Source organism: Magnolia sinica, chromosome 6 (genome assembly GCF_029962835.1).
Source record: "Magnolia sinica isolate HGM2019 chromosome 6, MsV1, whole genome shotgun sequence".
Classification (NCBI taxonomy): Eukaryota; Viridiplantae; Streptophyta; class Magnoliopsida; order Magnoliales; family Magnoliaceae; genus Magnolia; species Magnolia sinica.
Window position 1 is genome coordinate 95,920,177 of NC_080578.1, and position 104,656 is coordinate 96,024,832.

General features: G+C 39.2%; 2 protein-coding genes and 2 non-coding genes across 5 annotated transcripts; 2 read left to right on the top strand and 2 right to left on the bottom strand.

Moving 5' to 3' along the window:
• Positions 1-10,648: 10,648 nt before the first annotated feature.
• On the bottom strand, positions 10,649-76,232 carry LOC131249158 (D-lactate dehydrogenase [cytochrome], mitochondrial). Of its 2 annotated transcripts, XM_058249753.1 has the most exons (18): positions 75,979-76,232; positions 68,052-68,145; positions 67,522-67,622; positions 64,153-64,201; positions 63,755-63,847; positions 55,687-55,801; positions 53,919-53,979; positions 51,478-51,514; positions 51,338-51,399; positions 44,752-44,848; positions 33,280-33,354; positions 24,435-24,543; positions 18,630-18,739; positions 14,279-14,341; positions 13,712-13,791; positions 13,383-13,513; positions 12,328-12,371; positions 10,649-11,095 (listed from the first exon to the last, which is right to left on the bottom strand). In XM_058249753.1, exons 1-18 carry the CDS (start codon positions 76,206-76,208, stop codon positions 10,976-10,978), a joined length of 1,671 nt encoding a protein of 556 aa, XP_058105736.1. In that variant the 5' UTR covers positions 76,209-76,232; the 3' UTR covers positions 10,649-10,975. The 2 variants fall into 2 exon arrangements, with proteins under 2 accessions (XP_058105736.1, XP_058105737.1); XM_058249754.1 differs by lacking the exon at positions 63,755-63,847.
• An 11,770-nt stretch (positions 76,233-88,002) lies between these two features.
• TRNAG-UCC (transfer RNA glycine (anticodon UCC)) lies at positions 88,003-88,074 on the top strand. The gene has a single exon. It is a non-coding gene; the product is annotated as a tRNA-Gly (tRNA).
• Positions 88,075-89,720: 1,646 nt separating this feature from the next.
• On the top strand, positions 89,721-89,792 carry TRNAG-UCC (transfer RNA glycine (anticodon UCC)). The gene has a single exon. It is a non-coding gene; the product is annotated as a tRNA-Gly (tRNA).
• Positions 89,793-95,317: 5,525 nt separating this feature from the next.
• On the bottom strand, positions 95,318-102,358 carry LOC131249159 (uncharacterized). The gene is made up of 4 exons (XM_058249755.1): positions 101,897-102,358; positions 99,498-99,534; positions 97,242-97,325; positions 95,318-95,541 (listed from the first exon to the last, which is right to left on the bottom strand). The coding sequence occupies exons 1-4, from the start codon at positions 102,341-102,343 to the stop codon at positions 95,489-95,491; spliced, it is 621 nt and encodes a 206-aa protein (XP_058105738.1). The 5' UTR covers positions 102,344-102,358; the 3' UTR covers positions 95,318-95,488.
• Between the last annotated feature and the right edge of the window lie 2,298 nt (positions 102,359-104,656).

Here is a 104,656-nt window from a genome sequence, read left to right on the forward strand (position 1 = left end):
ATAAAGGATCTGGATAATTGCAACGTGACCCCTATATCAAACAACGGATGTAGTCCCCTGTATGTAGAGCTGGCAGGACGACTCGACTCGTCTGGCTTGATCTGAACCAAATGGGTGAGTCGGTCTGAACTTAGTAGGCTTCACCCAATCTGAACTCAAACTGAGTCGAGTCTGAGTTACCTAGTAACTAGACTTGACTCGACCCGAAACTCAATCCGATCAGACTCGACTTGATCTAAAATCCAACTCAACTCAACTCGGATTGAGTATATATAAAATAAAAAATCATAATTTCTAAGTATCACCAACCCTACCTGCTGCACCCAAACTAACCCTGACCTGATATCAAACTCTCTCTCTCTCTCCCTCCTCCTCTTCCAAGCCAGACAGCCACCCACCACCATCACCACCCTCCTCTTCTCTCTCTCCTCTCCACTCCCTCCCCCCCTCCTCTTCCAATCCTGTCAGCTACCCAACATCACCACCACCCTCGTCCTCGCTCACTCTCTCTCCTCTCCACACCCTCCCTCGTCTCTCATTCTGATTTGGTCCCAACTCGACCTGACTCGGTACTTTTGACTCGGTCAAACTCGGTCCGAATTAGTCCAGGTCAAACCCAGACTCAGATCGGGTCAGACATGCTGGACTCAGTACCGAGTCGAGTCAAGTTTGGGTCATGCCTATTTCAAAACCCGATCGATTCAGGTCAGCCGTAACTCGGTCCGAGTCGACTCGATGCCCAGCTATACCTGTATGTATTTTAGCCAACCTCGAGAGAAATAGGACAACTGAATTAGTTGGTCCAGCCGTGTATTATTTGACTTCATAATTCAAAACTGGTGGGTCCCACTTTCTGTTCCAGTGGGATCAGAGCCCTACTAACTCGATGCAAGCTCGCCACCAAACAGAGACGCGGTTCAACAGCGGATTAGGTGGATCCGTGACCGTGGGGCGTACCATGATGTATGTATATTATATCCACGCCGTCCACCCATTGTGCCAGATTATTTTAGAATATGAGCCCAAAAATGAAGTAGATCCAAATCTCAATTGGACCACACCACAGGAAGGAAACAGTGGTGATTGAACGCCTACCATTAAAAACTTCCTAGGCCCATCGTAATATTTATTTGATGTTGATATGGGCACTCAGACCTGGACAAATATCAGCTTGATGCAAAACCATTCAATTCAATCACCACTGTTTCCTGTGGTGTGGTCCACCTGAGAGTTATAGAGTTATATATGTTTTGGGTTCTTGCCCTAAAATGAACTTTCAAAATGGATGGACGGCGTGGATATAACATAGTGCATCAAAGTGGGCCCCACAATCACGGATCCACCAAATCCGCATCCAAAACAGAGGTTCAGTTAATTCTACACGCCACTCTCTGTACACCCACTTACAACCGCTTGAGGGGCCACTGTGATATGTGAGCTACATCTAAGCCGTTCATGAGGTGGGACATGATATCTAGATTCCTAGCCCAAAAAAGCAGGCCGGTCAAAATGTCAGGTATGCAACATATGTACTTTGAATCTGGATCGTCACTGTCTCTTTTAACCGTCCATTCCTTTGGTACCGAAGTGGCCTGTCCGTTGATTGTTCATGGATTGATATGGGACACATGATGCAAATCCGATTATCCGACCGTCGAATCTACACTGTGGGCCTCAACTGGATTGGATGTGGCACATTTGCACTACTACGGGAACACGTGTGAAGTTCAGCTTATAATAAGGTAGGTAAAGTGCGATCACGGGGCACGTGCATGAGATCCAACCCATCCATCCATGTAGATATCCTGGCCCACAAATCTTAGGCTGATCTGCTTGTCAGGTGGACTACTAGTGTTAGAAATTGTTCAAACGTAGCATAAAAACTTGCCCAGATGGATTCCCAACAGTAGAATCGACTCTTTAGTTCTTCCAAGTGGGCCCCACGGATCAATCATCTAGACCTTGGGTTTGTTGCTTCCAACTTTGGATGGATGGATCATGCTCCTAAAATCTCCCCGAGGGAAGAATCCTAACCTTTTGACGTGTGGCCTAAAGAATACGGACGCGGATCAGGTACTACCCTCGCCTGTTCCAAGCTCGGGACAGGTGGAGGCTCCGAGTGGCCACCGAGGTTCCACCGCGATGTATGGATTTTATCTACACCGTCCATCCATTTTTTCATATCATTTTAGACTGTTACCCCAAAAATAAGACAGATATAAGGCTCAAGTGGACCACACCAAAAAAAGCAGCGGTGCTAAGGACGCCCACCATTGAAACCTTCTTAGGGCTCACCATGTTGTTTATTTGCCATCCAACCTTTTAATATAGTCGTATACACATGGATGAAGTGAAAAAACAAATATCATGTTGATCCAAAACTTCCGTGGTCGCTAATAAATTTTCAACGGTAGAATTTAATCCCCTTTGTGTGGTCTATCTGAAACTTTATTATTTCTTATTTTTGAGCATATACTCTATAATTATTTGTAAAAATGGATGGACGGTGTGGATGAAAATCATACATCACACTGGACCCTCGGAGGTCAGCCTGTCTGGAGCTCCGAACAGGCGTGGGTAGTACCTAATCCGCACCCAAAAAATACAGCAACAGTTCATATTCACCTAAAACATAGTCTTATATATATATATATATATTCTGTGGTCCACCAAAAATGGGCCAAAATAATCATATAAAAAGCCTTGGATAAAGGGTCCTATAATAATTATTTTTTTATAGTGTGACCCACCCAAAAAAGTGCCAAAAGGACGTGATTATTATGGCTACACCCAGGTTCCAGCCAACATTACTCGAGTAAAGCTTCCACTTTAAGAAAGAATTTCCACTTTAAGAGATAATGAAAGCTTCCTTATCTTCTTTTAAGGTTTTTATTTTTTATTTTTTCGATGAAATGATGACATACACATCTAGCTTACGAAATGCATTGTTTTCTCCATGACTTGTCACATGAACATGACGTCCAAGCCGTGTAAAAGATAGGCCCCATCAAAGATTATTTGGGGTGAGAATATCAGGAGAATCGAGTGATGGGTGGAACACACTAATACAATCCATTCACCAGGTGTCATTAAAATAAAAAAAATAAAAAAAGAATGTTCGTTCTTCTAGATTTTTGGCCCATTGCCACTTTGTACTGCCTCTTCTCGAGTTTTTCACCTCCCAAGAATGTGAATGAGCTCTGTTGATGCAAATGTCCGGTTCCTCCTCTTTGACCTTCGTGTACCTGCACAAAAAGGGGACAAAGGAGACCCTGGCCTGAGCAGGGGACCCTCCGATGCCAAAGTCAGGCCTGGATTCTGGGTCTAAGAGTATTGAGGAGCTTTTTAGAGAGAATTTGTTTCGTACCTTTCAGGGTGATCGGGGTCCCTCTTTTATAGCTGCTGGGGCATTTAATCGCACGAGGATTCTCTTCCTGATATTGTGCGCGGGATCTTCTCCTAGTATCACGGAGATTGGGTCGTGCCCATCTGGAGCCTTCATCCGATCCCGTGAGCTTCGGGGTTGGAGATCTTATCCCAAGATATCCGGGATGAGGCTTGATCTTGCGATGGCTGATCTGGTAAGGTGGTCCGCCCGACGCATGCCCGGAGTGCTGATGAGTCGTCCGAACCGACTCAATCTTTGTCGTCGGAACCGACTCAACCTTTGTCGTCCGAACCGACTCAACCTTTGTCGCCCGAACCGACTCAACGTTTGTCTCAGTTTTGCGAATCATGCCTCGGGTTTGGCACATTCTTTGGTGACCCGAGGCATTAAGTCCGAATCTGCGGACTTATATTTTTTGTTCCCAACAGTAAGCCCCCCTACTCCGTGTGTTTCATATGACACTTAGGAGTAGCGAGTTTTGAGTCGGTTCACAACCCAGTCCGAGACAGTAGGTGGTCATTTAATGCGTTCCATGTCGCCTTTGACGGGAGGCGGTTCGGTTCCTGACATCGCATGCGCCGTCAGCCGTCAAATCGCTCATCCCGCTAATGAGGTTTGGACACGTAGCAAGGGCATTATTGTCGTCAGTCGACGAGCGCCACATGTCGAGTGGGGGAATCGATGCAGGCGTCGAATCATTTCCTCATTAATTACTCCCGCCGTATGGCAATCTTATAAATTGATGGGGGTCCCGCATTTTGAACTTCTATTGCTATTCCTATTTTTCATTCCCTTTGGTGGCCGATCTATGATCATGAGCTCGGACTGAGGCTGACTAAGTTTTCTTGCATGATTCCTTCGTGCATTGTTTGAGTCGCCCCCACCTTGTGGACCGCCGATAATCGTCCGGATCTCTTCCATAGGCTGGCTCTCGGTCGGGCGTGCCTCAGCTGCCCCAGCTTTAACCATATGTTCTCTGAGTCGGCCCTCTTTTATGAGTCGTTCTATCTCTTCTTTTAGGTGACGGCAATCACTTGTGTTATGCCCGTGATCACGGTGATAATGGCAGTACTTATCCTTGTCCCGCCGATTAGGATTACTCCTGAGCTTACTGGGCCAGTTAACAAAGCCTTCGTTTTTTATTTCCATCAATACCTCTTCCCGAGTCTTGTTCAGGGGAGTATATGTGGAAAATCTTCGATCCGGCCGTTTGCCTGACCTTCGCTCATCACGCGCTTGATCATCCTTGCGCTTCCTTCCTCCGGCCGAGTCGGCTTCCTTTTTGGCCGACTCTTTGGTCAAAGTTTTAGTTTCACGCAGGATTCGGGCTTCTTCGGCATTCGCATACTTATCCGACCGTGCCATAAATTCTGCCAGAGTATCGGGCGGAGTTTTGTCTAGAGATGCCAGGAATGGTATATCTCTAACTCCTTGCATGAGCGCATTGAGAGCCGTTTCTTCTGAATGTTTTCGAACCTGAAGGGATTCGAAATTAAAACGCTTGATATAATCTTTCAGTAGCTCTCCCTGCTTTTGAACTATGTTGCTCAGATGTGCAGGGGGCTTCAATTTCTTCTTTCCGCCGATGAAGTTGGTGAGGAAGGCGTCGCTCAGCTCAGCGAATGAACTGACGGACTTTGGTTTCAACTGTTTGAACCACAGTCGAGCTACATCGGTCAATGTAAGAGAAAAGGCCCGGCACATTACCGCATCTGAGGCATCGTGGAGCTCCATATAGGTTCTGAAGCATTCAATATGCTCGGTCGGGTCGGTCTTGCCGGTGAAAGGAATGATTTGAGGTAATCGAAACCTCTCGGGCAACCGGGCCTTCAGTACCGAGTCCACAAAGGGGGATGCCTTCGCTTCGGACCCGGTCGGATATACGTTCCGGCCGTGCTTTATGTCCGCCATCTCTTTCGCCATTTCTTCCCGCACTTCTCTTTTAAATTTTTGAATATCGGCTTTCCAAGGTTCACTGCTCTCTGCCGTGCCTTCCATGGATGGGCGATTGCGCCTTCTTTGCTCTATTTCGTGCCGAAGATCAGTCGGGGGGAGGGAAGCGTTGGCTGACTGCGCTGGAGATGGTTCTGATCCGCCTTGGGGTTGGCTCGGCCGGAAAGACTGCGACGCGGAAGGTTGAGGATCAACCGCCACCGTCGGTACGTGCGCTGTCTCCCCTTGAGGATGCGGGAGTGGCTGCATTTGCTGCTGATACATTCGTTCCAGCATCTGCTTCATCATATTCATATCGGAGCGGATTTCTTGAACCTCCTTGTCCAACCGCCCATCGTCGCGACCCCGCTGATTGTTGCTTGTTCCGGTCGCCCCTCATCGGCGGTTGTTAGGTGGGTTCTGGGCTGCGGGAACCGCGATTGGACCCGCTGGCCCTGTAATCGCATTCTCATTCAAATCTTCTTCTGGGACCGTCCTTCTAGTCATCACCATTGAAATCAGTATAGAGATACGAGATGGCTTTTTGTACGTTCCCACAGACGGCGCCAAGCTGTTGATGCAAATGTCCGGTTCCTCCTCTTTGACCTTCGTGTACCTGCACAAAAAGGGGACAAAGGAGACCCTGGCCTGAGCAGGGGACCCTCCAATGCCAAAGTCAGGCCTGGATTCTGGGTCTAAGAGTATTGAGGAGCTTTTTAGAGAGAATTTGTTTCGTACCTTTCAGGGTGATCGGGGTCCCTCTTTTATAGCTGCTGGGGCATTTAATCGCACGAGGATTCTCTTCCTGATATTGTGCGCGGGATCTTCTCCTAGTATCACGGAGATTGGGTCGTGCCCATCTGGAGCCTTCATCCGATCCCGTGAGCTTCGGGGTTGGAGATCTTATCCCAAGATATCCGGGATGAGGCTTGATCTTGCGATGGCTGATCTGGTAAGGTGGTCCGCCCGACGCATGCCCGGAGTGCTGATGAGTCGTCCGAACCGACTCAATCTTTGTCGTCGGAACCGACTCAACCTTTGTCGTCCGAACCGACTCAACCTTTGTCGCCCGAACCGACTCAACCTTTGTCTCGGTTTTGCGAATTATGCCTCGGGTTTGGCACATTCTTTGGTGACCCGAGGTATTAAGTCCGAATCTGCGGACTTATATTTTTTGTTCCCAACAAGCTCATATGTACTGTCCTGGGGATTCAACTGAGTTATTCTTTTATTTCCTAATTGATCAATGACAAATGTTGCATTTTCATCACATCGTGTTATTGTATCGATCGATGTCATGTTTGAATTCTTCACATGTCTTCACATGTATGTGTTAGTTTTGATGGGTTGTTTTTAAAATTAAAATACATGTCTTCCCATGGATGTGTTAGTTTTGATGGGTTTTAAAACTAAAATAAAAAGAGAGAAGAAACAAGTTGGGTATGGTATGACAGAGACCACACAATGTGCGTACACACTCACTGCGACAAGCTTAGGCTTGTCTACATAATTTATTTTTTCTTTTTCTGTTTTATTTTTTTCTATTGACCGATTCTTTTAGTTTTAAAAAGCATGTTTGTATAACAATGTTGTGACTGTTTACACAATAGCCTTTTGTAATGTTGGTAGCACCTCAGCACTAAGTGTCTGCCATGTAACGTATGGTATTATTATAAATAGTCTTTATCGTAGAGAAAATCTTATTCGAGTTACATAAAAAAACCCTAACCTCCATATTTCTCTTTGTTATTTTGAAATCTTCAATTATTGAGTTTTAATTTTTAATTATTTTTTAATCAGAATATTTTAAGCATTGACCACTTGGTGGTGGAGTCGGCTATTCTTACTAATAGGCGGTTGTATCCTAAAGGCATTCGTTTTACTGATATCATGGTTCATTTGGGTAAAGAAACATGCGCGAATTGTCTTCGGGGAAAGCGACTTGGTTTTGTGCCTCTACTGATATTGTGGTTTTTTTAAAATAAAAAATAAAATTTACACACGCACACACACCCCCATACACTCACGCAAGTGGAATTTCACCACCTATGGGTACTCGAACCCTTGACCGGGACTTGAAACTCCAGAGAGTACCGCCCGAGCAAGAGTAAGGACCCATGTGCATTCAATCTAATTTAATGCACCTCTACTGATATTGTGGTTCTTATTTCCTAATTTCAAGAATTCTTTCCTTGATCCATGTGCATTCAATCTAATTTAATTTGTTATTTGATTTTATAATTATCTGTTATTGGTAATTGCTTGTATATATTACTTGATTTCATAATTTTTGTGCACTTGAACAACAATCTAAAAATAAGTTTTTATCACCAGTGTACAAAAATTATTAATAATATTTATTAGTCCAGATCTGTTTAGATCTATTTCCTATTAGTCCATATTTGTTTATATTTATATCTTATTTGTCTAGATTTATTTTAGGATCATTATTCTTCAGATCCGTTATGCAGTTTACGTTTGTTTAGATCTAATTTATAATTCAGATCTCTATCATAATTAAGTACAGATCTATTTATTTATTTTGACAATGTTTAAATCTACTTATTACCATTAAATATGTTCAGATCTGTTTCTTATATCTGTTCAGATTATTTTATACATGTTAGTTCAACTGGTATATTACTTTAGACCTGTTTAGAAATTTATAATTGTTTAGATTTGTTTATCATTTGCCTTAATTCATATTGATGTAATAATTGTTTAGATCTGTTTAACAACTCTGATCAAATCATATCTATGTGTTTATCCCAATTCCATTCACCAACTCAGAATTATTTGGTGGATTTTTTTATAAATTATTCCACGTTAAACACGATCTGTCACTTTAGTTCAGTGATATCTTGTATTATTTGTTTGATTGCTCCTCATATTATCATCATCTATTTGTTAAATAGATTGAAAATTATTTCAGCCAAATCATTTATATGTTGTTTAGTCCATTAAAAATGTAATTGGATTGCTTCTAATTAGCTATACCTTTTAGTAAAACTATAGCTTATTAGTTTGTTTTTTTTTTTTTTTTCATTATCCTAACTGGTTATATTACAAGTGTGATAAGTTTAATTACACCTGGTTATAATAATTGGATATTAGTAACTGGTAAAAGTTTGTAACGTTTCGGATTTTCGCTATTTTGAATTACCAAAAAAATCTTTGTATATATATATATTAGCTCACGTTGTCACTAACTGAGCCTTAATGCTCGAGCTGAGCTTATACACGGGTGGTATCGGTAAGGAACCATACAAATCTGATTAATTAACTATAGGAAGCTAACGAATCCACCCGATCACTTAAACATTAAGTTTACTTACATGATTGATTCCCGAAAAGCTAAAATCTAACTGACATATCATTGACTAAATAAAAATATACCTAAAGCTAAGACAATTAAGAGTTAGATTTTAATTAATAAACCAAAGTGACTCAATTATCCATTTAGCGTACGAATCAACGGTTTAGAGTGATTAGTCCGAATCGTAATTTTTGCTAATTGCGAATAGGCCATACTATGAATATAGTTAATCCAAACTCTAATCATTGTACATAAGAAATCTTGATACCTAATTCATTTAAAAAATACATTGATTATCTAAACAAGCTCTAAACCGCTCGTTAGTGGGCCACTAGTTTCGAAACCATAGAATAATATGTCTCACTGGGCTTGACGCCTGTCGTGGGTGGCGGACCAAGAAAGTGCATAGAACAACTTAACTTGTGTCGGAAGCCAAGTGCTTGCAATACGCAAACCCCCAATGCTGAAATCTGTAACTTGAATGAAATAAACGTTCCACTCTTTTGCGAAGTTGTGACTTTCTGACCGGTATATCGCAACCAAACTCAAGGGATTCATATTCAAAATCAGTCCAATTGGACAATTGAACTTCAATTTAGGTCAAATAAGACAATCCATCTTTGATATCAATCCAATTGGATCCTTTTAACTTTAGTATAAGTTGAATTGGGCAAACTGCTTCAACATTAGTCCAACCGGCAATTGATTGTCAATATCGGCCCAATTTGACCATTCAACTCAAAGTTTGGCACAATCAAACCATTCATCTTTAATATTAATCCAATGGGACTGTTTTGTTCATTTTTTATATCAGTCTCATCAAGCCATCCATTCTTAGTATTGGCCAAATCAAGCCATTCAACATGTCCATTGATTTTCAGTACTAGCCCAATTGACCATTAATCTCTAATTTCAGCAAAATCGGGCAGTTGATCTTCAATCTTGGTCCAATCGAATCGTTGACCTTTAGTTTTGGAGTGATCAAATTGTTCATCTTTAATGTTGTTCAAATTGAGCCATTCAGCTTGTCATCAGTTCAATTGACTATTGATTTTTAGTATCAGCCCAATTTAACCATTCATCTTCGATATCATGCAAATCAAACAACCGATCTTCAATTTTGGACTGATCAAACCGTTCCATCTCTAATATCAGTCCAGTTGGATTGTTCATCTTTGGTCATGTACAAAATGGGCCATTCACAGTCAATGTCGTCCAATAAGGCTGTTGATTTTAAGTATAACTAATTTAACAGTCTCCAATTTCAACAAAATTGGACAGCTCATCTTCAATATCGGTCCAATGGGATTGCTGATCTTCAATCTCAAACTAATCAGACAGTTAATCTTTGACATTGGCCCAATCAACCATGCATTCTTTAGTATGATTCAAACTGGGTCTTTCTGCTTCAAGATCGGTCCAATTGGGCCATTTATTTCAATACTAGCTCAATCAGAGCTATTGATAAGAAAGACTAGATCAATTTAAACTCTACTGTGGTGACTATACTGTAAGGGAGGTCCTGCGGAAAAATAGCTCAATGCTGGGATGATAAAAAGCTTCACACCTCTTATTCTTGTTACTTTCTTTTAAAAAAATAAATAAATTTAAAAGACAAAAAATGAAAAGGTCTATCTTATTCAAAACCTCAATTATGACATCCCTTCTCTCGCACTTCACAACTCTTATGAAAAGGTCATCTTATTCAAAATGCAAATATTGTTGGCCCGCCTATGATTAGGAATCAAAAGTGTGGCTCACATGATCTTTGGACCATCCATCATGTGAGTCCAACAATTATCTAAGAGAGTTAGTTGAGTGATTAGTGGAAACAATTTATTAAAAAAAAGGTATTGATTAGAAGTTGAAAATATCACAAAATTTAATTTTAGAATGATAAACAAAAATGTTTTGACGTACCCAGATGGCCTACTTAAAAAGTAGGATAATATTATTTTACAAAAGTAAAATTTCCTAAAATTTCATGAAATTTGATGCAGCTAAACACACCCTGAAACAAAATTGCATGAAATTCAAATGATAAGTGCCCTAGTGCTATTAGAGGCATTCAGACACTTGGGCAGTCCAATCGATTGATCTGAACTGTCTATCAAGTTCAGAAGATATTTCATGGGCTACCATGAAAAAAAAAAATCACACTAACAGGATGATTTAATTAATCAATAATTTGGCCTTTTTTTAGCCATCCTTTTTCCAAGCCATGGATGGGATGGTTTCTATTGCCTAACAAAAGTGATTCTTATAATTATAAGCAATCCACGATTTCAGTGAGGAAAGGAGAACTAATACAAGTTCAAGGGGGCTTTGGTTTAGTTAGTTCAAAGACAGACATGAGGAGGAATAAGCTTCCCTGGGTTCATGATGTTGTTGGGGTCCAAAGCAGCCTTTATTTTCTTCATTGTCCTCAGCGCTTCCATCCCAAGCTCTTCTTCAAGGTACTGAAATTACAATACTACATTCTCTTAAAACAGCATCCATTTTTTCAAACGACTTCACATGTTGGTCGAATGAAAGAAAGAAAGAAATGTATTGGATCCGAATAGAAAGAAAGTACGTTGGATACTTGGATCTGAGTAATCAATACACAAATTCACTGTTCACAAGATTTTTATTCCAAGGGAGCAATGCATGCATATGGGATCCTACAGATTTCGGAAGAAACAATGTCAGCCTTTGATGGGTGGTCCATGGATCAATATTTTCCATATTAGATGGTTGTAGCCTCTTGGTTGTTGGAAAATTACAGCCAAAGGTCCAAATTGATTGTGGTGCTCAATACGGGGAGGTTTTTCAGGTGTCGCACTTCATCCTGATCACCGAAAGGTGGGCCATAAAAGTATAACTCATAGGTCTGAGCAAATTGTTCAATTGAACACTGTATATTCCCTAAATGGCTAGGAGACACCTCAAGTGATGCGTTTCTTCACCTTTGCTCTTAAAATTTTGAAGGATGGAGAGATCGATGAAGAAGTTCTTTGAATAAAACTGGAGTGGGATGGATGAAGTGGAGATGTGCCTCCAGAGTGTTGTGTGAGCTCCACAATGCCAATGGAACTCCAGTGAACATTTCTTAAGATTGTTACCCCACTAGCTATGGTGTACAGGGCAGAGTGTTGGGCAGTTAGGAAGCAAGCAACATGAGCAAAGAACTTGTGCTGCACAGATGTAGGAAGACCAACAACGGTAGAATTAAGAATGTGACCATTTGAAGCAGCTAGGAGTAGCCCAAATAGGAGATTAAAATGGAGTATACTGACATGGTTCCATCTTGTGCTATGAAATCTAGAGATGGCCCCGACAAGGAGAGAGACTTTGATAAGAGTTGAAGGGCCTAAAAAGAGGATGAGGGGAAAACCTAGTAGGACTTGAATTGGGGTGGGACACAAGATATCAAGGACAGGTTCACTTACCAAGAGTAGGGGTTTCAAAAGGAATGACCAGTGCCAAAAGAATCGTAAAGCCGAACCAAATAGTTGGGGAAAAGCTATGATGAAGCCATCTGTTGTGATTGAATATGAGAGTCTGAGACATGAAGTTTGGATGCTCAAGATGCTATATTCGTAGGCAATTCCATGCTATATATTTTGGTCCATCAGGTGAACCATGGCTTATTTAAATGACCCTGTTCAACAGCATGTGCTATTTTAATCAAAAGAATGAAACTATGTACCTTCATTTTTCCAGTACCAACACCATGTTCTCCTGTACATGTTCCTGTAGCGTGATAAAGAGCGGAAATCAGAAACAAGATATCATGGTTGCAGATTCCAAAGGCTATAATGTATCCTTAAAAATGATAAGCAAGGCTGACAGCCCTGAACTAGATAACGCAAAAAATAAAACCTGGGGTAGGTGTCTATTAAAAAAAATCTTAAATGTATCCTACAAATCTCACCTGGTCTTTTGTTGAAAATAGTTATTAGGATGCTCTGCGAGAGCTTCTCCAAGCTCACATGCACCTTCAAACATGCCAAGCTTCGTATGTCTGTGCGACATACGAGTCATGCATCAGATGGCCTGACTTCATAGATAACCCGACTCAGAAATAGGTAGTCAATTCATCGGGTGGATCACACATGTATTGAAACAATGGATGGTTCAAAAACAGTAGCCAACAATCTACATTCATCATGCATGTGGGGCCTACATAATGAGTTGAACACCCCAAATTATTGGGTCAGGCAATCTACATAGTGGGGCCATCTGATGCATAGACCATGTGGACGCGTCAGGTCACATTTGGCCGTGTTGGAGTTGTATGTGGGTTTACCAAAACTCACTAATGATATCATGTATGGTACTAAAAGTTCCAAAAGTGAGTTCCCAAGGGCAAGTCCTGAAATAGGGTAATGTCTGTTTCTATTGGCATTCGTTATACTAGCCTTTCAATAGTTAAATATACTATCCCCGTTGCAGCACATGGTCCTATACTCAAGGCCCCAAAGGGACAAGGTTTAGTTGCATTAACAGTAGATTAACAATGAAAAGATAAAGAAATAAAGAAGTAAATGCCAACAACGTTATCCTAAATAGCCACATCCTTTAAAAAATTCAAATGATCATTTCCACAGAAGAAGCCCATGAATGGTAATTTATATCCACTATTTACCAAGAAATGAGCTGGTGCAGATAATCATTTGTAATAATGGTTTTCACAAGACATGTCCCCTAAGTTAGTCAACAGTTGCCATTGCTTAAATCACATATTCCAGATATCATCAGTACCTTCCATTGACAATGCAGTATGGACCATGAAATGGTTAAGTCGTGCTGCTTCTCGACGCTGTTGTTCTTGGTTTGGATCAAATAAAATCACTGTGTGAAAGTTCCCATCACCAGCATGAGCAATAACTGTACTGGTGTTAGGAAAGACAAGAAAAGAAAACACAAAGTTTAGGACCTCTGCTTGATTTGAGAAACAACTGAACAAGTGTTGTGAAAAGCTTCATCAAGATTCAGCGCTCAAGTTACTTGAGAAGGATAAATGCAATATGCACTCTAACTTGATCTATTTAAGGTAGAAGATGGCATGTATTCAAAGCAAAACAACATACCACACCAATGGAGATGCATCAAGCTCTTTCTTGGATCTTGATATACAGTCTGCAAGCTGTGACAGAGGAACACACACGTCCTGCAAGGGAAAAAAAGAGGTGGCAATAACAATGGATAATTGAAGTTACTACCCAAGCTAGAGTAAAATGAGAGAGTGTGTAATTAAATTTTTAATAAATATATAATAATCTCTAGATATAAAAACTTCAAATCTTCACCATCGTCAAAAAGGGAAATGAAAAGTTAATTGTAGCATTCCACTTGCCACCATATATGGGGAAACAACAATGAAGCTTAGATAAATGATAGTTTCTTAATTGGTCAAACAATTGGATTTCTTGAGTGAACCTATGGTTCTTGATGAAAGTATCAATAGATTTCATGCGAATTGCTTTGTGTGCGTAGAACTCATTCATAGGAATGGTATGCCCAACTTTTGTCTTTCTAAATAAGCATGTTTGATAGAAGATTTATGCCTTTTCAGAAGACATGGTTGCAGCCAAAAATAAAATTTCAACCAGAGAACAATAAATTCAATAGAAAAGGTGATCCACTAGGAAACTGACTGAAATCATCGCTTCAGAATTAGGTTCCATAGCAAAACAAGCCCAAAGTGCCTCCTTCCTAATCTGCAAGCAGAAGGAACTCTAAATTAGATTGAAGAAATGAAAAACAGTGAATGGCATGCCCACATACCAAATTTACTATCATAAAGTTCTCAATGTAGATTAATACCACCCCCACAAAATCCAAAATATAATAATGATAACAAAACAAGCATTTCCTCTCAAGATGAATTACAGATTACCACTGCATTAGGATGCAATTCTCCTGATGATCCCAATCTGTACATGATCCAAACTAATGGTTGGAAAAGCCCCATCGTGAATGGGGGATGTCCCAAAATTCTCCGAGGCCAGAAGATCCTAACCATACCTATAAATAAATGGTTAAGGAAAAAAATACAGCAATGGTCTGACACAGCCATTGTGACCCATGCACCAACATTCTCAAAATGGAAAACCTAAACCTCTCAAAATGTTTCCAATAAAGAAACAGTACGGTTTGAGTCCCAAACGAAACGAAAGACAGCCTACTGTTCGACATTGAGGACTTGGCTTTTCAAGCCAAGGTTACCAACAAATAAATAAATAAATAAATAAACATTAAGAGAAACAACAATGGTTCCCATTCAACCAGCAACAGACCAAATATTCTCTAGCTAGGATCTTCCAATCTGGGGGATTGTTGGAACATGGTCCAACCACAGTTAGTCCAATCATATCAAAGTGATCAGAGTATAACTTAGTGTTGACTTTCTATTACAGCCTATGGTACCCAGAAACAGAAAGAAGATATGATCAAAGTATGACTTCTATACTAAAGGTCACAGTATTAAATTATGATGCACATCTTTTTGAAGTACCGACACAAATAAATTACAGGAAAATAAGTTCTCTCTGCAATCTTAGTGTTGACTACTAAAGTCAGTCTGCAAGATTTATTTAGGTGTCCAAGCAACACAGGATTTTATTGGTATCCAAGCAATGGGCAACATTTTCCACAACAAACTGAATCTTGGGAAAGGAAAAGTTTTTGGAACCATGAGAATAAGACTTGAGAGTTAAAGCATCCAAAATCAGTTCAAACCCAATTAAGAGGATCCAATGATGCATCTCCATAGCGAACTACTGTTTCTCAATGAATGAGTCAGGGTTATGAAACAGAGGATGCATGCTGTACCAATAGTTAGTCAGGTCATGGTTGCATACATGTTAGGATTTGCATTCTGTGTTTCATCACTTGTGAAATGATCCCAATTGGTTGTGGAATTGGTTGAATTGTTTGGTTCTCTACTCTGGTTAATTTATCTACTTCATGCTGCAAATACTGTACAGTGCAATTTGCAAGTTATAATCATATTCAACCATCTTCTTAACCACACCACCTCACCTCAATATTCTAATAAGACCCACCCGTTATGCGGGACGAGAATGTTTTTTTTTAGAGAGAGAAAAAAAAACATTACTGGACACATCAAAACTCAATTTAGAACCACCAAAATACATCTTACATCTCCATTTTTCTTCTTCTTCTTCTTCTTTTTCAATTTTGGAGCCCTGTAATGAGAATTTATCCTACGGTATCTAAACAAATCATTTTCTGGTTGTCATTATCATCATAGCCATGTCCCAGCCATTTCAGGCCGGCTAAATCATGATCTTTAATAATGTGAAAATAACTTGAGCAAGGTTCCAAGAAATAATCAATATTTTAATCAAATTGATTGACCACCCAGAAGTTCATCTCTACACCTCTTAAGATTTGTTATTCCAATCCCTCCAAAGACCCCAACGAATTGCAAGAAATTACCTCCAGATCAAGAAATTATAAGGGGCAGATTAATCAAAATTCAAATGTCTCCAATCCTTGCATGCAAAAATGATGCAGTGCCAAACAATTCACAGCAAGTCCCAGACCAACATGCAAATGCACAGTGAACAAGGAGATGGTCTTCCATTGCTACTTGAACGGCACATGAAGCGTATATTGAGGAGCTGAATACCATGATGCTAAAGGCGGATAGGACAAATTACATAAGCCTATAGTAGTTAGATATAAGTATCAACTGCCATTTGCATTCCACCAGCATGAAAAAAGCAACTTGAATACCACAATGCTAAAGATGGTAAAATCAGTCATGCGCAATGAGAGCAACATCAAGAACCTGCCAACTGGAACTTTACAATGATCTTATTAGCACCATCCATGAGACTAGTCATTCTATTAGTTAGAATCACAGAATATGTTTCACGTTTATAAAATGAAACCTATTTGGTTCATATACTATATTGTACTTTGGAAATAATGTGTCTGTAAATGTAGCAATTTTTACTTTTAGACTAGTCATTCTATTAGTGACTATCATTTGATTATGCTTCACTTTCACACAATGAAATGTATTTTGTTCATATACTATCTTATACTTATTGTGGAAAACAATGCGTCGTTAAAATGTAGCTGTCCTAACTTGTAAGATTTTTTTTCCCCGTATCAAATTCTGTAACTGCAAGGACGACGATGACAACAATCGTGATGATAACAGCAATATTTATATACTATGGGTTATGAATATTTAATGATATACTTCTAATATAACGCATCATTTAAAAACTCATTTTGAATCCATATTCATCCAAAGCCTATGAGAGTTGATTAGGTCAAGACAAACGGACAAATGGATTAGGTTAAGAAATTTGTATAAAATAATGCCTTTCATAAATTGTAAAAATAATAGATACCATGAAAGACAATGGAACAGTTGAAAGGAAGAGATGAAAAAAAAAAAATCAAGAAAAAAAAAAAAAAACAGAGAAAGGGGAGGATTGAATATAAAAAATGATACACTAGTTTAAAAAACACTATACTTTCTACACACTGGAAGTTCTTAAACAAGATAAAAGCATGTAAAAGATGATTTCATCTTTTTTTCTTCTTATTATCATTTAAGGCAAGAAGCTTTAATTTGAAGCAGATGGCTCTCAGAAGGACGTATGCTATTAACACTTTATTTTTAAATATATCTGACCAGATTTTAAATGGGGACAATATGCTTCAACAAATGATTACATGCATCAGACCACCAAATACTCTTCCCAAGTCCAGTTTGACATGTGCTCCATTGGGCAGTAAAATACAGGTTCAGAGAAGCCAGGATGTGAACCTTAGTCCTTAGATGACAAGCTAAATCTAGTTGCCAACCCAGTTTGGTCGCTTCAGTTTGATTACTAACAAAATCAAACCATACCCATTTCAGTTTACTTCGGTTTGAAAGCAACCAGTTATGAAGCACCTAAACTTCATTGTGCCCATTAATAAAGTACTGAAAATTTACAACTCATTATTTGACCCATTACACGACAAACAACATGAGAAAATATATCCCTCGGTACATAAAAAGGCTTGTTGTTCAGCACGACCACAGAAGCAGTTATAATTTATAAAACCTATGGCAACAAGCGAATTTCCTAAAAGGGAAACTCAAAACGTGGACGGTAAATAGTTGTCCTTTTTCATAAATAGCATTTAAGTACTCAGAATTGAGTGAAACAAAATTGAGTAAATTGAATAGGCAAGTTCCATACTACTAGGTTCAAAATTGTTGATTGGGAGCTCCAATGCTTGAATTTAACAAAAGTTCACAATTCAGAGGTTGCAGAACTAATGAGACGGATGATGAATTGGGCTTCAGAAGAATTGGATGGATGAAATCTAACAAGATTAAGCTGTTTTCTTAACACAACCCAGATTCGCAAAGTGACCAAATCAAGATCGCAAACTTGTAAAACTGTGACAAAATTCACAGCAGCTGATAACCAAACCTGGTGAATTGAATTCACTAGGCACACTATGAATCATGAATTGCAAGCCAAACTGGAACCAAACTGCAAACCGGTAACTATGCCACAGTCTGTCAGTTCCAGCAAAGGCTATCTAAAATAATTACCATCTGCAATATTCACCCTAGTTGAAGAGGAAATGATCATATACTTCACTGAACCATAGTAGTAAAGAAGCAGTAGAATCTCTTGCGAAGGAGGATACTTGGAGCAGTTTTTATATTGGTACAGCAAATCCTTCTGTTGCAACAAATTTAGCATTTTGTTTGTTTTCTTTTCTGCTTAGAATTATAAGAAGAAGGAATGAGCTACACTTCCACTCCATAAGAGAATATATTGTAAACAAAAGCTTTATTACAACTTTGTGGTTAAATTCTTGGAAGCTATACTAAACTATAACATGAGAATGGAACAAAAAGGGAACTTATGCTTTCAAATTCCCTTTTGATTAAAACAAAAATCTAAAGTAAATCCTTCCAAAAAAAAAGAGTCTAACAATAGGTTTAAACCATTCTACCTTCCACAGTTCCTTTTTAGCCTCAGCATCTTCCACAAAAACAAAGTCAGAGCCATTATGCTCACAAACAATCTTCTGAACCAGCAATGTCTGTTCACGTGAATATGCCTCTGGGAAATTGCACATGGAAAAGGAAAATAAAATCCATGGTTATGACATGATATCAAGGACCATTAGTGTCTGCTACATGCGATATATCTGGTCATTTCGTCATAAAATAAAACAAATGGTATTGGTAGTTCTCTATGCAATGCATAAAGCATACCCAGTTCAAATGATCCTGGAGAAAGAAAACAAGTGCATGTTCCCTTCAACTTAATCTGAAAATATAATATTTCCAATCATCTCTTATGAATAAAAATATTTCAAGCATTTATGTGCTGAAAGTATCATACACCAAAATACAGGCTAAAAGGATTGCATGAATTACAAATTTAGCAAGAGAACATAAGCACATGCACGTACTCATACTAGAGTGCTATTGACAGAAGTGATGTGTTTGGGAGTACTTCGAATTGCACTGACTAGTAGTGATGTATACAATCGCACAGTTTTTTACATAATAAAACCAGTCGGAGAGAGATAAATCTCTTCCTATAGATCATAGCCTTGAAGAACACCTCACCTACCAATTAAGACAACATTTGTAAAATAAATAAAATACTTGCCCCTTCTTCGAGAGCATAACTATTTCATCGTGTTATACTTACCCCATGACGCCACCTTTCTAATTCAAATTCAATAATGCTTCCTGTTAGCATCCTTAACCAATTGTGTTTAGAAGCATTAAAGCGGGTTTGACCGGTGCTGTCATATCTGATCACAGAAACGATTATGCGATTGCATATGCCATTTGGAGACCATGAGCTGCATATGCCATTGTGGCATATGCAGTTTTTGTACTGTTGGGCATTATACAGTTGTACAGAGTATGCGACTACATAAGTCACTATTATCCAATTATGATATTGCATACTCAGTATGCAATGGCATAATGTCCCAGCAGTCGGATTTTTTACAATTTTTTTTTCTTCTCATACTCTCTCTATCTCTCACTCATTCTCTCTTAACTCTCTTACTCTCACTCTAATAGTCTCATCGATAAAATTTCTATGCTTTTTTTTCACATTTTTTAGTATATGCATTTATTTGAGTACTTGTTAGTTGACTTGTTATAGTTTAAAAGTCTAATAGTTGTAAACTTGTAATAAATTATAATAAAATTAGTAATAAAACTATAAAACACAATTCCTTGCACTTGTAGTATTTTTACACATTTTTTCCCATTTTTACTAGATTTTTCAGGGATGTGTGATCGCATATGCAATTATGCAATTGCATACGTGCAGTCCCCTTGGGTCACATGTTATTGCTTATGCCATTTGATACCATTGGGTTTGACCTTGGTTGCAAAATCCTTCTATCTTAGGTGTTGCTCCTACTTCAAATCCCCACTTCAGAATCCCGCTCATGCTCCCATTTCCTACCTATTTATACTTGATTACATTTTGATGTGGTAGGGTATTGGAGACCGCATGTACTCATTGTGGCTTGACTAATCATTCTACAATCTTCTGTTGGAATCTTCATAAGAAGCCTCTGATGGCCAATAAAACACTTGTTGTTAACAATATTCCTTCTCATGGTAGACCTACTATTGCGATTTCACATTATCATGAGAAGAATATGTGTGGTTCCTCCCATCCAGTAACTCTACATCCAACAATGTACCTTTCACTTCTATAGTTTAGTTTAGCCAGATTAAATGTGTCTCTTAGGGCCCATTTGAATCATGAGTCCTTTTGCTTAAGCTACTTGTGCCTCAAGTAGCTTGTCTTAGTTTCTACTTATTCAACAGATAAGCATACTTATCAGCCAAAAATGTAGAAAAGTTTGTCTAGTTTCTAACATCACGAAAGTAATTTTTAAATCTCTTCCATTAATCTTTCTCCTCTCTCTCCTCTTCCAATTTTTTTTTTTTTTTAAATTTTTTTTATTACATACCTTCAATTAAAATCTCTTCCAATTTTTTAATTATTCGTGTGGGATCCAAACCTTTAATATCCATTGTCTATCATGTAGGGCCAACCTTTGATGTGGACCGTTCATTATGTTGGGCCCACCTTGGCCCTATCTTCAATGTGAACCGTCCATCGTATGGGGCCTACCTTCAATATGGACCATCCACCTTGCAAAGCCCACCTTCGATGTGGGCTATCCATCATGCAAAGCCACCTTGGATGTGGGTTGTCCATCATGTCAGACAGACAATGGATGTGGATTGTCCATCATACAGGACCCAACTTCAAAGTGGGCCACCATCATGTGAGGCCCGCCTTGGATGTAGGCCATTCATCATAAGGGGTCGAGCTTTGATGTGGACCATCCATTATGTGGGGCCCACCATCAATGTTAATTGTCCATCATGTGGGGCCCACCTTCAATGTCCATCACCCATCATGTGGAGCCCACCTTTGATGTGGACCATCCATCACGTGGGCTCCACCTTCGAAATGGGTTGTCCATCATGAGGGGCCCGCCCTGGATGTGGGTCATTCATCATTAGGGGCCAACCTTTGATGTGGACCATTAATTACGTGGGCCCCATCTTGAGGTGGGTCATCCATCATGTGGGGTCTACCTTCAATGCCTGCTGCCCACCGTGTGGAGCCCACCTTTGATGTGGACCATTCATCGTGTGAGCCCCACCTTTGAAGTGGGCCATCCATCATGAAGGTCCTGCTTTAGATGTGGGCCATTCATCATTAGGGGCCAACCTTTAATGTGGAACATCCATTATGTGGGCCCACCTGATGTGGGCCATCCATCATGTGGGGCCACCTTCAATGTCCAGTACCCATCATATGGAACCCACCTTTGATGTAGACCGTCCATTGTGTGGGCACCACCTTTGATGTAAATCGGCCATCATGCAGGGCCACCTTTAATATGGATTGTCCATCACATGGAGAGATGAGAGAGAGAGAGTGTGTAAAAAAGAAAAAAGAAATAAAGAAAATAAAGCTACTTTTACAAAGGTGGCTACCAAACTAAGTTTTATTAAAAAGGTAGCTTATTTACTGGTCATAAGTAAAATGAAGCTACTTATGCAAGTGTATGCAACACACCATTTTCATCTCATTCCTCTCACTGGATAATTTTGTGGCGTCTCATCATATTTCTAGTAATTGTGGTTCCTTTTTTGATTTTTATCTCATTTCATCTAACATATCAATTACCTTAGCTAATAGTACCTCTTCTAACATTGTTGGACTTGGTACTACTCAACCAAATACGCTTGTGTCCCTACGTTTTGTCTTATATGCTTTCAAATTTCCCTTTAGCCTTTTATTTGTTAGTAAACTAACAAAATCTCTAAATTACTCTATTACTTTCTTTCATTTTCATTGTGTTTTCAGGACCTCAAAAGGGACTAGACGATTGGTTGAGGTCATGAGACGAATAGTCTGTACTAATTGAAGAGAGAATCAATAGGTGTTGCGGTGCTTTCCGAGAGTCCTGCAATCTAGTGGCATCATCATTTGGGTCATCTCTCTCCAAAAACCATAGACTCGTGTTTCTTTCCTTCCGAAGGTATCGAGTTTGGAGAGCAAAATGTGTTAGCTGAGTAAACATCATAAAATACATTTTCCTTCTAGAGTTGATGAAAGAGGTGATGTCCCATTTTAGTTCATTGTGATGCATGGGGACCGGCTCAAGTTTCTAGTTTGTTAGGGTTTAAGTATTTGTTCTTTTTATTGATGATCATTCTAAAATGACTTGGCTATATCTTATGAAACATACGTCAAAAGTTTTTTCTGCATTTCAAAACTTTCATAATGAAATGAAAACTCGGTTTGGTACCAATCTTTATATATTTAGATATGATAATGCTTTGGAATTTATCTCTCGTGATTTTCAATCATATTTACAAAGTCATGATATTTTTCATCGGAACTCTTGTGCATATACACCTCAACAAAATTGGTGGCTAAATATAAGAATAGACATCTGATTATCGTTACTCATGCTTTGTTATTGGAAATGAATGTTCCACAGTCTTTCTGAGGTGTAGTTCTTACCACGTGTCTTTTGATAAACAGAAGGATGTCATCAGCTTTGGACGGAAAAACACCATTCTCGTTGTTATTTCCTGATCAGCCAATTTTTCTATTCCTCTCAAAGTGTTTGGTTGTACTTGCTTTGTTCATCTGTTTGGGCCTGATCAAGATAAACGTGGTCCTCTTTATGTTAAATGCATTTTTCTGGGGTACAACCGCACTAAGAAATGTTATCAACGCTATTATCCTTTACTTTCAAAGAATTTTGAGACAGCTGATGCTACCTTTTTTGAGAATGTCCCATTCTATATTAAAACTGAACATGTAGCCGAAATGACCCCTATGGAAGTTCCTTTACCTCATGTGTTTCCATCAGATCTTGTTGTTGAGGAACCACCACCTCAAAAACATTTCATAGAGACATATTATAGGAAAAGAAGAAAAGACAGTTTTAAAGACTACTCCCTCACTCTACACCATTGGCCACTGCACTTAATGAGGTTCCAACTCCTTTTGAGTCTATTAAAGTTGTTAATGATCTACCCATTGTTGTCCGTAAACTTTCCCATGTTCCAGTTGACCAAAACAGGTCCGTGATCATTTTGAACATTTGTTGCTTGTGTATGCAAGCGAGCGAGTCTATTAATCATCTATTCATCTAATGTACCTTCACTCTCAAGGTGTGGGTGCACCTTGTTGCTATCTTCAAAATGCCGTGGATTATACCGCGTAGGACATGGGACCTCCTTTGGGTGTGCATGGGGAAGGTTTGGGGAAGAAAGACAGGGCTATTTGGCATCTGGTTTTACCAGCTGTGTCATGTGCTATTTGGGGCAAGAGGAATAGGTGGCGCTTTTGGAACTCATCAGGCTTGGTCAAGGTGGTGGCGGCTTCAATTAAGTTGTCCATGTATGAATGGGAAGCTCTTTTAAAAGATGTGAATGATTGTAATATGTCTACTTTTTTGTTGTAATCCATGTGGGCTCCTCTTCTTGTATTCTTTTTCCTATGTTGCTTTTGCATGCAGGCCTTCAATAAATTTTCCATTATCCTTTATTTTTAAAAAAAGTCTCAGTACAAAAAGCTTATATCCAAGTTGGACATGTATGATATCTTTACTCCAGCTAAGAGGGAGAGTGTTAAATGTTAAATAGTCTTATGGTTGGACTCTTTGGGTTGTTGGGCTTTATTGTACATATTTGGATAGAGTTTAGGCTCATAGGATAAGTCTCGCTTTATATTGCTTAAGGTACTTTTGTAATTTCAGCTTTTAAGTGAAAGCCCTAATAAAATAAAAGATGTGAGAACGTGAGAAGGTTATCCCATTCCAGCCATTCCACGCTTCTCTCCTCTGCTCTCTTCTTCATCTCTTTTCTTTTCCTAATTTCTCTTGATTCGACGATTTTACATTAACAACAATAACTTGGTCAGAACCACACCTCCTAGCCTAGTTCTATTGGAAACAATCATATACAAACAAAAATTATTCCCCTAGAACATGTCCCCTGCGTGAAACAAAAGATTGCAGTAGCATTTCTACTGGAATTAAATCCCTCAACAAGAAGGTGAAAGTTTGACTACAAATTCCATCTTTGATAGACGATACAAAATTATTGGATATAAAATTTAAAAACAAGTTGTAGGGAGCCGGAAGGGTTTAACAAAGATATCATATTTTACAAGTTCAGGCTGAAAATATTTAACCAGTAAAATAATAAAATAAATGAAATTAATGATAATTTACCTGTGCCAATGAATTCAAACATCAAGGTTGGAACTTCGGGCAAATTCTTTCCATTAGCAATATTGATAGCCTTTACTTGAACCTCATCCAAGAGTTCTACCCTGGATACCTGAAGGATGAGGATAAAATATTACTAGGAGAAAATAAAGCAGCAGCCCAACTGCTTGTCTCGGTGTATGTCATCTGCATGAAACATTCTCAAGAAAACCTATGCCCACAAGATGGTAATGGGAAACCCACCTACAATGTTAGAGTCCGTGGCATTTACATGCCACAAAAGCGGCAGCACATATTATCAAGAAAGCCAAAATGTCCTCCGAATAGATTCAGACTCTTTGATGGATCACAATGATATCCTTTCTTGATAAAACACAATATAATGAGCAATAAAGAAACAAAAAAACAGCCAAGACATTGCTTTTAGCACTAAATTGGGATCATCATCATCACCAATTTTAAGCCTTATCCCAACTAATTGCGGTCGGCTACATGAATCCCTTTCTGACATTCCACTCCATCAAGAACCATAACTTCAATGAGACCATAGGTCATCAAGTCTTTTCTTACAACCTCCACCCATGCCCTTTTGGGCCTTGCCCTTGCCCTTTTAGAGCCTTCAACTTGTACCAACTCACCCCTAACCAGGGCAGTTCTTGGTCCCCATTGCACATGACCCAACCATCTAAATCTACTTTCCTTCATCTTATTACCTATTGGTGCTACTCCTAAATTCCCTCAAATGCATTCATTTCTAATTCTATCCCTCCTTATCTTGCCACTCATCCAACTCAATATCCCCATTTCAGCTACACAACCTATGACCATGTTGTTCCTTGATTGCTCAACATTCTATCCCAAAAAGCACAGCTGGCCTTATAGGCTACAACCATCCTATAAAATTTCCCTTTCGATTTGAGTGGTACACAAAGATACCATAAAACTCCAAAGGCACTTCTCCATTGCTTCCACTCCGCATGAATTCTATGAACAACATCCTTCCCAATTTCCCCACTGTCATGAATCATCGACCCAAAATATTGAAAGTGGTCATTTTGGAAAACTTCTTGGTCAACATTCTTAACAAATTCCTCATTCTCACTCTTATTGTTACTAAAATTGCATTCCGTATACTCTATTTTAGTCCGACTAGTTTTAAATTCTTTAGATTTTAAAGCACACCTCCATAAATCTAGCTTTGTGTTTACGCCCTCCCTCATCTTGTCAATAAAAATTATGTTATCCATAGATAACATACACAATGGGAACTCTTCCTACAAATGCCTCATTAACTCATCCATAACCAATGTGAAAATGTACGAGCTCAGTGCCGACCCTAGTGCAAGCCTACAGTAATTGGGAACTCGTCTCTCCACTAGTGGTCCTCACATTTGTTACTAATCCCTCATACATATCCCTAATTATGTCAATATATCGCCTTTAAACTTCTTTCTTTCTCAACACCCATCAGACTAACTCTCTACGGACCTTATAATATGCTTTCTCTAAGTCAATAAAGACCTTGTGGAGATCCTTCCTCCTCTCCCTAGATTTCTTCATCAATTGTCCAAGTAGAAATTGATGGGATAGAAATAGAATTGATAAATAAATTTGGAAGAGAAAGATGCCATCATCAAATCATGTCAAGAAATGCTTGACCAAGTAACCATAACTCATATAGGTGATAAATACAATAAAATCCAAAACCTCCAAGGGCTCCAATGCTCACTCCCAAAAACTAGAGCCAGTCAACCTCCCCAATAAACTTAAAAGAAGCAGCACATATTATCCTCGTTGGTTGTAGTCAACTACACCGCCACCATCATCATAACTCATTTAAGCCTCAAATTCAGATATATCAATTGTACAATGCATGAAATCTAATTGTTTTACTGGTGCCCTGATCTTGAGGTATACCTTTTTTTCATTTCATTATCATACAAGTTCGATTTGTTAGAGCAAATATAAAAGGAAACATGTTTTATCATTAGTCTTCTTCTTTCTTGCTTCTTGGTGAATTATGGTACCCAAATCAGTCTTTTGAAATAAGATGGGAATTATGTAAATGAAATTTATAGCTACACCCTCCATGATTGATAAACAGCATCCAGCGAAAAGCTTTGTACTATTTTATTACCAAATGTAGAAAGGGCCAATGCTAATAGTTCTGCCAATAAATCCACAAGTTTAAGTCCTTTTAAAGTTGTTACTGGTTATAAACCTAGGAAGCCTATTGATCTTGTCCCTATGTCCCTGTCTCATAGGCCATCAGAGTCTGCAGAGACCTTTACACATCACATTCATTCATTGCATCAAGAAATCAAGCGAAAGATCAATACTGGTAATGAACATTATAAAATTTCTACTGACCAACATAAACAATTCAAGGAATTCAATGTAGAGGACTCTGTGATGGTCTGCACCAGACCAGAGCAGTACTCTTAGGGAGCCGTTCGTAAATTACACGAGCATAGCGCTGGACCATTCAAAATTATAAAACGAAACGGTCTCAATGAGTATGTGTTAGATTTTCCACCTTTCATGGGAATAAGTTTCGCATTCAATGTAGATGATCTAGTTGCATTTCAGGAGACAACTGATACATTGTCCAGCCTGTCACCTAGCCATCCTGATTCCCCAGACCTTTCCCTTAATCCATGGCTCCCTCCAGACCCATCTTCCCAGCCTCTACCTCTCATACCTACCCTTCCCACACCCAGAGAGGAGATAGAGGATATTCTGGACCATCAGATAATATTGACGTCAAACGGCAGATTTCAAAAGTTCCTGGTCAAGTGGAAGTCACGCCCAGCTTCAGACAGTCGTGGCTCACTGAGGAGGAGCTTTAGAGACTTGATCCTGACATCATGGAGCAGTTCAGGAGTTTTGTTTTGCCAGTGGCGAAATCTTCACAACCGGGGAGAGTTGATGACGACATCCAGGGAGGACCTCCTAATTAGAGGACTGCGTTTTGGTTTGTTGGAGTGGACCCGATCGTCATGTGAATCCCACCATGGGTTCTCATGATCGTGGCCCAATATTATAAATAATCTGGTACTTCGGGTTTTGCTTATTATTGTTATTAGGAATATCATGGACGGTTTAGATTGCTTTGATTAGTTGTTATTTTTTATTACTTCGTCTCCAAGTAATAGGATGCGCACATAGGATTTTATTATAAATAGGCACCCCTTGTAGACTTTTTTCTCATTAATGATTGGAATAAAATTTCTGCGTTTTCCTGTTTTCTCTGAGTTGTGAAAACCTAATTGGGTGCGAAACCATCCCTTCTTCGAAGGGCTAACTACAGTGGCGCGAAGCCACATCCATCCCAAATTGCCCTCATCTCCTACCATTCATATTCCCCATTTCCTATAGCTATCCCATCATCAAATCCACCCACGTTTGCAGCTAATCTTTCTCATACAACAGATTTCCAGAATCTGGCCCTGCAGGAAGGCTGAAACTTCGGCGGAGCACCGCGCACAAACCGATTGTCGGATTGTCGCAAAACTTGGGGGTTTTGTGGTCCACCCCTAGCCGACCAGGGCCAAGCTGGCCATTTTCTGACTTGTGGGCCCCACACATGTGCGGGACACCACTAGCGCACATGCGGAATCGATTCCGGGTTCTTCCTTTCCTCTCCTTCACTCCTCCCACACCTAATTTCCCTAACCATAACCTTAGATTGTCCTAAATCCCTATTTCCATGCTCTTTTTTTAAACCCTAAGGTTTCCCGAATTGAAATCCGTGAATCCTTTGGATTGAAGAATATTCCTATGCATGTGTGGATGAATCTATTACCCTTTGATCATCGTTTGGTCTATAATTTTTAATCGATCCAGTCCTAGCGTGTGTAGGCTTGGACTCTAATAGATCCCCTATGTTCAATGCTTGACTTTATGTGGGATGCGGAGTTTTTTGTGAGTGTTTCTAATTTAGTATGATCTTAAGCCTAAATTTTTGCATATCATGTTTAATTTCCATGTCCTACATCACTCTACCTGGAAGTAATATGCCAGCCAGTTCCAATCCCAAGCAAAGGAGAAGGTTGATGTCAAGTAGGCAGCTGGTCATAGAACTTTTGCCAATAAATCATGAGAATTCATGTTTTGAAGATGATTGGCAAAACCAAATTTGTAATGCCAAACCCAAATGGTGGGGAATTGGGGATAAAGTTGTGATGACAACGACAATTTATCAATTGTGCACGGCCAGGGATTGAATACCCGAATTTCAGATTGGATAATTTTAAACTTATGTTAGGACAATCACAACACATGGTTTAGCCCAAATAAGCTTGACTTGGATCTGCTCCAACTGAGTAGATGATTCAGTTGATTTGCAGGAAATACAAGTTTCCAAGATTTTCAGATGATTGTGGGTCACCCATCATATGACGCATAAAAAGAATAAATAATATTATCGTACACTTGTGAATAAAAGTTTGTCCACAAAAGGAAAACATTTTTAACAAAATTCAACTTCGGTTGTGAAAACTTCATAGAACATGATTAGTTATAAATATTTATAATTATATTAAAAAAAAAATTTAAAAGAAGAAGAAGAAGAAGAAGAAAGAAAGAAAGAAAGAAAAGATGTCAAAGCAGAAAGCAAGTTTAGCAATAAGTGATTGCAGACACCCTATTTTGGTGTCCTAACGAGATCAAAATGAACATTGATTATGGTATGCATGTCTTGTCAAATTTCAACGCTGTCGGACCCTATTTTCAACGTTTTCACCTCTTGACTGCTTCCAAACCCACCACATGCACAATCCCATATTTTCATGCATCATTCTAGGCTTAGAAAGGTGTCAAGGAAAGTCACCTTTGAGGGACAATGAGTCCATTTCAAAGTAAACTCATGCATTGTATTCAAGGCTGTCGCACATGTCATGCACATCATCTATGGCCATATGATATCCAGCCCCAACCATTACTTATAAAAAGGTAAATTTTTTGTATAAGAAGAACCTATTCATATTGATCAGGGGGCAGGGCACACGACTAAAAGGGAGAATCTGTCAGTGTAGAGGGCGATGGCAAGTGGCTCCCCATCATTATGAGGACAGGTTCTGAGACGAGATGCCCAAAACAGGGCTGCTGATGGCATCCACCTTTCCATTGGTCCACCAGCAATAGGAACAACCTTCCCGTTGGTCATCAAATCATGAAACTCAATAACCTTCGAGAGCACGCTAGATTCTTGGGCCATTACCAACTTAAATGCAGACAGAATGACATTTTACGTCAATCAATTAGAGACAAATAACTATTTCATTGGCCCTATAAATCTTATGTCAGCACTGAAAGCAGAAGGAACAGCAGGCCAATGGTTTCATCCTTTCTGTCAAGTTCGTGATGATGGAGAATCCCTTTCTGTTCAGTCACAAAAAAGCATAAAAATGAGCAGAATTCTCTCACCACATTTTATGATGGGGTTCCCTTTAGTCCCACATTGGTCCTGGAACTCAAATGATCTAAACACTAAACATTAGAATCCTAATTGGAGTTAAAACTCCTTGGGGGTAGAATCTCCACACTTTCTACTAAAATTAATTAGATAAAATCATCCATAGTTGTTTTTAAATAGACAGAGCCCCTTTTAGATCAAGGGAGCTGGAAAGGGAATCAGGTTAGATGGATCAGATCCATTTCTAGAGCATAATTGATTGATCTTTTTCTCCCTTATTTCAATTTTAATCAATAGAGCCCTCTCTTCTTTTTATTCTACTCATCAAATCAGCTTGTACATAGCCAGCTATGTGGTAGTAGAGTGAGACCACCCTGATATTCCCGCACCTGTTGGAAAGTTAAATATAATATTGGGTCCATTTGCCCATATCAAATGGTGGCAATCACAAATTTAGGGCAATAAATTGATCAGATTGGTTGCCTTATATTCGAGGTATTCAATAACAGTAATGGTGGCCGTAACAGCCAGCCTTGTGGCCGATGTGATATGGGTCGTAACCATTGTTGTCATGTGCATATGCTAATATATGATCGCATATGCCTAGAGGTGTACACGAACCAAGCTAGCTCGGTTAGCTCGCTTGACTCGACTCGAAAAAGCTCAATTCGACTCGGTTTGAAGCTGAGTTCGAGCCGAGTCGAGCTGATTTTTTGAGCTCGAAAATGAGTTCGAGCCGAGTTCGAGCTGGCCCCAGCTCGAATCGAACTCGGATCGAACCAATTCGGTGACTCGGTTATTTTGATATTGATGTTGCTAACCAAGTGTTTGATGAAATGCCTCAAAGAAGTGTGGCCGGTGGCAAGGAAGGTATGTATATGAAACCAACACCCTTTTTTTTCTTGATTTTTATGTTGCTTAGAAGGTGTTTGATAAAAATACCTGTAAAACCATTGCCGCTGTCTCAAATACAGTGAGATTTTCAAGGTGAGGGCCGGGTGTTTGTGAAAATGCTGCAATGGCGAACTCGGCTCGATCTTGGCTTGAACTCGGCTCAAACTGGCCCGAGCTGCTGACCAAACCGAGCCGAGCTGGCCAGTCAGGCTCGAGGACTGAGCCGAGCCGAGTTCGAGCTGAGGTCAGCTAGTGGCCGAGCCAATTTGAGCCAAGGCCAGCTCGACTCGGTTTGACTCGATGTACACCCCTACATATGCCATTTTTTAGAAGACTCACATATGCTATCATGGCATATGTGATCCAGGATATTATGCGATAGCATACCTTCTTGTGCGATAAGTATGCGATCACCTATGAGAGTATGCAATGGCATACTTTGCAAGTTGTGCTTTTTTTGGTAAATTGTAAATTGTATTTGTAAATTAAGTTGTAACTTATAAGTTGTTCAAGTTATCAAGTTATCATTTACCAATAAAATTTCCATGTTCGATGTTTTTAATAATTAATTCTCTCTTAACGTAACATGTTTATTTTGTTAAATTTCATGTAAATATGATACAAGTAATTAAAGATATAACTTATTTTATAGCAAACTACAACGAAATAGGGAAAAGAACCCAATCCAATCACTTGTAGTAATTATGCATAGTTTTTCCTAGTTTTTTTAGATTTTTTTCAAAATTTTCCCTTTTTTTTACAATTTTTTTTTTTTTTGTTAATAAATAAATTAAAAAAAGAGCTAGAGCAATATGCAATTGCATATGCGAACAACATGTGCCAGTCACATATGATGGCGTATGTGATTTGACAACATTGGTCGTAACCAGTGTTCGAAATATTAGTATTGTGTTACGTATTGCATCTTTGGGATACAGATATGTATTGGTTATTGCACGGGACACATCATTTTTGTTGGGTAATTTATTGCAAATTTTCGGGAAACATGTGAAAAAATTGGGAAATTTGTTGAATTTTTCAATGAAACTTTAGGGATTGTTAGAAAAGACCTTAATACACACTTTTAAATCATAATGTCTAAAAAAAAGAAGTGCACATAATAGGTTTCCTTTGCATGGGGTCCCAAGCTATGTGATGTCTGACTAAACTAATGCAACTATATTTAACTTGAATGCATAACATTTAGAGTGTGTGTGATGATCATTTCATCAAACACTCCTAAATACTTCGAAATTAGTCTCAATTGACAGCTGGTTAAAAGGAAATTTCAAATAATAATAATAAATTTTTATTAATTTTTAATTAAAATGATTTTTATTTTTCGAAAATTGACAAGGACTTAACAAATTGGTATATCAGCCCATACACGCTTGATTTTATGTTTGGAGTGCAACATTACAAGCAATTTGGAAGAAATTGGCGAAAATTTGAATTTTCCCCAAATCGGACCACCAACACTTAAATTTCGAAATTATAATGTATGTGATGATCATTTCATCAAATACTCTTAAATACTTTGAAATTAGTCTTGATTAACAGCTAGTTGAAGGAAATTTTCAGCAAAAAAAATGGAGAACATGAAGAACCAATGGATATCGAAATCAAAGCTCCAGCTCCTGATTTTTCATGCAAAACATGAAGAATAAATGGATTTATAACCATTTGACACTGATTTAACATAATGTCAACTAAAAAAAGGGATTGGAAATTGAAAATGCTCACCAGATCGAACATGTGGGACATATTGGCACTACTTGTACGTTTCGTATCGCACAGGTGGGATACAAGATATATTGTAGGATATATTGGCCGATATTGTCGATATTTAAAACATTGGTCGTAATGGTCATTACAGCACCTATAACAGTCAAAAAAATTTACAGGAAGAAAATGCATCAGCCCCGTATCAAACCGTTATGGAGCCTGTATCTGCCTGTTATCACCTTGTTATGGTCACTACAAGTCTGTTACATGCCCCCCTTTTTTTTTCTTTTTTGTTTTTCCAGAATGGGTGTTATGGCCCTGTATCGCATTACGGATTCCACGTTACTGTTATGTAAACGACATTACATAACTGTTTTTAATACCATTCTTAGATTCCTTCATTTTCTTCTAGGCTTCAGTGTTCATTTTTCAAACCTAGAAAAAACATGTCCTCTGGGTTACGTTTTTTAATACCATGCTTAGATTCCTTCATTTTCTTCTAGGCTTCAATGTTCATTTTCCAGACCTCGAAAAAACACATCCTACGGTAATGTGCAAATTACTTTCTGATGAAAACTATGTATACCAATAAAACCATAAACAAAACTCACCCAAAGGTGAAAATCCAAATCTAATCCTACATTGTAAAATCGTAGAACCAGTTATAAGATCAGGAGTGACTCCCTTGTCTTCATCTAGTAGTTATAAAAATGAACCTGAACGCATTAATTAATAGGACTATAACTTTGTCTTGGCTAACAGAAATAAGCAATGATCATAGGGGAGGATGAGAATGTGCAACACCAGTTCTACCTGTATTCCAGAGAGCATCGTGGCGATAGCAACATCAGCTGCATCCTTGATTGTTGGAAAATTGCACATCGCAACCTGCAACATTATCAAATTCAGATACACTTCAACAAAAGACAGTAAAAATAAAAGGCACGATTCCGTGACCATACTAAGCAAGCAATGATCCGGTGAGGGAAAGTATACGTAGATGAAGAACCATGCTGGTTAGGAGTTGGTACAAGTTGAAGGCTCTAAAAGGGCAAGGGGAAGGTCCAAAAGGGCATGGATGGAAAAAGTAAAAAAAGACTTGATGGCTATGGTCAAATTGAAGGTCTGGGCCTTGATAGAGAGGAATGGCGGAACAAGATTCATGTAGCCGACCGCAATTAGCTGGGATAAGGCTTAGATGATGATGACTCGGAGAAGCAGCAATCGAGAATTAACCCATCAGGGTAACCATGATTATTCACTTGACATATGGAAAGATACAAAGGAAATGTACAGCAAATTATATATTATGCAAACCCTGCTATTTAGAAGATTCAAATTCCCCTCAAACAGCATTTTTTTTTATATTCCCACGATTAAAACTGATATAGAATGTGGAGACTGCATTTGATGTGAATATTAAAGAATGTATTGACATGATACTACATTGCCATGAAAAAAATTTGACACTTCGATAAACTTAAAAGTGCCAGAATAAGCACAAAACTGCCAAACAGTCTATTTCTATAGCCCAATGAAAACCCTCTTCTTCTTTTTTTTGTACGAAAGGGAAAGCTTGGAAATGGAACAATAAGAAAAAGGTAGAATTTAACCCTAAAACAGTTTTTTATTCATTACATTTCAAGAGTAAGTGTCCACATTAAGACTTGAATCCAGGTCATACCCTAGGAAACTAGGCATCATAGCAAGCTGCACCATCAAGCTAGAGGCTGAACTTGATAATTCAAACTAAAACACTAGAGAACACTGCCTAACAAAAGTTCCAAATAATAACATGCTATATTGCATAACTCAATCCTACAATTAATATTTGACTTTGATCAAGACTAAAACTAGTGTCAACCCTTAGATTTAAGGAGAATGGTCCTATAACAACAGCCATTACCAACTTTCCTAATATGACTTCGATGGAGCGAATAAGACAACTGAATTAAATTGAAAGGAATTTGAATATGACCAATTAGACACAAACTTGCTACTATATGATCCTTGATAGAGAGGAATGGCAGAATAGGACTTGTGTAGCCAACCCCAATTCATTGGGATAAGGCTTAGATGATGATGATGATGAAATATACAGAAAACTAACCTTTGCTTTCTAGAAGAATCCCGCTTCTTGGTACACACGCACGCACGCACACAAACACGAGACGATGAAAAATTTATTAACAAGGCCGTAACCACACACACACACACATATTTGGAAAGAATTACAACTCCTGCCAACTAACGGGAAAAATGGACAATAACTTTTGAAGCACAAGCCCATTCTAACACAAGCAATTTCGCCCTACTAAAAACCTCCAAAAGACTCCCCGCCCGATTCCTAAAGCATCAACTGTTCCTTTCCAACCATATACACCAAACAACCACTACTAAGCATATTCACCAAACTTTGTTCCCTAACTCTCCCGATCTGCCTCCATGCCACATAAAGAAAAACTGAGCAATAGACCTCCACCAAACCCATAATACATCGAACAATTCAAAGAAAGATTTCCACATCCTTCTTGCAAAAGAACAATGAAGAAATAAATGATCCACCAACTCTTCATCTTGATAGCACGTTAAGCAGACATTCGGAAGAATCATCTTTCTCTTACGAATGTTATCCACCATTAGTACCTTGTTACTCACCATGAGCCATGCTAGAGCCGCCACCTTTGGAGGAGTGCCATACATCCATACATGAGCCAATAAACTGATCTCGACAGTTGACCCTCAACTAGTATGCAACTTGAAGAAAGATTTCACTAAAAACTGACCTCATTTCTCTAGAAACCAAATCAGTGAATCCGATGATGCTAATACTGGAAGAACCTTAGACAAAATCTTCAACAGCTCAACCAATTTGACAGTCTCCAAATCAATTGGATTCCTTCTGTACGGTAGAGTCCAAATCAGTGTTTTTAGTAGCGTTGTAGCGTACGCAAGTAGCGTAAGCTACAAGGTATGTAGCGTACGCTACATGCACTGTAGCGTAGTGTGTAGCATAGATAGCATAAGCTACCTGAAATCTCATTTTTTAAGTGTTTTTTCTATGTTAGTTTAACACCTACTTTAAAATGGCGATGACTTGTACCTATGACACATGGCACTACATTAAACTAATCCGGACCATCCAAATTGTGGTCTATATCATGAATTTGTGATGTTTCAATAAATAAATAAAAGAAGAAGTCACACTTAGAGATGTCTAAAGGCAGAGAGAGAGAGAGAGAGAGAAATTTTGCATGGAAATATGTGGTTGATGATTCAGATTCGTAGTCAAGAACTCGTATAAATTATGCATTTTTTAAATTTTATCATATCTTCTATTATTTTAATTAAAAAAATATTAAGGATTGTGTAGCGTAGAGGGCCAAACACCACGCTATATGCTACAAGTTATTAAAAACATTGATCCAAATAACTTCCTCCCCTAGCAAACTAAAATAATTTGCAACCAAAACATTTACCTCCATCGAGAGCCTTGCTAGATGAGGGAGAGCATCACACAATTTCTGCTCCCCCGCCCATTTATTCTCCCAAAATCTAATCTTCAACCCATTTCCCAAAAGGAATCCTACCCTTTCCAAACTTTACCTTTTAGAGATGCCATTGATATCCAAAGATGGGAGGATCTATATAACGATGACGAATCCGGCCACCAACCCCCTAGTCCCATCCCGTACTTCCTTCCCACCATCTCTCTCCACCAACTACCCTCTTCCACCCCGAATCCCCATACCCATTTTCCAAGCAAAGTTGTGTTCATATCCTCCAAACTTCTTAAATTGGCTCTCCCCTGCTCTAATGGTTTGCACACATCCTCCCACTTCATAAGATGAAAGCTATGTCTTTCCTCTGCTCCCTTCCAAAGTAAGTCCTATGGTCCTACCTAATTTCTTCTAGTTTAACCAACACTAATTTCGGGCATTTGAATAGAGACATTAGATATATTGGAAGATTTGACATTGCCACCTTGATTGAAGTTAGTCTCCCACCCAAAGATAAATGTCTAGTCCTCATTCTGCTAACTGTGTCTTAAACCTTTCTATAACTTTATCCCATAGGTGTTTTGTCGACTTCCGAGACATAAAGGGAGACCAAGATACGTAGACAGAAAGGATCCTTCCCCTACATCTAAATAAACTCGCAAAATAAATAAATAAACTTCCTCCCTTGATATCCCCACCCCCAATCATTTTTTGTGATGTTAACTTTCAAACCCGATACCACTTAAAAACATATTATAATCATGCGCAAATTATCCACCAAAGAATTTTCCGCCTCACACAACAACAATGTATCATCCACATGCTATAAATGACTTATCTGCAAGTCCGAGTTATCCACTCTAAATCCTCGCACAAGGCCCAAAGATGCATCTCTATCCATCATTATGCTAAACACCTCCATAATTGTCACAAACAAGGAGACAAAGCCCCCTTGCCTCAGCCCTCCTGAAAATGAGAAAAAAGAACTATTGACCAGAATTGAATTTTTTTTAGCCAATTCCATACATGTGCGCATCCAAGCATCCCAAATCGCCCTAGCATATTATCAAGAAAATCCCAATTCACACCTTCCAATATTAACTCAAAATAATCCAATAAAAACTAGAGTAGAATGGCGGAAATAAAAATAAAAAGATCGGAAAGAGTCCAAATCCTGCTCAAATCTGCCTTTGTATATGCATTTTATGGATGTAGAGGCTATACAGTCTATATGAAAACCATAGTTAAAAGAGTAAGAGACTCAGGACAAAAGACTCGGACAAACTGGTTCAGTCCTGAGTCGAGTCGGGACTCACCCGATTTGAGGCTGAATCGGCCTGACTCACCTGAGTCAAGGTTGAAATTAGTTTATGGTTTATAAATAATCCCTAAAAGCCATCCAATTCAACTGTGTACTCCACAGTCCAATTGGTTCATACTAATGACCATCAGAATGAATGTGGGCCCCACAAGCTGACCAGACCATTTGTTTGGCCCTGATCTTCAATCTGCTAGCAGTAAGGTCCACTTGTCAACCCTTTTTGGGTGATTAAATGGCCCTGCATCAGACTTGCTTTCTAAATTTCAAAAGATTTGTATAGAAACTTCATAAATTAGAAACCAAGTCTTATTAAACTTTGACCAATAAGAACCCAAAATCAAGACTACTAAGTAATCAGGTTAACTAATTTAAAGTAGAAAACTTACTTCAAAGGAAAATGTCCCTATGGGGTTGAGGGTCAAGCAATGTTTTAAATAGAGAATAGTGCGTAGGTAGCGTGCATCCCTCAGTAGCATGAAGCGTAAGCAGTAGAAGAAGATTTGATGAGGATAATGTGAAGAAGAGATGAGAATATTGAGAGAGAAGGAGGAGGAGAGTTTTGGAGAGATGATGTGTGTTAGGCTTGCATGCCCTAACACATAATATTTTATCATGAAAAAGCATATAGTACACTGCAGGGGAATAGGGAAGTGTGCACATGCACTTACACTAAAAGGACACACTATAAATATAATACACTAGCATTCTCTATACTCCCCCTCAAGTTGGAGCATAGATGTTGATCATGCCCAACTTGTCACAAACACGATGAAGAGCATCTCGACTCAAGGATTTTGTAAGAACATCAGCAAGTTGATCCCCAGATCGAACAAAAGGAGTGACAATTTCCTTAGAAGCAACTTTCTCCCGAATAAAGTGACAGTCAACCTCAATATGCTTGGTTCGCTCGTGGAAAACTGGGTTACGAGCAATATGGATAGCCGCTTGATTGTCACAGTGAAGAGGAATAGGACCCGAAGGAGGATAGCCAAGTTCTTCAAGAAGATTGCGAAGCCACACAAGTTCACATGTCGCATGAGCCATAGCACGATATTCAGCTTCAGCTGAGGACCGGGCAACAACTGGCTGCTTTTTGCTCTTCCAGGTTATAAGATTGCCACCTAAGAAGGTACAGAAGCCGGATGTAGAGCGGCGATCAAAAGTATTACCTGCACAATCAGCATCGGAATAGCCAGAAAGATGAAGATGACCATGCAACTGAAAGTAGAGGCCAAAACCCGGGGTTGATTTTAAATACCGAAGTATGCGGTAGACAGCCGTGAGATGAGAAGTACAGGGAGCTTGCATGAATTGGCTAACAACCCCCACTGCAAATGAGAGATCTGGGCGAGTAATAGTCAGGTAAATAAGCCGGCCTACAAGTCGTCGATACATCTCGGGATCAGTAAGGAGAGTACCATCATCTGGTCGAAGCTTCTGTGAAGTATCCATGGGAGTGGTAGCAGGCTTGCACCCTAACATGCCGGTCTCCATGAGAAGATCGAGCGCATATTTTCGTTGTGACAAGACCAATTTGGATGATGAGCGAGCAACTTCAATTCCGAGGAAGTAGCGAAGAGGACCAAGATCCTTGATTTCAAACTTGGTCTTCAAAAAATCTTTGACCTCCCTCATTCCAGTAGAATCACTACCGGACAAAACAATATCATCCACATAGACAATGAGAACCATGATGCCCGTCGATCGACGACATATAAAGAGAGAATGATCAGCATGACTACGAACAAAGCCAAACTCCAAGAGAGCCTGACTAAATTTTTCGAACCATGCACGTGGAGATTGTTTGAGTCCATAAAGAGCCTTCTTCAACCGACATACAAGTGCAGGGTTGTGAGAAGCAACAAAGCCAGGAGGTTGATGCATGTAAACTTCCTCTGTAAGATCCCCATGGAGAAATGCATTCTTAACATCAAGCTGAAACAAGGGCCATGATAAATTAACGGCCAAGGAGAGCACAACACGAATTGAATTAAGCTTAGCCACTGGAGAAAATGTCTCGAAGTAATCCACACCATGAGTCTTGGTGTAACCCTTAGCAACAAGACGGGCTTTATAGCGATCAATTGAGCCATCTGGAAGAAACTTGATTGTATAAACCCATCGACAGCCAACAGGCTTATGGCCTACAGGAAGTGGCACAAGATCCCAAGTATGATTCTTCTCAAGAGCAGACATTTCTTCCATCATCGCCTTTGTCCAATCAGGACTCTGAAGAGCATGTGAGAGAGATCTAGGAATAGTCTGTGATGAAAGGGAAGCACAAACGACTGAAAAGACGGTGAAAGATGATAATATGAAACGAAATTACTAATGGGGTATTGAGTACAAGATCGTGACCCTTTGCGCAAGGCAATGGGAAGATCTAAACTCGACTTAGGAGAGTCACTGAACCAACATCCAAAGTAAGCGGAAGGGTAGATGACTGAGCTTGTGAAGATTTATCTCGACGCTGATACACCGGCAGAGGCTTAGGCTCAACCATATCACCAACAGGATGCTGAATAGAGGGGAGAGGAGTTTTCCCATGATCATTAGTGGAAAGAGGATAACAGTTATACTCCCCCTGACGCGCAAGAGGATCACAGAGGGATCTGCCTGGAGAGGAGAAAAAAGAAAGATCCTCAAAGAATGTGACATCGGCAGAGACATATTTCTTGCGAGTCAATGGGTCAAAGCATTTATAACCTTTCTGACTCCGAGGATACCCTATAAAGACACATTTAATCGCCCTGGGACTAAGTTTATCATTACTCTCATCCAAAATTTGAACAAAGCATGTACAACCAAAAACTTTAGGTGGCAGAGGAAATGGGTTATCATGAGGATACAAAATAGTAAATGAAGATTTATAAGACAGAATACGTGAGGGTATACGATTAATAAGAAAAGTAGCAGTTAAAAGAGCATCACCCCAAAAATGTTTGGGTAGATGCATACCAAGTAGAAGGGTGCGAGCAACGTCAAGAAGATGACGATTCTTTCGTTCTGCAATACCATTTTGTTGAGGAGTCCGAGCACATGACGTCATAGATAATATACTACGTTCCTGCAAGAAGGATAGAAAGGCAGTAGACATGTATTCTCCCCCATTATCAGAATGGAGGGATTTGATGGAACAATGAAATTGAGTGCACACTTCATGATAAAACACTTTAAATGCATCAAATACTTCACTTTTAGATTTCAAAAGATAAATCCAAGTCATGCGGGAATAATCATCAATAAAGGTAACAAAATATCTAAATCCAAAAGTCGAGGTAACCGGAGCTGGTCCCCAAACATCCGAGTGAACCAGAAGAAAAGGTTGAGATTTCCTCCCAGAAGAGCTAGGAGGAAACGTAGCACGATGATGTTTAGACAATTCACAAATATCACAGCATAATGGTTTAGTGACAGGTAAGGAGGGAAATAAAAGTCTCAATCTAGCAATGGATGGGTGGCCTAAGCGGCAATGCCACCGAGTCATGGACTCTTGATCTAGAGAAAGGGTACTAGAAGCGGCAACAGGTATATCATCGAGAAGATAAACGCCTCCTCGCTCATGCCCCCCACCAATCACTCTCTTCGTCTGTAGGTCCTGAAACAAACAATAAGAAGGAAAGAAGGTGATGGAACAATTGAGTGATTTAGTAAGAGAGCTAACAGACAATAAGTTTAATGGAAAACGAGGCACATGCAATACGGAGGACAAAGACAAGGAAGAAGAGAGAGGGATGGAACCAATCCCAGAGATGGGAGATTGGGTTCCATCTGCGACTGTGACATACTGAGTGGGAGAAGAAGAAGAAGAATAAGAAGAAAAGAATTGCAACTTACCAGTCATATGGGAGGAAGCTCCAGAGTCAATGACCCAGGAGGTAGGAGAGGATGACGCAAGAAGGGCGGTACCTGATTGGGCCGAAGCTGCGTGAGAAGGCTCAGGAATATCCTGAATGTGAAGCCGCATAATGGCATCATATGCCGCCCGAGAATAATAAGAGACTCTCCTGAAGTAGACTGCTCAGCTGTCGGGGTGGAAAACTGTGTCTCAGAAGCAGCGGCTTACGTAGGACGACCATGTAGCTGCCAGCAATAATCAATAGTGTGATTAGTTCCACCGCAATGTGAACAAATGCGGGAACCATCACGTCCTCGTCCACGTCCACCACGACCACGAAGACTACGGCCGCCGCGACTGCGATCTAGATCGCGGCCTCTACCACGACCACCATAAATAGAAATACGCCCCAAACTCAAGGATGGTACCTGAAGGCCAAGAGAGGACTGATCGCAAACACGATGTACCGAACGCTCTGGAGGCACAAATAAATGAGAAGGAAGAGCAGAGACAGTAGCGCGTTGACATATGACATATAATGTCGTCAATGGGGGAAGAGGATCCTGCATAATAACCTGATCTCGAACATGTAGATAATCGAAATTCAACCCAGTTAGGAACTGCCTGATACGAGTACCATCCCACTGCTTATGGGCATGTTCATGATCCTCTTTACATTTGGAAGGAAGAGGCTGATATAAGTCCAACTCATCCCACATGCCTCAAAGCGTCGAATAGTAATCTTTTAAGGATCTGGAGTTTTGTTGAAACCGACCAATTTCTTGAATAAGCTGGAATACCCGTGAAAAATTCTGAGATTCCGAGAACATATCATGAAGCGTATCCCAAATGCCTTTAGTCGAGGATAAAAACATCACTGAGTGGCTAATCGAGGAATCCATGCTATTCAACAACCATGCAATAACTTGATAATTCTCCTTTGTCCAAGACTTGTAGGTAACATCTGTCGAGCTTGGGGAATCATCCAAAATATACGACAACTTGTCACGGGCTCCTAAAAATACTTTTACAGATTGTGCCCATTGAAGATAGCTGTCACCATTCAACTTAATGGAGGTAATCTGCAAGGGGTTAGATTCAAGAGACCCTATGCCAAGAGATGAGGGCCCTTTGTCAGCCATAATAGAGTCCAAGAGAAATAAACCTATGCCAAGAGACCCCCTATGCCAAGAAAGATTGATTCAAACAACTCTATCTCACTCAATCCTTCAACATAACAAGAGATAAACATCAAACAAATGTCAATCATCCAAAATACCATGAAACGCAGTCAAATAGGGCCTGACCGAGTGAAAAACGGCCCAGCCGCACGCCCATTTGAGGTTAAAAACCTCTCAAACATTGATCTGAAGTAAAAAATCCACCATGGATAGCTTGGGAGGAAGATTCCGGTCCATCTTGAGCAAAGAAACCGAAGAAAAGCTTACCGATTTGAGGTAGATCGAAGAAAAACGGAATCTGGAACCGATTTTCGAATTTCTCTATTTCGCCCAAAATACCATGAAATGAGGTCCAATAAATTCTGAAAAAATCATGACAAATCTTCTAAAATCAAGATCTATCAAACCCTAAACTTTTAGCTCAAACAGAGCCCATGCGTCCGTACAACGCTGACGTCAGCCGTACGGCTGCTGACGTCAGCAAGGTGACGTGTTGCCTCTCAACCTGTTGGATGCGGAATGCCTTGAACTTGCTCTGATACCAAGTAGAAGAAGATTTGATGAGGATAATGTGAAGAAGAGATGAGAATATTGAGAGAGGAGGAGGAGAGTTTTGGAGAGATGATGTGTGTTAGGCTTGCATGCCCTAACACATAATATTTTATTATGAAAAAGCATATAGTACACTGCAGGGGAATAGGGAAGTGTGCACATGCACTTACACTAAAAGGACACACTATAAATATAATACACTAGCATTCTCTATATAAGCTACATAGTGTGTAGCATAAGCTCCACAACATTCTTAGATTCTTGATCAAGATTGCGCTTGGTTGCACCAATTCATGATATTCTGGACCAAATCAGACTGATTAATAATGAAAATTTTAACAAAATTTCATGATATTTGGTGCAACCAAACACAATCTAAAGAAATAGGAAAGAGCACTGATTAAGTATTAACTATTAAGGTAAAGAAAGAGTAACAAAACTAATTTATTACTATTACAGATATTATTTTGCTATGAACATTGAAAAGGTAAAGAAAGAGTAACAAAAGTAATTTATTACTATTACTTATATTATTTTGCTATGAACATTGAAAAGATTAACTAATTTTATTGAAAATAGAAAAATGTAACAAATCATTGAAAAATTAATAGATTTTAATGTTGTAGTGAAAAATAACCAGTAAACTGAGCTGTGTAGCATGTAGGGTAGTCGATGTAGTGTGTAGCGTATGCAAATTATCATGTAGCTAGGTTACATGCAACTTAAGCTATTTTCATGAGCTACATAGTGTTAAGGCTAAGATACGCAATGGAGCATAGGTATTAAAGTCACTAGGGTCAAGCAAAGTACAGGCCATCGTGATGTGTACGTGGCATATGAACCATGCATCTAATGAGTTCCCTCTAGAACATTGGGGTCCCCAAAAATCAGCTATATCCGGAACTCAGGTGGGCCACACCATCTGGAACAGTGCATAATCATGCATAAAAGCCCTAATTTCACTTCATACGGCCAACCAGAATTTTGGAATGGCATGAAAGTTGGTGAACCCCCTCATCCAGATGGGAAGCACAATGAATGGGTCAAATGTTTGAGTCACATCATTGTGGGCCCTACACGCTAGCAAGGGTGGCTGTCCACACTCAACTGTTTTCCTATGGTGTGGCCTACCTAAGTCACAGATTGGCCTGATTTTGGACTCATGGCCCAACACAGAAGGGTGCATCTAATAGATGGGATGGAAACTCGACTTGTGGTAAGGCCAACTTATAGGAATTTTTCTTTTTTATCGATAAATAACTTTAGGAATATTTTCCTATTTCAAAATCTCAATATTAACCAACTCTCAAAGCTTCTAGAATCTAGCACTTCTGGAATTTTGGCAACCCAAATAAACATGATTCAATAAGACCAATGGAGCTTTGGTGGGCCCTACATGAAGATAAAGAGGGCCAAATCCTGCCAGACCATGAAAATATTGATAACACAGAAATTGGCTGAATCTTGTCCAAATCATGCAATCTTGAGGCAACAGGAAAGGTAACTTGACAGGGGATCAAACCGTATAATTTTCACTGTGTTTCTGTGTCGTTTGACACTAGAAAATAAGTGAGGATGTGGAGTGGCAAAGATCAGCCCAGCCCTATATTCCACAGCTTTCAAGGATTCTTTTGGGACAAGTTTTGAGTCCGAGGACTGGTATGAAGTCCATCAGATTCATCAGCCTAAGTGCCACATTGAATCTTGCTGAAACATTGACGAAATGAGTCAACAGAATGCCCAATGGCATTAAATAAAAAGGTGTAATTTAATAAGCAAACCAGTTCATGCATGTGTTGAACTTTGATTAATAATGGAGCTAAACCAATATTAGTAGGCAAACAAATGCATTAAACAGTTGAACAGAACCCAGGGAATGAAAATGAACAGTACCACAGAGTATTGAGGAAGTTTCTGAAGCCGCAGAGTCACTTCTGTTATTACACCCAAGGTGCCTTCACTTCCAATCATCAATCGGGTCAAATCATATCTGAGAACAGAGGAATTATGAAATGCTAGCCATTTAGCCTACTTTGAACTTTGTCCTTCTCTTTGAACAAGAGGTGTCATACAATGCTCAACCGGAGCAGTTTGCTCGTTTTCAGTTTGGAGCAGCAAGGCCCAAGGTTTAGTGATGCAAACTGTTGATTGCCCATGCACCAAGTCTCCCAGATGGGAAAATCAAACCACTTAAATCAGTGGCTAGCATATGGATAGTTAAGAAAGACAACACGGCAGAGTGTCTCTATTCAAACTAAAAAAGGCCAAGACAATGATGGGTATTATTTTCACTTCTGGGAAAATTGCGTATAGAGTATCCGCAACAGGCCCATTATCAATGGTTTGGATCACTAAAGCATGGACCCATTGTATAAACATAAAACTTGAGCAAACTGTATATTATTACATATTCTCCTGTTGAGCAACAAGTCACCGTGCTTTGAAGGAAAATGCATTCTCTAACTAGGAAACTGCACCAGCCAAATGAGGAACATTATCATCATCCAGCTGCTGTGGCTAGGCGAAGCAGCATTCTATAAGATAATTTATTCAAATCATTGCCAGCCTTCTTTCATTCTTTCATTTAACAGCCTTCGATATGTGATACTTTCTGCTGAAGGCAGACCACAATTCCATTCAAATAGAATTGCAGAAAAGGAGGACAAATAAAAAGGAAAAAAATAAAGACATAAAACTGCCTAGGTGAAATTCCAGTTTGCAGTCATACACAGGCCATGATATTGATGTCGTGTATCACTATTCACTGCAAGGTAATAAATTTGTCAAACCCACCCAATTGTCATAAGGAATTACATTTGAACATCAATTGCATTTAGATTAGAATACAAGATCCAATAAATAAATACTCGGGACCAAAAGAACAAAATAGACAAAGGATGGCATCACATCAAGGGTGAGTTTAGACGCACTGTTGAACTGAATTGCAATTGTTAGTCCAATTAAGTGGAAATAAACAGATTGTTATTTCCATACCATTCATGTTGAAGTTCTAGGCTCCAACGTGCAATCATGGTACTTTCAAGAGAAATATAATTACATGTTTCACATAGTTGAAGCAAAGCACTAACATACTCAAATGTGGGAGCGAAGAAGCATTTGTGTCAAAATGATAGCAAATATACAAAAATATGAGGGAGCGGGAGCACAAGTCCAAATCATGATTCAAAGTGGGAACAGCACCTAGTTAAAAGGATCGTGAAACTAAGCTTCTGAGGTAGGACTGGATGGACCCCAATCGACATCAAAGAACATCAAGACCCTTGGGAGAGTAAAAAGATGCAAATATTAATGTCCTAAAATCACACAAGTTCTTAGCTCCTTCAACTTGGGAATAATGACAAATGAATGAAACCACCATTTCAGACAAGAAGCGACCTCTTTCCCAAAATTCACATGAGAATTTAATGGCATCCTCTTTCACCACCTCCCAAAAAACTGGAAGTAGGCCCATAGGGAAACCATCAAGACCCAAGGCCTTATCCCTTACCAATGAATCTACCATCAATTGATGTCTTCCTACAAGAAGGGATTTTCTACGCAACAAGCATCCTCCAAAGACAGCTGGCTAAACGAAAGATTATCCTAGGCCTTGCCCATCCTTCATCCGACAGCAGCTCCTTGTAATACAGCACGATAGATTTGCACATTTGGCTTTTCTTTACTACCCTATTGTTGTTCACAACCACGCTGTGAATCCTATCGTGCCTAGCCTGCGCAATAATGATACTGTGGAAGAACTTGGTATTCTAATCCCCTTCTTTAAGCCACGTTCCATGCAACCGTTGTCTCCTCTTGATCTCTCCTTCCTTCAGGTGCTTAATGTAATCAAGAGCGAGGCTAGTGCACCTAGCTTTCTCCTCTTCCAAAACTCCCCCGCACTCCTCTATAAGATCAATCAATTGATGCATCAAAGAATCTCTTCCACTTGCGCTTTTCTCTCCTTCCAAACCTACCTTTTTTTCCAATCAACAATCTTCCTCTTTAGCAGCCTAAGCTTATGAGTTAAAAAATAAATAAAAATAACCCACAAAACCTTCAACTTCAAACGACCTCCACCACTCTTTCATTAGCTCCAGAAAACAATCCACTTGAAGGCACGTCAGCTCGAAATGAAATCACTTAGGACCCCAATCTTCCTCGAGCGCCTCCAGCAAGACCAAATAGTGATCGAACACTGGTTTTGGAGGGCCACGCTGCCTCACTAATGAAAAGACTCGATCCAATCCAATGATCTGGGGAGCCAATCAAGCTTGGACATTATAGCTCTTGCCAGTTCGACCACGTGAATTTTACATAGTCCATAGGGAGATCAACCATTTCATTAATTTCAACCTGATCAAAGAAATCCCGCATGCTATAGGTTATATAAGCACCCGATAACCTCTCGAAGGTAAATCTAACCACATTAAAATCCCCCTTGACACACCAAGGATACTACCAGCTACTCCTTATCAAGTCCAAATCCTCCCAAAGTGCAGACCTCATAGAAGCCTGGGTCAACCCATAAACATCTGTGAACACCTATTTACTTCCTTCCGACTCCTCTTTGAGGAGAACCAAGACTAAGAATTTGTCGCACCAAATTTCTTCCTTGGCCCAACGCTCGGAATCCCACGTAATCAAAATCCCTCTTGCAACATCAAGCACTACCCATTCTTTAACCTTGCATCTCCAAACCGATTTAATCATCCTCCTGTCCACATGCTGCAATTTGGTTTCCTGCAACACAATAAGACTTAGCCTTCGAGCGTTGACATACATCTTTGACTCGGAGCCTTTTCTCCTTGTCACCCAACACTCACATTCCAACATAATAGCTTCATTGGCAAACAACTTTGGATCCTTTCCCCTTTTTTGTGCTTATAGAGCTGGCCCCACCTTCATAGTTAATCACAATTCTAAGGTTAGTAAGCTCATGTTTACCCCGTGGCAACCTCTGCACTATCTCTTTAAAGCCAGACAAAGATTTCGAAACACCTCATTCTTCTACAAAATGGAGGAGAGCAATATAACCCTCTTCTGGTTCGTTGAATGTCACGCCTATCATTCTCCCTATATGGCATAAAGCATCCTTAATCCATCAATTCCCTCAGGCCACAGCTGCATGACCTTCTAGTCTCTCCACCAGCTTGACCCTATCGGGATCAACTCCGAAGGTTCACATCTCCTCTTGTAACAGAAAAACTCTAGGGTTTCCAAGAATGAGCCACCATGCTGACCATCTTCCAGCACCATACATTGCCATAATCTGCATCTGGGCTCCAATTCCCTTGAATCACGATCGTCATTGCTTCTTTGACTAGGTCTTCTTTACTCGACACCTCGCTACGCACGTATAGCGCCAACCCCTATACGATTTCCCAGTTAGTAGATGAGACGATGCTTCCTAGTGGACCATAAATGTTGGAAATATGAAATATTCCATTCAGAGCCATCCTATTACAAGACTCATTTCAAACCAAATGAGTAACATCCTTTCCCTTTCTTTAGGAACTCAACCTTGTCATCTTTCTAGATTAAGAATACCCATTGATCAACTAAAGCTCTTGTATGCTTTTACCCCAACAATCAAGGGTCCAACTATTAGGGATGAACTTTGCTTTAGTTTCCTGAATCATAAGAATATCAATCTTCCTACTAATCACTAGATTCTTGATTGCAAACCTTTTTTCCACAACCAACATCCCTCTGATCTTCCATGAGAGAACCCTCACTAAAACAACATAGATGATACATCAATACCCAACCAGATTCTTTCACACTTCGTTACAAAGGAAACAAGATTGTGTATCTCACTATTGTTACCTCTCTTGGAAGAAACTGGACCCAGGAGGATCTCTAAATTACCTTTATCTTTCAACGAACCAAACATCTTGTGAAGATTATGTTGACTACCTTATAGAACATGCCTACTTTGAGTGTTGAAAGACACCAGATGCACGTCAAAGGCGGCTCATAGGAAACAGGCTTCATGAGGTTTACAACCCTTGAAGGAGATACTAGAACGATAAATCCATGTCATTCTCCTTATCAAATGACAACCCCACCTTATTGGCACTGAAACAATGCTCTCAAGAAAATCTCCCTTCACCGAGTAACACAATTGAGGTATCCCAACAAATGCCAAAAGATTCCCAAGACTAATTACATTGGCAACATAGCATTGATCCTACTATCTTCTTCCACATTGACCTCGTCAAGCTCCATAGCATGATCTACAAGGCCACCCCAACAATGGGCCAAACCATACATATATAAATTTGACTTTGGGATGCAATAAAGTCCATTTGGGGGCCACGCATAGAGGATAGGTCCGTCTCACTGACCTGCAATACAAAGAGCATGAATCCATCGTCAGATCTGCAAGATCACTACAGTGAGGGTCTGGATTCCATTTGGATACTGCCAGGACAACAGGGGCCATGCCTAATTGAACTAGATTTGACGTTGAATATCTTGCAAGAAATGTTAAGAGAGGCTCCTCCAAAAATTTGAGAGAAATTGGAAACACCGCAAAACCGGCCAGTTGTTTCTCAATTCTCACCCACCGTCAGCAAGATATCTCACCAATAGGCTCACTCCAAGTACCATTGAAGTGTGGGTAGATGGGATTAGGTGGATTCCTAGATATTTAAATCTCCTTTGCCTATTATTATCTGGCCACAAGTGACACACGTGCCCATTAGGTGAGCAGGTAGAGATAGTGTAGCGTGTGAGTGATCCAAGGTTCAATCCCTGGTAGTGTTACCTTTCAAAAAAAAGTGACACACGTGCCCAGATGCATCCAACTTGGGACCAATGACAACTTGCCAACTCAATTCTTGAAGGAGCCCGGGGAAATTCAGATGCTAACATACGTAGCATTGTGGTGCATGTGCACGTTGATTCAAACATGTAATGTATGTGACATATGCACAATACTTGAAGATTGATGGTAGCACATGGCACATGATGCATGTGCACAGAACATTATGTTCCTGCATGCACCATACAAGACTTCTAGCATGTCTAGTCTATCCAACCTTTTTCAGCAAGGATAGATTGTACTCGAGTAACAGTCATATTGGCTGTAAATGTTGTCCTCATTTTTCCTCTGTTTACATGCAAAAGGGTGCTTGACAAACTACAGACATGTTGTCAATCAAGGATAGCAATTGCAGTACATGACTTTGTGTGCATCCAAATAGCCCCTAAGAGTCCGTATAGTATTGTTGGTTTTCAATTACTATAACTTCAGCTCATCATTCAGTGATCCAAACCATTAAATAATGGGCCTGGATGACACAATCACCAAAAATCCCCCAAATTGGAAGATCCTAGAGATAAACGAATGTGGAATGTTGTTGTATTTTCTAACTGTTTATTTGCTGGCCACCATAGAATATGAACCATCTATATCAACGGTTCAGATCAATGACCCATCAGTCCCAATGGTAGAAACTGAAAACTCAAGTAAAAACTCTTGGCCCATGAGTTTTATGAAACCTCTTTAATCCATAGCCGCACAAAGCGTAAAGCTTAGCAGCAACTGATTCAGGTGCAGAAGAAGAAAATGGTCTGTTTCAAAATGTTATCAAGTATCAAGGCTATAAAGCGGGCACAGGAGCACAGGTACAAAGCGTGATTCAAAGGGGGAGCGGCACCCTGTTTGAAGGATCCTGCAACTAAGATTAAATCCAACACGTACATCAGAACTTTTCCGAGTCATTTATTGAAGAATTAGATCCACTCTCAATTCATGAGGGATGGTATAAAATAAACTAATAATAGTAACAATGAAGTCTATTGACTTGAATAGAGATGACAAAATGCATACATAGTATGACACCTATAATACACACAAATGACAATAAATTGGTAGAGAAAAAACTAACAATGGTATCAATAAGATAAAATCAACCTCCCTAAACTCTGGCAGTGAAAGAAAGTGAAAACCCAAGCTTACTCCCACATCCAAAGCTATAGTTGCATGGAGTGAAAGAAAGTGAAAACCCAAGATTTTTTTAAGGAAGAACGAAACAATGTGAAGCAATAGGAGGAAGAAAGAACGAGAGAATAACTGAAACAAAAAGATCTATTTTGTGGATGGAAGAAAGATGAAGAGAACGGATAAGTGAGAAGAATGTTGGAGAATTAGACGAATGATAATTAATAAATAATTTTCTTCATGATACCCACTCTAGTACCATGAAGAAGTCTTGGTCCTCTCACAATTGTGAAAGGAATGGAATTTGTGACTGAACTCATAGAAGAAGAGATACCACATGGTATGCCCTCCTGTAATGAACACAACGGAAGATAAAGCAAAAAGACAAACTACTGCATGTTACAATAATATATTTTTAAAAGTTCTCCACTGTAAATAAATTTTGATGGATTTCAATAGTAAGGTCTAATGTTTCTATGTTAGACATGTTTTCTGAATTTTTCATGACTGAAAAGGGAAACATAGACGCACCCTGCAGCGCTCTTCCGAGCACGAGAACCTGTCTTGATAACATCGCCATTTGCCAGAACAGCCTGCAAGGAAAGCAACATTTAAAAAGCCACACCTAAGAACAATGCAAGCACTAGAAAGTACAGACAGAATATACCAACCTTCAGGTTGATGACGTTATCCCGCATAGTTCCATACCTACAAACTGAAGGATAAATCATTAAATCTAATTAAACACAAAATTCTTAATGCTCATTGTCTGGGGAAAAATGGCCTTTTAGACAAGAAATAGTTTAGAGAAAAAGGTCTGTGGAAGGTGTTTAAGACGGTAAAAATGATCTTGAGGCTCAAAAACATGCAGTGGTAAAAACCAGCACAGACAAGATGGTTTGTGCTTCTCAAAACCGTTCAAACTTTTCTATTTGTGTATCATGGGTGGCAAGAAAGTACACCTTTTATGAGATGCATCAGGTATTGATTTAATGATAATAAACCAACTATTGACTACTGTAGTTTTTGCCCACATGGAGAACGCGCAAGGCCATGGATTGCACTAAAAAATTACCTGGAAAGCCATGGGCCTGCAAACATATCCGCCATAAGCATGTAAATATTTCCAGGGACCTTCAACACTTCAATTCCGCATAAATGTTGTTCCATGATGTAGCTGGGTAATTTGTTACAGATTTTTCTCCACCAACTCAAATCTAAAAACCGAAAGGCTGACCCCAAAGTTGTAATAAGATTTCTGTTATTGTTACCTACTTTGTTAGTCAACACAAGTCCAGGTCATGGGAGCAAAGATTATGGAAGGTTAAGAGAGACGTCATTGAATGGGTCGTGGTGTTACTCCCTATTGATTTCAATGTAGCTCGATCTATTATGCATCTCTAATCTTATGTTATTTGTATCAGCTAGTCAATTGCTGGTCCGTTCGTTAATAAAATTCATAATTCATAGCTCTTCAAAAATTATATATGTAAGTCCCTAGGTAGCTCTTTCTTCATATTTTTATTTTTTCATGGTTTTTCCAATTTTAATTTTTTCACCAATTTTCATTTTCTCAACCAAGTCCTTGAGATTTATATAGACATGAATGAGAGGAACTTGGAATCTGCAAAACCATACCTGAGTAATTTTGATTTTTCTAAAAATTTGGGCTAGATGCGAACATAAGGCACATAATACCAATAAAAAGCATAGTTCTCAAACTCAGTAATTTGACCGCAACTTGGCCAAGTCATCTCAACAGGATTTTGATTTGAGTCACCAGGAAACTCAGTCATCCTTGTGACTTCGTCTTATTCAATTCAGAGAGACTTCTCCAGTCAACTCACTGACTCAGTTGATTCAGCGCACCTAACAACAACTTGCATCAAGTGAATCATGTGGAAACCGTTCTTTTTAGTATTTGTAATAAAAATTAGGCATGCCCTGATCCATCGCCATGTCAGGAGGAGAATAACCAGTGCTCCATGTCATCCACAAGTTACACTTGGGTTCAGTACAGCAATTTTATATATGGGTTTTGCTGATGTCTCCACCTTCAAGGGCACATTAGCAATGTCTACAACCTTTTGAAGGCCACACTGGGTGAGACAGTTCATTCATTCATACAACTAGGAGCAAGGTATTCTGTAAAAATCATGCCAATTGGGTGATCCTAACCATTTGAATATGGCCAATTTGTTACAATCATCTGTTGTTTACAAGCCATAAATTACATGGTTGGAATCATCAAATCAAAGTGTTATTCTAGAATCATAAGAAATACAAAGTGGGATCTATCTAGTAGAAGTTTCAAGATGAGGTGTTATTTTAGAATCATAAGAAATACAAAGTGGGATCTATCTAGTAGATGTTTCGAGATGATGACTGGACCTATTTTGTTTCTCCTGTCAATCTTGACTGTCCATTTTCACGCTATTGACTGGAAACTTACAATCACCCTATTGGCATGATTTTTGCAACATAGCTTGTCCGTAGTTATATGAATAAATGGTTCAGATCAACAATAGGGCACCATGTGACCTTTAAAAGGTTAGGGGACATTGCTTACATCCCCATGAAGGTGGAGACAATAGCAAAACCCTTTATATATTTACAGCTAAATAAATATTTTAAACATTTGCTGCTGCTTTACATATTATTAATTTATTAAATATCAAGTCAAGTCAAGTAAAGACTCATCTGAATCTTCGAGCCGACCCAACCTGGCTAGACATGAGTCGAGTTCTCAAGTTTTTGAACAACGATATAAATAACCATAGCAAGACATGATGGAAAGAAATAATTCAGCACCCCCACATTCATTAATAACCCAATGCAAAAACAAAATTTCTAGCTCGGGAAGCATAGCAGTCTCAAGTCTCAACCATGCTACCCATATGATAACAATCAATTTAATGGCAGTACCAGAATGCTATGCAGATGCTAACAATCATTATAACAGTGAAAAGGAGACCTTTTGGAGTAAAGAAGATTATATCATAATAATTTCTTGAAGGATGATCACAATCCAACATGTGTAAATTAAAGCTCTATAACTGTTCTTGCAAACAAATCATTATCAAAGGTAATGAAGAGCAAAAGTTGGCAATACCTTACAGCCAGAGATCCAGAGCAACGAGTAGCACACATGCCACCAATAGTCGCACCAGGCCCTGCATGTCAAGATGAGACAGGAAAAAATATCTCAATTACAGTACAACTGGCAGTTGATCTGATGCAGAAAATGAGGAATTGCAGTATATACTGAAGGTAGAAGAAATTTTTCCCATCAAACTCAAGTAAAACCAGTGTCAACTGTCATGGACGATTCAAATCAAAGACTAAGACAGTTCTCAAAAACACTGCAGTAGCATTATCCACTCTCTACACTGAGGAACTATATAAGCCTCAACTGGATGACAAGTACAATATCCTCAGGCCTGTACTCAGTAGAATGGGAGACCGTGGTTCAGTACCCAAGCCATTGGCATTATTGGACCCACAATGTATGGAACAGGAAGGGTGAAAACTTGATGCTGCTAGCATCTTCCAGTCCTGGAGATTTTTTAGGGCATAGTTCATACACTTGAAACCCACAGAACTCATCCATCCAGAGATAATTTTCACTAGACAACCTTGTGGAAATACCTCATGGTTAACATTAATTGGCTTATGAATTTTTCTTTATGCCCATGTTATTGGATATATGTACCCTAAAAAGCGAATCATTCATGTGTCGATAGATCTTGGTCACTAATGACCCCTTGGTTCCATGGAATATTATTTTGCTCGTCATCATTAATTGTGCATGGAACTCTTGGATTAAATATGTTTGGTGGTTACAGAGGTTCCTTGTGGATTCTCTCTTGTGGATCCATGAGGAAAGAATGAAGTGGACACAACAGCCACAGGGGAAAAGGGAGAGTTGTGTTTCCACTTTCCATAGTTATTGAGTACCCTAAATTCCATAACCACTTCATCACGTCTGAGCAACCTAAGATTAGTTTTGTAGTTATCCTATGTGTGGAACTAACGACGAGTTGTGATAGATTAATCTCCACCATTAGGCATCAACTTGCCATTGCCCTCCACACGGGAATGTGATTGTTCGCTTGTTTCACAAGTGCTTGTGTTGGGCTCGGTTGGACATTTGCATTGACGGATCCCATCAAGTCTCATGTCCGGGAGGCCCATCATGCTCAGATTGGATTGACTTGATCACGTGTTCGCTTTGACCCATCCTTAGACTTGAGGCCATGAGAGATGGGCCTTGACACAACCTTTGAGGTTGCATTGGTAGCCGACATACAGATGTTGTTGGCTAATATAAGCTTGCTTAACATCTTGCAGTCAAATTGTACCCCCTTCACTGTTATCAACAAGCTACTGTACCTTTGGCTCCAAAGTTTTTTCATCAGAAAATAATTTATTACTAAATGGTTTTACAAATAACAGAAAAGATCACAAATCTGAGAAACTATCCATTTTGTACCAAAGCTTGATCATTTCAGGTGTAGAGGATTGTCGTTTCTGATCCTTCCCATACATTTGACGTCCTCGTTCTCATGCAAAAATGTGCACATGTTTATATGTGAATGTAGCAACAGAAGATCATGTAAATAACAATTTTAGAAGTAAGATTGCTTATGTTGCATGGATCAATATGGATATTTTTATAATATCATGCTGTCAAATTGTTCCCTCTTCTGTGTCACCAACAATCAGAGAACCGAGCTAGTGTATGTTCAGCTTCCAAGGTTCAATAGACAAGAATTTATTACTAAATGATTTTACTTATAACCAAAAAGGACCACAAATCAGAAAAAGTAGATGAAAATAAATGGGACCTACAAAAGGTACACAAAATCTAATTAACGAACCTGGGTCAAGTGGAAAGAAAAGACCATAGGGCTTCAGATATTCATTAAGCTCCACCCACCCAATCCCTGGCTCAACAACCACATCCATGTCCTCAACGTGCAATGATTTCACATTCTGCCAAACAAACAGATTAATATAAATAGGATGCGATTGAAACACAAGAAAAAGTGTTTTTCAGTTTAGAATAAAATATTAATGTTAATGATGAAAAATGATATATTCTACTTTTTAAGGCAACTCAATGGCTCAACTATAAAGAGCTTACAAATATTACCATACTTTAGAATTATAGGATCCTACTACGACACAGTGGATGTACAGTTTGCTGCCACATTCTATACAGGGGCCCACATTTCAGTGCTCCAGATCACTGACAGTGATATCTCAAAAATTTCCCAGATTGAAGATCCTAGCCATCTGTTCGATCAGTGGCCTACAAATGAACCCTAGAGAATACCATAGCAACCCGTACATTTGACTCAAAATGGGCCAAAGATGAATAGCTACAATCTTTCAATTTGGGAATTTTTCAGCGCACCCCTACCATGGTCTGAACCACCGAAACAAGGGCCTTGCCCCGACATGCTCATAATCCTAGACAGCATCAAATTATCAACTTGCTGCAAACACAGCCTTATAATCCAAGGTGTTCCATATCCGTTACAATATGGCCATAAAGGCCGATACGTATAGGTAACGGCCATGACTTACAGGGGTTGTAACAGCCGTTATACAACATAACGACCGTTGCCCCCGTACCAGTCGAAAAACGGTCACTTATTTTTTCTATGTAAATCCATTTTTCTACTTTTTCTCATTCCAACAACGTTCCTACATCATTTTGTAGAAGATTTCGACCACGCGTACTATAGTTTTTAAGATTAAAATAGTAGATTGAAACGATTTGTGCAAATAGAAGCTCCGAAGGACTTCGATGATAAATAACCATCCTTGTATTTGATGATATGCACAAAGCTTAGGATTGAAAGATAAATAACCAAACCAATTTTCTGTGTACACTGAATCCCTATTACAATTAGCAGTTCTTTGAGCTTTGTCAACGTTAACAAAGCATTAAAGCTTACCCATGGCTAATCAGCTTCCATTTGACAAAGACTTGACCAATCGACATTTCTCGCACTGACTAAGTGATGCGGACATCAGTGGTGCACCCTTTAGAGTGCACCAGAGGAGGAGGCGTCGTTGACAGAGTACCGAAGCAAAGGAGTTGACGTGGATGGATGTTGGGTCCATCGGACCCATTTTCTGACACACTACGAGTACAGGAGCGGCATGACCGCACCCTAACCATAGATTTATGGGTCAGATTTCACACCCTACCACACAGGTGTTTTAGTTTTAGGCGTTTTTGTTCTTTTTTTTAATTTCAGGGGCTTTATTGCACTTTCTTTATTTTTTCGTCTTTTATTATTTTTCTTGTTTTTAGGGGTTTTAGTGCACTTTTACTTTTTCCATAGCTTATACATATGTTGTGAGAAAACCTATTTTCATTATTATTGAATGATTAGAAATTTGTATTTTTTCTTCATCTTTATTCAAGAGATTAGCATGATTGGCCCTTGGGTGGTTGAGGATTCCACCCCAATTTCAGGTTTCCTTCTTTCTAGATCTTCAAGGTGCAGGAAAAGGTAAGACTCATCCTCCTTTTTTTTACGACAAAAGAGCTCGTACTTTCTTCATTTCATTCTTGACTCTTTTCATTCCTCTCTGAATATCCAATTTCTAGTTTGAATGGAAAAGAATGATGGTTAGTCAATAGAATTATATCCAAACTTGACCGTGGACTGACTTATGCTAGATCTAGGATATTCTCATATCCCTAGGTCCTCTCTTTTTATTGTTTACGTGATTTTATGCTAACGGAATGACCTCATCTTTGTGTTGAAATTTACCTAATTCATTTAATTAGAAATGGTTAGTTGATGCATGTATTTATTTGAACATTCTTTAACTTGATTATACATGCATCTAGGACTAGATCATCACATATCCCTGCATCACTAAGTTGGTCGGCATAAGGAACCATGCTTCTTTTTTGAGAGAAGTAAGATTTATTAAGAAGCAACACAAAGGCAGGAAAAAATACAACAAAGCTACAAAAAGAGCCACGAAGAACAGCAAAATTTGTTGATTTTACATAGGGCGCCCATTCCAAAACGGCAATTTTGACAAGACAAATAGCTTCATCAACGGAAGAGTTCTTGTTCTGAAAACATCGACCGTTCTGATCCCTCCAAATGAACCATAAAATTCCCATCACAACACTTCTCCAAACTGCTTTACGAGATTTGTTCACCGCACTTCCATGCCAAGCCCATAAAGGTTGATCAACAGGCATTGGCACCACCTAGGACATGTGGAAAATATTAAAGAATGCACCCAGATCCTACGAGCGAAGGAACAATCGACACTGCATCCCTCATACACATCAAACAAATACTAGGCAAAACCAAAGATCTCCTTTGAAGATTGTCAATAGTTAAAATTCTCTTCCTAACAACAAGCCACACAAAGGCTGCAATCCGCAAAAGAGCTCCATAAGACCACTGATGGAAAGGGAAGGAGGAAGGCGAATGCGGCTTAGAGATCAAACTATAAAATAATCACACCAAAAAAAAAAAACCGAAGCTATGAGTTTTCCAAATCATTGAATCTTCCTCTTGAGGCGAAGGCATGGAGAACTTCGCATTAGTGAGCAAGCTAAGAAACTCCTCAAATTCCTCGTCCATAAACAACAGAATCGCCACTAAGGGAATAGCAATGATCCACCATAACAAACCGGTCCAAGGCCAAACTAGCCAATCTTGGAAAAAATCTCCTGAAACGGGCTATCCCCACGCCAAGTATCTATCCAAAAGTGGATTCAGTTCCCCCTACCAAAAGAGAGAAATTCCTTCATGGAACAAATTATCAGTGGCCACAACTGCCTTCCAGACATTAGAAGCACGATAGAGAGAGGAAGATTTTATGCTCCAATCACTCGTCTAAGTGTGGTATTTGGCAACAAGAAGATCTCTCCATAGTTTACCGGCTTCATAACCAAATCTCTAGTGCCATTTTCCAAGGAGAGTGACATTCATAAGGCCCAAGTTTTTCAAATCGGCTCCTCCATTAAACGGCTTACAACCTTCCCCCCACTTAAGCAAATTAAACTTCATTTTTTCCTCTACCACTTCCCATAAAAAATCTCTTCTCATTTGATCTAGATAGTCCAACACCGATTTCGGGCACTTGAATAAAGACAAAATAAATAGGCATGCTAGAAAAGGCCACTTTGAGAAGAATCAACTTGCCTTCCAAAGAAAGATATTGGCGGTTCCTAGTTAACAACTTCCTTTCAATAACTTTGTCCCACAAGTACTTTGCCTGTTTTCTGAAACAAAGAGGTAGCACGAGACAAGAGGAAGGGAAGGCTCCTTGTTTGCACCCAAAGGCGTTCGTTAACTGCAAAAGATCTTCACGATCTACATGGATCCCAAACACTTCCCTTTTAAAGACATTCTCGTTTAGGCCCAAAACCACTTCAAAGCATAAAACAATTTCTTAGAGGTTATCGACGGACATCGTGTCTGCATCTTAGAAAAGAATTGTATCATCCGCATATTGGAGGTGATTAAATTGCATTCCTGCCTCTGCAACTTTAAACCTGCGAATTAAACAGATATCTTCAGCTTTATGAAGCATCATATTGAGTGCTTCCCCCACCACAACAAAAAGATAAAAAGATAAAGGGTCACCCTACCTAATGCCACAGGAAAACTTAAAGAAACCAAAAGGCGGCCCATTGATCACAATGAAAAACAAGGGAGATTAAATGCATAATTGAATCCAAGCTCACCAACTGGGGCTGCATCCAAGTTTCCCAAGCATATAATCTAAGAATTTCCAATCCACGTGATCATAGGCTTTCTCTATATGAAGTTTGCAAAATAACCCACTCTTCCCTGTGCCTTGAGTCAATACATTCATGAGCTATGAGAGCACTATCCAGAATCTGTCTACCTGTTATGAATGCACCTAAATTTTCAGATATGATCTTCAATAAAACACCCTTAAACCTTAGGGCAACAGCTTTGGCTAAAATCTTGTACAGGCTTCCAAAAAGGCTTATAGGTCTAAAGTCATTCAATAGCTTTGCCCCTTCTATCCTGGGAATGAGGGCTATAAAGGTAGCACCAAGATCTGCAGAAAGATGGCTTATATCCAAAAAAAAAAGGGAAGAAGAAGAAAAGGAAGAAAGAAGAAGAAGAAATGAACTCCATCACATCTCTGCCTACCGTCCACCAAAACTTCTTAAAGAATCGTCAAGGCTGGGAGCCTTATCACACTGCACATTGAGTCAAAGGCGAGTTTGATTTCTTTTTCCGTAAAAGGCTTCTCAAGAGATTCAGCTTCTTTTGCGGAAAGTGAGGGAAAATGAAGATTATCAAGTCTCAGCCTTCTCCAATCATCGCAAGAAAGCAAGTTTTTATAATACCGGACAATAGAGTCACAATTTTTTTTCCTTATCCGAAGTTCTAGCACCATTCAGCCCTTGAGAGTTGGCGCCACTTAAGTTCTTCTTTGGAGAAGGAATTGTACTTTGCTTATAAATCTAACCTTTCAGCCCTTTCATCCTCTGACAATTAGCCCACTTTTTCCTTTAGATCAAATTTGTGAATCCTTGCCAAAATTGATTTGAATTCTGCTTCTCTAGAACCCAACACTTCTTTCTTCCAAATTTTGATTTTTTTTTTATTTTTTTTTTCTTTCAACAATCTGAGCTTTTGACCCAATCTGAACCCTGCATATCCTGCAATTGCAAAGGAAGACACCATTTCGAAATCAAATTGTTGAAGCCCACTACTTCCAGCCAAGCCAGCTCAATTCTAAAGGATTTTGGACCCCAATTTTCATTGACAACTCTTCTAAAACAATCGGCCTATGGTCAGAAATCGCTCTCAGCAGACCCTGTTGGTCAACAAGGGGGTATTTTTCAATCCAATCATGTGAGACAAGGAATCTATTAAGCCTCGAGAGGATAGCTTTTGAATGGTTGTTAGACCAGGTGAATTTGGAACCCCCGAGAGGAAGATCAATCAAATTGTGAGAAGAAACCCAATCTGAACATTTCTGCATACTGCTGGTAACCCTGCCCCCGTTGAATTTTTCCAAAGAAAAATGCACCACATTGAAGTCACCTCCATGCACAGCAGAATATCTCACCACTACCTAACTGACGAGAGTTCAGCCCATGGTTGGTCGTGCAAAGAGGAAGAGCAAGAACCATAGACCGTAGAGAAGACCCGAAAAATAAAAAAATAAAAAAATTGAAGCACAATCTCAAAAAGCAACAAAGACAGAACAAGAACCAGAAAAACTGTCAACTAGTTCCCATACATCTGTGTTCCAAGCAACAAGAATACCCCGTACAGAACTAAAAGCACCCTAAGCCACACACTCAAAGTTCTAAATACCTAAACAGAATTTAACATAACTCTGTTGAAAGATTGAAGCTTCATCTCTTGCGAAGTAATAATGTTTGCCTTCAACTTCTTGCTGATCTTCTTAACCTGGGCCCTCTTAAGCTTGCATCCCAACCCAATGACATTCCACAAAAGAATTAACATTGGTTATCTGCTCTTCCCATTCTTACCCTTTTTGCTGCCGTTCGATTTGCTTTCTGAGTCATAGTTGATCGAACATTCCAGGCTTAAGAACTCTCTCCGGCCCCTGGGAGATTTTCTGATCTTTGATAATTGTTCTTCGTGAAGCCTTTGAGCTCCCTTACTCGTGAAAAACTGAAGAATATCGCAAACATCTTCCTCCCTAACACCAAAAGACATACCTACCATCCCTCCAAATCTCTTGAGAATATCCTCGGACCAACTAATCTAGGCCTCAGAGATTGATATTTCCAGAAAGGTTGGTATAAAGAACAGGGGCATCAGCCACCTTTGTCGGAGAGACAACAATGGAGTCATTTGAACCTGCCGTAGCACATAGCAGGGTGACAACAATGGCATCCTCCAGCATGCTTCTCTGAGGGGTCACTGCTTCCATCGCTAAAGGCTCCTCATTAAGTTCTTTATAAGCAACCATGCTGAAGCACAGAGAAAAGAAAGAGAAAATTGTCTCCAAAGAAACAAAGCCCCCATACTGAACCATTACCTGATGATTTTTCATGATGTTTGGGAACATTGCTAAGTGGATGCTTGTAGCGAAAGTGAAACTTTACCGTCACAAATCACTTCAATCCATTAGTTCCCACTTCTTAATCTCAAAAGAATGAATGCAATGGACAGCTTGAATTCTTGATTATTTAGCTTAGGCTAAGGTTGTAGCAGTTAGGGCTGAACGAGGGATAGCACCTCACCATTCAATTCACGATGGGCTTGTGAAAAGTAATCAAATATGAGATAAGAAAGTAGCAGACTAGTAGCTGAAAGAGTCAGTGACAAGTTTTCATGGCAATCCAAACAGTACAGTACAATCTCAAAATACTTGCAGTAGTGAAGAATGTGATTTTTTATTTTCATTTTTTCTTGATAAAGGGGTATCCAGGATACGTAGGGGAAATGATGATCAGATACTTCATTAAACACTAACAGAGCTGCAAAGTTTTTCTTCTTCCTCTCCTTCTTTTTCTTTTTCCTTACCTTAAAAAGTTCAAAACGGGTTTGGTATCCATTTTATCTCATTGCTGAAATTACTTGATGGTGTTTCAAAGGTGTCTTGTGCAATGTTTTAAATAGCAATAGCATGTTGCATAGTTCAGCCCTCTATAGCATGTAGCGTAAGCTACAGCATACTTCTATTTTTTAATTTAAAATAGGAAAAACAATAAATAGTTTTTTAAAAAATCAAAATTATATATATGTGTGTGTGTGTGTGCCTAAAAGGTGATTGATTTTTTCGAGTATAAGCATGTTCAAACAAGTTATAAATTATCGTTTATCAAAAGCCAATCCACATATATAAACTAAATCAAATCATTATCACATCAATAGCTTTCTAAGCAAACAACTTTAATTAATAATGTTTAATTGAAACCACAAGTCACAAGTATGAAAAGAAATTAAAATCCCACAAGTTGAATATTAAGTACAAAATACAAGTATCATTTAAATAAATTTTTTTAAAAAAACTTAGCGTACACTACATGCGCCACGCATACGCTACGACCCCTGTAGCGTACACTACAAGGGATTTATGTTATTTGCTAATACTACATATACATAGCATTGTAGCTACGCTATGCTACAGGCGCTACCGCTATGCTATGGATGCTTTTCAAAACACCGATCTTCTAAAAGCCAACTTTCAGTTGGCATTTACAAAAGATGACATTTCTCCATAAGATTGAACCGATCTTTCTATATGAGCATCTATGCACTGGAGAAGTGGCAACGGGTCGGGTCGATTTGGATCAAGTCAGGCTTTAGCCCTATGGTTGCACAAAGGGTGGAAGAAAGCGGAAGGAAGCAAGAATGGGTCGATTCCAAAATGTTAGCGAGTGGCTATAAAGCGGGATCCAGAGCACAAATTCAGACCTTCATTTGGACCAGGGTTTATTAATTAGACCTGAAATCCAGACCAAGGTCATGGGCCAAAAGAAGATCCATGCTTGTCCCATGACCAACCAAAAGCCTGGAAACCCAACAGGCCAACCCCACTCATTGCCAGCTTCCAATCCACTGCAAAAAAAAACATATGATGCTCCAAGATCACATAACAAACCAGATGTCAGAGCATATTATTCATTGACCATAGGTTAATGCATGAGAGATGAAGACCTGCTTCTCATATCTGATTGGTATATTGTCAGCATTGTTTAAAGGCACTTTGTAGATATTGTCAACAGTTTCAAGGAGGGAAAATTCTTGCCTATGCAGCACCTTCATCCCTTCCCGAACCATTTGAAAGTTTCTGACACTTCAGATATTCAACAGTGACGACTTAAAGGCTAGTTCATAAACCAATAGCTAGGAAACAAGTAAGGAGAGATCAAGCTTCACACTCAAAAGTCATGTGAAAAATTATAGTGAGTGCTTTGTAATGCATTACTTTCATTGACGACATGTCAATGCATACACCTCCGTGAGGAGACAAGGTATGTCCCTCAATTGACGTAGCTCCACCATATGGTATAATGGGGACCTGCTTGGAAGAAGAAAAAGATATCCGATAAGTAGTTACTTTGAGAAGGACAATCCACTCCAGCATTCATGGTTGAAATCTAGCAATTCAGCAAACTATGTCATCTACCTAGCTATGGAGAAATAATGTACTGTTTGGCTTAGAAGAAAACACTAGCCATGACTTCACAGGCAAACCGCGCCAATAGTGCATTTGAGATGAAAAAAAAAAAAATCTATAGCTAGATTTATCCAATGCTTGTGTTTGAAAAAACAATGATCGAGAACACATCATCCATACTAATAATTAAGAAAAGGAATTCAGACCTTATACTTGTTACAAGATCTGACTATCTTAGATACTTCCTCTTGTGACCTGCAGATTCGAATGATAAAATGTGCTCATCATGAAAAAGTAAAATGAAATGCTTCATTTGGTTTGTACAGTGGCAATTTATTAATACAGACTGCCAGCTAAGTGATATATATTATTAAATAAAGAAAACTGCTATGTTGAAGTGAATTTTTGAGAGAAGAGCTCATGAGAATGTTGTTGTGGACAGTGTTCACAGTATCAGTATGGTATATGTATCAATCTCTAGGGATACAGAAACATGTATCGGTATCGACAATAATATCGCCGATACTCAAAAAAATATCATTGCCTGAGGGAACATTAGGGAAACATTGGGAAAAAGGTAAAAAAAAATTCAATGAAACTTCATAAGATGTTAAAAGACACATGTTTAAACATCTATGAATCAAAATATTGCAATAAACAACTATACATAATAAGTTTCCATTTTATAAGGGCCTAACCATGTGTTATCAAAAAAATAGTATAAAATAAATATATAAAATCTATAGCCAATCAATGGATCAGCCAACACTCATTAATATATAAATTTCCCACATTAATTAACAGCGAAAAACACATTTTCAAAAATAAAAATGAAAAAGGAATTCACTAATTTCTCCCATTTTTCACTTAAATGTTAATTTTTTCACCAAAAATCCATGTCAATGCTTGAGAATCTTGCATAGACAGATTTCCATTGCAATCAATGCTAACATTTGAAAGGAAAAAAAAAAAAAAAAAGTTTCCATGGATTGTTTGTCACTTTTGAGTTCCTGTCCGTCTTCATTTCAAGTTGAGATTACTCCCCAAATCCAAACTTTGATTCAATAAAAACCAAGAGTGATCAAAATTACCAATGAACAATTTTCCCCTCCAAAAAAAAAAAAAATCACAAAAGAAAGGAGATTTTTGGGGTTTTCGGAAAATTTCCCAATTTTTTGACTCCCCAGAGTTCTAGCTTTGCATTTACCTCCTCCCTTTGTCTTGGCATTCAAAACTAGGCAAGTAAAAACAACATGCACCATAGGACGTCTTCCTATAAGAACGTCATTAAATGCAACCCCTTTATAAATACATACATATTATATTACCATATATAATGCAAGCAGCTTTTAGACATTGTTGCCCGCACAGTTAGTCATTAGGAAGGGATTTTAAAAGGTAGAAGGGTGCAGCCCTCCAACTGAACTGGGAGCATTTCTGTCCTTTCACTTGGTTCCTACATCTAGCCTGCTCCACGCCTCCTTACGTGTAGTGCGCACAGAGTATTAGTATTGGGAAGCCCATGCGACAAAGCTTTGTGGGGCCCACCATGATGACTATGACATCCACCACTTGCATCTGTTGCGATGGCTCATATTAGTTTGTCATCTACAAAATCATATCAATGATATCTATAGATATCAACCGATATCACATGAACGTGTGGGAAGTCCGAGTCTGCGGATAGAAAAATTGAAATAAAAAAACATCCAAACTCCTTTTTCTTGATTTCTCTCCACTTCTAAATAGATCTATTGTGTATTTTGACCCATCCTTGTGAATCCCTTCAAAGAAAAACACCATTTTCGAGCTGAAATCAAGATCCAAGCCGATTAGGAGCCGTTTTTGTTCTGGTAAGCATTTTCGATATTCGATCATTTTTTCTATAAATCATGTTAAATCAATTTCAAATGGTTACAAATCCATGAATCCTCATATTTTGCATGAAAAATCATGGATTTGGAGCTTCGATTTTGAGATTTGGTGGAGATAGGCCAAGTTAGAAAAAATCAAAATTTCCTCAATTTCTCTCAAATCAGTTACAATCTATGTCACACAAAATCAAACATGTATGTAACCTAATCTAGTGATCTAGTAATTATTATTTTTTTTTGAAATTCTACTTCGATCAGCGGTCAACTAGCCCCCATTTCAGAGTATTGAGGACTGTTATGTACGTAACCCAATCTAGTGATTATTGGCAATTTGGAGATTTTTCAGAATATATATATATATATATATATATATATATATATATTAGAAAATGTTAAAAATAACTTCTTTTTTTAAATTTCACTTTGATCATCAGTCAATTGGCCCCTATTTCAAAGTATTTAGGAGTTTTTTATGAAATCATCATCACATACACTCTAATTTTGAGATTTTGAGGAAGATGGGCTGATTTGCGGAAAATTGAAGAAATTTTTCAAATTTTCAAATTTTCTCAAATTGGAGAGGATGAGTACCAGTGTTATGTTAGAGAGTATCTTCGCCGGTATCATTCTATTATGACAAGGGCATAGTATTGTCAGTCTGCGGAGCAGTAGTACTATGCCCAGCCCCTTTGAGATGGAGATGATGATTTTGAACCACCGTGCAACTCTATGGGTCATAGCCACAACCACACATATTATTCACAGGTATATTTCTAGTTTTCTATATCTTCTTTTTCTTTTAAATGTATTGCTTGTGTTTCTATACACGTCTTCTTACATTTATAGATTATATGAATTGATTTTGAATATATTTGCAGTAGTTCAGTCAAACAGCGCATAGATTAGGATCTCATATAAAGAAAGCCTATTATAAGCACTTGTTTTTTGTGATGTTTTGATTTCTAAGTGTGTATTTATGTCTTGTTTAACAATCTATGAAGTTTCATTGAAAAATTCAATGAATTTCCAAATGTTTCTCAACAATGGCAATGCATTACGCAATACAACCGATATATCCCATGCAATAACTGACACATGTATCCGTATCCCAAGGGTGTGGTATATTACACGATAACGATACAAAAAACATTGGCAAAACCATCTAATGGCATTCCATTTCGATTAAAGGTCCCTGGAAACTAGGTTCTAGCATTTCTAAGATCCACGACCTTGGAGGATGCAAATGAGGTCACCAACACTTTCTGCAAAAGAGGGTGCAATGAGAGAGTCATTCATTCTAGCCTCCTCTATTCCACTTTGCTTTTTCAACAAATAGCGGTCATCATCCAAATAAAAAATAAAAAATTCTTGGAAATGCGAGATTCATGATATCTAGTTATACTAACATGTAGAGCATAAATCCAGACTTTTCTGAAAAGAAATACAGGCATTTGCCCTTGCCTGGAATTACATGCAAATAACAACCCTTTGCAATGGAGAATAGTTATACAAAGTCAAATTCGATTTATAGCCACATCAGTAAAACAGAGAATCAATCTTCAACAACTCCTCCCAAGAGTATCCAGGAGAAGAAATTTATTTTTGAACAGTAATGATAAAACTTTATTTAAATTAGCGAAAAAAGCATGCAGACAAAGGCTACAAAGGAAACAGATACAAAATAAACCTCAGGAATCACACCTCGGGAAAACAACCACATCAGGGATATTGACAGCTTTGTGAAAGCTGTTTTGTGGTTTCCCATGAAAGTATCTCTCCTCGTAATCCAGTGTCATGTCTCCCTGTAAAGAGAAGCAAATGTGAACAGTGCATAGCATCCACAACAGCAGAGAGAAAACATCCACTCCATTGCATCTATGCAGTTCAAAACTTTATTTATTGAAAGGTAACACTAACAGGGATTGAACCCTGGATCATTCCCACACACAGACACACTACACTGTCCGCTCCATTTGAAGCAATATTTTGGCCAAAGGCAGTGCCCATTGGTCTTCTTGATGTACAGGAACTCATTCCCTCTACCTGGATGTCCTCTTTGTTTCTTCTCAAATGAAGTCTTCATTAATTCCATAAAAATATATATACTTTCCAGAAATAGTGAAAAAATGTCAAGGAGATAATCTCCACAAAATCATTGACTTATCAGCACAAAATACACACAAAAGAAAGGATAATGCAGAGAAAAAAAGAATAAATCAGGAAAACATTACTTTATAAATTGACTTCAATTCGTTGATAAGTTCTTCTGGAACCTCCTTATGAGCGCCTTGAACCAAAACTTCAGTGCTCGCTTTTCCAGCAATACTGCTGCCATACAATTGAGTTATGATTCTTTTCTATGATTCAAAATGTTGATTATTCCAAAAATGAACCTACGGTATTTCTATTAAAATGGATAGCAATCATTTGTTTCCACCACAAATTTTCAAAAATCATGACATGATACAAAGTTCCGAGAAAAGACAGTTGAATTAATTAGTCATACATAACATCCCAAACCATAGGTGCACGAAGCATGAAGCAAAGCGACGACAAATTCAGGTGTGGGAGAGAGGGAGCTTCTCTTTCAAAATGTAAACAAGCATGAATAGATAGGAAGAGGGAGCAAGAGCAACAGTCCGAAGAGAGAAATCAAAGCAGGACCTGCACCTAGTTAGAAGGATCTTACAACTAAGTCCCAAACTCCAGTGCACTCTCTTCGCGCAATGCTGCCACCATACAATTGAGTTGTGAACTTGTGATTCTTTTTTATAATTCAAACTGATGATTTGTTCCAAAACTGAACAGATAATGTCCCTAACAGATGGATCACCCTCCTTTAACTTGCTGAGCTGGCAGCGCCCTCCTTTGCTCTCTCCTCTTTCTTTTCTTTTCTTTTCTTTTTTTTACTTTGTTTGTATGCTTTTCATTTTATTCCAATAACTGGCTACTTTCTCTCTCTTAAAGACGGGTGGTAACCAGCAGGGGTGGTGCATGTAAAATAAGTTGAGTATTCAAAGAATGAACTGATGATACTAGCACACATGTCTAGGCAACATGGGACCATCTAATTTTGGGCCAGGACTAGGGCCCACCTGCTAAACGACTTAGATCTTAGCTAAACTCCCTTGTCACATTAACACATATGTGCACTCATGTACTGCAAGGGTCCCTACTTGTTTAAATCGAACTGAAGTAATGATCTCTGTGCACCATAAATTGTCGAAAAACTATAAAATATTTCACAAAAAATCGTCCAAATTAATCAAGAAGTGATAACATATCATATAATTTCCAGAAGAAAATACGATCCAAGAATCAATTATTACCTACACTGGCTGATGATCTTGCTAAAAGGGGGTCATCCCTACCCTCTCTTGCAATTGGAGATTCCCTCCCTCTTGTTGGATAGTTTCTTTTTGTATATATAAAAATTAAAATTTAAAATAAAATTAAAAAAAAAAAATTGCTACTGCTAAAAAAAATACAAAAATAAAAATAAAAAATCAACTGCATTCCTATTGTTGTGGTAGTATGCTAGTCTCCTAGATAACGGGTAGACATTTGTATTATTGTGTAAGTATTTAATCACATAAAGATGATTATATCCCTATTGTTCGCAAGCAATGTTTTAAATATCGACGATATCGACCGATATATCCCACGGTATATCTTGTATTTCACCTATGTGATACGAAATGCTTAGGTAGTGCCGATATATCCCACATGTTCGATCCGGTGAGCATTTTCAATTTCTGATCCCTTTTTTATTGAAATTATGTTAAATCGGTGTCAAATGGTTATAAACAAATCAAACATGATTTGGTGAACAATGGCCCGTTACATTGGAAATACAACAAAAAGAAGATGAAAATATAAAAAAGAAAGTGAAGGTTTACCCTTCGTTCTAATTTTTCCCATAATTGTCCACTTTTTCAAATCATTTGTTTTGTTGAATCCCATTCAAATCATTTGTTTTGATCCCAAAATAGGTCTAGATGTAGCCTAATATGTGTTTTTAAGATTCTTGCATGGTTTAAATGAAAAGAAGAAGAGGAGACATGAGTGAATTTTTGAAAATCAAAAAATCAAAATCAAAATTGAGGTTTTATGGGTGGATCGGCCCTATATCAATGTCGATACGTCCTGTATTTGCCAAGTTTTACCCCATGTCATGCCTTCAATAGATGAGCTGAAGTATTTGGAACACACCATGAGATGTCGAAGGGGTTTCGAATAAGGGACCAAATCTGATAGATATACAGTAGCGCTGAAAGTCGAGTGGGTTGGGTCGGGTTGTTGCTCAACCCTAGCCCAACCCAAAGTTCCTATACCTCAACCCTAACCCAACCCAACCCAACCTCGGGTTGGGAATTCTCAACCCAAGCCCAACCCAAGCGGGCTCGATCGGATTGGCCGGGTTGGTCAAGTATGCTAATATTTTCATTATTACATTAGTCTATTATATTTTCAATAGACATCTTATTTTTTGTACGTATAATTTTATTAATTATATATGTAGTTATTTATCGTAAACAAGTTCATTTTTTCTAAACAAACAAGCTAAAATATAGGACAACTACTCCTTTAAAAGTCGTATTGTGTATCAAGCAATCTATTTGGGAGAGAGAAATCCAGCGTATCTTGTTAGCTTGAGTCATCGGAAATGACGTGGACCAATGAAACCTGACAGCATTGGAATTTCTTGTGCCTTCGATGCAGACGATTTGCACTCAATTATAATTAATTTATAAGGAACTTATATATTGATCGGGTTTGGGTTGGGTCGGGCAACCCAAGACCTCAACCCGAGCCCAACCCAAGTTTTATCAGGTTGGTGTTTGAATAGCCCAAGCCCGAGACCAAACCCAATACATCATGCCCAAGCCCAACCCAATGTCGGGTTGGTCGGGTTGAACCCGCCCAACTTTCAACCCTAATATACAGGCAACGAAGGAATAAGTGATCGACCGTTTCTTCGACAGCCATACAACAAAGGCAGACGTTGAGGAGAATCATCCCCTTTCTTCTCAGATTATCAACCGTGAGCACCTTCCTTTTTCCCACCAGCCACCCAAAGACAATAATCTTAGGAGGGGCCGCATATTGCCAGATGTGGGTTGTCGAGATTTGATCTTCGTGAGTGGGACCGAGGCCAGGGATCATCGTGACAGAAAACAAACCAGATTTATCGACAATCCAAGCTATATTGTCTTCCGAAGAAAAGTTTGGCTTGAAGCTTGAAATTTTGTCCAGGAGGGACGCGAACTCTGCAATCTCCCTATCATAGAGATTTCTTCTGCATTCCAAGTTCCAGATGATGCTCCTGCCAGATAGAGAGATACATTTAGAAACTGTAATGGCTTGATTTGGAACGATGCGGAAGATGTTTGGGAATTCCACTTTGAGAGAAGCTTCACCCACCCATCTGTCTTCCCAGAAACGAACTTTGTCTCCCTTGCCAATCTGGAAAATGATATTTTTGAAGACTTCTTTTTTCATAGCCTTATTCATAGTCTTTAGGTCTTTTATCCCCACTCCACCTGCATGGGTGTGTTTGCAGACTTCCAATTAACAAGATGGAACTTTTTATTATCCTCTTTACCATGCCATAGGAAATCACGTCTAGATTTCTCTAGGGCAACCAAGACTGTTGCTGGACATCTGAACATGGACATCAAATACAGAGGGAGGTTTGATAAGGGTGATTTGATTAAGATGACCCGACCCCCAAGGGATAAGTATCTGCATTTCCAAGTGGCGAGGTATTTAACAAACCTACCAATGACCTTATCCCAGAGAACTTTTGGGGGTTTACCAACGCACGGAGGGAGGCCCACAAAAGATGTTGGGAGACTGGCTGTTGAGCAGTTGAAAAATTCTGCAAAGGAGGTTGTCTCGTTCTGCCCCATATTCACCCCAATAATTTTGGTTTTTGCCATATTGACTCTCAAGCCAGAGACCGCCTTAAAGCATCTGATCGGAGTACGCAGATTACCAGTTGATTCCCGATTTGCTTCGCCGAAGAGAAGCATGTCATCCGCAAATTGGACATGAGTTATCGGGCTATCCATTCCTTTAATTGTGATATCATTGAGGATGCCTGCTTGCTAACCCTTTATAAGCATTCTGGATTGACCGTCGGCAACAATAAGGAAAAGAAAAGTCAATAACGGATCCCCTTGACGAAACCCCCTGGAGCTTTTAAAGAATCCTCTTAGGGAGCCGTTCAGGAGAATAGAGAAATGGGCCGAGCCGACACACTCTCCCATCCAACCTCTCCATTTCGCTCTGAACCCCAAACAAAGAAGCATATACTGGAGAAATCCCCAATCAAAATGGTCATAGGCTTTCTCGAGATCAAGTTTACATAAAATAGTCTTCACTTTAGATCTGTGAGCGGAGTCCAAGCATTCGTATGCTATCATGGCACTGTCGATTATTTGTCTGCCCAGTATGAAGGCGCTTTGATTCCCTGATATGACTTTCCCTAACACCTTCTTTAGACGAATTGTCAGGACTTTAGCAAGGATCTTGTAAGGAGCCCCTATCAGGCTAATCGGTCTAAAGTCTTTTAGGGAAGCGGCGCCCGGGGATTTTGGGATTAAGGCAATGAAGGTGGCACCAAGACCTTTTGGAAGGCGACCCCTGTCAAAGAATTCGTTGAAAAAGTCCATGACGTCCCTCCGCAAGACCTCCCAGAAAAATTGGAAGAAGATAATTGGATAGCCGTTAGGTCCAGGAGCCTTTTCTCCCCCCAAATCATCCACAGTAGCCTTAACTTCTTCAACAGAGAAAGGGATCTCGAGGGCTTTGGCTTCAGATTCTTCTAAGCCATCAAATTGGAGAGAATCAAGGCAAGGTCTTCTCCGATTTTCACCCTGAAGAAGGTTGCTGAAATAATTGACTGCTTTGACCGCGATTTGATCCTTGTCATCAATACGGGTATCATTGACCTCTATGATGTCGATCCTGTTGTATCTGGCTCTTGCATTGGCTATACTTTGGAAAAACTTTGTATTTTTGTTTCTGTCCCTGATCCACTTTGAGCAAGGACGTTGTGGAAAAACTTTGTATTTTTGTCTCCCTCCCTGATCCCCTTTCTCTGTTTAGTAGACTACAACTCTTTAAAAAGTTAAGTCCACTCACCTCACACATGGACATGATACATCTACAAGATCAGAGCCATTCATTAGGTCATTACCAGGTGTGCCAAGTGCGTAGATAGAATTTGGATCGTTGTTCGATTTCCCTTAACAGATCATTTTGTTTGTATGAGTGTGGACCACCTGATGATCATGTAGGCCTGGTTGTTTAAGATATGGTGTCTATATAGCGGAGGCTGCCTGATGCGAGGATCTGATCTCGTACATGTGTGTTTCGTTTTCAGATGTGAAGTTAGTGCACTTAGCATTTACGATTCCTTCAAGTTCCCAAGAAAAACTTTGTTGGCTCATCAAAGTTCCCAGGACTTGAGCTCCTCTCAATGACCCCAAAGAAACTGGAACTTCCAAATTCTTTCGGAAAGGTGTTATTTCAATTCCAATAACTTGGTTCCCTATTCTTTGTACAGAATTCCTCTTCAATGATTGTCCTCTAATCCATGAGATATGTGGACAGCATCCATACTAGTCATTAGGTGAACTGGTGCAGCGAAATCACCAGACCACACATGTGAGGGGACCCAAAGAAGCCCCACCTGGTCACACATGTCCAATCAACTAAAAACCAGTGATAAAGTAGCATGTCCATCAGAAAATGCTATACATGTGTATTTGGCAGGATGTACACAATATGGATGTATCTATCTGTAAAGACTACATACGGCTGTGTATACAGGCTTATAAACCTTATGCGTGATGTTATGGAAGGTTTAGTAGTTTGGTAGATTTATAGGTATTTCCTTATTTCTGATTTAATTTTAGAGATTCCCTGCCTTAGAAGTCTACCTCCTTCGTTGCTATTGTTTTTTAGAAAGTCAGTATTAGCATCTTTAGGATCCTTTATTTGTTGCTATTGTTTTTAAAAAGTCCACATTAGTGTCTCTATGAGAGATTTTTCCATATAGGAAACTATGGACAGCTGTTTATAAACATGGCCTAGAGCCACACGCATAAGGCAGATTACGAATTTTGCTGAGGTGCCTACCTTTTTCTGGTAGCAGAATAAAAATTTTGCTGAAATGCAACTTCGCAGATCTGTGACTTCTCCCCTTCTTTTCATCTAAACATGTCCACTTTGACCTGAAACTAGTCTTTTTACCTATAAACAGTCCCCTAAACCCAACCATAATCATTATATGCCCCCATATCCAATCCCCAAACCCATAATCCCATTCCCCATTCATATAGATTTCCAGATCCAGTTTACACACAGCCCATCCCATCCTACCCAATTGTATCCTATTAAAACCGTTTAAACAGCTTATTTTACCTTCGTTCATCCCCAATACCAATGTACATTTGACTCAACACCAGCCACGATCTATCCAGCAGTGTAATTCCTAAGCCAGCCTACCCGCACTAATGCAGGCCCATGGACCACCTAGGCTCACGACCCACTACAAGGCCCAACATATTCTGATTTTGGACTATTTATTTATTGATTTAAGGCCTAAATATCAAGAGCTACAATTAAATATTTGTGAAAGATATGGGGAGATGTGATTGATGTTTTGGAGACTGGTTCGACGATGTGATTGAGGACTTTGAGGATTGTTTCCCAGAATTGCTTTTGTTATTACTAGGCTATCTTAGATAGACTAAATTGATTGGAAATAAATTATGATTGATTTGAAAGCAATATCTTAGTTGGGAGCATTTCATCAAGGATTCAATTAGGGTCTATAAAAGGGGTGGTTGTGTAGGAGTTAGTCATTCCAAAATTTTCTAAATATGAGTTTTCTGAAGTTTTGTAAGAGGTAGTTCGACATCAATAAAGTATTCCTCCCTCTCTACTCAAATATTCTTTTAGGGGTACTCTTCTCCATTTCTAATTTTCTACTACAATCAAGATGAAACATCCATTTCCCTATCCATTGATTGAATGGATAGGATCCTCCTATCCAAGTGATTATTGGGAAAGACTGGAAATCAAAGGTGGCTACATATTGTTCAAAAAAATAAGTAAATAAATAAAGGTGGCAACCACATGATGGATGATCTGGGTTAATGATAGGAACCTTTCTAGAGTAATCAATATGGATTGTCCAGTGGATGGTTAGGATCGTCCTACCAAAGTGATTTTAAAAGATGAGAAATCAAAGGTGGCACCCACATGACAGATGGTCCGTACCAATGATCAAAGCATTTCTTCAAAAATCAATGAGACCATGTGGGCCAACTGACGGAGCCATCAGATTTTCGGCATGCATGACATGTCGGCACACATGTGAATGGTAGGGCTGCACATGCACATGGACTAGCATCCTATATAAATCCTACCTTCAAGAGGGATGCGGGTTGCATACTGAGTAAACTCTGTGGGGCACACCGTGATGTATATTGTCTTATCTACGCCATCCATCCATTTTATCAGTTCATTTTAGGGCATGAGCCCAAAATTGAAACATATGCAAAGCTCAAGTGGACCACACCACAGGAAACAGGTGGGATAGCGACGTCCACCATTGAAACCTTCGTAGGGCCCACAGTGACGTTTATTTGACATCCAACCTGTTCATAAGGTCACACAGACATGGATGAAGAGAAAACACAAATATATGCTTGATACAAAACTTCTGTGGACCCCAAGAAGTTTTCAACGGTAAGCATTCAGTTCCCACTGTTTCCTGTAGTGCGGCCACTTGAACTTTGGATATGCTTCAATTTTGGCCTCATACCCTAAAATGAGCTGGAAAAATGAATGGACGGCGTGGATAAGACACATACGTCATGGTGGGCCCCTTGGAGTTTACTCAGTACACAACCGGTGTCCATTCAAGAGTGTCTATCTAGCTAGAAAATGTGTGCAGATAAATTCAATATCTAGAACTGAAGTCTTTGTAAGACAAACATAGAAAATATGATTACAAGAACAGAATTTTCGGTCAGGCAAACAGTAAACTATGATTTCAAGAACTGGAACTTCCCAAATCTCATAGTTCGAGGATTTCCAAAGCAATTAAAGAAAAAAGGATACAGGCAGGATTATTCGAACCTGTAATCAAGGGAGGAGTCACACATGGACGTATTCGTTTGAATATGTAAGGCAAGGGTCCCGGCAGTAGCAGCGGCGGCAGTGAGCGGTATGATGGAGGTGGGCCATGGCGGGAGCGGTTTTCTTGGTCTGGATTTAAGAAGCTCAGGAATCTTGTGGTTTCGAGAGCGGAAAATGGAATAGAGGTGTTTGGAAGAAGAGAAGCGGGAGAACCACGAAGAAAACGCCATCGAGAGAGAGAGAGAGAGAGAGAGAGACGGAGGAATTTGAGAAATGCAGAAGAGACCATGACTCTGAGCTATCAAGTGGGGATTGCCGGCACCGTGCCAACGAGGCACACGTGTGAAAGACCTCGATACTCTTGTGGGAAACAGATTGGCTACTCCCCTTGCCACCGGCCAATGGCTGGTGGTCGGTGCTCTGTGGGCCCCACCATGATGTATGTGTTTCATCCATGCCGTCCATCTATTTTTCTATATCATTTTATGGTATTACACCCAAAATGAGGTATATAAAAATCTCAAGTCGAACACATTAAAGGAAACAGTGTTTAATGAACATCGACCATTAAAAACTTTTTGGGGGCATAAAAGTTTTGGATCATGCTGATATTTGTTTTATCCCTTCATGTGAGTCTTTATAACCTAATCAACAGATTGGATGTCAAATAAACAATACAGTGCTCCTCGGGAGGATTTTAATGGTGGATATCCAATTACTATTGTTTTCCCGTGGTGTGGTCCAACTTAGATTTATATCCCCTTCATTTTTTGTATAAAGCTATAAAATGATCTGTAAAAATGGATGAAAGGAATGGATGAAAGACATACATCATGGGCCCCATAGAGAACTAACCATCAGCCACAGGGCTGGCGGCTGTAGGGCTGAAAGTTGGGTGAGTACAACTCGACCGGCTCGTGATCAACTCGACATTGGGTTGGGCTTAGGGAGGATATATCAGGTCCGATCTCAAGCTTGGGCTATACAAATGCCAACTGATAAAACTGATCCATGGTGGGGGTGGCTAACATGGAGTGTGTGTACTGACATGGATGTGTACATACAAGCTAACTCAAAAAATAATTAAAAAATCTATAATAATAAAAAAACCCAATAAAACTTGGGTTAGGCTTGGGTTGAGGTCTCAGGTTGCCCAACCTAACCCGAACCCGATCAATATATTAGTTACTTATAAAATATAATTGAGTGTGGATCATTTGCGTCAAAGGCACACTACTGATGTCGGGTCTCATTTGTCCACGTCATTTCCAAGTACTCAAGCTAACAAGATATGTCAGATTTCTCTCTCCCAAATAGATTGCATGCTATACTACATGACTTTTAAATGAGTAGTTGTCCTATATTTTAGCTTTTTTTTTTTAATGAAGTTCTTTACGATAAATAATCACACATATAATTAATAAAATCATAGATACAAAAATTAAGTCATATATTAAAATATAATAAACTAATGTAATAATGAAAATATTAGCACATATACACCCAACCGAGCCCGCTTGGGTTGGGCTTGGGTTGAAAATTCCCAACCTGAGATTGGGTTGGGTTGGGTTAGGGTTAAGGTATAGGAACCTTGGGTTGGGTTAGGGTTGAGCACCAACCCGACTCAACCCGCCCAACTTTCAGCCCTAGGTGGCAGGGGGAGTAGCCAATCTGTTTCCCTCTTGTGTCGGGCGCGAATTTGGTACTACCCCCGACCATTATAAGCTCAGGACGGGCAGAGGCTCCAAGGGCCACTGTGATTCATGAGTTTTATCTGCAATGTCCATCCATATTTTCATATCATTTTAGATTGTTGAACTAAAATTTAATGCAGATCTAAGGCTTAAGTGGAGCACACCATAGGAAGCAGTGGTGCTAAGGATGCCCACCATTGAAACCTTCTTAGGGTCGTCTGTGTGGATTAGTTTCTATCTAACTGATTGATATGGTCATATACAGTTGGATGAAGCAGAAAGGAAAATATCGTCTTGATCCATAAGAAATTTTCAATGGTGAGAATTTAATTCTAACTGCGTGGTCCATTTGGGCACTAGAAATTTGTTATTTTTGGCTTCATATTCTAAAATAATATATAAAAATGGATAAACAGTGGGAATAAAGTTCATACATCACGGTGGCCCCTTAGTTGCCCTAAGAGCCTCGACCTATCCCAAGCTCGGAACAGGTGGGGGTAGTACCTAATCTGCACCCTCTTGTGGCAGGTGCAAGTGGGCACGAATTAGGTACTACCCTGCCTGTTCAGAGCTCGAGACAAGCAGAGGCTCAAAAGGCCAATGAGGGGCCACTTTGATGTATGAATCTTATCCACACCGCCCATACCTTTTTTCATATTATTCTAGAGTATCGGGCCCACCTGGATGAAGTGAAAAAACAAATATAGTCTTGATCTAAAACTTATGTGGTCCCTAAGAAATTTTCAACGGTAGGATTTTAATTAGCACCGTGTGGCGCATTTGAGACTTAGATCTTCTCTATTTTTGGAATAATATTCTAAAATAATATGAAAAAAAAATGAATAGCCAGTGTGGATAAAGTTCATGTATCACGGTGGCCCCTCAAGGCCTGTTTGGCCGGACCAATCCCACGGTATTAGGAGGGATGGGAACGCGATATCCCGGGATATGCATGACGAGCCAAACAGACCCGGTGAACTTGTCCCGGGATATAAACAATCCAATGGATCTTAAAACAATCCACTGACTTCACCATCATTACCTTAAAATTGATCTCATCTCTTGGTTGGACGGATTGGAAGGTAAAATCCCGGGATATGCCGAGCATGCCAAATAGACCCAATGAACTTGTCCCAGGATATAACAATCCCATGGATTTTAAACCAATCCACTCACACCACCATCATTACCTTAAAATCCATCCCATCCCTCCTAATCCCATGGGATTCGCATGGCCAAACAAGCCCTCAGGGACCAAGACCTATTTTGTAGACTTCGTTGAAAGTTCTAACCATCACTAATCTTGTTTTCAAAACTGTCTCTAACTTGTGTTTTACCCAAGGAGCCCATTCGAAGTTCATTTTCTCTCCCTCTCCACATCTTGAGATATGGGTATATGAAAGCCCTAAAAAACGTGTACAACAATCAAGTGGACCACACTGGAAAAGGCAGTGAGGGATTAAACACCTACCATTGGTACCCTTTTTGGGGTCAAATATGCCCAAAAATAAACGTTAGGATGGGCCCTAGGAATGTTTTAACATTGAAAATCATTAGGATTTTAACGGTGGATATCCAATCACTATTGTTTTCCTGTGGTGTGGTCCACTTTAGATTTATATCCCCTTCAATTTTTGTATGAAGCCATAAAATGATCTGTAAAAATAGATGAAAGACATACATCATGGTGGGGCCACAGAGAACCAACCATCAGCCATAGGGCTGGTGGCAGGGGGAGTAGCCGATCCGTTTCCCTCTTGCAGCGGGCGCGGATTAGGTACCACCCCGGCTGTTATAATCTCGGGACAGGCAGAGGCTCTAAGGGCCACTGTGATTCATGAGTTTTACCCACACCCTCCCTCCATATATTTCATATCATTTTAAATTGTTGAACCAAAAATTAATGTAAATCTAAGGCTTAAGTGGACCACATCATAGGAAGCAGCGGTGCTGAGGATGCTCATCATTGAAACTTTCTTAGCATTGACTGTGTGGATTATTTTCTATATGGTCATATACAGTTGGATGAAGCAAAAAAGGGAAATATCGTCTTGATCCATAAGAAATTTTCAACAGTAGAAATTTAATTCTCACTGTGTGGTCCACTTGAGAACAAGAAATTCATTATTTTTGACTTCATAATCTAAAATAATATATAAAAATGGATAAACAGCGGGAATAAAGTTTATACATCACGATGGCCCCTTAGTTGCCCTAAGAGCCTCTGCCTATCCCGAGCTCGGAACATGTGAGGGTAGTACCTAATCCGCACCCTCCCGTGGCGGGTGCAAGTGGGCTCGAATTAGGTACTACCCCGTCAGTTCAAAGCTCCGAACAAGCAGAGGCTCAAAAGGCCATTAAGGGGCCACTGTGATGTATGAATCTTATCTATACCGTCCATACCTTTTTTCATATTATTCTAGAGTACTGGGCCAAAAATAAGATATATATAAATTTCAAGTGGACCACACCATAGGAAGCAAGGGTGTTAAGGACGCCCACCGTTGAAACCTTCCTAGGGCTTACTGTGTCATTTATTTTCCATCTAACCCCTTGATATAGTTCTATACACCTGGATGAAGTGAAAAAACAAATATAGCCTTGATTTAAAACTTCTATGGTCCCTAAAAAATTTTCAACGGTAGAAATTTAATTAACACCGTGTGGCACATTTGAGACTTAGATCTTTTCTATTTTTGGAATAATATTCTAAAATAATATGCAAAAATAAAAAATAAAAAAAAATGAATAGTCGGTGTGGATAAAGTTCATGTATCACAGTGGCCCCTCAATGGCACTCGGAGCCTTCACCTATCCCAAGCTCCGAACAAGTGGGGGTAGTACCTAATCATTGTGCAGTGCAAGTGTATTGATGTCAGCAAGTTTCGTGGGCCCATCATAAGGTATGCATTATATCTAAACCGTCCATCCATTTTTCGAGATCGTCTTAAGTCTTGAGACGAAAAATAAGACAGATCTAAATATCAAGTGGACCACACTTGAAAAGGTAGTGGGGGTTTAAACGTCTACCATTGATACCTTTTTGGGGTCAAATATGATGAAAAATAAATATAATGGTGGGCCCTAAGAATGTTTTAATATTGAAAATCATTATCCCACTGTTATTTGCCGTGCGATCCAGTTAAGCTTCGGATATGATTCATTTTTTTTTCTCATAACCTAAAAAAATTATGAACGGTGGGGATATAATAAATACATCATTTTGGGGCCACGTAACTTTGATCTCCTTTGAGCCCTTCGTACAGCTCAGAATGGCGGAGCGTTAGCACTCGTCTTCGGACTACACGTACCCACACTAGTGTTGTGTGATACACCAGCCAATCCGCTTCCCCTAAGACAGGCTTGCTGCTTGTCAGTCCATCCAGCGGGCCTCGTGTCCACGTGTGCTGATTGCATGATGAGTAAACTAGGTGGAGTCCACTGTGATGTTCGTAAATTATCCACTTCGTCCATCCATTTTTCCAACTCATCTTAGGACATGATCCCAGAATTGGAGCATGACCAAAGCTCAAGCAGACCACAGGAAACAACAGGAGTTGAATGACTAACGTTGAAAACTACTTATAGGCCACAGAAGTTTTGGATCAAGCTGATATGTAAGTTTTGGACCATATTGATATTTGTATTTTCAATTTCATGGAACCGTGTGACCTTATGAACAGTTTGGACATGTGGGCCCTGAGAAGGTCGCAACCGTGGAGATTTTTTATTTTTTTTTAACACGCACACACACACCCCCACACACTCACCTGATGGAATTTCACCACCTATGGGTACTCGAACCTTTGACCGGGAGTCGAAACCGTGGAGATTGTTATCCCTACTCTTTCCTTTAGCGCGTTCCACTAGAATTCGGACATGCTTCGGTTTTGGACCTTTGGTGGTTTTCCCTTACAATAATTGGTAGAAGTTAAAATGATCAGTAGAAGGGATGGACGGTCCAATTCCTTCCGTGTCAACGAGGCACACGTGTGCAAGATCCTCAGTACTCTTATGGCGGCTTGCAACGCCCAAAGTCAAGCTTGCTGCTTGTCCGCCCTTCCGGCGGGCCGCACGGATGGATATGGATCGTGTAGTGAGTAAACTTTGTGGGGCCGACTATGAATTATGTAAATTATCCCTGCGCTGGCCATCCATTTTTCAGGAAGCGGATTGGCTGATGTACCTCACACTAGTCATATAGCTACTGTATTCACATCAGCAAGTTTTGTGGGTCCTATCATGAGATATGTGTTATATTCAAACCGTTCATCCATTTGATGAACTCGTATTAAGGCTTGAGACAAAAAATAAGACAGATATAACTATCAAGTAGACCACACTGGAAAAAGCAGTGTATATTGAACGTCTACCATTAAAACTCTTTTGGAGTCATAAAAGTTTTTGATCAATGTGAAATTTGTTTCTCCTCTCCATTAAGGTCTTTTTGACCTTATGAGCTGATTGAATGGAAAAAAACATTTTATGGTGGGCACTACGGATTGTTTAATGGTGAAAATCATTATCTCCACTGCTATTTATGGTGTGGTCCAAATGATCTTTGAATATTATTCATTTTTGGATAATGCTTTAAAATAATCTCTATTAAATACATCACCACGGGCCCATGTAACTTTCATCTCATTTGTACTGCTCTTACATCTCGCAGCTCGAGGAGCTACCGTGCTAGTCTTTGCACGTTCTTACAGCAGCTATATAGCTGTTGTACGGAGCACCAGCCAATCCGTTTCCGTTTTTCCAGCTCATTTTAAGGCATGGGCTAAGAATTAAAGCATTCCGAGAGCTCCACCGGACCATACCATACGAAACAGTGGGAATTAAATGCCTGCCATTGAAATCTCCACGTGGGCCACAACAGTTTTGGATCAATCCGATATTTACATGTATTTTCACTTCATTCATATGAACAGGTTGGAAGACAGATAAGCATAACTGTGGGCCCCAGGAAGGCTCTAATGATGAACATCATTATACAGCTCTTTCCTTTAGTGCAGTTCACTTGAGTTTTGGATATACTTCAATGGTGTGGATAATGACAAATACACCAAGCCGGTAGAAGGGATGGATGGTGGGCTCATGCCCTAATATAAATATGTAATCCAAGGAAAACAGATGAACAGATCAAGATCACGGTACGCCCCACTTGGGTTATGAGTGCAGGAATTCCTTGTGAAAGACTTTGGCAGGCATCCGCCTCGGCGCCTCCAGTGGTAGATGAGAAATCTTGAAAATAGATGTACGTGCCCCACGGAGCTGGCGATACACAATCCAACTTGTCCAGCAAAGACGCCCCACATTTTCAATGGATGTCTCAGAAATCTGGCCAAGTGTAGAGGCCCCACTTTTGGAAGGTAGCGGATGGAAGCAGATTGCGTTCTAACTGATTTATGTATTTTATCCACTCCATCCATTTTACCAGAAAAATTTAGGACTTGAGCTTAAAAATAAATAATATCAAAAGCTCAAGCGATCCACACCACATGCTAATTAAACATGTACCATTGAAAATTTTGTAAGAGCCACGGAAGTTCTGAATCAAGCTGATATTTATGTTTTCCCTTCATCCACAGTAAACATTGTTAATTAAACACCTACCATTGAAAACTTTATAGGGCCACTGAAGTTTTGGACCAAGCTGATTTTTGTGCTTTCACTTCATTTACAGGAAACCGTGTTAATTAAACATCTACCATTGAAAATTTCGTAAGGGCTAAAGAAGTTTCAGATCAAGCTGATATTTGTGCTTTCCTTTCATCTATATTTGTGTGATCTTATGAATGGGTTGGATGACAATTAACACCGTAGGCCTTAGGAAATTTTCAATGGTGAAAATCATTTTTTCCATTGTTTATTGTGGCGCGGTCCACTGGAGCTTTTTATATGTTTCAAGTTTTAAAGCAGCCTCCAGAATTAGCTTAGAAAACGGTGGATAAAACATTTATATTCACAGTGGGCCCAACAAAGTTTATTCACTACACACTCAGTTACTCAGCACGTAAGGAATTCCGCAACGGATCCTTCATGGAAAACACCGGACCGAAAGGAAACGGATTGACTACTCCCCTGCCACCAGCCCCGCGGCTGGTGTTCAGTTCTCCGTGAGCCCCACCATGATGTATGTGTTTCATCCATTCTGTTTATCTATTTTTAAAGATCATTTTAGGATTTTATTCCAAAAAATAGAGTTATATAATTCTCAAGTGGGCCACACCACAGGAAAAAAAATAGTGATTGGATATCCACTATTAAAATCCTCCTAAAGCCCACTTTACTGTTTTGACATCCAATCTGTTGATTATGTCATACAGACCCAAATGAATGAAAAAAACAAAGATCAGCTTAATCCAAAACTTTTATGGCCCCCAAAAAGTTTTTAATGATCTACCTTCATTCAACACTGATTCTTGTAATGTGGTCCACTTGAGATTTGGATATATCTCATTTTTGGTCTCATATCATAAAATGATCTCTAAAAATAGATGGACGTCATGGATGAAACACATACATCATGGTAGCGTCCACAGAGCACCGAACCATCAGCCATTGGCTGGTGGCAGGGGGAGTAGCCAATCCGTTCCCGGACCGGAAGAACCTAGACATGCAGGTTTGCCAGAGGTTTAAATGACCTGACGATCTTTTGGGAGTTAGTGGGACGCGGTTAGTGGGCTCTGTGGGATCCACTGTGATGAAAATGTTTTATCCACGCCATTTATCGTTCTTATTAGATTATTTTAAAGAGTCAACCAAAAAATGAGGCAGATCCATGGCTTAAGTAGACCACAAAGTGGGGATTGAAATTCCACCGTTAAAAACTTCTTGGGAGCTAGAGAAGTTTCGCATCTTGCTGATATTTGTTTTTTCACTTCATCCACGTCTACATGACCCTATGAATAGGTTGTATGATAAAAAACACATCACGGTGGCCATTAGAAAGGTCTGAGCGGCGGGTGTCGTTATCACTGCAGCTTCTTTTGGTGTGGTCCAATGGAGCTGTGGACCTTCTTCATTTTTATGATCATATCTTAGAATGATATGAGAAAAGTGACTTACGGCGTTGTTAAAATAACATGGTGGCCCCACAGAACCCTGCCCGGACGGATTACCGTCCGGGCGGGGTAGGACGCAATCCGCGTCGGAAGTCAGTGAGCTTTGGGAGTTGGTGAGTGCCTTCGCGATTGAGTATTGACAGCGAGGTGGATAATGATAGTGCTTTATTAGCCCACACGATATATGTGTTTTATCCAACCCGTCTATCTATATTTTAAGATCATTATAGCGCACGAGTTAAAAAATGAGGGAGATTCAAATCTGGAATGGATCACACCACAAGAAAACAGTGGTGATTAAATGGCCACTGTTAAAAACATCCTAAAACTTGCTGTGATGTTTATTTGTCATACAACCTATTAATTATGTCACGCACACCTAGATGGAGAGAAAACGCATATATCAGCTTAATACAAAACTTTTGTGCCCCTGAGAAAATTTTAATGGTGAGTGTTCAATTACAACTCTTTCCCCGGGGAAATTTAGATCTACCGTATTTTTGGGCTCATACCATAGAATGGTATGGAAAAATAAATTAAAGTGGTAAATAGGATACACGCATCATTCTGATGCCAACAGTGCGATTGCCTCTTGATGTTGTCACTAGATGATGGCTACTGAATGGTGTTCTATGGGCTGCATCATGATATATGTATTTTATTTATACTATTTATCTAATTTTTTCAAATCATTTTATAGTATTATCCCAAAACAGAGGCATATCCAAATCTCTTATTAATCGCTCCACAGGAAATAGTGGTGATTGAATGCCTATCATTAAAAACTTCTTAGGGTCATAAAAGTTATGGATGAAACTGATATTTGTTTTTCCTTCTCATCCTGGTCCATGTGACCTAATCAAAATGTTGGATGGCAAATATGCATTCTAATGGACTCTAGGAAGTTTTTAATGGTACGCGTTCAATCACCACTGCTATATTCATTTTTGTATCATGCCATAAAATGATAATGAAAAATCGATAAACAGACCATATAAAATATATAATCATGGTGAGGCCCATAGAACATTGTCTAATAGCCACATCGCTACTCCAACATGAAAGAGTTGGGCATCGAGTCAAGTTGGACCGAGTTAGGGCTAACTCGACTCGATCTGATTTTGAAATAGGCCTAACCTAAACTTGACCCAACTCGGTACCGAGTCCAGCATGCCTAACCTGATCCAAGTTTGGGTCTGGCCTGGACTAATCTTGGTCCGGCACCGAGTCAGCTTGAGTGCAGTGGGTTTCCACGGGTTGAAATCACAACTCAACCTAGATTCACCTACCAAATTTATGGCCTCTCCATCAGCTACACGACATCTAAGATTTGAAACATCATATCTGAAATTACACACACACACACACAAACGAGTTGAGTTTTGGATCGAATCGAGTCATACCGAGTTGGATTTTGGGTCAAGTCGAGTCGAGTTACTGAGTAACTCAAACTTGACTCTGTTTTGAGTCCGAATTGGACGAAGTCAACTCAATTCGGATCGACTCACCCTCTTGGTTCGGATCGAGTCGATTTGAACGCATCGAACGAATCGAGTTTGCTGAGTCGAGTCATCCCATGCCCAACTCAACTTGTGTGGTCTCACCATGTTTGGTATTATTAAGAAACACATAATCCACATCCCTTTTGGAAACACACATGGAGAGTGGATTGACTCACCTAACACAATGTGCGTCTAACCGTAGGGCTCACCTTAATATAAGTGTATATACATGTTGTCCATCTAATTTTTCGTATCATTTCAAGGCATGAGACCAATAGTGAAGCAAATCCAAATCTTAGGTAAATCACACTATAGGAAACAATGGTTATTGATCATTAAAAACTTCTCGTAAGCCATGAAAGTTTGGATAATTTATTTATTTTTCTTTGGGAATTGGCTATTGATTAATCATAGCCAATACCCACTTTCCTAAGATTCAATCCAAACCATTCATCTGTGGTACATGACATAATTAATCAAATAAGCTACGTGGGGCTAATTTTTCCAGAATTTTTAGATTTCAAAATTTCAAAGTTCCAATTTAAAATTTACAAAAAAACTCACATATGAGAAAATGAGAGAATAAAGAAATCGGATTGCGTACTTAGTAAACTCTGTTAGGCCCACCATAAATGTATGTGGTTTATCCACGTCGTCCATCTATTTTTATGGCTCATTTTAGGGGTTGAGCTCAAAATCGAAGCATATCTATAGCTCAAATGGACCATACCACATGTGCGAATGATGATTTCCACTGTTGAAACTTTGCTAGGGCCCAGAGCGATGTTTATTTTTCTTCCAACATGTTCATAAGATGACACGTACATGGATGAAAGGAAATCACAAATATCAGTTTGATCCAAAATTTCTGTGGCTCCCAAGAATTTTTCATCGGCAAATGTTCAATTCACACTCTTTCCCATGGTGTGGTTCACTTGAGCTTTGGATATGCTTCATTTTTGGGTTGAAGCCCTAAAGTTATCTGATAAAATGGATGGATAGAGTGAATTAAATACATAAATTACAGTAGGCCACACAGAGTTTACTTAGTACATAACCCGCTTTTCGAGTTGATAAACATTAAAATTAGACTACTCAATAACTATTTTTATTTGAGTTTTAAAAATATAGCAAAAACTTTAAAAAAATAAAATAAATCAAAAGTCAGTTTTTAAAGGCTCCATGATCCCACAATCTTGAAAATAGGTTAATATACAAAGAGATTGGTATATAAAACCAAACAATCTATGAGTATCTTGAATCAATTTCCATCCATAGAGGGTCCCACTAAATGAAACATCTTAATTAATTACTTAAACACATGTAAAATAGAATTACGTCTCTACCATATTTAGGTTCTTTTGGCTCTTTATTATCATCTTTGTGTAAGAAAAAGCTCTCGACTCAAATGGCATATTTTCATTGGATTTAAAGCATGGGCTACCACATTCTATTTCTAATCATCCAACCTTCTAACATATATTACTAAAAAAAAAAAAAAACACTCTCCAAGTTTGGTTATTCCACAAATGTGGTAGCTTGCTCTATCCGCATGCAAGCACATGTGCTAATATGGAGTGCATGCATTAAATTCCATCTTTCCATGAGGTGCATGCACTGGTAATATCTTCTTACAAAGGAATTTCACATTTCATCAATACCAAAACATATGGATGTATAGGAAAACTATTATTTTAACTAGTTTGTGGTGACCATTATACATAGTTTTATAAATAAACATCGATCAAAACATCAATCAGAGCGTTTGTAGTCCAACGGTTAGGATAATTGCCTTCCAAGCAATAGACCCGGGTTCGACTCCCGGCAGACGCAAGTTCTTTTCTTCTTCTTTCTTTTTTTTTTTTTTTTTAATGTTTTTGCTATTGAATTTTTTAATGGTTGGCTAAATAAGTAACTTTTTTTAACTATAGATAAAAAAAATTTCCTACATTTTTTTACTGTTCTACTTATCTCTCTCCCTCTCCCTTCCTTCATGTGATGGATGGTCTATATCAAATGAGACCCACATGATGGGTGGTCCACATCAAAGGCAGGGCCTGCACAATGGGTGCTCCACCTCAAAGGTGTGCCCAATATTATGGACTACCTACATTGAAGGTGGGGCCTGCATAATAGATTACCTATATTGAGGTGGGCCCCACATGAGGATAATTCACACCGAAGTTGGCCCTTAATGATGAATGACCCACATGCAAAGAAGGTCTAGCTTGACAAGCAGCCCACTTCAAAGTTGGGCCCTGTATGATGGACAATCCACATTAACGGTGGGGGCTGCATAGTGGATGACCAATGTCCAAGGTGGGCCCCACATGATGGATAGTCGTAAGGTTGGTTATTGAAGGTAGGCCCCATGAGATGGACAATTCATATTAACAATAGGGCCAAGTTGAGCCTAATATAATGCATGGTCCAAATTAAAGGTTGGGCCTACATAATAAATAATGGATGTTAAGGGCAGACGAAGCAAACTTGAGAATGAATGCCTATGTGATGTTGAAAATCAAATATACTTTTTACTTTTTGACCAACAAGCAAGTACATTATTTTTCAAACATACTTATCTACTAAATAAGTAAAAGCACGATGTTCTACTATATGCTAAGTAACTTATGATCCAAATGCCTCATAAAAGACTATGCTTTGGACTTCCAAACCTCATTTGATGCCCACCGTTTGAGAGAGTTAAGGAAAAGGGAAGAGGTGGATGTCCCACCACCCCTTCTCCAATCCACAAATGTGCAAGCTCATGCCTGAGCATCTGGTCCACTCTTCAGATGGCTTAGGTCATATCTCAGCCCTTACCATAGATCATGACATGATTTTTTGTACTCTTACACTTAGGTAGATCAGAGAGAAACTTTCTCAATTGAGAGATCAACAACGATTTCATTGAATGATTTTCTATGCACAAGTATAAACATGTGATGGATGGCTTGTATTTATTTATGAAATATGGCATGATCATAAAGGCAATTCATACTCTCTAATTAAATTAATTTTAAATCTTAATTTCCACCTTCTTTTTTTAATTATTTTTTTAATACATAAAACCTAATACTCTATGAGTAACTTGAATCAGTTTTCATCCATGGGTCTAACAAAATGGGAAATCTAAATTAGATAACTTAATCACATGTAACATATATAGAAATATATCTGTACCATCTATATGTTATTCTAGCTCTATGGTATCATCCCTGCTCAAATGACATCTTTTCATTTGATTTGAAGCATGGCCATACTATTCTATTTCTAATTATCCAATCATCCAACAGACACCAACCAAGGCATAGGTCTATACACCAGTAATATTTCCTAACCCAGGAATCAGTTTTTTTATATCAGTGTCTGACACCATGAATGTCCAAGAAAATAACTGTTTTGTTTATTTTACTTGTTAAGAAGTGGCCCACCTTGAATGGTTTTATAGATAAACGACAAATCTTTCATCATCAGAAGCGTTTGTAGTCCAACGGTTAGGATAATTGCCTTCCAAGCAATAGACCCGGGTTCGACTCCCGGCAGACGCATTTTTATTTTTTGATAATGAATTTCTTAATGGTTGGGCCCACTTGATGGACGGCTGAGATAATTGATACTTATTTTTTGATAATGAATTTCTTAATGGTTGGGCCCACTTGATGGACGGCTGAGATGATGTTTATTTTTTGGCAATTAATTTCTTAATGGTTGCGCCCACTTGATGGACTGCTGAGATAATTGATGAATTTCTTAATGGTAGGGCCCACTTGATGGACGGCTGAGATAATTGATATTTATTTTTTGGTAATGAATTTCTTAATGGTGATGGACAGCTGAGATCTTGCACCCCTCTTCTTGTTTCTCCCCCTTTTCTCTCTCTAAAAGAACAACGCCCCTAATAACGAATTTATTTCCCAATAAATGCAAGCTGGTGCCTTTCTTTTTGCCTGGTTTGTTGTAGTACCATAAAAAATCATCAGGCCCACCTGATGAAAGGCGCAAATCTCACGCGTGGGACACATTAGACCCATTGTCTACTTTGATGCATCATGGCCCATTTGCCGAGCGGTCTATGAAATTATGAATTAGATCTGAGCATGTTCACGTTCGACCCCCATCTGATGGACGGCCAGGAACTTGCATGCATGTGGCCCATATGAACCCAATCACATCTACGGTCTGTCATTGCGAAGGTCACTTTTGCATTCCCAAACCAGCTGGCGCTTTGTAATGAACCTTGTTGATGCATAAGCCTGGGCTGCCCTCTTCCGTCCTCCGAGCACCTGCACAAGACGAAACAAAGGAAACCCCATCTACCGGGAGAGACTCTCTGATGCTAAAGTCAGGCTTGAAATTTGGGTCTAGTCGTATTTGAAGATTTTCGGCAGGAGATTTTGCATACCTGTCTTTATCAGTGATTCTTGCATTTATAGTGTTCGTAGGGTTGAATGGCCCCTGATTTCAGGCACTATCTTAGCCGTCAGGTGGGATGTGCGCTAGTGGTGCAGTTACCCTGGAATCGTGCACCGAGCGTTTACTTTTGTTGTGTGTTACTGGGAGGGGGTCTTGTGCCAAGCTAATCTAGTCGAACTCCCTTGGTCAGTTGAAGACGATCCGAGCTAAGTTCATCTAAGCCGAGCTCTGTCGAGCAGCGAGGACAACTCGGCCCGGGCTTATTAGAGTCGAGCTCTATTGTTTGGTCAAAGATGACCCGAGCTGATCCAATCATGACCAAATCAGTCCGAACTATGGCTGGTCCTGAGCTCTCATCAGATCCAGCTATGGCTCCTTAGCCTTATCAGGTTATTCAGTTTCTAGTGAGTGCCATTGAATGTGAACTTGGGACCACATCTTGCTCAGGGGTACATTCATCCGGCCGACCTGTCCTTGAAAGTGGTCAGACTATATTTTCTCATAACAAACCTCTTTAACGGTTGGGTCCCACCTCTACAATACTAGTTGCAGGGAGCCGTGCCACAAAAAAAAGCTATGGAGCCCACGGTTATGTCTATACTCCGTCTAGGTGTGTCAATGGGGCAGGCGCGGGCCTGAAAAATCAGAATTTTGCATAGGGTCGGCTGACGGAAATAGTTCAAAATACAGGCCGAGACCTACCCCAGGCCGGCCCATTGACAGCTACAAAAAAGCTGTGGGGGCCACGGTGATGTCTGCATGATATTTACTCCGTCTGGGGGTGTCAATGGGCCAAGCTCGGACCTGAAAAATCAGAATTTTGAATAGGGATGGACGACTCCCGGCCCAAAACAGTCAAAATGCGGGCCGAGACATACCCCAGGCCCGGCCCATAGCAGCCCTTACTCCGTCCATCAATTATGCAAGCACATGTTATTCTTTGAGCTCCAAACTCAAGTGGGCCACATCAAGAGAAAAGTGGGGATGGAGACGTCCATCATTCTCACCACTATTTCCCATGGTGTGGCCCAGCTTGATCAATGAATCTGTCTGATTTTTGGTATGACAACTTAAGATGAGCTGGTTCAATTAATGGTGGATTCATCATGTAAATCGCCATGGGCCCACAGATCTTTTTGTCGCACCGTTACTCTGGCGTTCAAATCAATCGGTCATGTTCTTGAAAAATAGATCATTGGATAAGTGATCCAATGGAAATATATATCACCTCTAAGGAAATTTAAATACCATTCCTCTAATGGAAATGAACAATTTTCGTATCACAATTTTTTAAGCTATGTTTGATAGCCATCGATTCCATGCCGAACAATTAAAGAGGAAAATGAATTTTTACAAAGAAGAGAGCAGAATCAGCCAAATATTCTTTCCTAACACCCACAAGATTAACTCTCTAAGCACCATACCTTATGCTTTCTCTAAGTCAATAAGAATTTTGTGGAGATCCTTCCCCCTCTCCCTATATTTCTCCATCAATTGTATAAGTATGAAATTTTCATGAAACCAAACGAATTTTATGAAATACTCGTCCAATGGCCAAGTCTGTGTCAATCATTTTCTCCCAAAGTTTCATCTTATGGCTCATAAATTTTATCTTACGATGGTCAGTGCAACTCTCTATGTTTCCTTTATTCTTCTAAATATGCATCACAATACTTTTCCTTCATTTGCCCAACATTTTCTTTAATATTATAAATTGATTGAATGACTTTGTTAATGAAAATAACATAATATCTCTCATACACTTTTAAACCTATATTGGTATACCATCTAGGTCTTTCATGCTTTTATCCTTCTCAAAAAGTCTTTCTCATCAGATAGCCTAATAGCATGAAAGTATCTAAGATTTCCTACATAATTTGAATTTATGGTTCTTTCTATCTTTATATTCTTAGAATAGTTGTCATTTAATAAAAATTGAAAATAGTTTATTTAATTTTTATTGATCTCATAGTACTCCGCTAGTACCCGTTAGTTATCGCTCTTAACGTATCTAACATTGTCTAAGTCCTATCATTCCTTCGTCTCACTTTTGCAAATATAAAAACATCTTTCTCACATTCTCTTACCCTCAATTTATTGTAAAGATTATCCTAAGCTTTGAGTTTAGCCTCACTTATTACTTTTTTAAAAACAAATTTTGACATATTTATATATTGTTCAAAAATTTCATCAATTTTTAGTTACTTATCAGGTTTGATACATATCATTTCTAGAGAATAGGTTTTTTTTTTTTTTTTACATCATCATTCCACACTAAATTTGCTTATATGATTGCTTATCACTTTCTAATGTATTTGGGCATTTTATTCAATATAACATTTATTTCTCCTTGATATTCTACTCCTCCTCTTTCATTAATTTATTTATGAATAATATTGTCTTCTCTTCTTTTAAATTCCACTTCTTAGTTTTTTTGGTACTACTTAATTTTACTCATTTTTTCCCATTTATTCTAGAAACACAACCAGAGGATTAAAAAAGAAGAAGAAAAAGACTTGGCAAATGCATCAAAGTAAATAAATAAACCATCGATGATATTTAATAAAAAAAAAAATTGAGTTTTACTAGCCCCTCACACTCACAAGCATAATCTCCACGCACCGACTTGACAAGTGTGTGAGACATTTGAATGAAGCATAAAGTGGTTCTCACGGCAAGGCCCCAATATGTTAGAACCAAAATAGTGCACCTATTAGGTGGGCCACTATATAAGAACAGATGGTTCAGATAAAATTAGCAGGCTGACTTTTCGCACATTGACGTGATCTGAATGGTTGTTTCTTTTTATTTGAATGCTGATACCTATGGTAGTTGCAACCTTGCATGTGCTACTGATGGGGTGGGCCAACATCTAGAATCACAAGAATATAGTTAATTAATACCCCAAATCCATCATCAATGCTAGAGGCTTGCAACAAATGGCACCTAATGTGCTGTTTGGATTTAACCAAGTTGGGTCACGTCGAGCTATCCATGGACATGTTGGGAATAGAGACAAGTTGTTTGTAAACACCCTATACAATTAGTGTTTCATTTCTTATCTGTCAAACTAGATAGCATTCCACCCATGTTTCAAGCTACATGGAACATGTTTTAAAAAATGGATTGTAGCTCATGTAGAGAGCTTAATATAGACGGTGACACATTGACACCTGCCATATTTTTTGGCGCTTGAAAATTGATGGTAACACCCATGCACCGGTAGGGTGCTTGAACAACATTCACAGATATGGTACATTGGAACATGTTATGCATGTAAGTTAAAAATGTTCCTCAGATGTACCAAAAGCATAAAGTATTATCGACAGAGTTCTCCCCCTTTAGAGGGGAACAAATACATACTTAAAGACCTGTTTGGTTTTCCAATTACAGCGATAAATGACCTTAAATGAGTAATGATTATTTACTATTGGAATTGTGTGGCAACATCACTAACATTTGATTGCAATGATGATTTTGCCACATTGTTTGTTTCACTTAAAAATCATCTTGGTTGTAAATGAGGAATGATTATTTAGTATTGAATTGTGTAGCGACATCACTTACATTTGATTACAATGATACTTTTGCTCATAGTTTGTTTCACCCAGCAATCATTGTAGAAGATGGTAGTTTTATAATGTTAAAATGTAATGATTACAGGTGACTTTACCCACTTCCTTTAATGGTGTATTTGACCCTTGATTTACAAGTCATAATTCCTGATTAAATAAATACTTGAAAATGATAATGATGGCTCATTTACTGTGCATTTTTTAGAAAATTGGATCAGACCCTCAGGGCTGTTTGATTTTATGGCTCAAATATAATTACCTTATAAATGAGTAATCATTATTTACCAAGGTAATTACTGCATATTTTCTGATGCTGATTTCACCAGTTGCTTTTTAAACACTCAAATCGTGAAATTTGCAAAATGAATATGGGGCCCACCGTAATGTGTGTGACTTATCCACACTGCCCATTCATTATGCCGATTGAATTTAAGGCATGAGCCCCAAAATTAGGCAGATCCAAAGCTCAAGTGGACCACACCACATGAAATTGTGAGAATTGAATGCTTACCATTAAAAATTTCTTTGGGCCCTTAGAAGTTTTAGATCAAGATTATATTTATTTATTTTCACTTATCCATGTCAATGTGACCCCATGAACGGGTTAAATGGTGAATAAACCTCAATGTGCGCTCAGTAAAACGATCAACTTTTAACGGTGGACAAATTAAGTTCATTGTTTCCTTTCATGTGGGCCAACTGACAATTGGATCTTCCTCATTTTTCGGCTCATGCCTAGAATATTCTAATAAAACAGATGGACAACACAGATATATCATATACATTACGGTGGGGCCCATGGATTTAAGTCAACATTTTTGGACCAGCTTTCTAGGTGGAATTACTCACTCATTTTCAAACATGTGAAAAAGTAATAATTACTAGTTTACCAAGAATTTACCAGTATCATGAAAAATCAAACAGGCCCTAATAATGGTTTAGATGCCTTGGACTACTTGTTCAAAAGCACCTAGATTGTATGCACAAGGAGGTTCAGGAATCATAGACATGTATTTTTGTCCCTACTGCTTGAAAATGACAAAACCTTACTGGCATCCAAATAATCCCCAAGTATTGAGCCAAGCTGAATCAGACAACTCAAAAATTTTGAAATGTAATTGCAATTTTCTTGTCATCCTTTTATCAGATGTTCAATGAATGATTCAAGAGGCAAATGAAGCCGGACTGCACCGTGTAGGCTACTCATTTACAAAATACAAATTGAGGGCATGTAACTTCTTTAGGCTACACAGCTCTTATAGACGCCTTGAATATCCAGAACCCCCACACTTCTTGCAGAGTATCAAACCTACATGCATAGGCAATTTCAAAACACATACGAAAGAGATGGCTTTAGGACCTTATAGTATTAATAATAAGAAATGTGTTATGATCTCATAATGGCTAACGGGTGTTACTGCTATTTAATGGAAATGGCAATTGTGAAATGGGAAAGAAAAAAAAAAGAAAAAGAAATTTCAAGCCGAAAAGAAAATAACAGCGATTTGTTTTTACCCAAGAAAAGGACACTGCATACCATAGCATAATGCTGTTATAATCTAATAAGTAAAAATATCCAGTCATAGTGGAGGGCGATTTTTGGACCACTGAGTATTCTTTCAGTGACTGGAAAGGTGTTCTTGATGATTCTCAGCACACGCCGCTGTAGCTGCAGTTTGGAATCCCTCCTGTAGGATGGTGGAAGGTTAATATTGATGGAAGCTCAAGTGGCAATCTTGGAGATTCTGGGGTTGGTGGCTTGTTAGGAGAAGAACCTTTGGTTTTCGAATTGAAGACAGATGCTGACTGACTCACAGGGGTTTTTACGGGCAGGTGGATTTGGGAAGCTCCAATAGAGCAGAGTTGTTAGCCATCAAAATTAGGCTTGGGATTTTCAAGTCTCCGCCATGGTAGTTTGTGTTTATTTGGAATTGCATTAGAAAAATTTGTGGGCTCTAAATCTCTTTTATCTAAGGGTGGCAAGGGACCGAGTAGCCCGCCCAACCCAACAGGACTGACTCAGCTCTGGCCTGGGCTTGGACCTACTAGCTTGGCACGTGGACCAAGCTTGGGCATCGCATCCATTGCCTGATTAATTTCTAGGTGGGCTCAAGTCATTTTAGCCTGACCCATCCCGGCCTAGCCCAGACTAACCTAACGTTATATGTACATGTTATATACTTATATTCTACAAATATGTTGTTCTAACCCTCAGGCAACCCATCCATCTTGAATTTAGACCATTGGTTTCATTCCTCTAAAATATCTATTTCTTTGTGCATGTGTGGTCCACCTGATCAACAAATAAATTAGGAAAATTCAAGCAGGAAATAGGGAGTCAATCAAATTTCGGGCCAGGCAGTGTCAGGTCAGGCCTCGGCTCAACCAATTTTTTTTGGACTTGATCTCGGACCGTACTCACGCCATAGGTCTTAAATGTCACACCAAACCTAGGCCTAGCCTGGCTCAGCCCAAACCTGCCATTTTATTTGTTTTTATTTATTTTATTTTTTTACACACGGACAAACACCCCCAAACACTCACGCCACAGTGGGATTTCACCACCTATGGATACTCGAACCCTTGACCAGGTGTTGAAACTCCTGAGAGTCTACCACCGGAGCAAGAGTAAAGATCCGGCCCAAACCTTCCATTGCCACCCCTACTTTTATCCAAATCCTGAGCAAGGAAAATTGTATTTAGGCATTCCATATGTATTGGGAAATCTTATCCATTATCTTGATTTATTCTTGTACTTAGCTTGCCAGCCTATCTTTTCAATGAAAATGTTGTTATCCATTTTAAGAAACGGGGAAAACTTCCATTGTAGATAATGGCCACTACTTAACAGGCACCTTTGTTACATGACACCACATAGTGTGATTGTTCCTGTTCTAACAGGTGTTATGGTGTTTTTCAAAAGCTTGAATTCAATGGATGTTTCCTCTATCTTAATATTCATTTAAGCATTTCTCAGTTACCCTGCAGAGATCCAGCACAAAAGCATACCTGCACCTTTGCATACCCGACAATCAACCAGTCCTGTTTCTTGCTTCATTTTGCCATCATTGCAGAAAACACATTTTGTGCCACCTGGTCCATAAAATGGGGAAAAAAGAAAATTAAAAAGAAGAATTTTTTTTTTTTTTTGGGATGGTTAAAAAGAAAGGAAAATCATAACTGCTTCCTTTCTAGACGATAAAAGATATACATAAAAGATGCAAAAATTGCAAGTCAGATTACTATTGACAACAATGCACTGCCAAGTAGCACTGTCTCCAAAAGCCCCTCACATCTAAAAAAATGCCTTGAAGATGCATAAAGCTGGATGGATGTGGAAAAATGAATTTCTAGCGACCGATGTGCATACATGCTCGGAAAACTAGAAATTTCAGTAAGTGAATGATTAATAAAGCTGTAGAATCCCTTCCCAGATAGTTTGAATGCAGAGGATACCAGCCAACTTATAATGGGCAGAATAAGGGAAACAGAGAACAAGACGCCTAACAACTGTTTACAAGTTGCACTGAAACAAGTTGCAGGACAATGCGTAGGAAGAGAGAATTCAGCAACTGTCTTCCCACATGGATTAAGTTGCGAATTGGCAACAGTTTTGTGTTTGTTTGATAGCAGGGAAACATGAGCAGATATAATTTCTAACAGGAGATCAGAGTCACATGTACTACTAATAGATAAGAGGCAATTGCACCAAATAAGAAAAATGGCCAACTCACACCACCTGTTTATAAGAAGTGCTCTCCTAAGGATTCCAATTGCAGAACAAGAAATAGTGGCATTTCACCTAAAATCTAAACTGCAAACAGTTCATAAGATTGACTTTACAAACTGTTATTGGCTGATTCCTCCTCAATTAGGAAGCTACGCTCAACTTGGAAACTTAGAACTAGGAGTCTGTTAGACTAATTTCGAACTACTCAACTCATTATTCTCCAAAATGGAGACCAATTAACTTGGTGCACAAGAAACTAATACTTAGAAATTAATTACGATTCCTAGTTGCGGTTAGACTTCTAACTGAAGGAAAACAAACCAACTGCCTGGACCCCTGCAGACCACAATTGATTGGATCAGCTTTCTGGGGCCCTCAAACTAGATGAAGAAATTTCTGGGAATGTCTTTGATCAAAGGTTGATCATCCTCTTCCAGGGGTCCCACTGGTTGTTTCCATGGAATTTGGTTACATTTGCCACTCTGGTCTCTTTGGTTGGAGCATAACAAGAGAATCTTCAATGGAAGGTCTTCTTCAGTTGAGGTCACCGTCAAACAAATATTCAGAATAATCAATGAATGGGTTGGGTTGCTGTTAGCTCCAAGTTCAGAGGCAAGTCTCATCCATGATCATATCAAACTAGGAGGTCATTACCAGATGTTGAGAGAGTCCAATGAAAAGTGTGGAAAGCTCCCCCCTGAAGGCTTTAAAATAATCTTTGATGGTAGCTGGTAATCTGGGATTAGCCTCTACTGGCGGAGCAGTCCATAATAGGACTATAGCCGATTTCTCGGGCTCGATCAGTAGTAAACACTTCACCTTCGTTGACACCATGGTGCGTCTTGATGCTATTAGAGTGGCAAGAAAGTTCATCTTCTATAGATTGTGAAGGAACGAGTAGGTTTTGAGTCTTCTTCTTCTTCTTCTTTTCATTATTGGCTAGTTTTGAGTCATATTTAGGTGGTCACTATACAATTGATATCTTAAAAGTAATGTAGGATGGACATACAAAAAGCAACACACTACAACTCCCTATCTTCACCGCCCCGCCCCCCCCCCCCGGTCTAAGCAATAGGGTATACAGGCGAAAGTGTCGGGCAGACACTGGCCAGGTAAATGTGGGCTTACATGTACCGATGTACCTCACTAGGTAACCCTGTAGCAATCTTACCTTAACTTTCCCAAGCTTTAATTAATAATTTTGAGCACGATACATTCATTTCTTGATTATAACCCAAACAATTCCAGAAAAGTACCTATAGTTAAATTTCATAAATAAAAGTCAAATTGAGCAACTCAAATGCATAAAATCCAAATATCTCAATTGATCATCTTTCATGACCATTAAGGCAACCAACCAACCACATTTCCAATAAATATCTCAAAACACAACAAACGTGTCACAGGCACTTTTTTTTTTTTTGGTTGGAATGTAATTTTTTTTTTCTTCGAAAATGGACAAACCACATTGAATTTCTCCAAATTCGAATCAAGATATTCACACAAACAAATCTACAGAGAGGGAAGAAAATTACCATTACCAGCACACCTCCGACATGGAACGGGATCCCCCTGAAAACAATTTTAAAAAATAGATAAATGATAGAAAAAGAGTAATACCTTAGGTTGTAACATCCCCTAACAATTTACACCTGAAGCAGGGGAAGAACCATGGCTGAACAACATTGATAAATGATAGAAAAAAGTAACACCTTAGGTTGTAATGTCTCCTAACATTTTACACTTGAAGCAGGGTAAGAACCATGGCTAAACAACATTGATAGTTCACTTCCATACACACAGCTCTTAGGGCCTGTTTGGATGCCTGTAACTTTTTTAAGCTGTAAGAAAGTTACATGTAACTTACTTACAGGTGTAAGTAAGTTACAGGTAATCCTGTTTGGATACAAGTTATAACTTACTTACAGGTAACTTACTTTTTGTGTTTGGATAACTTGTAACTTTATTACAGGTAATAAGTTGCATATTCATGCTAAGTAGAGCTTGAAATAGGGAATCGTTGAAAAATCAGATTTACACGTAAAAAAGATTGGATAAAATTATTCCATTTTATCAAACCCATGTAAATGAATAGTTTGGTTGATTCTTAGCCTAAACAAATCAACAAGTGGGCCATAAAAGTGGGCTCACGTTTTCAAACTTGAGGTAAGATATCCAAGCAAAAATTTCCCACAGGAGTGACTCTTGTTGGCAAGGATCAGTTAAAGAGAAATCACAAGCTTCCACCAAATTCTGCATTAGCAGTTAAAATCTCAAAGTGGGACATTATTAAAATGGACCAATATCAAGGGACTGTTTAAAACCAGATATCTTAACACTTCGATGTACTCTCGATTTCTCACCATTTAACAACAGGCAAGAATCCAGATGCAAATGGAACTTGGGACTGTTTGAAAATGGATATGTTAACAATGCAGTGAGCACTCAATTTCAAAACACCTGAGGACGTGCAGGAATCTCAATGCAAATAGAAATTGGGAGTGTTTAAAAAACCATATGTTAAAACAGATTTGGGACCTACGTGGGGACAAGTTGCACTGACCAACAAGCCCCACTTATACAAAATGAACAATGGAATGTGGGCCCCACTATGATGTATTTGTTTTATCCACACCATCTATCCATTATTCTAGATCATTTTAAGAAATCAACCCAAAAATACAGTCCATCAAAATCTCAGGTGGACCAAATCACTAGAAACAATGTTGATTGAATGCCCACCATTAAATACTTTTGGTAGGCCACTGATGTTTTGGATCAAACTGATATTTGTTTTGTTCACTTCATCCAGGTCTTTCTGACCTAATCAACAGGTTGTATGTGAAACAAACATTACAGTGGCCCAAGGAGTTTTTTAATGGTGGACTTTCAATCATTACTATTTTGTGTGGTGTGGTCCACCTGAGATTTAGATATGCCTCATTTTTGGAATCAAGCCCTAAAACAATCCAAAATAATGAATGGACGGCATGGATAAAACAAATACAGGATGGTGGACCCCACAGACCATCGGACATTACCCAAGCCTCTAGCCAAACTGCCTCCGTCAACCCTATGGGGAAAAAAAAAGGAAAGAAAGAAAGGGGTTTTCTAACCCTGCTGAAACTGGACCGGAGAGGGAGAAGGAGACTGAGAGAGGGAAACAGAGGCCTTCACTCCGTCTGAGAAGGTAGGTACGCTTCTTCAATGCAGGTGCGATTCTTCCCAACGATTTTCATTTCAAAATTTCCAACCGTTACCTGTATCAAAGATACAGGTAACTTGAAAAACGACTCAAGTGCCTGTAAGATTTTCGCCTCTTTCTCCTGTAAGAAAGTCACAGGTTGAGAGAATGTTACCTGTGACTTTCCTCCCCCAAACACCAATTGTAACAAAGTCACCTGTAACTTTGTTACATTTTAGAAAAGTTACAGGCATCCAAACAGGCCCTTATGTACACAAATCCAGGCCAGATCAGCACCATTATGGATGGAGCATGGGCAAAAAAACACATACTGATCAAACCATCTTAAACATTTGATTCCTTGAAATGGACAGCTGATGATTTCAGCTTTAATCATCCATTTGTTAGCCATTGATTGGAAGCTTGTGCCTGTCTGTCCGATCAATGCACTTTTTCAGCCATGCTCCATCTGCAATGTGCCCCATGATTTTGGCAACCTGGATTGTGGCACATTTATGAACACATAAGGTGGATGAATCACAAAAACATTTTTACTAGTCTGATCCTCACGAATATTCTTCAACTAACAGGCTTTTTTTTTTTTTTTTTTTTAATCCGTAAAATAACACCATCATGTTTATCTAAATAGGTTTATTCCATTAATAGATGCCAAAAAAAATGGTTGTTATAGAGAGAGAGAGAGAGAGAGAGAGAGAGAGAGAGAGAGAGAGAGAGAGAGAGAGAGAGGACCTTGAGACCTAAGAAGAGGGAGAGGGCGATGGCGGCCACTACACTGACGGTGATGATGAAGGTCTGAGTGTCCACAGGCCTTTCTACGAGACTGGCATTGAAGAAGAAGATGGGGTGGATGATGGCCAGCGTCTTTGTATTCCGCTTCCACAGCTTCTTCAACAACAGCTGCTCTCGTTTTAAGGTTTGCAGAGATAGATAAGGCGTTTGACAAATGCAATGCAATGGCTTCGAAGAAGAAGAAGAAGAAGAAGAAGGAGAAGAAAAGGAAGAGAAATGGGTGAGAGAGAGTGTCGCCATCGCCAAGCTTGGATAGAAGACGATACGGTAGAGCTTCAAGAACCGGAAAATGGTTGCGCCATCTCTCCACTGTACACGTGGCAGATTCACGACAGTCCATCTGGGGATACCATTTAAAAGAGGGACATGCTGAACGATCCTGTCCATCACTTTTCTTCCCTTTCCCACGCTGAAAATCAGCGTTTGACTATTTTTGTTATTCAACGTTGGTTTGCAGGTCAATGATCAGACGGATAGGATCATCTGATAGATGTCCTCTTTTTAACACTTCGTCATCCAGAGTGCCAGAAACTAGATGGACGGTTCCGATTTATATGGCCACATGCCACGTGTTCTGTGGAGAGATAGATGTACCGTATTATGATTCTTTCCACTCTACCGTACCATCTCCTTGGATAGAATATCAAAGGAGCTCTGCCACTCGCTGCTGCTCTTCCTCGTGCGTCGCTGTGTGTACTGTCTTAATGTGCCAGGGACAGGTGTATGTAGTGATCCAGACCGTTGATATCATGGGACCGACTGTGGATGGGGGATTCGTCGAAAATAAATACCAGATTGAAGGTTCCTAACGTTAGATCAGTGTCCTGCAAACAGAGACTTGAGAGAAATATACACCAAGTGGGTCCAGAAAAGTGGATCACATGTGATGTATAAAATCTTCTACAAATGTTCAATAATTCAAAACTGCAATTGGCTCGTAAGATTAATGGTCTGGATCACCAAAAATCATTGGCCCCACGAAATGGTGTATGGACGCGGATTGCGTGCGAAGCTGCCACTAGGGCTTTGATTTTTGTGGCCCACCTTGTGGCAGGACGCTGTGAAGCCAGCCAGCCGTCCATCCGTTTTGGCAGGTTATTTTAGAAGAGGGGGATATCGAAAGTTCAAATGGACCACAGCTCAAGAAAAAGTGGGAGATGAACACCTGCCATTGAAAACGTCTTAAAGGCCATAGGAGTTTTGTACAGGTTGATGTTACTGAGGTTGAATGACAAATAAACATCATTGAGGGTTTACCAAACAAGGTAAATCCAACCATCATCTTGAAACATCTAAGTACATCCAACTTTATACTTCTTATCATTTTAAATAATCACTGTGATTTGATAATTTTAACCATGTGATTTATGGCGTGTAAATAATGGACAGTTGTAAAAAAATGGCCTGTGTTAAGATCATCCAATCGGCATGATTCTTGCACCATGTCTTACTATTATATTTATGAACGAGTGAACTGTTGAAATTGATGATATGTCATCTTGGGTGCCCTTAAAAAAATTTGGGGACACTCGTATGCATTGGCAAAAATCTACACACTCGTACGCACATTTATAGCTGTTTTTTTTTTCCCTGTATTAAATCCAAACTTTTTTGCTCTTTGAATTTTTGACCTTTTCATTTTTTTTACTAAATTTTTTACTGTACTTTTAACAACTAAGAGTAGGGCTAAAAGTTGGGCGGGTTCAACTTAACCGACTTGTGACCAACCCAACACTGAGTTGGGCTTGCGTAGGATGTAGTGGGTTTGGTCTCAAGTTTGAGCTATATAAACACCAACTTGATAAAACTTGAGTTGGGCTTGAGAAGAGGTCTCGGGTTGTCCGACCCAACCCGAACCCGATCGATATATAAGTTACTTCTAAATTATAATTGACCATGTATCTTCTTTGTTGAAGGCACAAGATATTCTAGTGCTTGGGTCTCATTGGTCAACATTATTTCTCTTGGCTCAAGCTAACAAGATATGCTGGATTTCTCTCTCTCAAATAGATCGCGTGATACACAACATGGTTTTTAAAGGAGTAGTCATCCTATATTTTAGCTTGTTTGTTTAGAAAAAATGAAATTCTTTATAATAAATTACTACATATATAGTTTAATAAAATCACAAGTACAAAAAATAAAACTTGTATTAAAATATAATAGACCAATGTAATCATGAAAATATTAGCATGTATCTATCCGATTGAGCATGCTTGGGTTGGGCTTGGGTTGAGAATTCCTAACCTGAGGTGAGGTTGGGTTGGGTTGGGTTAGCGTTGAGGTATGGGAACCTTGGGTTGGGCTAAGGTTGAGCACCAACCCGACCCAACCCTGACTTTCAGCCCTAACTAAGACCTGATCTGGATCCAAATGAATCAAGATGTAAGATAGATATGGGTCGTTCATCAACTAGGGCACGTTAGTAAATAAATTACCTAACAGCTTTAAAAAGGACCAGAACATGGTAAAATATCTCTTGGCAATGTGATACATAAATTTGGACCATCCATCTAGTTTACCATATGGTGGATGGCAAATTATTCAAAAATAGACATCATCGGATAATCTGGACCATCCATTCCATAACCATGCTTTAATGATGATCCTCATTTAATGAGAACCATTGAAAATTTCTTCTCATACTAATTAACGAATTCGTCTACAGTTAGTGATGGTAACAATTATCCATGGACGGAA

Coding starts and splice junctions, on each gene's coding strand:
- LOC131249159 (XM_058249755.1), bottom strand. CDS start 102,343: ATGGACAGGATCGTTCAGCATGTCCCTCTTTTAAATGGTATCCCCAGA. Junction 99,535..101,896: donor CCCTCTTCTTAGGTCTCAAG/GTCCTCTCTCTC, acceptor AATTGTTTTCAG/GGGGATCCCGTTCCATGTCG. Junction 97,326..99,497: donor TCGGAGGTGTGCTGGTAATG/GTAATTTTCTTC, acceptor TTTATGGACCAG/GTGGCACAAAATGTGTTTTC.
- LOC131249158 (XM_058249753.1), bottom strand. CDS start 76,208: ATGGCGTTTTCTTCGTGGTTCTCCCGCTTCTCTTCTTCCAAACACCTC. Junction 51,515..53,918: donor TCTGGATCTCTGGCTGTAAG/GTATTGCCAACT, acceptor TTCAGTTTGTAG/GTATGGAACTATGCGGGATA. Junction 12,372..13,382: donor TACTGCATTGTCAATGGAAG/GTACTGATGATA, acceptor ATCACGCTACAG/GAACATGTACAGGAGAACAT.